At 44.3% G+C, this 144,179-nt stretch overlaps 1 protein-coding gene and 1 non-coding gene across 2 annotated transcripts; one reads left to right on the top strand and one right to left on the bottom strand.

Moving 5' to 3' along the window:
* Positions 1–48,902: 48,902 nt before the first annotated feature.
* On the bottom strand, positions 48,903–49,009 carry LOC125153857 (U6 spliceosomal RNA). Its single transcript, XR_007147599.1, has one exon. It is a non-coding gene; the product is annotated as a U6 spliceosomal RNA (small nuclear RNA).
* An 11,125-nt stretch (positions 49,010–60,134) lies between these two features.
* On the top strand, positions 60,135–96,648 carry ZFP90 (ZFP90 zinc finger protein). Its single transcript, XM_047835922.1, has 5 exons — positions 60,135–60,344; positions 60,634–60,700; positions 90,502–90,628; positions 90,967–91,062; positions 94,348–96,648. Exons 2-5 carry the CDS (start codon positions 60,668–60,670, stop codon positions 95,994–95,996), a joined length of 1,905 nt encoding a protein of 634 aa, XP_047691878.1. The 5' UTR covers positions 60,135–60,344; positions 60,634–60,667; the 3' UTR covers positions 95,997–96,648.
* The last annotated feature ends 47,531 nt before the right edge of the window (positions 96,649–144,179 follow it).

The raw sequence follows: 144,179 nt of genomic DNA, 5'->3' as shown, positions 1-144,179 counted from the left end.
TTTTCCTTGCTCCCAGGCATCTCCCTGCTGCTAGAACATTCCACATGGTTATGTGGGTACCACACCAGACCCTAGTGTCTGCTTTCCATCTTTGCCTGGGCCCTTAGTGCTGTTGGGCTGTCTTCTTGCTTAAGCCCTGCTGGGAGAAGTCCCCATGCTCCACACTGAAGCTATTTCCAACTTTTTCAGGATTAGAACTTTCTCCTATGAGTGCCTGTTGCCAGAGCTAGCTTCGTAATTTGTAGGAAGTGGGGCCCCTTGCTTAAAAGGCAGGAATTGTCTTTTTCTTCTTCTTCTTCTTCTCCTCCTCCTCCTCCTTCTCCTTTTCCTTCTTGTTTTGACCTGTAGTGGTGTTTTTATTTTTTTAATTTTTTAAAGTTTATTTATTTATTTTGAGAGAGAGAGAGAATGAGTGAGTACAAGGGAGGGGCAGAGAGAGAGGGAGGGAGAGAGAAAGAGAATCCCAAGCAGGCTCCTCACTGAGAGTGAGGAGCCTGATGTGGGGCTCAAACCCACAAACTGCGAGATCATGACCTGAGCCGAAATCAAAAGTCAGATGCCCAACCAACTGAGCCACCCAGGAGCCCCATGTAGCAGTGTTTTTAATTCATTGTTTAATGTTGCACTTCCTCAGGCACAAGGGTGACTCACAGTTGCATATGTAGACCCTCACAGTGCCTAGGCCCTTGCCCTGTGATGCGTCACACACACCCAACCATGATCCTCCCTTCCAGGGCTGGTGCGGCCACTGGGTAGGGACAGTGGGCAGACAGCAGAGAACCTGTCCCAGGAAGGGTGGCCACAGGGGAATCGAGGTGCCCTCCCATTGGTGCATGCTCTCTTGTCCCATTGGACTTAGTTTAAAAAGCATGAGCTCAAAAATAAAATTATTAAGGACTTTGAGGTAGCCACTATAGAGTATTAAGTCCTGAGTGGAGAGCCAAGCACAACTGCATGTCGCTTATCCATGAAGCCAGCCCTACGTGCCACACCCCTCAGACCCAGCTGCCAAGATCTGCTTGCCTGCAATATTCTGGATTAGCTGGAGAACTCACCGTGAGTGTGTTGAATTTTATTGGCACAGGCATCATGGTTTTTGCAAAAAGATCCCCAAATTGTCAAGTTTGGAGTTTGCATTCTTCCTTTTGCCCCAACGGCTTCAGTCACTTAACTTAATTCTTCTCTTGTTTTTCTTTGTTTTAATAATGTAACAGTATTTTTATTCACTAAGGTTAAGTCTTCAAGTACCAAAATAATGTTTAAAATTATTTGGGTGTAACTGGATTGCTCAGTCAGCTAAGCATCCAACTCTTGATTTTGGCTGAGGTCATGATCTCACAGTTCATGGGATTGAGCCCTGCATCGGGCTCTGTGCTGGCAGCATGGGGGCCTGCTTGGTATTCTCTCCCCCCCCTCTCTCTGCCTACCCCCACCTCAAAATAAATAAATAAACCTCAAAAAATAAATTAAAAAAACTATTTGATGGAAAAGCACGGCAACTCCCTCTAGAGACTAAGCCAGCTACAGCTCTATTTGGCTAATACAATGTGTGGCTCTTTGTCTAATCTTGTGAAATACAAAGTCGACATGATAATCACCAGTAAAAGTAAGGCAATTTTGATTAACACAACTATACTCCACCAGAAATAATAATAAGGCATGATGAGAAATAGTGTAAAAGCTAGTTTTGCAATATTTCTAAACAAATTTGTTTTTAAAATTGTAAGACTATTTTCTCAACAAATATTGAGAATAGAAATATTAATTTCATATTCTGTTCAATATGAGTATAAGGCATTCTCAACGTGATCTAAAATTGGATTTGGGTCAGAATAGAAAATTTGAAGAGTTATTTGGGCAGGGTGCCTGGGTGGCTCAGTTGGTTAAACATCGGACTCTTGATCTCATCTCACAGTTTGTGAGTTGAGCCCCATGTCAGTCTCTGCTGGGATTCTGTCTCTCCTTCTCTTTGCCCCTCCCCTGCTTGTTCTCTCTCTCTCAATAAAAAATTAAACTTAAAAAAAAGTTATTTGGGCTAACAGTTTTTTGCTATTCCTGTCCACTGAAATTTTCCAAAATACTGGGGTCTTTACGGCTATCAGTAGAGTTTGCTTAAAAAAAAAAAATGTAAAGGAAGCAACTGGGAACACCCACATGTTTGTTTATTCATAACATAGCCACGCATTTTTATAGTCATTTCTTAACTGATTCACCCAGAATCTGGGGGTCAGGTTCTGAATTTGTCTTATGATAAACAGAGAGGCAGAGCCGCAGCTCGCCCTGCCTGAGGGAAGGTGGCTGTGAGGTTAGAAGAAAAGCAAGGAGGGAAATTACATTTCTGTGACACTTGTTTAACACATCTCCTTATTTAATCCTCACAACCGAGCCACTTGCAGGTGGAAAAACTGAGGCACAGAGCAGGGCAGTCACTCAGTCGAGGAGAAGCCCTAGAAGCTGTCAGTTCAAACTACTGTCTCCCTCAAGAACAGCAGGGAGTCTGGCAGTGCTGAGCCCAGTGGTCTGGGGGCAGAAACAGTGTTCTCTGAGTCTGGTTCTCCTTTCTCTGTTCTCCTTTCAGCTAGCCATCCTCGGTCACTTAGGGCCACACGGCTAGAATTGGCTGCTTCCAGAGGAAGGCCCCTGAGTGCTCTGTGCTGGCTGAGCCTTCCACAAGCCACAGAGGTTTAGAGGAAGTTCAGTTTCTCAGATGGGGGGAGGTGAATGGCCCAGACAGCCTTTACCCAGAGCTCAGCCTGTGCAGAGCAAGCCATGCTCAGTGGGCGGGATTGCCCCAGGTAGCCTGACACAGGGCAGAAGGCTTTTACAGATCCGGAACTGAGGCCAGGAGAGAAGTGATCTGTCCAGGATCCTGCAGTAAACTGGCAGAGCCTGGCTTGGCGCTAGGCTGCTCTCCGTCTTCACCTTGGTTAGCCTGTGCCATGCAGCTGCAGGTGGTTGTGGATGGCACTTGTAGGACTGGTGGATGCTGGCATTGCCTTATCATTCTCACTTATTAGGAGCCTTGGAGTCACATTCTCCTTGGGAGTTGATAACATGTTTCTGAAATCAAATTAACTCTTTGATATCTGAGATCCTGGAATCTGGAATCGTTACATGTCTCATGTCTTGTCCCAACTCTGGTCTGGATTTTGGGTGACGAACAGATGGGAGCAGTTAATCTGTAATTCCTCAGGGCAAGATTTACTAACTGTATCTTTGTGACCTGCAGGAAGTAAGGAAATCTTCTGAAGTGCTATACCCACGGTGTGCCATGCCCTGGGGAGAATGTAGCTCAGGCTTTAAGGTGAGCAAGGTAGCACTCTCTTCAGAGCACCCAACAGGCTTCTTTACCCCAAGTGTGGAGCTGTCTTGGTCACTGTGGCTCTTCTTCCTGCTGGCCTGTCCCATCTGTCTTTGCTTTGCTCGACCTTTAGGGGCCAGCAGTATCTCTGAGATGCCTTGGGACAAGAGCACAGAAAGCCCAGATGAGAAAGATGCCCAATTTGATAGTTGTCCCCAGCTGAGTTCCCTGCAGTCTCTTAGGTTCCTGGCCTCAAGCCCCACTTAGTGACTCTTGACACCTCTCACCTCAGCTCCTGGGGTCTCCAGGAGGCTTCCCAAATTCAGTCATGAGTGCCCCCCAACTCTGTCTCTTGAATCTTGAGGTAGACCTGCCTCCAGCCCATGCCTGTTCAGGTGTCCTTGGTCCCCTCCCCATTCAGCTCCTGAGTGACCCCTAATTTCGTAACAAAAGTCCCTGTACTTTGCTCTCTTCCCTAGAGCCACACCATCATTGATCTTTCTTGACCAACTCCCATCAACTAGAGTTAAGAAAGCCTTGTGGGGCACAACCAGCTACTTTGATAGTTTGGCAGGTGAGTGTGGGGTGGGAGTCAGAGCTGCATCAGATAGGAGCCATAATAGCAGGAGGATGAGGAGGGTGGGTGAACTGGGGCTACCCAGGAGGCAGGCCATGGAAGTCCAAGTCTGATGTGTAGTTCACAAGGCAAGCTCTAATTGGGCACAGGCCAAGAAGGCCAAAGTCTAGGGAAGGGGGATGGGAGGCAAGTGGTGAGTGAAAAGCGGAGCCTGGAGGCCAGTTGCACAATTAAGGGTTTCTGGTTCTCGTGCATCTCAGCAGAAAATGTGTGGGAGATGTAGCCATGGTCTATAGTCCTGACTATCGTGTGCTGCTTGCATTGTCAGGCCCACCTTCTGAACTTCTCTGCTCACTTGTGTACTCCTCACTACATCCCTGAAAGCCCAGCCTTTGCTCCCAGCCCACACTGCTGGACCTCTGGCCCAAGGCTAGTACAGGAGCTGCCCTGCTAAGGCCAAGAGCGGTACATCAAGCCTTCGGGAGAAGCTCTGGTGGGGGCCTTCACTCTCTTTAGACTCCTTGGCACCCAGCCAGCCTTGGCCACTTGCTAAATCCTACCAGAATTCATACTCACTCACTCACTCACTCACTCACTCACTCACAGATACACTCCCCATACACATCTCTTTGCTTTTGGCTGAGGTGTCGACTGCTTCTTCCTGTATCTGGCCTTGCCCTATCCTGTTCTGAGTTCTTTCTCCCTTCACTCAGGGATGGGATTTTGGAGTTCTACCTGGGCTGCTTCTGGTATCCAACCTGGTCAGCCCTGTTCTTGCTTCATGACCTCTCAGGGCTAATGTTACAGGGCTGAGGCTGTGAGAACCATGAGGACAGGGGCCTCATCCATCTGAATGAGGCTGAATCCACAGTAACATCACATAGTAAGGGCCCAGTAAATATTTGATCAGGGGCCTGAGTTCCTAATCAGGTCAGGTCCCTGATGCCCCCTCCACCCTGTGCTGCATAGATGTACATCTGTGTGTGGTACACATTAAAGGCCAGGTACTGGGGCACTGAGACAGATAGCAGAGCCCTGTGTCTTTCCACACATGACTACAGTTGGCTTTAGTGCCCTCCTGTTCACACCCTTATTTCTCTGAATGCCAGCAGGGACCAAAGCTCTCCTGGGAAGACCGTATTCTGTTACAACACAAATGGGAAACGTGCTGTGCCAATGTGAGCCCTGGACAAGTGCTTGGTTAGAAGAGAAGCCTTCTAGTTTTGCCTTGCCTATTGGGATGGCCATTCTGGGCACATGATTTTAATTAAAATTCATCAGACTTTGCCTGGTTATCTGGCCAGGTGGTGAGCTGTTAGCTAGTGTCTCTTGGGTGAGAGATGTAGAAAGCAAGCTTTCCCCGCCATTCAGATGGCTGAGCTCAGTCAGGAATGTGTGGGAAGATGGGGAGTGATCCCAGGTTCTGAGCCTACAGAGACAGTGAGCTGAGGAGAGAACATGGATGTGGGCCTGAGCCAGAGAACAGAGCAAGGACTGTGGCATCCACAAAGGTCACTGGAGCACTGATAGTGACCCAGAGAGAAAGCTCAGACTGTCTGCCATGCACAGCCCCTTGTCCCTGCAGCCTGGCCCTTGTCACAATCAAGGTGAACTTCCTAAGGAAATGGAACCACATTAGAACCCAGCGGGGAGAGGATGACTGTCACTGGAAGAGTCACCCTGCTTCTCAGGCATGCCTGAAAATCTACCTGTAGGCAGTTTCTGGAAACCAGATAGTTTTGTGGATGCTGGTGATAGAGTGTGTGATTTAAAGGAACACCCAGAACGCCTGTCCATCAGGTGTCTAATTCCTTTGTCATTGTAATGTTGTGATATAATAAGAAATAGATATTTGGTCTTTGTCACTGGTTCCTAGCACAGAGCTTCTCAAATCCTTGCAACTTCCTGAGTGATAGAGGTGAGAGGGGTATTTTTTGTTACTCCTATAAGCCCTTGCAACCATACCTGAATTTATGTTGATGAGACGGTTCTTGGGGAATGGGGGTTGGTTTCCAGAGGAACCAGCATGTGATTAGAGCCTTGGAAACTTCAGTCCCTGCCCTGCACCCTCCCCCATCTCTGGGGAGGAGAAAGCAGCTGGGGATTGACTTAAACATCAACAACCAATGATTTAATCAATTTGTGCCTTTGCAAAGGAGCCTCCATAAAATCTCTGAATGAAGGGAGGATCAGAGAGCTTCTGGGTTGGTGAACACACTGAGGCGCTAGGAGAGTGGTGCACCCAGAGAGGGCATGGGACCTCCATACCCTTTCCCCAGACCTTGCTCTATGCAACTCTTCCATTTGGCTTTTCCCAAGTTGTGACCTTTTTATTTTTTTTTTCTTTAAAAAAATTTTTTTTTTAACATTTATTTATTTTTGAGACAGAGAGAGAGCATGAACAGGGGAGGGTCAGAGAAAGAGGGAGACACAGAATCTGAAGCAGGCTCCAGGCCCCGAGCTGTCAGCACAGAGCCCGACGCGGGGCTCGAACCCACGGACTGCGAGATCATGACCTGAGCCGAAGTCGGACGCTTAAGCGACTGAGCCACCCAGGCGCCCCCCAAGTTGTGACCTTTATAATACACCGGGAACAGTGAAGTGTTTCCCTGAGTTCTGTGAGCCATGTAGCAAATTATTGAACCTGAAAAGGGGCTCATGGGAACCTTTGATTTATAGCCAAGTTGGAAAGAAGTGTGGGTTACCTGGGCACCCACTACTTTCAGTTGGCATCTGAAGTATATGCAATCTTGTGAGCCTGAGCCCTTAACCTGCAGGGTCTGCACTAACTCTGGGTAGTTAGTGTCAGAATTGCCTAAGGTGAGGGGAAAACCCACACATTTGCTATCAGAAGTGTTGTGAGTAGAGGAAACAGTTTTTCCTTTAGTCATGTGAGTAGTAACCCTAACACGTAAGTCCATTTTAGGGTTGGATTTTTTTTAGAAACATTTTTTTTATGTTTATTTACTTACTTATTTATTTATTTATTTATAAAATTTTTTTTAACGTTTATTTTTGAGACAGAGAGAGACAGAGCATGAACAGGGGATGGTCACAGAGAGAGGGAGACACAGAATCCGAAACAGGGTCCAGGCTCTGAGCTGTCAGCACAGAGCCCGACGCGAGGCTCGAACCCACGGACCATGAGATCATGACCTGAGCCGAAGTCGGGCGCTCAACCGACTGAGCCACCCAGGCGCCCCTATGTTTATTTATTTTTGAGAGAGAGAGACAGAGCACGAGCAGGGGAGGGGCAGAGAGAGGGGGGCAGAGAATCCAAAGCAGGCTCCAGGCTCTGAACTGTTAGCACAGAGCCTGACATGGGGTTCAAACCCATGGACCGCGAGATCATGACCTGAGCCGAAGTTGGATGCTTAACCAACTGAGCCACTCAGGTGCCCCTGGTTGGATATTTTTGAATCCAGCTTTCTTTTAGTAAGGCTCATGCTATCAAGGAAAACACACAGAGGTTGAGGGCAGGTCACACATGTTGGCATGACTGCCAACAGGATGGAGGATTGCATTCTTAGCCTAGTTGAATGCCATAGAAATTAAATCCCTCGTATAGAGTCAAGTGTTTAGCCCTCAGGAGTCAAGTACCTCAAGAGACTTCAATCAGGTCAGCGTAGGAAAGATTGGAATCTAGGTTTAGCCAGTTGCTGGAGGAGCACCTTGCACATAGCTTTGGCTTTCTGGCTCCAGAATTTGACGAGTCACTGTAGGTTATATAATGACCATCTTGTCTGACAGCCCCAACCTGAAGGGTAAGCCTGGGTAGTTCAGTTCCTTCAAGAGCCAAGCATGGCTCAGCACCTCCCCTCTTCCTTATCCAGCTCTGCAGCAATGTTGGGACTATTCCCAGAGTCAGTTGTTGCACATTCCACAAATAAGGCAGGCATGACAGTGGCGTACATGTCCCATGGTTGGGTAGATTCCTCCAGGAGCCAAATGTAATCACCACTGGCCTTCTGCTGCTGCCCAAGGAGTCTCCTCCATCATATGATGTCAACTCTTCCTCTACAGGAGACTTGACACAGAAGATACAGCCCTTTCCCTTGAGAACCCTAGAACAAGTGAGAGAGGTATGGATGAGTAGGTGAAGAAGAGTGACTGGTCTCCACCAAGGGGCCAAGTGTGGACACCTTCTTCCCCCTCTTTTGAACAGTTTTATTGAAATATAACTTATGTACAGTAAACTGCATATATTTAAAGCATACAATTTGATGAGTTTGACATGTGTCTATTCCTGTGAAACCATTACCACAGTCAAGACAAGGAATGTATTCATCACTCATTTTCCTGTGCCCCTTTGAAATCCTTCATCCTTGTCTTTCCTGTCCCACTTAGCCAACCACTGATCTGCTATCAGCCACTGTAGATCAGTTTACATTTTCTAGAATTGTATATATGTGGAATCGTAGTAGGTGCACTTTGTCTGCCTTATTTCATAGCTTCATTATTTTAGTGTTCATCCATGTCATTACATGTATAAATAGTTTCTTTTTATCGCTGTGTAGTGGTCTATTGTGTGGATATACCACAGTTTGTTTACCATATCCAATTGTGGATGGACATTGAGTTTTTTCTGGTTTCGGGCTACCACAAATATAACTTCTATGAATGTTCATGTACAAGTGTTTGAGTGAATGTGTGTTTTTATTTTTCTTGGGTAATTACCTAGGAGTGGAATGGCTGCGTCATATGGTGTATGTACATTTTAAATTTTTAAAAAACTGCCAAACTGGGGCACCTGGGTGGATTAGTCAGTTAGGCATCTGAATCTTGGTTTCAGCTCAGATCATGATGTCCCAGTTCATGGGTTTGAGCCCCATGTCGTGTTCCAAGCTGACAGTGTAGAGCCTGCTTGGGATTTTCTCTCTCTCTCTCTCTCTTTCAAAATAAAAAAATAAATAAACGTAAAAACCTGCCAAACTGTTTTCCAAAGTGGTTGAATCATTTTATATTTCTACCAGCAATTTCTATGAGAGTTATAGTTGGCCCATACCCTTGACAACACTTGGTATGATAAGTCTTTTTAATTTTAGCCATTTTAGTGGGTGTGTAGTAGTATCTCATTATGCTTTTAATTTACATATCCCTAATAACTATGATGTTGAGCATCTTTCCATGTGTTTACTTGCCATTTATATATTTTCTCTGGTAAAGAGTTTCTTCAAATTTTTTCCCACTTTTAAAGTTGGGGTGTTCATATTAATATAATATATAAAATAATTATAATTTATATTATATTATATGTTATGATACATTAAAATATGTTACATATTATAATGTGTTACATATTATATAAAATTATATATATTATAAATATTTATAAACTATCCACCAAAAGGCTTGTATTTCAAATATATATTCAAATATGTTATATTTCTCCCTTGGAGTTTATTGACAAGTTCCGTGATGAAGTGGCACAAGGTAACAACTATGTTGAAATATCAATGAAAAGACTAATGTTTATATTTGTTTATAGATGGATGTATGCTTTGCAAATATTTTCTCCTAGTCTTTGGCTTACCTTTTCATTTTTGTAGCAGTGTATTTTGAAGTAGAAAAGTTTAAAATCTCGGTGAAGACTTTTAGATCAATATATTGATTTTTATCTTTTTTTTAATGTTTATTTATTTTTGAGACAGAGAGAGACAGAGCATGAACGGGGGAGGGGCAGAGAGAGAGGGAGACACAGAATCTGAAACAGGCTCCAGGCTCTGAGCTCTCAGCACAGAACCCAATGAAGGGCTCGAACTCACAGACCGTGAGATCATGACCTGAGCCGAAGTCGGATGCTTAACCAACTGAGCCACCCAGGCGCCCCTTGATTTTTATCTTTTAAAGCCTGTGCTATTGTGTACTGTGTAGGAAATCTTTGCCAAATCCAAGGCCATCAAGAATTTCTCCTATATTTTCTTCTACTCATTTTGTAGTTTTTGTTCTTACCTTTAAGTCAGTGATCGATTTTAATTTTTGTGTCTGATGTGAGGTAAGAATCTAGGTTCATTTTCTTTCAAGATTCCTAGTGCTCTGGGTCAGTACTGTCTTCTTCCCACCACACCTCCATCTCTACCTCTTCGTGAAGCCACCATCCTGTTCCAGTCTCTGATGTCTCATAAACTATTCAGCCTCTGACTTCTTGCTGGACACTCAAGCACTTGATGGGGATCGTGCTTTGGATGCTCTGGTGTTTCCCTCTGGCATTGGTCACGGAGGCAAAGACCAGACAACATCCTTTTGAGGCCATTCTGTGCTTGATGGTCATGTGGTTCTGGTGATAATTTGCCTTCCCTGACATCTGTTTCCTGTAGTGACAGCCAAAGGATCTGGAACTCCCCAGTGGGAGAGACAACCACTCTTAGGGCTCTAAAAACCAACTGGAATCTCAACCTGCCTGATATCCTTGTTGGCACTTGCAACAACCCACGTGTATGGAAGGGAGGCAGTCTTTCTGAGTGGGACCAGCTGTTGTTGTTATCATCATACCAGGAGTGAGCAAACTGAGGTTTCATAAGATTCAGTGACCTGTCCAAGATCACTCAACTGGCTCATCACAGAGTGCCTTAATCCCTGGGTCCACAAAGGACCCAGGCTCCCAGGCCAGCAGTTTCCACTCTATAAATGTGGCAAGTTGCATGTGGGATTTTCCTTCCAAAAGGACAAACTAGTCCCGTGTTCTTTTATGGTTTCAAAGAAAAGGAACTTCAATGGGTGAAAGGTTTTAAAGAGCATACTTAAGGTCTTGGGTGTAAGTTGAAGAACTAGGTTGGGAGAGGCTGGTTTTCCCTTTGTGAGATGGATCTGGGCTTTATTTTTTCTTCTGCCCTTTGTTGGGTTCAGAAAGGAAGTGCTCCTGTAGGGTTCAGGGCTCAGTACATAGCACTGAGACTGTGGAGGAAAGAAAGTAGGGGCTACCTGATGTATATTCCCTTCAGTCCTGCACTCATCAGGCCCTCCACAATGCCTCACTGTCCCCATGAAGACCCAAGTTTCTCAGCCTGATGTCATCAGCCTGGCCCACTTCCAACCTCAGTTTCTTTTACCTGGCTCTTTCATCTAGCCTCCGTCCACCCAGACAGGCTGGTGGCCTCAGGGACATCCATACCCTTTACCTGGTGTGCACTTTTCTCATCCCTCAGTTTTGTGTACACGAGTACCCCCTGCACTTGGTCCCTCATGAGCCAGCTTGCATTTCAGTTTCTGTCAGCTGGTTGGGCCTGCTCCTGCCTTGGCACCCTCAGATGTACTAACCCTGTGTCCAAGGCTCAGTCTTGCAGAACCTCTTCCCCTGTGGCCTGAAACTGGTAATTAGGCCTCATCCCATTTCCATGTTCATAGCTTTTCCACGGGACTTATCTCTCCACCTAGATTGTCAGCTCCTTCTGGACACGGACAGGTCTGTACCTTCCTCATTGCATCATAGCCCCTCAGCACCTGGTGTCATCCACACAGCACCGTATCTATATGGATTGCTTCAATTGGGTCTGAGTCTTGGCAGAATGGTGGGAGGTTTGCAGTGTATAGTTTTGTTATGAATTCTGGAAAGGAATTCTAAAACTCTGTGTGATGGTACAGAGATGCATACCACTGTCCAGGCTGGAGACTTGGGGTTAATAGAAGCCAGTGTTCACCTCTGAAGGTGAGAGGGGTAAGAAGGTCCACATAAGACAACTCCTAAATTCAGAACCAGCCTTTAGACCACCCAGGAGTGCCCATGCCCACAGAAACTTCCCTGTTGCTTCACACACAAGGAGAGCATGTGGCTGGGAGGGTTACACAGCACAGGCATGAATGCTGTACATGCCAAGATCCAGGAGAATGTGCCCTGGTCTCCCAAGCTGTGCTTGGGAAGGGGGAAGTTGTTAGATGGGCACAGAGTTTCAGGTTTGTAAGATGTAAAGAAGTTTGGAGATGAATGGTGGTGATGGTTATATAACAGTGTGAATGTACTTTAATGCCATGGATCTGGACATTTAAAAATGGCTAAGATGGGGGTGCCTGGGTGGCTCAGTCGATTAAGCGTCCAATGTTGGCTCAGGTCAGTGAGTTCAGGCTCCCACGTCCGACTCTGCTGACAGCTCAGAGCCTGGAACCTTCTTTAGATTCTGTCTCCCTCTGTCTCTCTGCCCCTCTCCTACTTGTGCTCTGTCTCTCTCTCTTAAAATCAATATTAAAAAAATTTTTTTAAATGGCTAAGATGGTAAATTTTATGTTATGTGTATTTTACCACAACTGAAAAAACAAAACAAAACAAAACAAAACAACAACAACAACCTTGAAAGCTAGCTAGCTTAATGCTTAAGGGCATGGGACCTCTGAGTCAGACAAACAAAGCCAGGTTTGCTGCTTTTATAGTTGGGCAACCTTGGGCAAGTTAGTTCATTTCTCAAAGCCTCAGTTTCCTCATCAATGAAACTGGGATGATGTTAACACCAACTTGTGGAGTAGCTCTGAGGAGTGAATGGAGGTATTGCTGCACCAGGCAGTTGTTAATGCGGTGTCTGAGTCTCTTGCCTCAGGGAGCTCAACACTGCTGGGGGTTGTGGGAGAGGGCACCGGAAGGGGCAGGCTGTGAAGCCTGGTAGCGTTCAGATGTCTAAAGTGGACAAGTAGTGTGGGGGCTGTGTCAGGAGGCAGTGGGGGTCCCCTGGGGAGGGAGGGTGACTTTCCGCAGCCGTGCGGAGCAGGGAACAAAACCCGGCTCCATTACACACACACACACACACACACACACACACACACACACAATGTGATGTTGAATCCTTTATCCTATTTTGTGCTTTTTATTCTTCTTATCTTTTTTGTGTTTCTCTTATGGACTGATTTTTTTTTTTTTTAGTATTATTACTGTCTTTTTTTCTCCTCTACTAATTAGAAGTTACACATTGTGTTTCTTTTTCTTTTTCCTTTTAGTGGTTACCTTGAAATTACCACATGTATACTTACCAAGGCCTAAAGTTAGCTAGTTACTTTACCTTCCTCTGTGGTAGTGCAGAACTTTAAAGCATCTTAACTCTGTTTTCCCCTTCATTATATGTTTTGTGCTTTAATTCTGTCTTGTTTTGCTATAACCTCACAAGACCTTGTAATTATCATTATAAGCCAACATTTGTTTAGTTTTACACACATATTTACTACTTTTTTGGCTCTTCACGTCTTCTTATATCTCAGATCTTCCATCTGGGATCATTTTCTTTCTGCCCAACATACATTCTTTACAATATCCTTTAATGAGAGTTCTCCGGTTACACATGCTCTCAGTTTTTGTTTGTCTGAAAATGTGTTTGCTTTGTGGTCATTCATGGAAGATGTTTTCCCTGGTTGAAGAATTCTGGGTTGTCTGGTCCCTTCCACCCCCAGCTTCTACTGTTGCCATTGACAAATGAGCTGTTGGTATAAGGTATGCTACTTTTTCTTTGCTATTCTCTCTCTCTCTGTCACTGTCTCTGTCTCTTATGTTTGTGTTCTGCAATTTACTATATGTGTTTCTTTATTTTCCTCTTCCTTTTTAAAATCCTGCTTGAATTTTCTTGGTATTCTTGTCTCTGAATGGCATCTCTTATCAGTTCTGAAAAAATTCTAAGCCAGTATCTCTTCAAGAATTGCCTCTCTCCAGGGGCGCCTGGGTAGCTCAATTGGTTAAGCTTCTGACTTCCACTCAGGTCATGATCTCCTGACCTGTGAGTTCGAACCTTGCATCCGGCTCTGTGCTGATGGCTCATAGCCTGGATCCTGCTTTGGATTCTGTGTCTCCCTCTCCCTCTGCCCCTTCCCTGCCCACACTCTGTCTCTCTCTCTCAAAAATAAGTAAACATTTTTAAAAAATTAAAAAAAAAAAAAGAATCGCCTCTCCAGTCTCTCTCTCCTTCTAGAGGGGAATCTTAGGCCATTCTTTTCCATGTCTCTGAGCCCTTCCTCTGTATTTTTTTCTTTTTTTAAATGCAAATGTTTATAGCAACATGCTTCTTAATAGCCAGAAAGTAGAAACAACCCAAATGTCCATCAACAGATGAATGGACAAATAAAAATGGCATATCCACACAATGCAACATAACCCAGCCATTGAAGGAATGAAGTATGGCTACAGCTACAACAGGGATCAACTCTGAAAACTTTATGCCAAGTGAAAGAAACCAGACACAAAAGGCCACTTATTGTATGACTCCATTTATATGAAATATCCAGAATAGGCAAGTCCACAGATACAATAGACCCGCAGGGTCTGGGGGTAGGAGAGAATGGGGAGTGATTATTAATGGTATAGAGTTTCTTTTTCAGGTAATGAAAATATTCTAAAATTAGGTAGTGGTGGTGGTTGCATAACTCTGTTAATACACTAAAGACTACTAAATTATATATTTTATTTATTTAATTTTTTAAAAATGTTTATTTATTTTTGAGAGAGAGAGATGGAGTGCAAGTGCGGAAGGGGCAGAGAGAGAGGGAGACACAGAATCCGAAGCAGGCTCCAGGCTCTGAGCTGTCAGCATAGAGATATGGGGCTCCAACCCATGAACTGTGAGATCATGACCTGAGCCAAAGTCAGACACTTAACCAACTGAGCCACCCAGGTGCCTCTAAATTGTACATTTTAAAGGGATGAATTTTGCAGTATGTGGATTCCATATTTTCTGTCTTTTGGTCTCTCTCTGCTCATTCCTCTTGCTTTCTTTCTCATCCATCTGCCAGTTTGCAAATGGCCCCTTTAGCTAAATCTAATCTTCCACTGCATTTTAAAATTACAGTTATAGTATTTTCGTTTCTGGAAGTTCTGTTTGCTTCTTTCTCAGATCTGTTAGGTCATTCTTTATAATTTCCTATTTTTTGCAGATATTTCCAAACTTGTCCTCTATTTCATTAAACATATTAAATATGGTTGGTTTATAATCTGTGCTTGGCAATCCTGTCATTTGAAGGTGTAGGTTCATGTGGGCTATGTGCTGTCTCTTCTGGTTCTTGTTCATTGTTTCCTCGTGTGCTTGGTTATTTCTAGCTTGTGTACCACTCAGTATATTGGAAAATTTATTAGTGGGTATTTGTTGAGGCTTAGGATGAAGATGCCTTCCCCCAGGTAGGATTTACACATCCTTCTGCCAGGTGCCCCACAGTATTAGCAGTGCAGGAGTACTTTGAACTCAATTCATGACTTTGGGTTTTTTGAACCATCCCAATGATGTGAATTTGGGCTGCTACTCTGTGTGAAGGTCAGCTGATGGTGTAACTTCTCAGGAACAGCCCCTTCCCCTTCTTTTTCATTCCCTGGGTACCAGTTTTAGGGTACCAGTTTAATCTGGGAGTGTCTTTTGGTAGATTCCTTACTTGGGTCAGGTCCTGAGTTTTGACATTTATCCACATTGCCCCTCAAGGCCATTAAAACTGAGATTCAGATATGCCTATATTAGCAGAGAGCCAGAAGGACTTCAGTTTTCCTTACTTCTCTAGGTTTTTGCCTGTCCTTCCATTTTGATCATATTCTTTTTTCTTTCTCCAGTTCTTCATTTTTCTCAAGAAGGCATTTTTCATGTTTCAGCCAGCATTTTTTGTTATATTCAGCAACTATATTTCCTAAAACAGAAGTTGGCAGATCTTCTCATGCTATTTGACCTTACATAAGTTACTTCACTTCTCAGGAGATGTGCCTGACCAGCAGCTCTAGTGCTGGGGAGCATGAAGAGCCTCTCAGGAAGTCTGGACCATGGCCTCAGTAGTATCTCTGGAAGTGCCATTAGGCCTATTAGGGTATTAGACTGCAGATGGTTTGGGGTGCCTTGGCTTACGAGCTGAACTTCTGGGAAAATCACTCCCCCTGGGTCTAGAAGGCTACTGGTGAGTGTCCCTTCTCAGAGGAATTGGCTTCCTGGGGCCAGGAGGCCAGGAGTGTCCATCCCCATCATGGGAAGCTGCAACAAGAGACTCCCCTGGGGGCTAAGCAGGCTCTTCCTAGAGTCAATTCTGACCTTTCTTCCCACTCCATTACAGCCCCCCACCTGGCCACCCCTGCCAGCCCAGCTCACAACAGTTCTCCCTGACACCAGAGGGTTTTGTGTTTCCAAGGCCACAGACACTGTTTTCTGTGGATAACGTTTTCTTCTTCTTTTTTTTTTTTATAATTCTTTTTAATGTTTATTTATTTTTGAGAGACAGAGAGAGAGACAGAGCTTGAGCAGGGGAGTGGCAGAGAGAGAGGGAGACACAGAGTCTGAAGCAGTCGTCAGGCTCCGAGCTGCCTGCACAGAGCCTGATGTGGGGCTTGAACCCACAAACAGTGAGATCATGACCCAAGCTGAAGTCATACGCTTAACTGACTGAGCCACCTAGAAGCCCAATAACATTTTCTTCTTAATAAGAGCTCCCAAAAGGGGCACCTGGGTGGCTCAGTTGGTTGAGCATATGACTCTTCATTTTGGCTCAAGTTGTGATCCCAGGGTCATGGGATCAAACCCCACGTCGAGCCCTATGTCAGGCTCTGTGCTGAGTGTGGAGCCTGCTTAAGACTCTCTCTCTCTCTCTCTCTCTCTCTCTCTCTCTCTCTCTCTCTCTCTCCCCCTCAGCCCCTCTCCCCCACTTGCATGCACTCTCTCTCTCTAAAAAAAAAATAATAATAATAAAAATTAGAAAAAATAAGAGCTACCAAAACTCAGATGACACTGCAGTATCCTGTCCCTTCAGACCATTTGGTGTTGGTTAGGGAACCCCCTGTCCTTTCCTGAGCTTAACCTCAGTCATTCCTGTCCCTATGGCCCTTATATCAGTTCCCTGGGAGGTGAGGTCTGGACACGTCCACTCTGACAATGTGTATTACACGGTCCCTGCCTAGAGAGACCTTTCTAGATTTCCATCGGGTGGGGTAGGCAGGAGTTTGGAAATCATTGCGCTGGCTATAGAGCAGCCCAGGTCTGGAAGAAAGAGCAGTTCTATGATCCAAAATCATTATAGACTACATTGTATAAAGCAACCACTTTCTTATCAAATGCGGCACTTATGCCGTTTTACTCATATGAATGTATAAAATAGACAGCTCTTTAAATAAGCTCAAACAGCTAAAAAAAAAAAAAAAAAAAAAGAAGGTGCATGCCCTTACAAAATAGAATATGAGATTCAAATGCAGATAAAATACATCAATTAAGGAGCCCTAGTCAGTCCCTGGACTACCGCAGTTTATACCCTTTAGAGAAAACAACTGTTCTCCAAAGGTTCAGCTACATCCTAATTATCCTGCGGGGAATCAGTGTGTCTTTGGAAGAAAACATTAACAAGGGCTTTTAGCATTAGCTATCTCCAAGAAATTCCCTGCAGAGACAGAGGGAGGAGAATTAGGCCAGTGCCAGACTCAGGCGCACATTCTTGTATCAAGAGGCCAATATTACTGCATCTTTTTCTTTTTTTTTTTTTAATTTGGGGAATTTCTCTGGAATTCTTTGAATAGCAAAGTTTGTACTTCTTTTAAGGCACATCTTATCTCATATCTTAAGACATTTCTCTCGGATTTGCTAATCTTGTTTTCTTGGCCTGGGCTTCCCTTTCACCCTTTATCCGTCTGGCAAACCTCTTTTTATTACTCAGAGACTGTTGAAACAGCCCCTCCCCACAAAGCCTTCCCTGACCCTTGACACTCCCGGTAGAAAGACCAGCTCATCTAATTCTGCTGGAGAGTGAGATATGAATGATAATGACATAATCCTGATGCTGTTCCCACTTTGCTCCTGCTACACCTGCTCTGGAACATCTTTGATCAGTTCATAAAGCACTCTGAATTGTGTTGTGTGGCCACTGTGCTGTGAGCCCTTTGCCCTTGCCCTCACTTTCGACATCCCTAAGCACTCTCACTGGACCTGGCTCTCAGGCTGTGAGGGTCAGTGAGTGTCTGAGTGCTGGCTGCAAGCCTCTGTCTGGTAAGGTATTCATCTCTCTTCTTTGAGATACCTAGCACAGTGCTCCACATGCAGCAGGAACCTAAGAACATTTGTGGATTGAAAGAAAAGAAGTGAATTACAGACGCTTTGCCATCGAAGATGCTGAGGTGCCGAGAGTTTTAGCAACTTTTCTAAGCTAGAGTGTGTGGGCTTAGGAATGAGTTTGTAGGATCTCACTTTGGGATGCCAGCTTGACAAATTTTCAAACAATGTGACATTAGAAGGCCCATCTCCAAGAGAGGTGCCACAAGATACCTTCTAAGAGAGGCTGACCTTTAATGAGCCCTTTGGTGGGAAGCCACTTACTTAACCAGCTGGGATGGGACCCAAGAGCAACAAGGTCATGGCTGGTTCTGCTCAAGAGTAAATAATGGGATCGGCCCCGGTGGTATCACTTGTATTTTGAAAGAAGAATTTCACTTATGATTATCTGTCTGTGGCATCAGAAAATAGTTTGATGATCATTGGACAAATGATGCATTTCTGACTTGGGCCCAGGCTTGTTACCCCGGGGCAGTGCCTCTGGCTCTTGGCTGTCCCTCCTCCTGAGTATGCTCCAGTGGTGCGGGGACTTTCAGCCCCTGGCACACACATGTGTCTCTAGTTACCAATCTAGATGCTTGTGGGAATACCCATCATTGCTGGGTATTTATTCTCCCAGATTTGATCCTGAAGACTGATTTCCTCTGGGCCGACTGTACTAGGCCCTGGCACTGTTCCCTGATTGATCAGGAAGAGTGGGAACTCTCTTCCACCTGTGTAGCCCAGCTCCTAATAGGTTACAGCTGAATGGAAATGCCAAGGCTGCAGGGCTAAATGGAGAAAGGGTTGCCCCCACACAGTCATCCAGTCAGAAGGCTGCGTAGGACCCCTGAACCCATGGAGGAAGAGGTGGCCAGGACTGCTGGGCAGTTACTCAAGTCATCAGGGCTCATGGGGTTCCTTTTGCAGTGTTTCTCTCTCTTACTGTTTCCAGGAGTCACTGAGGGGCCTGCCGCCCATTCCACCCCTTGGAGCTGTTAGCTGCAGATGGAGTCTCTGATGCCATTTTTCACCAGGCCTGGGGAATGCAGGCAAACAAACAGTTGTTGGAATTTCCTGATGAGCCTTGGAGCAGAGTCCTCAGCTCCTTGTGTGGGGAATAAGGGGGCCCACCTTACCCAACCCCACCCACCTGAGGCTCTGGCTGAGCCCTAATAGTATAATCTCTTCTCTTTCTAGGGAAGCAGTCTGCCTCTCCTTGGAGGCTGTGCCTTCTGCCCTTCCTGGCTCTTCCCACCTCTTAGCTCCTGTTCTTCTGAATCTCTCATGCCCCGCCCCATGCTGACCCACCCCACTTTCTTGGGCATATTAAATTCACTGAATAAAGCCTCACGGATGCCCATGGGCCTGGCACAGACAAGACAGGGATGTATGTGATGCTGTCGCTAGCCTCAAGGAGCCCATAGTCTGCTGGGGTGAATGGATGCTAACAGCAAATTGTGTGCCTGGACTGTGGAGTACAGAGGAAGTTGCTGTTCACAGTGACCTGCTAGGGCTGGGAAGGCTTCTGTGGAGAGGGCACTACTGAGCAGGACCTTGACAATGGAGTAGGAGTTTTCTGGGTGGTTGAGGCAGGAGACAGCCCTGCTGGCAGAGGGCACAGCGCACACAAGTGTAGAATAGCATGGTACATTCAGGGAGCCACAATTGATTCATTGCCACACAAGAGAGATACAAAAGATGAGTCTGGAAAGGGTGACCAGGCTGCTAGAAAGGACTTGCAGACTGAGCTGGGTGCTCCTTATATCCTGAGGGCAACAGAAGACCACAATGGGGATACAGGGAGACTCTGCCCTTTCCTCTTCTTCTTTTTAAGTAGCTTTATTGTTATAATTAGTGTATATAAACTTTATTAAGTTATATATTATATATATAAACTGAACATACTTCAAGTATACAATATGGTGAGTTTTAACACATGTGTCCACCTGTAATACCATAACCACAATCAACATAATGAGTATATCCATCACTCCCAAAAGTTTCCTCATGTCCCTTTGTCATCCCTCCCTCCCATCCCCACTATCTGTAGTCAACCACCCATCTGTTGCCCTGTCACTGTAGATTAGTTGGCATTGTCTGAAATTTACATAAATGAACTCATCTAGTATGTAATATTTTTATTTGTTCTTCTTATCAGTCAGCATAATTGTTTTGAGATTCATCCATATTGTGTATATTAACAGTTAATTTCTTTTCATTGCTAAGTAGTATTCTATTGCATGAATGATACAACAATTTGGCTATCTCTTTACCTATCAATGGACATTTGGGTTGTTTCCGCTTTTAGGCTACTACAAATTAAGTTGCTATGGATATTTGTGTACAAGTGTTTGTGTGAATATGTGCTTTTATTTCTCTTGGGTAAATCTCTAGGAATGAAATGGTCATGTCATATGACAGATGTATGGTTTTTTTTTTCATATTTTTCTTTTATTTTTCTACCTGAGTACTTCTACCTTTGAAAACCTCCATCTTGTGTGTGTGTGCGTGCACATGCATGCATTTATTTATTTTATTTTATTTTATTTTATTTTATTTTATTTTATTTTATTTCATTTCATTTCATTTCATTTTTTAAATTTACATCCAAATTAGTTAGAATATAGTGCAACAATGATTTCAGGAGTAGATTCCTCAGTGCCCCTTACCCATTTAGCCCGTCCCCCCTCCCACAACCCCTCCAGTAACCCTCTGTTTGTTCTCCATATTTAAGAGTCTCTTATGTTTTGCCCCCCACCCTGTTTTTATATTATTTTTGTTTCCCTTCCCTTATGTTCATCTGTTTTGTCTCTTAAAGTTCTCATATGAGTGAAGTCATATGATATTTGTCTTTCTCTGACTGATTAATTTCACTTAGCATAATACCCTCCAGTTCCATCCATGTAGTTGCAAATAGCAAGATTTCATTCTTTTTGATTGCCGAGTAATACTCCATTGTATATAGGTACCACATTTTCTTTATCCATTCATCCATTGATGGACATTTGGGCTCTTTCCATACTTTGGCTATTGTTGATAGTGCTGCTATAGACATTGGGGTGCATGTGTCCCTTCGAAACAGCACACCTGCATCCCTTGGATAAATACCTAGTAGTGCAATTGCTGGGTCGTGGGGTAGTTCTATTTTTAGTTTTTTGAGGAATCTCCATACTGTTTTCCAGAGTGGCTGCACCAGCTTGTATTCCCATGACAGATATATGTTTAACTTTTATTTTACTTAAATTTTTAAAAAATGTTTATTTATTTTTGAGAGAGACAGAGCGTGAGCAGGGGAGGGGCAGAGAGAGGGAGACAAAGAATCTGAAGCAGGGTCCAGGCTCCGAGGTGTCTGCACAGAGCCCATTGTGGGGCTCAAACCCACAGAACTGTGAGATCATGATCTGAGCTGAAGTCAGCGCTCAACCAACTGAGCCACCCAGGTGCCCCATGTTTAACTTTTAAGGAAATTGCCAAACTGTGTTTTATATTCCCATACATATCTTTTTCTGACTGCCTACAGACTGCAGGATGAACCTTCAGAACTGAGTCTCCTTTGGATTTGCCCAGCTAGTGACTACAACTGAAGCCCTGAGACATGTACTCCTTGGGACCAGGAAAGGTAAGAAGGGCATCCTGAAAATCCTTCCTGAAGATGATAAGACTTGGCATCATTTCGAGAGGCTTATTTGTCATTGATGCTGCCCCAGGAGCTGGGGGAATTGAGTGGCACCTGAGGATAATGAACTAAGGACACCTCTGGCTCAGAACTTGAGAAAATCCCTCTGGACCCAAAGAGGCCACAAGCCCACAGATTAAAGCCCAAATTCTACAGAAATGAATTTTTGTGTAAATAAATGATTTTAGCTTATGTTGGATTGGGGCCCCAACCACTTGTGGGAGTGGCCGTGGTCTCTGGGTCAGAGCCCTGTTCTAGGGAGGTGGCATCCCAGCCACACTGTTCTAGGAAGAGCCATAAAACTGAGGGTTCCAGAGCTCTGCAGACCTCCCAGGTGAAGGTTGCTAATCTAGGTACATTCCCCACAGATAGGAGCTGTGGAGCAGTATCAAAGAGTAGAGAGCAAGACCAAGTCTGTGTCCTTCTGGCCACTGCTGGGGCCTGGCTTTTTTGGATGCTAATGTCTGTAGGGAGTGAGCCCTGCCAGAGTTTTGAGTGTGCTGTTCATTCATTCACATTCATTAGTGCCTCTTTGGAAGTAGAGATGACTCAGGCAAGTTGGGGTCAGGTTGTGAAATCTTCCAGTCTCTGCCAGACTTTTGGATGGATTTTATGGAAGGGGCATAACCTGGTGATTATATCAGGCTTATGTTTTAGAAAGGGGCCCTGGCAGCCAGTGTGGAGGATGGATTTGAGTGTGGCAGACCTCAGGTAGGGAGGTCATTAGGAAGAGGTAAGGGAAGATCGGAGTAGGCAGTGGCGGTGGGAGGACAAGGCACTTGGGACCAATGTGTGGTTGAGAAAGAGAAGAGTCAACACCACCTCACGGCTGTTAGCTCTCTTCTCTCATGACTTTAGTGACATTGCTGTCTCCCAGTTCCCACCAACCACGGACTGCATGAATAATAAATAAGCAGAGGGATGTTTGGAAGGATAGCGTGATGGCTGTGTGGCTCAGGAGTGAGCCAAGACATATATCTCTCCACACATGTTTCCATCACCTCCTGCCTGAGCAGCCATCCTTCAGTGAGGTGAAGATGGGGACTTCAGGTGTCCTCCTGGTCCAGCAGGATGTCACTGACTCATGGCTGACAGCTGTCAGCCTAGACTGACTCCTGGAGGCTCAGTTAGTCACCTGGGAAACAAGGGCACTGCAGTCCCTTCTTGTCCTAGATTCCTAAATTAGTGAAGGATTCCCTGGAACCAAAGCTTTAAACCTCTAGGAAGGAAAGACCTCAGTTTCTCATGAAAACCCCATCCTTGGGGCGCCTGGGTGGCTCAGTCGGTTGAGCGTCCGACTTCAGCTCAGGTCACGATCTCGCGGTCCGTGAGTTCGGGCCCCGCGTCGGGCTCTGGGCTGATGGCTCGGAGCCTGGAGCCTGCTTCCGATTCTGTGTCTCCCTCTCTCTCTGCCCCTCCCCATTCATGCTCTGTCTCTCTCTGTCTCAAAAATAAATAAACGTTAAAAAAAAAAAAAAAAAGGAAACCCCATCCTTGGGGGTAGGAGGGGAGGGCAAGACAAGCCAGATCCTGGTAGGAAGGTCTCAGTTTGATGCCTGTTAAGGAGTTGGGTCACAGCCGTGATCGCTGAGTGTTAATGTCATGTGATCTTTGTCTGGTTAAGCACAGTGAATACAGCACTGTCCAGACACATTTCTGTTGGTTTTTTTTTTTTTATTTTTTTTTTATTTTTGGGACAGAGAGAGACAGTGCATGAACGGGGGAGGGGCAGAGAGAGAGGGAGACACAGATTCGGAAACAGGCTCCAGGCTCCGAGCCATCAGCCAAGAGCCTGACGCGGGGCTCGAACTCACGGACTGCGAGATCGTGACCTGGCTGAAGTCGGACGCTTAACCGACTGCGCCACCCAGGCGCCCCTGTTGGTTTTTTTTTTAATGTTTATTTATTTATTTTAAGAGAGAGAGAGAGCATGCAAGTTGGAGAAGGGCAGAGGGAGAGAAAGAGAGAGAGAATCCTAAGCAGGCCCCATGCTGTCAACACAGAGCATGATGTGGAGCTCAATCCCACAACTGTGGGATCATGCCCTGAGTCAAAATCAAGAGTCAGATGCTCAGCTGACTGAGACACCCAGGTGCCCTGCTTTTCTGTGGTTTTTAATGACTTCGTGAAAGCTCCATCCACAGGGGACCGCAGAATGGCATTCACCATAACCAGAGTTCATCCCCAAAATAGTGTGCAGGGGCAGAGGGGGAAGGATGGAGGGGCTGTGGGCACAGGCCGCTGGACTTGTATGATGTGGAGGAAAGAGCACTGTTGACATGTAGGAAAAGCCTAGCATCCTGGGTTCCAATCCCCTGTGCCCCCTCCCCTGGGCGACCACGAGAGAGAATCACTCCACCTGTCTGAGCTGATGTGGGCTCTGATCTCATGGTCTGCAAGTTGACATCTATATCTGCATTCCCTCATTTTCAATCTGGGCCCCAAGAGGGTCGAGGTACCAGGTTTGAAAAGACAGATCATAGATGTTCACTCCTGCTTCTGCTCAGGCTGCAACTTGTTGGGAGTTGATGCCAAGTGTTGAAAGTGAGTGAATTGCTATATTTCTAAATCTGGGGCCCGGGCATTAGCTCTCAGCCTAGGTTCAGGGTTTTGATTTGGTCATGAGGAACATGATTGTGTGGTCATCTGCTTCTGGCCTGGGGGGTGCTCACAAACCTTTTGTTGTTTTTTGTTTTTTTTTTTAAATTTTTTTTTTCAACGTTTATTTATTTTTGGGACAGAGAGAGACAGAGCATGAACGAGGGAGGGGCAGAGAGAGAGGGAGACACAGAATCGGAAACAGGCTCCAGGCTCTGAGCCATCAGCCCAGAGCCCGATGCGGGGCTCGAACTCACGGACCGTGAGATCGTGACCTGGCTGAAGTCGGACGCTTAACCGACTGCGCCACCCAGGCGCCCCTTTTTTTTAAATTTTTTTTTTTTCAACGTTTATTTATTTTTGGGACAGAGAGAGACAGAGCATGAACGAGGGAGGGGCAGAGAGAGAAGGAGACACAGAATCGGAAACAGGCAAACCTTTTGAATCACCTGGAATTTCAGTCTTAGTGTTTCAGAGCTGGGAGAGCACCGAGTGGCTTCCCCTCAACCCTTTGCTGTGAGAGGGAATAGAAGCCCTGAGAAGGTGGAAGAGCAGCTGAGGCCGAGCAGCAGAAATGGCCAAGCTTGTCCACTTGGGCTCTGAGGGGGTCTGGGGACCTCAGTGCTTGGTGTTCTGGGCTGCTGTACAGGAGGCACCCAGTGGTCATGGACTCAGAACAGCCTTGGCCCTGTTCCCTGCCCTGTGGCACCGCCAACAGGGCCCTCCTGCCCTTGTCTGTTGAACCTTTTAGAGAAGAGAGCCTGCCTGGTCATGCCTAGTTGGTGAATGTGGCCTTCCTGTCCGCCAGGCTATATTGCAGCAATAATAGCAGCAGGAGGGGGGAAAGTGGTCCAGCTACAGACGATGGAGGTGAGGAGCCCAAGGGTGGGGAGGGGACGGCAGAGGCCCAGTGCTAGAAAATAAGGCTTATGATGAGCTGGGTGGTGCCTGGCACACAGAGGAGGTAGCCTGGTTGTTGTTATTCTCAGTCCAGGGTACTCGCCTGGATTTGATGGTAAAAGCCAGAGCCAGGCACCGAACGGTGATGCCAGCCTGAGAAACCCTGGGAAGGAGGCCTGGTGATGAGGTGTTTGGCCCCAGGCCAGATGGTACAGGCTGGGCATCCCTGGACCCAGGGCATGGATTCCTGCCAGTGACTCAGAAACTTTGGAGCAGAGGGGCAACCTGTAAATCTCCATGGCTCTGCCAGGAGGCCTACCTGGGGCAGCTGTCTCAGGTGAGTGGGGAGGAATGCGGAAGGACTGGGTGGGCCATGGTCTGAGAAGAGAGGCCGTGATCTTTGTGCTATATTTGTGCCACAAACACTCCCCCAGGCCTCCTAGTGCCACCTGGGAGCTGCAGATGTGGGGTGTATAGTTCAAGTGGCATGAGTCACCTCCACCTCCTTCTTCTGGGCTTTTCTCTTTATCCTCCATGCCCTGCCTTTTCAAGAGAGAGGAGATGCCCCTGGCTGCTTGCTGCATGAGTGATGGAAAGGGAGGAGCAGGTGGCCACACAGAGGTCCCTCAGCTCCCAGGCCTTGCACCCACAAGCATGGGCCGGGGGAGGATTGCCCAGGGCTCTAGCGTATCTGGATTGGGGCATGGTGGGGGAAAGGAGCAGGCTGGATGAGCTTCCGACCCTGGCTTCTTGATGGTCACTGAGCACTTCCAGAGTTAAACCTCAGATCCTTCAGATGTGGACCGACACTACCCTTTCCCTCTCCCCTCATGCCCTTATATTCCCAGCAATGCTCTTACTCCTGGCTCTTTGCCCATCATTTCCTCCTTCATCCAAACCTTCCCTGCCCACTGGCCCAGCTCAGTCCTCTTCCTAACCTGCTGCACCAGGCCTCGCAGACTTCCTGCCTTTATCTGTTCCCATCTGTACCAGTCTCAGATAGGGCAGGGAGCTGATGGAGGAGGCATCCAGAGAAGGAAGGTAGGAGGAGAGCAAGACACAGCCAGCTCATCTACAGCCAATCAGGGGCCTGGAGTAGAGAGCTCCCAAGAAAGAAGGCCTGAGGGGGTAGTCATCTCTCTGAAATCTGTACCAGCAGGGGTGAGGAACAGGGATAGACAAACAGTGGGAGCCCTGGTCAGAGGGCCAGGCCGATAGGGACAGGCAGACGTTTCACTGGGAGTACTAGTTGTGGCCATGGTCAGTGGAATATATAGCAAAATAGAGGAAAGGCAGACACCTGGGTCCGGGTCTCTCTGGATGGTGAGGCAAAGGCTGAGGTCCTACCACATGCAGTCTCCCTGGAGACTTGGTAGCAGGGGCCAGGCAGTGGAGCAGAGCGACAAATCTGATCATGAGTCACTAGAAAGCCCATTTTGGGTGCAGAAGCAGACACGCACACCCCCATAAGCTCTACTTTTTAAATGGGACAGCACCTCTTTCTGGCAGTTTTGGAATGGCACTCGCTGAAGGCAACCATAGGGCCTTTGGCATGGGCAGCTCCGCCCCATCCTTTACTCCTACTTCTCGTACCACAAGTGCATCTCTGCCTGAGCAAGGCCACTGTGGGTAGCTGCAGGTATTCTCAGCACCAGTGGTCACAGCCTGGCCAAAGTCATTACCCAGCCAACCAGCCCACACAGGTGAGGAGCTCAGCATGCTGGGACTGCAGGCACCCACTTATTTTGAGCAAAATAGGGCTCCTGGCACAGCCCTGAACCTGTCATCTGCCCCTGAAAAGGCCTCATGGTGTCTTGGGTTCTCCCAGCACTCCAGGGAAGCAGTGTCTGGGCCTGAGGACCTGGCCAGCCACAGACCACACACTACAGGATTAACTAGCAATAACACACATCAATTTAACCTCATAAGGGAAGTTCACATTAAGGCCACAAGGAGATACCACCACACAACTATTAGATTGGTCAAAAGAAAAAAAAAATGATATCAAGTCCTGGTCAAGATGCAAAGCAACTGGAACTCTTAAACATGGCTGGAGGAAATGCAAAAAGGTACAGCCACTTTGGAAAACACTTTGGCATTTTCTTATAAAGTTAAGCGTTCTCTTACCATATGACCCAGAAATCCCAATCCTACATATTTACCCAAGAGAAATGAACTTGCCCTTATACAAAAATCTGTATACAAACATTTATAGTGAACTTACTCCTAATTGCCCCAAACTGGAAATAACCCACATGTCCTTCAACCGGCAAGTAGATAAACAAACTGTGGTACATCCATACGGTGGGATATTCCTTGGCAATAAAAAGGAAATCAAACTTTCAAATGTATGATATGATATGAGTAAAAATAGGGATCAATCCCAAGTGTGTTGTGCTAAGTGAAAGAAGCCAGACTCAAAAGGCTCTGTGATGTTATTCCACTTATATTTTGGAAAAAGCAAACCTACAGGGACAGCAAAGAGATCAGGCACTGCCAGGGGTGGAGGTGGGAGTGGGGGTAGAGAGGCTCGACTACAAAAGAGCACCAGGGAACCCTCTGCGGTGATGGAAATATTTTCTGTGTTGGTTGTGGTAGTGATTATACCACCGTGCATTTATCAAAACTCCTAGAACTGTGCACTACAAAGGGTGGATTTTACGGTCTATAAATAATACTACATTCAACCTGATTTAAAACACACACACGCATACATTAATCACAGCCACTGTTTCTGAGCACCTACTAGGCCCTGTGCCAGGGGCTCTGAGTGTTTTTTCATCCATCCACTCATTTGCTCGCTCATTCAGCAAGCATTTATTGATGCCTCCACAAGGTGCACAATGTCTAATTACTCCTCTCTAACGCCTTCAAGCCCCATGGCTCCCTACGTCGTATAGAGAAACTGGCAGGAAGATGTGGTGAGAACCCAACCCTGGGGGCCTGCAGGCGAGCTTGAAGGTTCTCTGTGGGTACATTTTCATGAGGAGAGGAATTCCTGGCTTTGTCACCCTCACAAGGGATTCTGCAACTCATAAAAGAGAGACCAAGGTGAGGAACAAATCATAAGGACCCAGGAAGGGTTTGCTCTCTCTCTGAGGTGCTGATCTTGCACAAGCTGGCCAGGCCATGCCCCTCACAGCTCTGAACATGGAGCTGAGCTGAGGCAGAGTGTTGGGGCTCTGGGCTCACTTAGGTACACAGTTTTATTGCTGGGTGGCTGGTTCTCTGCTTGGGAACTATCTGTGTCTGCCCAGCTCAGATAGGAGTAACGCTTGCTTCTCCGGTAAGAATCCAAATGTGGGAACCCCCTGGATAAACCCAGCACGTGGAGTATACAGTCACAGGAACACTGTATAGCAGCAATAAAAATGAGCAAACCAGAGCTGCACATGTCCACATGGATCGATCTCAAAAATACCATGTGGAGTGGAGAACAGATGACAAGCTAGACAATATATGACACCATTGAAGTTTTTGTTTAGTAGTTGGACACCTTGTATTTATATGTGCAGATTCTTCAAAAATATCAAATTACATTTAAAAACACTTTTTAATTCTTTTCAGTTTTATTGAGATAATTGACAAACAGTACTGTATAAGCTTAAAGTATATAGCAGGACTCACATATATTGTGAAATGATTACCACAGTAAGTTCTCATATAGATACCAAAAAAATTTTTTCTTTGTGATGAGAATTTTTACAATCAACTCTCTTAGAAACTTTCAAATATATCATATGGTGGTGTTAACTATAGTTATCATGTACATTAAGTATGTTTTAAAGACACAAAATAGTACCATATATTGTTATGATTATAAACTTAGAAATATAAAAACATGAACAAGAAAGATGAATACTAACTTCAGAACTGAATTAGCCCTAGGGAAGGCATTACAAAAAACCAAAAAAACCAAATATGGCAAAAGGCTAGCAAATAGATTTAACAAATCTGAGATTTAGGACTTAGATCACAGGGGTGTGTTGCATATTGTTTTCTGTACTTTTGGTTGAAATGTTTCATAATTTAAAAAAATACAAGCCAGAATGAACTTTGAAAACAGTATGCTCAGTAAAATAAGCCAGACACAAAAGAACATAGGGAGGGGCAGAGAGAGGGGAACAGAGGATCCCAAGCAGGCTCTGCACTGGCAGCAGAGAGCCCAGTGCAGGGCTTGAACTTGTGAACCACGAGATCATGACTTGAGCTGAATTCAGACACTTAACCAACTGAGCCACTCAGGTGCCCAATAAATAAACATTAAAAAGAAATCCAGAATAGGCAAATCTATAGAGACAAAAAGTAGATTAGTGGTTGCCTAGGGCTGAGGAGGATGCCAGGAAAATGAGAGGTCATGGGTAAGGAGTGCGGGGTTTCTTTTTGTGGTAATGAAATGTGATGATGAAATGTTCTCAAATTGATTGTGGTCATGGATGCACAACTCTGCGAATATACTAGAAGCCATTAAATTGAATGCTTTAAATGGATGGAGTTTATATCTCAATTAATCTGCTTTAAAAAAACATAAAAAGCCAAAAGAAGGAAAATCCTTTCTGTGTCAGCTACTCTAATAGAAGCCGAGGTCTGTGAGCTCTGACATGAGTTTCTTAGAGTCATCAGGAACCTTAGAACCTCCCCCACCACACCACCCACTAACATGAGGAGGGAACCCTATTGGCCTGGCTCCCTGGACTAGAGCTATTGCCACATCCATGGGGTTCTAAAAAGGAAGCGGAGTCATAGCCTCTACAGAATGAGGTTAATGAGAATCTGTTCCAGACTCCAGGGGTTCTGAGCCTTAATTAATACTCACTGTGAGGCTCTCTGTGATTGTGAAATCAGAGGTTCTGTAAATCTATACAGCAGTGGCCTTATTAGTACCAGCACATTACTCAAGAGAAAGAAGCCAGCCTTCTTATCACTGACTTAGCTCCCTGGAAAGGCTGGGTCCCCAGTGTCCAGGCCAGGCTGAAGCTATCTCTCCTGTTCCCTTGTCTTGCTTTCTAGGCCGCTCCTGGGGTCCGAGTGGTCTGGGCCAGTCTGGGGCTTCAGGGCATCCTCCTCCCTGCCCTGAGCACTGTGGCCAGGCTCCTGATGGACAAAGACATCTGATTTGCAGATCTGAGGAAGGAAACCAGGTAGATTCCCCCAGAGTACCCCACAGGTGATTTTCACTCCAAGCCTAAAGAAAGGTAGAGTGTTTCCTTTTTTACAAATCTCAGGACTTTGTTGAGAGCTCCTGACATCTTCCCAGATGGCCATCCTTTCTGTATTACCCAGTCCCTGAGTGGGGGGACTGGTTCTGCCCTCTGCCCATAGCAGCCTGGGGGCATGGAACCATCCTATTTTGCCTTAGCTTGGGTCTTTACTGCCTGATGGCTCCTTCTTGGTCCCCTTAAACACCCTCCCCCAGCAGGACTCTGCATGGCATAGCCTCTTTCCTCCTTTGTTTTGGCACTCTCCCTCAAGATAAATCCTGTCAGACCACATCATCTTTTGGGCCCCTCACAAGAGAGCACCTCACACCAGCCTGTTTATGCTAGACATCTTGATGCCATGCAGAACCATCCCCACCTGGCAGAGCCTTGTTGCCTTGGATTCTGTGAACTCGTTTGTAACCTCTGGGATGGTTCTCTGGCCAAAGCAGCGGAGGTAGATGGAGGCATGGGCTGGGAGCCAGTATCTATGGCCCTAGATGCTCTCAGCTCTGGGGCTGGTGATCCTTGACTTTAAAGACCCTGGAGGTCTATGAACTTAAAGATCTGCAGCCCAGGTTACCGCCCTCAACCCAGGAGACTCATAGCCCCCAATGCCTGCTGACCTTGGGGCTTGTGACCCTGGGCCAGCCTCTAGTATGTGGACCTCTCTAACTGACCCCTTCAATGAGTACCTGTTAAGACCTGGCACATGGGGTGCCTGGCTGGCTCAGTTATTAGAGCAGCATGCAAATCTTAATCTTGAGGTCATGAGTTTGAGCCCCAAGTTGGGCACTGAGTTTAATTTTTAAAAATTATATATAAACCAAAAATAAACAAAAACAAACCTGTTAACAACAACAAAAAGACCTGGCACAGCCTTACCCCACATTAGATTTTGTTTCCGGGGATTAATCCTTGCTCTTCACATTTCCCCCGGGAATGTTACAACCTGATGGATGCAACTTGTCACTCCTGCTGGGTAGCTCTGAAGATCCTGAACATCATCCTCCATGTCAGCAGCCCCTCCCTTCCACTCTCCCTACTGGCTTCCTGATGTACTCAGACATTGCCAGCATATTATTTATCTCTTTCCTTATCCAGGGCCTGTCAAACCAGATGCAACTGAGGCCAGAGCCCAATGGCCCCTTGCCAGAGACCCCCCTCAGGGCTGATATAAGTCTCTTCCACAGCCTTCTCAGGGGAGCAGTGTAGTATCATGGTTAGATCTACAGGCACTGGAGATGGCTTCCTGGGTTCAAACCCTGTCTCCACCTCTTACCTGCTGTGTGGCCCTGGGAAAGTTGCTTAACCTCTCTGTGCATCATCTGTAAAATAAGGGACATCATAATACTACTGCACAGGGTTGTCAGGAGAAATAAATGAGATCGTTTATTAGCAGTGCTGGACCTGGCATTCAGTAAATACCCAAGGAAGGTCAGCTGTCAATGCTGCTAAACTTGCTTTTTCTGATTCTCCTTGAACATCCATGGTTCTTATTTAAGAATATGTACTTGCGGGGGGAGAAGAATATGTATTGGGAGGGCACCAGTCATCTTGCCCAAGCCAAGGTGACCCCTGTCCACAACCTGACCTCCTGCCTGCCCTTGACCTCCCACCCTAGCTGAGGGAATGCCACCCACATTAGATGGATGCTGAGGCTCCCTCCCCAAAAACTTGTCTGTATAGGTCACCCAGGAAGTGCCTCCCTAGCCCTACTGACTGCCTCACACCCCACCAAGCGGCTTGGACTCTGAGGGTCCAAGGTAGGACAGTGAGGCTGCTTAATGAGAGGGTACAGGCCTCTGTCTAATTAGACCATCCCAAGAGAGGCCAGTTTTCTCCTATTTATAGTTAAACTTCTCTGCCATTTTGATGCATCTCTAATTTGGGTACTCTTTTATTATGTTTTCTTTATGTCTTCTTCATGTGGATGAGTAGAAAAATAAATGGAAAGGAAAATTACAGTTTTATGGTTAGAAAAACCTGCCAGGGGAGATGGCAGGCTTTATGTTCACTGACTTGGTGGCATGTCTGGGGTGTCCTGAGGCGTCAGAACAAGACAAGACCTTTCCTGGGCGTGGTTATGGGGTGCTCATGAGGCAGGGTGCTGTAGGAACAGACTGGAGCTTGAATCCTGGCTTTGCCCTTGGGTAGGTCCTACGCCTCCGGGTCTCACCTGCTTTACCTTAAAATGGGATTAAAGGCTGGCTCAGCTTCCTGGTGGGCTGGAATGCACAGTCCCCTTGGAGATGATAAAAGGCAGCTTAGCAGCAAGAGCAGGAAAGGTTGAGGCCCAATTCTGGCTTGCCCTAGGTGCCCAGGACTCCTGTCCCCATGCCTTTTGTGATCCACAGAACTGCTCCCCCTTCCCACTTTTCTGCTGTGACCACTCTCCCAGAAAGCAGGGGAGCCCGGAGTGACCAGGCCAGGATGGGAAGCGTGGTCCTGTCTGGAATGGGGGCTGTCCTGCAGCCCCCCCCATGGAGAGGCAGGAGTTAACATGGTCACGGTGGGTCACAAAGTTGCAGCCACAGATCTCCCTGGCTCATGAGTCCATTTTAGGAGGGTGGCCTGGCAGTTCTCACTATGGAGCAAGGCCTGACTTATTTTAAGCTGGGCGGAACAAAGGCCTCAGTGTCTCTGTGGTCTGTGGTCTGTGCACATGGCAAGGCTGTGGTGGGAAGGACACCAGTAGGCTTAGATCCCAGGTCCCCAGCTGACCTACTGTGGGTCAGCATGCCTGCGGGATGCCCATTCTCCACCCCAAAGGTCTGGCTTGACTCCCCTCAGACCAAATGGACAGGGAAGGTCCATCCATAGCCTCCTGCCTGAGGCACTTGAGCAGGGCAAGGCAGATGCTAGGGGTTGACTGGATAGCCAGGGTCATGTCTGAGTCAGAGGGCGTGGCTGGGTCAAGGTCACTCAGTCCTGGTCTGTACCTAGGTCTTCAAGCAAAAGGATTTGGGACCATTTTGTGAGAAAGCTGGGGAAGGGATGCAGACAGGGGAGAGCTGAGGAGGGGTGTGGGAGTAGTGAGTAGCTCTAAGCACACAGATATTATACTTGAGCCAGGTCACCTTGGTTCAAGCCCCAGCTTGGCCAGTTACCAGATATTGTATAACCTTGGGAAATTATTGAACTTCTTTGTTCCTCCACTTACCTGTTTATAAAATGGGGATGATGACAGTAACTTATACCAAGGGCCACTGAAATGGTTAAATGAGTTTAGTGTAAATCACTTAGAAATATGCCTGACACTTGGGCAGTCCCCTATGGCCCAGCCCCGACCTGACCCTGCTCTGACCCTTTGTGAGTAGATGACAGGACAGTCAGTCACCTGTGACCCTCTCCTCTCATAAGGGGCAGGAAAGGAAGGACCTTGGCCTTCAGGCTGGCAGTGAGGCCAGGGCAGGCTGCCAGCTGCATAGCTCCACCTGGTTAGGGCAATAAGCTTGTGTAGAATTTGAGCCCTTCTCTCCCTGTAACTTCTCAGCCCAAGTTCCTCTGCTTAGGAAGGGACCTTGGCCAAGTTCTCAGTTTTGCTCCACAATCTTTGTCCTCATTGTTCTTCTCAGTGTGCACCATGTCTGGTGCCTGCCATGTTGGTCAGGACCCTCAGTGACTCTCTGGGACTTTGGCTTTTCCTCTCAGTGCCCCGGTGAGGGTGTACCTGGCTGCCTGTATCGACACACCCGATGTCCTTCATGTGAGGTACTGCTCCCAACTGTCAGCAGGTATATCTGTCAACAGACTCAGGATTGTGTAGGCCAGTGCCCCTGCCTTGGGACAGATTTGGATTCCAGTCTGGGCTGCTTCACTACCCAGATGTGTGGCCTCCAACAAGTCACTTGGGCTTCTCACTGGCCATGTAGGGATGATGATTTCTACCTCAAGGGTCATTTGAGGATTGTGTGAGAGAACAAATGGAAATACTCAGCCTGGAGCCTGGCATGCAGTAGCTACTGAGCTCGTCCCACAGGCATCAGTGACTCATTGGGGTAGCAGGGGACCCTCGGACCAATATAGCATGCCCTCCCAGTTTCATTTCCTTAATTTCTCACCAGTCCACTGCCATTTGCCAGCCCCACCATCTTTGTCCTTGTTCAGGCCTCTTCAGACCTCTATTCTGACCCTCAGTCCATTCTCCACATTCAGAATGAACTTTAGCACACATGAATCAGATCATGCCCCTCTCTGCCTACAACCAGCCATGGCTTCCCTCTGTCCTCAGGGTAAGGTTCAGATTACTTGACCAAACCCATAAGACCAATGTGGTCTGTCGCTGCCAGCTACTCATCACTACTCTCCCAAATGCCCCCAGCATATTCCATATCCCACAAGTTGCATGGAGTGACTTGTCTCCTGGACATGGCTTGCACTTTCTGTCTCCAACTTTCATGCTGGCAAATTATGGAATGAGCTGGATTTGGCTTCTGAAAACCCCCTCTCTGTCAACTCTCTCTATTAGAAAAACTCAGGTAGACACAAAATCTTTTCCAGCCACCATTACATAACCAAATATATACCCTATTCAGACCTCTCCCTTCTGCAACATGGGAAGTCTGAAGTGGGGATAGCAGGTTACACTGTGCCTCTAATTTCTTTCCTGCTCCATCTTATCTCCATTTGCTAGCTGCTATGTTGTCCATGTCTTTGGGGATGGACTAAGGTGGGAGGGTGAGGTGGGGAGAGGAGCACAAGGCCCCAAAGGGCTTCTTTTTACTGAATCTTGGATCTGACATTCTGGCTTTCTCCGTGGCACATGTATAACTTCTGGATCTTTCCCAGCTGGGCACTTTCGTGGGTTCCTCAAAGATCCTTCTCCTCCTGTCCCACTAGGAACCCCCAAACAGTTCTCTGGCATGGTGTTCACCTCCTCAAGTGGCTGCTTGTGGCCCACCACAGCCTCTTTCACTGCCTCCTCACCTGGAAGGATGCTCTCTTGGGCAGGATTCCTTTATGATGACCCCAGGCCAGGTCCTGCCTGCTGGTGGTTTGGGGTTGAGTGTGGAGCCTAGGCACCTATAAGCCACTGTGAGAAGTTTGGATGTTAGCACTATAAAAATGTGGAGAATCCCCCAGAGGGATTGTGCAGCAGTGGAGGGACATGATAGGTATCTACTGTAATAGTCGAGGCAAAAAACTATGCTATTTTCCCTGGGATGGGAGCTGTGGAAGACAGGGGAGCTGGCTGGGATGGTGGTGGAGCTGACAGACAGGCTGCTGGTTTAGATGTGAGGGGCAATGAAAGGGGAAGAGTCCAGTGTTTTTGGATTGAGTAACTGGGTAAACACAGATGCTACTCATTGAGAGGGGGAAGTCTGGGGTGGAGCAGACTGAGAGGACTAGAAATCAGGGGTCATGCAGTGTTTGAAATGCTTGTCAGATATCAAATAGAGCTGTCCAGGAGCCAGATAGATAAATGCAAAGCTTCCATGGATGCATATGGTGCCTTTGTGCAAATGAGAGAAGGACATCCTTTCCTCCAGGCAAATGTAGCCTCCTACCGGGGCAGTGGCTTGGTGAGCAGAGCACAGCTGGACCTCAGCTCCATCAGTCCCCTTGGCCATGCACCCTCGTGCCCCAAACAAACTATACAACTCTGCATGGTAGCCTGGATGTGCTAGTCTGGAGCTCAGGGGGGTATCTGGGACTGGGGAAGAGCCATTAGCTTGTAGGATGCTTATTTGGATGCTGTGTGGGTTAGTGGCTCCCCGGCCAAAATAGGGAGGAAGGACCAGGGATGTGGAAAGGTGTGGGCTGAGAGTCCTCCCTTTCCAGGGCTAGACTTTTCTTTCACTTCCTGCAGATGAAAACCCCCCGATTCTCTGCAGGGATGAGTAGCTGTGAGCCCCTCAGTTCTGTCTTCTCTAAGTTCATCCTGAGGAGTGGGTGACACAAAGGTGGGTCATGAGGAGGCCTCATTCTCTCTCTCCTTTCACTTTCCATCCTTAATGCAGGTATGTTAACTTCTGTCACCATGCTGATGATTGTAGTGCCCACAGATGGGCTCCATAGACAGGGTGAGCACCAAGTGGGGGGAATAACATTCAGAGTGCTCGTTGGAGCCCCACAGGAGGGGAGCAGGCATAGTCAACCAGGCCACAGAGACTGCAGTGGCTGAAGAAGCACGCAGCCAAGTGTTTGATAGAGGGGTGATTGGCTCAGACTGCTTGGGTTCAAAGCCCAGGGCCAATTCTTATCACGTGGGTGACCTCAGCTATAATAAAGTATCTATCTCATAAGGCTATGGTGAGAAATGAATGAGTTCTCTCACATAAAGTACTTAGCACAGTACTTCAATACCCAGTGAGTATTAGTGTATATGGTGTGTATGAACCAGTGGAGTATGTATATATGTGTGTATGAGGAAAGCCCTCCCTAGTGGAGTCCCTAACCCCCTGCTAGTTGCTGACCAAAGCAGGCAGCAGAGGAAGTGGCCTTGCTGAGCTGGTCAAGCTTAGAGCTGTTTTCTGCCTTTTCAAATTGGGTTCCTCAAGGGATCACATCCCCAGAACCTTGTGGAGGTCAAGCTTGAGTCACAGCAGCTGAACAGGGACTCTCCCCTTTGTAAACACTTCCAGGGAAGGTGATTTCACAGCTCCTCAGGACCTGGTCCAGCATTGCTTAGCTCCCACCCTCTGTATGCTATCCTGGGGTGTGCCTGAGTCCTGATCTCATGGCTGGTACTTTCTTATCTTCAGAGTAAGAGGGAAGTAAACCCAGTGCAGGACCCTTTGTTGCACCACCCTATACCTTCTCTTCTCTTCAGCCTGTATGGGGTCCTGAAGAGTGCCTTAGAGTCTCTTTCCAGAAAAAACGTCTCCCAAATACATATGGCCAAAGGCCAAAATTTGCAAGATTCCCCATCTTTCAGGAAGTTATAATTTAGTGGTTAAACTGGTGGGCTCTGGAGTTGAATTTCCTGAGTCTCAGTGCTGCTTCTATTACCTACGGACTGTGAGACCTGAAGTCACATAGCATCTCTAAACCTCAACGTTCTTATCTGTAAAATGGAAGCAGCCACAGTGGCTCCCTCATGAGTTTCTAAGAGGATTAAATGTAGGGTAACCAACTCGTTGCTGTTTGGGACTTTCCCATTTTCACACTGGAAGTGTTGCTTCCAGAGAAACCCCTCAGTGCTTGACAAACTAGGACAATTGGGCCCCCTAGTAAATGACATAATGCCCAGAAAGCAACTAGCCCAGTGCAAGCAGTTCATCCAGGTTCCATTGCAGTCAGCTGATACTATTGGTATATTCCCTAATTATTCGATTTTTAAAAATATTTTTTAAAGTTTATTTATTTATTTTGAGAGGGAGACAGAGTGCAAGTATGGTAAGGGCAGAGAAAGAGGGAGAGAGAGAAACCTAAGCAGGCTCCACACTGTCAGCACAGAGCCCGATGCAGGGCTCAAACTCACAGACTGTGAAATCATGACCTGAGCCAAAATCAAGAGTCCTAGGCTTAACATACTGAGCCACCCAGGTGCCCCTATCTCTCTCTCTCTCTCCCTTTTTAAGTTTATTTATTTATTTTTGAGAGACAGAGACAAAAAGTTCAAGTGGGGGAGGCGCAGAGAGGGAGAGGGAGAGAGAATCCCAAACAGGCTCCACTTTTGAGTGTGGAGCCGATGTGAGTCTCAAACCCATGAACCATGCGATCATGACCTGAGCTGAAGGCAGGCACTTAACTGAATAAGCCACCCAGGCACCCTGCCTAATTAATCGATCTGATAGGAATGTTGCCTGGGGGATCTGGAGTCCAGGACTCAGTTCACCTTTCTGTACCCCTCCTGCTCTAATGGCTTCCTGGGCATCCCTCCCTATTTTCTGGGGATTTTCAGTTTGTTTCCCTATTTTCAGTTTGTTCACCCTTTAAATAAAGGAGATGAACTTGAGAGTCGCTGGGGATTCTTCCCACTAAAGCCTACGAGATTTATTCAGGGATGCCCTCCCAGTGCCTGGTAAGGCAGCCTTGAATATAGATAGCACCAGGTATGCATTTGTCTGCTTGACGTTGAGCAAAGCCCACGCATGTTCTAGCAACACAATCTGCCCCAGGAGAAGTCTGAATTGGAAGTTTCATTTGCACATTGATGGTGACGTTTTACCTACAGCTAGGGCTTATTTGGCTCACAGGAAACCTTGACCTACGTGTTGGGGGGAAATGACAAGATAATTGATGTTCCTGTGTTTCTTGAGGTTAGCATCAGCCCCAGGAATGAGTGTGCCATCAAGAAATGAGATTTTCCCCAGGAAAGCCTTTTCCTTGAAGGGATGCAAAGGGTTGCCTCTTCTCCTGGAGCAGTTGGAATCTAGGTTTCAACCCCTCTTTGTCGGACCCACCCCAATATCTAGATTTCAAGTCAAGCCAATAGGAAATAACTGGGATCCCCCAAGATCTGGGGTTTATGAGTTATTGAGGGCCTAAGTCCTAGGTTATCAACCTCCCCTGCATACCCTAGTTTAGTACTGGACTTACAGAAGATATTCAATAATAGATATGCTTTACTTTGTCATTCCCAGCCATTCACTGTTTGGGGCCTCTGCATACATCCTGTGGAGTTGCCTGCAAAATGTTCAGTTGATAAGGAAGGCTGTTTTATTTTAGCTCTAACGAGGAGGGTAATGCCCAGGTTGGACAGAGCCCCCAGACTTTGGGATTTGGACCCCTCTCAGATTATTTGATTGTCTAGTTGGGTCCTGGAGGACGAGGGGCAGTTGCCCATGAAAAGACTAATTGGCTTAGGTAACTATCCTGGAAATGATTAATTTTGAGGCCAGGAATGAAACTAGTCCTAATACTGGATGACAGAGAGCCTTCTTTTCTCTCTGGGGCTGCTTGAGAGGCCTCTGGATTCTGAGACATGGAGATGGGGATTAATCATCCCGGTTTGCCTGGGACCATCCCAGTTTTAACAATGAAAGTCCTACATCCCAGGAAATTCCTCAGTCCCAGGCCAGTGGGAGAGTTGGTCACCCTACATGGAGATGTCTGGGTGGTTCCAGCATGGGGACCAAGTGCTCACATTGAGGCAGGAAAGAGCAGGGGAACAGATAATAGAGGTCCCACCAGGCAGCTGCTGTTGGCTAGAAGGGTCGGTGGCAGCACTGACAGGTGATCACAGTGGAGGCCCTGGCAGTGGCCAAAGACAAGTCATTTCTGAGGCGAATGACTTTAGAAGAGCTGACATCTGGCAACGAGGCTTGTTAGGACAGATCTCTTGGCTCTAAGAAGAAGAAACCTGGGGCGCCTGGGTGGGTCAGTCTGTTGGGCATCTGACTTTGGCCCAGGTCATGATCTCGCGGTTCGTGGGTTCGAGCCCCGCATCAAGCTCTGTGCTGACAGCTGAGCCTGGAGCCTGCTTTGAATTCTGTCTCTCCCTCTTTCTCTGCCCCTTCCCTACTCAAGCTCTGTCTCTCAAAAAACAAATAAACATTGAAAAAAAAGTTAAAAAAAAAAAAGAAGAAACCCTTCCTGGAGCCAGAGTGGGGCCTTAGGAGTAGCCAGGGAGGCCAGCAATGCTCAGCTAAGTGGCCATCTCAGGGTCCCAGGCCACAGAGGCAACCTCATAGCCAAAAAGCTCACAGGAAAATCTCTAAGTCCCTAGGAAAATCTTAGATTTTCGGGGGGGGGGGGGGGTTGCTTGGATAGGGTGTAAAACCCAGCCAGATACTGGCAGGAGTTTATGCTCTGATGTGAGGCATAAGAGAGAAATTTCACCCAGCTTTGTTCTGGGCTGGTACAGTGGGATGAATAATGGCCTTCCCCAGAACCTGTGAATGTTAGCTTATATGGCAAAGGGGATTTTGAAATGTATTTAAGTTAAGGACCTTGAGATGGGGAGATTATCCTGGGTTATCTGGGTGGGCCCTAAAAATAATCACAAGTATCTTTAGAAGAGGGAGGAAAGGTCAAAGAAGGAAGTTGGAAAGGTGATGTAATGACAGAAGCAGAGGTTGGAGTGATGTGCTTTGAAGCCAAGGAAGGGGCCACAAGCCAAGGAATACAGGTGGCCATCAGAAGCCAAGAAAGCAAGGATTCTTCCCTCAGAGGCTCTAAAAGAACTAGCCCTGCCGACACCTTGACTTGAACCCAGTGAAACTGATTTTGGACTTCTGACTTCCAGACCCATAAGAGAATACATTTGTTTTGACCCCTAAGTTTATGTTGATTTGTTATAGCAGCAATATGAAACTAATACTGTTGATACGTTGGGAGTCACCGCATGGCCATGTCCTGATTCTCACATTCGTCTTTGCAGCACACCTCCTCACAGGGCCGAGAAAAGTGGGAGAGAACATGGAGATCCTTTTCAGTGTGACTGTCCTAAGGAACAGGCTGCCCAGAGTTTCAGACCCAGTACCTAGAACAGGACTTTAAACCTGGTAATACCCAAAAAACACTTGCAAAGTAGATGAATACCTTTCAGTCTGGTGATTGAATTGGAATAGCTCAGTAAGGAGAAGAAATGCCCTCGAGGCGTGACCAACATGGACTCTCACTGAAAATCATGGGTCCTGACCCCAAGAGTGCCCCTCTTTAGACCCAAGGGCTTCAGGGAACCTCAGTGGAGTCAGCTGGGGAAGGGCCACCAGGTAGTTTCAACCAAAACTGCAAGCATACTCAAAAATTTCTCAACCAAAGCACACTACAAAACATAAGCAGATTATGAAAAGTCCCCATTGCGTCTCATATATTACATAGTGCCATGTGACTTTTATTTGTGTGTTTTTATTTTTTTTAAGTTTGTTACTTATTTTTTTAGTAATCTCTACACCCAGTGTGCGGCTGAAACTCCTGATCCCAAGATCAAGAGTCACATACTCTTCCGACTGAGCCAGGCAGGAACCCCTGTTTCTGGGAAAATGGGATCTGGCTTTAGGAAGCCACAGGATCCCATCTTGCTGCCCTAACACCTGACCTGGGGCATCTGTTAGCTCTTGACATTGAACACCCATCCACTCTGGAACTGGGCATAGAGATTAAAATGGTTTTCAAAAACTTGGAGGAAGAAACTATTTTGCTGAAGAAAAAAAAATTATTCTTCTTACTAAGAAGAGTTTTCAAAGAAACTAGACATTGTGTCCAAGGTACCAACTTCTTCACAAAGAAAATTGGGGAGGCACTCTTTCCTCTAAGCCTTCGCAACTAAGATGGAAACATGGAGGTTGGAATGGTTTGTTACTAATCTATGTTTATAAAAGGAGTATCTAGAACACCCAGTAGCTGTGTGAGAGCACCGAGGGGCTCATTCCTGGTGTTGAGAGAGAGGTCTAAGGTGATGCAGAGGGGGCTCCTTCGACCTTTGGTGATGGAGTTCCCATTGTTTTTGTCCTGGCTTTGTTGTGACCCATATCCACCAAGCTACACACCCACAGGGCATGGACTAGCTGTGCCTTGTCCACTTGTGAGCTCTACAGTGCCCATTCTTGGGCTTGGCATAGGTAGATGTTCCATAAATGCTTCCAGAATTTGAATTCATTGAATTATCCCTGCAGCTCAGGTAGTGGATACTTACGTGACAGGCCACATAGTGCTGTTGGCAAAAGCTCTTCCTTCTCCTGGCTGTCTCAGAAGCGAGGTCTTTGGAGGAGGGCATGTGTCACTCTGGGTCCTAGACTGCAACCAGCCGGCACCGTTGATCCCAGGGCTGTCTCAGTCCATTGACTCACCCAGAGCCCCAGAGCCCCAGAGCCACATGCAACAAGCAAATGGGAAGTTGGCTTTCCTTTTTCTTCCTGTCTTTGATCCTTTCCTTCCACTCTTAACTGGTGGAGCACCAGATGGGCCAGCCAGTGTTCTAGATGCTGGGACCACAAGGCAGGACCTTGTTTGGAAAGCTCTTTATTGAAGTGCACAGAGAAAGAGATCGATTCTTTGCTTCTCAGAGAGATAAGCTGAGGGGACTTTATTACAAGTTACCCAGGGAAGTGGATGTTCATCACTGTGGGCCTTCTGGCATCTGTTTCTTCTTCCCTTTGATGACATAGTACACACTTTATTTGAATGTTCATCTTTCCCGCATGCAGCCTCTAGACTTCCCACCCTCCCCCAGCTACACAGGCAGGTCTTGATAGAGTGAAACCAATCAGCATGTCCCATCCACCTGGCCGCAGCAATTGGCCAATGGGTAGACACCAGACCCAATCTGGATCAACCGGACCGGAGGGACTTTTGATGGGTCCTTGGGATGATGGTTTCTTGATCATGGGGAGAAAGACCCACAGACTCTTCTGTGTGGTCAGAGTGTGGACATGGGTTTGGAACAGCTTTGACTTCTTTACGGCCTTGAGTGTGGCTCAGCTAGGGATGAAGCCCATAGCCAGAGCGAGGCAGGCCTGAGAGAATCCCAGAGCAGTGGAGTCAGCACCCTGCCTGAACCTCGGCTGGCACCTCGGCCACCTCTGGACTCTGAGGTTATGTGAGCCAATCCACTCTCTTTATTGTGTGATTTAGTTTGGATTGGGTCGTCTGTGTCCTGCAGCTGAGAGCATACTCGCTGATCTCACCGAAGAGGAATTTCAAATCTGGTTTCTTGACCTTGAAAGGCAGTCTGGGTTTGGGGAAGGAGGGGCAGGCACTGGTTAGTGACCCATCCAAGGACCAACAGCCTTGTGTCCCCAGCTCAGGAGAAGTGGGAAGGAGACCTGAATATGGACAGAAAAGTCTAGGCAGGTGGGGTGAGGGGAGGGCTGGTGCCAGGGTCCCTCGCCCCCGGCCTTGGCTGGCAGCTGCTGCAGTTTAACTCCACCTGACTAGTAAATGCAGAGTGCAGTCCACCTAAAGAAATCAGAGCAGCTGCCACTTCAAAGCAGGAAAGATGTGTGTAGGTGGGTGGGGAGGAGGCGGATAATTATGCAGGGAAAATACTTTTCTTGATGTTCTTCTGGAAATGTGCATGGAGCACAGGGAGCAGCAGGAGAGACCACGGGAAAGGGAAAATGTATTAGTAGAGGATATGCATTGTACCTCTCCAAAGGGGCATAGGTTGGGATTTGCAGCCGGTCACATGCTCATCTGACCACAGCGCCCTTTTATGGGAAGCATCTGAGACTCCATGGGACACCACCAGATATGGGACTTCATCCACGAGTGACTGAGGGATTTGTTGGGAATGATTGAGTCCACCTTTGTATGTGTGTTTGTGCAATACACTGGCTCTTCCTCATGACCAGGAGGCTGGGTGCCGTTTGCATTTTCTCACGCTCTGGAGAAGAAGGGAACTCAGGCCTAGCAGGAGAGGAGGCTGCAACGTGCCAGGGAGAGCTAGGGCCTCTATGTGCCATCTCTCTGCCCCACTGGGGATCTGCCCACAGACTCCACGTACCGTGCATACTTTGAGTGGCAGAGGGACACCACTGAAATTTCAGAAACAGCTCTGAGTCTGTGAACGTTGGATGCCAACAATTATCCAGCTGTGAGTAAGCTGAACATTTCTTAGGGCCATTTTTGTGTAATTATAAATATTTGAGGATGTTAAGCTCCCAGGTTACATATTGAGGGTATTATTTGAGCAATGGCTGGCTGCCGAGCTGGAAATGCAAACACCCTTTCATTCCCCTCTCCTGGAGCACTTAGAATATTTTATGGGATTCAAAAGAAAAAAGTTTCAGTTGAGAAAAACAACAACTGGAAACAAAGTCAGTTGCTAATATTTCTAAATAGCTCTAAATCAAAAAAGAGGAATGCGACCATTTTACTTAATTGTGGTGGATTTGTGATGCATTTTCTCTATGGGTTAGGAAAGCAATTACCATCAAACAACCTACTTGTGCCTCCATTGTGATAAATGTTCCCTCTAATGGGGTTGACATGCCAGGCAGAGGGCCTTTTAAAGCACTTAATGCTTCAGGAAGTGTTTGCACATGTGGGGCTCCTTGGCGTGCACTGAGAGCCCATGACTGGCTCCCTCTAAGGCTATATCGTGGTGCAGGGGGTTCTTAATAGGAGATAGGTCCTTTAAAGCAGCAGCTGAGGCCTGGGGCATGAGTGACGTCTCTGTTGCCCTGTCTCTGTCCAGGGCCCCACGTGAGGCCTTGGGGCCTGTCCAGCCCTCATACCCTTGGTCACCCTATCCTGTCCAGCCAACCTGAGAAGTCTTGTATCGCCTCACCTGCCCCCATCTGCATTCCTCCCACCCTGGAAAACAGGGGCCATCTCCCACCGACACATGCACAACCTCTCCTTCCATCTTCTGCCTGGAACCTGACCCCTCCTGCTAAGCTTCCCCATACCCCCTGGGCATTGCCACTCATTCTCCAGACCCACAGTATTCCCAGAGACCATGGCTTCTGTGCCCTTGAACAACCCCACCCAGCCTCTGAGGCTCCTGCATGCTGTTCCCCCCTTTCTCAGCCCTTGCTCTGGGCCCTGGCTTACCCTTTCTCACCTCAAAGAACTGCCTTCATCTTGGGTAACTTTAACATGGTGTGAACGGCCCATTGCCCTGGCCAGGTCACAGACTTCCTTGATACCCTTCCACTTGCTTTCACAACCAGGCTGCCGTGTCCAGACCTGATAATCTTAGCCATTAGGTGACACCTTGGCCACAGTGAGCACCCTGTATCTCCCCTACTCTCTGCTCCTGCAGAGGCCTCTGGTCCCCAGCCCCAAGGATTTTGTGGCCTCATTTCTGGCTGGGACGCTGTGACCATCCCTCTTACTCTGTCTAGGGCTCCTGAACCCCATCATCTCCATCCCTCAGCCCAGGAGCTGCCATCTAAGGCCCCTGCTTGGGCACGGAGCTGCTGCTTGGCGACCCTACTAGCCAGCCCCCGAGGGAATCCTGACGGTGCAGCCTCCCACGCCCCTACCCCTCCCTGCCTTCTGTCCCCAGTTCCTAAGGTCACAGCGAAACGGCCGTGAAGACGTGTTAATGTTCAAAGTTCTTTCTAGTAAAATAACCAAGACCCCCCCGCCCCCCCCCCCCCCCCTCCGCCTCAGATGCAGGCAACAGGCAGAGGGCATCTTCTGAGACACTAGGGCAAGCATCCCCCGCTTGCTTCCCAAGGGCGCGGGGCGGGGACGGGGCGGGAAGGTGGAGAAACAATGTAACATTGGTTTGAAAACTCGAGGTCCCCACACAAAGGTGGGACAAAAGTGGGATCGATCCTGAAGGCTGTAGTCCCCAGATGACGCTCCAGCCGCCAGCGCCAGGCCCCTCTCCAGCTCACCATACTTGGATGGGGCAGCGAGAAAAGGATTTCGGGACAATGGGGACAAACCCAGGGGGACCCAGATCGCGGCTCTGGCCGCCGTTCCCTGCCCACTCACGGGTTGCCTCGTCCCCGCAGCGCGGGCCCCGGGCGCCCCCTGGAGGCTGTGCGGACTGCAGGCGTTCAACCTAGGCCCAGGAGGGTGCTCCCATCAGCTAGAAAAATAGCCCCCATAAAAGTGGACAAAGGACAGGAACAGAAACATTTCGAATGAAACACAAATGCCCAATAAAACGTTAATCTGACGTTTACATAGGCAGGATCTGTTGCAAGCCATTACATACATCGATTCCTTTAAATCTCTCCATAACACTACTAGGAAGACAGAGTACTCCCATTCTATGAATGAGTAAACTGAGGCGCAGAACTTGCTCAAGCCTACACATAAAGTGACAAGGCTAGGAATCTGCCCCAGCGGCCTGACACCAGAGTCTATGGCCTTACTCACTGCATTAGACTGATTGTCAATATATGAAAAATGTACATTCTGGCTAAAAAACAAAGTGTAAATTAAAACAATCCATTCAATAAATTTATTCTACAGGTATTTACTGCATGCCTACTGTGAGCCAGGGCCTATTCTGTGTGCAGAGGAATGGATACCAAAACACACAAAACATTAAACTTACATTCCAATGTAAATAAATAAATAAACATGAAACTATATTCTGTGGCAAGTGGGATAAGTGCTTGGGGGGAAAATAGCAGGGTAAGGGGGAAAAGAAGGGATATTTAAATCAGATGATCAGATCCTTCTCTTTGAGACGGTGACACTTGAGCAGAGACCTAAAGAAAGTGGGGGAGGGAGGCTCGTGTTTATCTGTGGGGAGAGCATTTTAGGGAGAGCAAGGTCCCTGAAGCCACTGCTGAAGGCACCGTCTGTATAGTCCACAGGAGTTGGTGGGCTCCTGTCCAGCTGCTGTGATCCATTGCCTGTGCCCAGGACTGTGCTAGACATTTGGGGAGGAAGACTTGCATGTTAACCATTCAGTGGGGATGATGCTCATCTTTGCTCCTAGTGTTCACTCACCTCCCTGCCACTGGCCCAGTGTGACAATTATCCCCCATGGGTCTCAGCAGAAGGTGGGATGGATCTGGGGAAGTGAAAGGGAAAGCCCCCACTAATATTTGGGGGTGGGGATAACTGACCCAGGTTCCAGGTCTCTGGGCTGGGACACAGCAAAATTTAGCCCTGTTAAATGTGGTGAGAGAAGTTTCATTACCGGGGGAACCATCTAACTCTTAGCCCAGACTCTGAGAGGCCTGAGGGAATCTGGATGAGTGCATCTGTAGCTTCCAGTGGTCCCAGCAGGATCCAGATGCTCTCGCTTCTGTGTTCCCATGGGTCTCTGTGGTGTTCCTCACTAGATCTTGGAGGCACCTGGGATTTTGAGTGAAATGTCCCCTTAGTGAGCTTCCTGTCTGGCCCCAGGATAGGAGGGCCAGGCCATGACTGTAGTCTGCAGGGTCTCCTTTCCTCCAGAGACAAAAACCCAAGAGTAAGGTCAGAGGGAGAGCAGGTAGCCCCAGAGGAGGTGAACCCAATTCTTTCTCAGTGCCTGCCACCTCCTCCTTGCTGTGGCCAAAAGGCCATGATTTTCCCTACTGGTTTGGTCTCATTTCATCCCTTTGAGATAAGATGAATCACTCTCTAAAAACTGCTTATGTTTTATATGGTGAACTGCCCTGTGGTTCAGTGTTGAAAACTTCTGTTGATTCTTGTGTCCACCTGGGTTCTTTTGAGTCCTGCTTGGATGACCTTAGGAAGGGGTGAGCTTGTTTTCAAGATGAGCACAAACTGGGGCAGAACCCGGAAGAGAAGGAGCTTAGCATAAGGGCTGCCCAGGGAGGGCCGGCTGGTATCTCCATCTCTCTCCCAGGGTCACAGAGTCTCTCTCTGAGCTTGCTCTCTTCTCTTCTCCACCAGCAGCACCTTCGTCCCCCATTTACTTAACGTTTCCTTTCCCTGGCTCCTAGCTTCTTTTTCCTGAGCTGCTTTCTAATATCTGACCACGTCACTGATCTGAACATTTCCTTGACCTCTTTCTTTTCTCCTTTCATCATCTGTATCAGAAACTGGCCACCTCAGCCCTGGAGTTCTTCATTTGTGTCCCCAAGCCAGCTCATCTGTTTTATGCCAGGGCACATCATATATCTCTGGATAGTCCCATCCGGGTTCAACCACTGGGGCCAAAAAGGTAGGGCACCAAGGTAGCCAGCTGTCCCTTCTGCCAGTGGCCAGGGTGATGCAGACACCACTATTAGACTGTCTGCTACGGTCCCAGATTCATTTTTTTTTATTGTTTACTCATGCTCGTGTTTCAGTTTTTGGCCTTTGTTATTGTTGTCTTGAGGTCTTTTCAGGGTCCTTAAAAATTCCTCAGGCGCCCAGCCTGATTTATTGCAGTGGCTCCTACCCAGATGCCTGGCATGGGGAGGATCATTCATAAACAGGAAGTCACTTCTTCTTCCCATTTAAGTCTTACCTGTCATCAAAAAAGGGAGGGGAGACCATACTTAATAAACACCACCCATTAGATTAGATCGACGGTCCCCAAATATTGCATTTCTTCCAGAAACAGTATCTCTTGCCCTCACAGAAGAGCATGTGGTCAAGAGGAAATTGAATAAAGTCCTTTAATCAGCCACAGTAGTATTTGAATCATTTAATTTAGGATCTGACAACCACAAATTACTTTATTTTCCAGACCAATTTTAGCCGACCAGGAGAGCTGGCCCAGTCCCGACTCATGCTTAATAAATCACTCCCTTGCCCGAACATGGAAAGTTTGGGGAAGCAATTTTTCTGGGGCTTTTCAAACATAATCAAAAATAATCTCCCATGCTGTGTGTGCCTGACACGAGTCCTTGGCTATGCTCCCTATGCATAGCTTTGTGGCTATAGAGTGAACCCTCCAGCTGAGAGAGCCAGGGACATGAAGCAGGGAGCTGTCACCTCTGCAGCCTGTGCTTTTTATTCCTGGCTCCAAGTTCTCATGGCTAGGAAAACAAGTCAAATCAAATTAGATGCCAGACACAAGCTGCTTATTGCAGCTCACCCTCGGCTGCCTCAGACTTTTCAACACCTGCTGAAGCTGCTTCACTGGGAAAAAAACGAAAGAGGAGCTTCTGATTCAAATAATACCAGTGGGACACCCCAGCTGTGTCCTCTTCCAGAGTCCTGTTAAATCACCGGTGAAGTCCCAGTGGCGGGCAAAGCACAAGATTTCTCCTTCAGAACCAGTCTAGATGTCTGTGTGTCTGAGCCCCTGGCGCCTCCTCTGGCCACCAGGCAGATGCAGCTGGGCTGAGAAAAACCCACGGGACTTCATTCTAGCCCTGCTGCAAGCTACAGCCGTGTGTCTGTTCAAGGCCCTTGCTTTTAGGCCAGTCTGCTCATTTTTCTCCATTGATTCCAAGGAAACAAAGTGGCCGGAAGGAGGCTGGTGGGACTAGGCAGGATGCATGGCGTTCTTTTTTTTTTTTTTAATATGGAATGCTTCACGAATTTGCGTGTCATCCTTGTGCAGGGGCCATGTTAATCTTCTCTGTATCGTTCCAATTTTAGTATATGTGCTGCCGAAGCGAGCACAGGATACATGGCGTTCTTGGGGGCATGTTGCATTCCTGGAGGTATAGTACTGATGAGTAAGTGGTATTAAGGAAGGAAGAATCTGGGGTGCTGGAGTGGCTCAGTCAGTTAAGCGCCCGACTTCGGCTCGGGTCATGATCTCACCATTCACGAGTTCAAACCCCGTGTCAGGCCCTGTGCTGACAGCTCAGAGCCTGGAGCCTGCTCCAGATTCTGTGTCTCCCTCTCTCTTGGCCCCTCCCCTGCTTGCACTCTGTCTCTCAATCTCAAAAATAAATAAACATTAAAAATTTAAAAAAAGAAAGAAAAAGGAAGGAAGAATCTGATGTGGGCCAGTGCATGAAGGGGAATTGTAAATTTTAATGAAATATGTTTTTTAAGGGGCACCTGAGTGGCGCAGTCGGTTAAACGTCCGACTTCAGCCAGGTCACGATCTCGCGGTCCGGGAGTTCGAGCCCCGCGTCGGGCTCTGGGCTGATGGCTCAGAGCCTGGAGCCTGTTTCCGATTCTGTGTCTCCCTCTCTCTCTGCCCCTCCCCCGTTCATGCTCTGTCTCTCTCTGTCTCAAAAATAAATAAACGTTAAAAAAAAATTAAAAAAAGATAAATAAATTAAAAAAAAAAAGAAATATGTTTTTTAAGAATTTCTGTCTCAGTCAAAGATGTGTTGATGTGAAAATAAAACCATCAACAGCCAAGGTTACAAGGGTGGAGCAGGTGCCCGCAGGCACCAGGAAATCCTGGGATGGAGCCAAATGGGAGAGCAGTCCAGGCCTCCTGGGAGCTGTCTGGTCACAGGCAGCACCTCCCTGGCGCCAGACCTGAGGCTGCTCATCCATCTCCTGCTTCTGGGCACCCCTCTCTGCAGGTGCACTCTTGGTTCCTGCTCCCCTCCCAAAACTTGAACTCATACAAACATGACTCTGGGCTCATCTGGTCATGGCACTTGACCCAGTGCTTGGAGAGCCACTGTCAACCAAGGAAACCCTCTTCTGGCCCCTTTGTGGAGGGTGTCCAGGGACAGAGTGCCCCAAGCACCTGTGTCAAAGTCCTGGGCAGCGGTAGGGCCACTGTTTGTCAGGAGGTCCCACGTGGAACCTGTCTAGAAAGTAGCTGCCCATATTTTAAAGTGGGAGCAGGGATGGAGATTCGGGGGAGGGCTGCTGACGCCGCTCATTCCTCACATTGGCACCACTACTGCCTGAACTCCCACCCTAACCCCGGCCTTACTTATCTAATTAAGGCTGACGCAAAAAATAAATAAAAATAAAATAAAATAAAATAAAATAAAATAAAATAAAATAATAAACCTGACTCTGCCATTCACTCTTGTGTACCTTTGAGCTCCTTTCTTAATCGCTGGTGCCCAAAAGTGGAACAGATAACAAGGGCACTTTCCTTCCAGGGTTGTTATGAGAATTAAATGAGATAAGAGTTCAGAAACATAAACTATTTGGGAAATAATAAAGATAATAGACCTCTTTGGCCTAAATGCAGCTGGAAATCATAGAAAATGTAGATGAGTGTAGATTGGAGATATGATCTTATTCTAGAAAGATGAAATATGTTTTGAATTGACACAAGAGTGAAGTACATTTCATTAAACAAAAAGAAAATAAGGTAATTTATGTGTAGCCCTATAAACATGACTCACAAAATAGAACTATAAAATAGTTTGCCTTGCTCTTGGATGAAATATAAGCTAAATTCCCATATGACCTCTTCTTTACCCCTTGGCCTGGCAGTAATTTTCGGCTCTTTCTTCCTCCCAGAGGCTTTCGTGATCAAGCTGTAAAATGACCCCATGCTGTTTTTCTCATGTCAGCAGCCACCTCTGGTCCATTGGAAACATTCACTCATCTTTCGCCCCCATGATCTCTGGCCTTGCAGGCAGACCCCAATGCGGCCCCTCTCCTAGCTGCACTGTGAACACATCTGGCCAGCCTGTCTCCTGCCATTAAAATTTCCCTGCCCTAGTTCACTGTATCCCTGAACTCCAAAGGACATGTATTGAGCCTTCTGAGTGATCCCACAGAAGCTCCTTTCCCTAAGCTTGAGGTGAGGAACAAGCATCTTTTACTATCACCCTGGAGAAAGGGGATTCACAACCCTAACTCCCCAAATATGTCCACAGAGCCCGGTGCACTGCAAATGCTCAGTAAATGGCAATCATCCCAGCCTTCTGATCCTGCCTCCCAGAGACCTACCTGCCTCTCAATGGCCACTGGGAATTGACTGCCCCTTTCCTGAGCAGTTCTTTTTTTTTTTTTAATCTTTAAACATATGTTTATTTATTTTGAGTGGGGGGAGGGGCAGAGAGAGAGGGAGACAGTGGATCTGAAGAAGGCTCTGCACTATTTGGGAAATAATAAAGATAATAGACCCAGAGAGCCCAACGTGGGGCCGGAACTCACAACATGTGAGATCATTCCCTCAGCCAAACTTGGGCACCTAACATACTGAAAATAAAGGAATTTTTATTAATTGAGTGCCCCAGAGAAGCTCAAGAGCAGCAACTAGTCTGGAGAGTGCAAGAAACCTCCATTAAGGGGCTCTGTGTTGACAGCTTGGAGCCTGGAGCTTGTTTCAGATTCTGTGTCTCCCTCTCTCTCTGCCCCTCTCCTGCTCATGCCCTGTATCTCTCTGTCTAAAAATAAATAAACATTAAGAAAAAAAATTTTTTAAGGGGGATTGAGGGGCCCAGGGAAGCTTGGGAGCAGAAATGAGGCTGCTTGAGGATGGGGAACAAAAATTCTAGGCCTAGGGGTAAGGGAAGAGACACCCAGGTGCCCCTTCCTGAGTAGTTCTAAGCCCTAAGTCCCAAAGGCAACTCCAGGTCCCTAAGTGAGACAGTTATTGAGAGGCCAAACTGAGATTCCACTCCAAGCCAAAATATTCCTTTCTGGTCTTTGCCAACTGCCTCCAGGGAGAACAGTATCCCTACCCCTATATTATGAGGATGGATGGGCTAGTGAGAAAGAGGAAGATACCCATCCAGCCACAGAAATGTGATGGGTATGGCAGTGTCCCAGGCAAGCACCAAATAATCCCCACGTTGGCTGCTGGCTATTTTGTCCCATTAGGGACTTAGGGAACTTATGAGAGAAGAATTAGGAGGCCCTTGCTCAGTGTGACCAAAGGGACCTCAGGAAGTACCAGGCCTTGAAGTAGAATGAAAACCATGCCCCAGGAAACAGGAGAGGAGGAGACTGGAAGGAGGAAGATAATGAGTGTGGGGAGAAAGGGAGAACCCTGAAGTCAGAGATGCCTTGGGGAAAAACCTTGGGTCTGAGGGTCAACCCAGAATCGCTGAGGGAGGGGTCCATGCTCAATTCTCAGAGTGGCTCAGGAGGAGACAGATGGTCTGGAAGGCCAGGCAGTGCCCCAGGAACATCTACACCAGCAAGCCTATCTCAGATGATTAAAAATGGCAGCAGATAAATTTAACTAAACATGAGTAATGGGGACACAAAGGGGAAGTGAAGAGAAATAGAATATTTTAGCAACATAAGGAAATGAGAAGAAAATGACTTTGCAATGAAATGTCAAACTTCTGTGCCTGGAGGAGATGTAATCTGGTCATTGCAGGCTCAGGGGAGCGGGGGAGTCTGTGGTTATTTCAAGCAAATTTTAATTCACTATAATTTAATAACATATGGCCAAATCCCTTTGGGTTGGTGTCAGGGGATAGAACTGGGATTCAGAGAGTTACCTGGGGTGTTTATTTTCATTGCTTTACAGGAAACTGTGTGATTATTCATCCACCATCCATCCATCCATCCACCCATTCATTCAGAGAGTAAATGTTAAAGCCTGAGGATTAGAAAAACAAAAGATGGGGTGGGGTGGGGGGCCTGGGTGGCTCAGACGGTTAAGCTTCTGACTCTTGATTTCAGCTCAATTCATGATCTCTCAGTTCATGAGTTCGAGCCCTGCATCAGGCTCTGCTAACAGTGCGGAGCCTGCTTGGGATTCTCTCTCTCCCCTTCTCTCTGAGCCTTGGGTGTATTTTCTCTCTCATTCTCTCTCCCTCTTTCAAAATAAATAAACTTAAAAAATTAATTAAAAAAAAAAAGAAAAACAAAAGAGCCCTGCCATCTCCTGCCCCCCCCCCCCCCCCAGGAGACAGACAAGTGAACAGACAGTTACAATATAGGGTCACATTCTAGGCCTAACACTTGCTGTTCATTAGAAGTGTGTGAATTGAATGTATGAATGAAAGGGTGGTTCTGGTAAGGCCAGAAAGGAGTGAACATCAAGCTGGGTCTTGAAGAATGAGTAAGAGTTCACCAGGTGGACAAATAAGTTGTGAGTAGCCCAGGGAGAAGGGACCACATGTGACAAAGGAGTGTGGATTACAGTCATGGAGTTGGAGGAGATCGCCCAGGGAAAGGGGACAGGATAAGAGGAGGAAACAGACAAGGAGACACAAGATCAGTGGGGTTTGGATGGGGAATCACACCCTCAGAAAGGCAGACTCTGAAGACCTCCCAGTCCACCTAAAGCCCACCCTCATGGAAATCTCGACTCCAACCTAGATGCCTATTTACCCTTCCAGCCTCAACTCAGGCATCATGTCCCCCAAGAAACATTCCTTTCTGACTTAGCCTGGGGTGAGTCCCCTTCCCCATACATGCTCCTGGTACACCCTGTGCCACCAACCCTGTCACTGCCCATCCCACCCCTACCTATATTGGATTAGCTTGTCTGTATGCCTGCCCATCTCCCAGTGGAAGGGATCCCCAGCTCTGGTGATACCCCCCAACACTGATGCCTCCCTGGGTTCTAGCCAGGCTGTCCTGTCAGTGGTATCCCATCTCAAAGATTATCCATCCAGAAAAGTGGCTCCAAAATCTGAGGCCTAAATCAACAGTTGCTGGGTAGTGTGGTGGAGAGAAAGGTGTTTTAGTTCATACCACATTGGACCTTTCTGCTCCTCTAAAGGGACTCAGGAGTGTCCAAGGTAAGAACTCTTTTTAAGCTCCCAGGACCCTGGCTGGAAGGGGTGGGTGGTTAGGACTTCTGGGCCTGGGGAAACAAAGTCATAGAAGCCTGGCCCCAAGGCAGAGAAGCCAGAAGTGCTAAAGAGGTCAGGTCCGGGCCTAGCAGTAGAGGGACAGGTAGCCAGCCACCTCCCTGAACACACCTGCCCCCAATACATGGCCAGAGGGAAATGATAGAGCTGCAGGTGCCCTGGATATCCTGGTTGCTAGGTGGCAACCAAGGCTGTAGAAGCCGGCAGGTCACCATGGTAAAGGCAGGGCCTGTCTCCTGCATTAGCCCTCTAGACCTGTGCCTCTGTGCCGGGAGGCAGGAAACGCCCAAGGTGTGGGGTCCCAGATGCCAGCGGATGTGTGGCAGTCAGCTCCTGGCAAAGGCCCAGGCAGGTCGAAGACGCAGCTGATTTTAACTTCCACGTTTTCTCACCTCCCAGTGGGTCACACCTATGCAGTTTGAGCCAGGCATAACAGTTGTAGGGGAAAAATAAAATTTGGCTTTGGATCAGCCACACCAGATCTTTCATTTTCCAGATGAAATAGAACCCAGAGAGGGAAAGACACTTGTTGGTGACCATACAACTGCAGTCCTTCAAATAAGGCTGAATAGAAAATGGAAAAGAAGAAAATGATGCAAATGACCAAAAACCTAATCTAGAATGTGTTCTATTTTTTAATTACCATTTTAAAATTTAAATTGTTTTAGGGGCGCTTGGGTGACTCAGTCGGTTAAGCGTTCAAGTTGGGCTCAGGTCTTGATCTCACAGTTCTTTTCTTCTTCTTTTTAATGTTTATTTATTTTTGAGAGAGAGAGTGAGAGAGTGCAAGTGGGGTAGGGGCAGAGAGAGAGGGAGACACAGAATCCGGAGCAGGCTCCAGGCTCTGAGCTGTCAGCACAAGAGCCTAACGCCGGGCTTGAACTCAGGAGAGCTGTGAGATCGGGACCTGAGCCGAAGTTGGATGCTTAACCAACTGAGCCACCCAGGCTCCCCACGATCTCACAGTTCTTGAGTTAAAGCCCCACATCGGGCGGGCTCACTGCTGTCAACATGAGCCTGCTTCAAATTCTGTCCCCCCCCCCCCCCCCCGCCCTGCTCTCGCTCATGTGCTCTCTTTCTCAAAAATAAAAATAAATTGAAAACTTAAATTGTTTTAAACCCCAGCATTCACCTGATGAGTTAAAACAAACAAACACAATGTGAAGCTCAGTTGGTTGGGCTTCTGACTCTTGATTTTCGCTCAGGTTATAATCTCACGGTTGTGAGACTGAGCCCTCTTTCTCTCTCAATATTAAGTAAATAAATAAATAAACATTTTTAAAAAACCAGCCCAATGCCACATGTAACTTATGAATCTCCTTCAGCTGATCATATGCAGCTTTGTCTTCCTGTGCCATTTTCTTTCTTCTCCAACTAGTGTCTTTCCCTCTCTGGGCTTCTATTTCATCCTTAAAAGGAAGAAGCTGGTCTAGCTGATCTCAGAGCCCATTACTCTTTTTAATAAAGCAAAGCCTTCATTTCATAAACTCAGCCAGGTTAACTGGGCACATGTTTATTGGGCATGCAAGTGAGCAAGATCCACTTGTGGCTACAGTCCAGTTGGGGCTACAGTCCACAGATGTCTCTGGAACTGGGCCCCTGGCAGGCTTAGTCTAAGGGCAGCCTAACTCAGGTCCCTTGGACTCATATATCTGGTTGTAATGTTAGAGAACGTTAGCCATGAACAAAAATTACCTTGTTGAGAATAATTTCAAGTTAATTAACTTGCAAGTTTATTTTAAAAACAAAAACTCAGAAACACGGTTAATCAAGAAGTATAATATAATCTTGTTTATTTCTAGCACCTCATCCGTTCTCTGCCCTCCTTCCATATTCTGTCCTTGGCTCATTTTGTCCACTTCTTGGTCTCTAAGCAGTGTCCCTGTGTTTGTCCAGAAAAGCCCTCAGATGCCGTTTGCATCTTGGATCTCCAGGTGGGATCAATCTTCCCACACAACTAACCACATCTCACAGTCATTGAACACCCTTGTCTCAGATAACAGAGGTATCTGAGGAAAACCTTCCTTGAGTAGACATTTTTCATGACTCCAAACCCGGGGAGAGAATGGGACCAGGCCACAGTGCCAGGGCAAAGATGAGATGCCAGGATACACTTGAGGCACCACTGAGACATAAGGAGACTTGATAAACAAGGAGCAAGCGACAGGGAGAGCAAGATGGCTGAGCCAGAAGCCAAAATGAGGTTGATAAGGGACCAAGAGGCAAGCTGAGGGCCCAGCCCAAGCTAGCACGCCTGTGGGATATGTGTGACATTCCTCAGGCATTCCTGGCTGCCCAAGGTCAAAGGAAAGGACAGAAACAAATGGTTAAACTGATAGAGTCTCCATTGGTTTACAAATATCTTAGTAAATTACAAGGAAAAGGCAATCTTATCAATAGCCTAATCTCCAGAAACCTATAGACTCAGTTTCCTGGAGTCCAACATCACCTTCCCCTCCATAGTGATGTGGGGAACAAGGGCAAGAAGGACATGGCATATAAAATTAAATTTCCTTATAACCTACAGCCCATTGACAACTACTTGAGGTAGGCAGAGTAAAGCTTTCTCCAGGAACTCCCTACTGTCTTAATGTTAATGCTTTGCTAGAGGGAAAAACAACCTTAGCTTGACAATAGCTAGGCCTCCAGTAATCTGTGAGTCTTTAGCATCTGGAAAATCCCTTTAAGAAACTTCCTCTTTTTTTTAATCAAAAAAATATTTTTTTTAATGTTTATTTATTCTTGACAGAAGTGGGGGGGGGGGGGAGGGCAGAGAGAGAGGGAAATACAGAATCTGAAGCAGTCTCCAGGCCCTGAGCTGTCAGCACAGAACCTGACGCGGGGCTCGAAATAACAAACCACGAGATCATGACCTGAGCCGACCTGGGCTGAAGTGAGATGCTTAACCGAATGAACCACCCAGGTGCCCCTAAGAAAGTTCCTCTCGACTTTACCTCCCCCAGTCCCATAGTATATAACCAGCCATTCTTCACAACCCCAGTGCAACTCCTCCTGCCCAGGGGTCCTGTCTCTGTGCTTTAATAAAATCACCTTTTTGCACCAAAGACGACTTCAAGAATTCTTTCTTGGCTGTCAGTTCCGAACCCCACCATCACCCCAAAATCACATCAAGGTCTCCTGACACCTGGCTCTTGTGACCTGTGGGGACTACATTGCCCTTGAGGCGACACCACTCAGGTCCAGCCTGAGTAGCTGCAGCTGAGTCTGGAGCAAGAGCTGAGTCTTCAGCTCAGCCCAGAGTAGCAGGAGACCACCAGGGAGGTTTTGTGAGGAAATAGAGGGCAGCGGGGGCTCAGGGAATGAGGGCTACATAGGTGTTAAGTGAAATTTTGTTGAATTGAAAAACATTTTCTGGGCCGTATGGAGGAAGCTTGACTTGAGGGTGGTCGGTTGGCAGGGTCGGCAATGGTCCGGAAGCTGTCAAATTAATGTTTTCAATATTGTTATGCAGAAAACTTTACAGGAGTAGAGGGTCCTAGTGGCCAGCAGGTGGCACTAGAGCCCCAGCGCTCTGCGGACTGACCCCTGAAGTTCCAAACTTAAAGCAGGTGTTAATTGATGTGAGCGAGAGGACCTGGGCGCTGAGAACTCGCTTCCATTCGTGTCCGACTCGAAGGTCGGCTTCAGATCTAGCAGTGGGTGGCTGAAGCTACACAGCCTCCACTCAGCGCCTCATTCGTGTCCTGCCAGCCCGGGAGTGCAGGGAAGACAGGGGACCCGAGTTCACTGTTGGTTCAGGAATCGCTGGTTCTCTGGCTTAACAGGGTAGGATCTGGACGAGCTACCTTCGTCAAGTCCCCCCCCCCCTTTTTTCTCACGAATTTTCTTGGAAACGAGAGGGTGGAACAGTTTAGTGAACATTTTAAGGGACTGGAACTTGGATATTCTTGTGCTGTGGGGAAGGCCCCAGCCAGAAGCCTTGGACCCATGGCGGGCCGAGTGAGGAATTGAAGGTCAAATCCACGTGGATATTAAAGACAGAGAAGGCAATATGGAAGGCATTTGGCATTAACGACGGGTCTTCTCGCCTCTGTCGTGGCTGGGACAAAAACCCGCTGAATACTGCATTATTAGTCGCTTCCCCAGCACAGGGGCGGCCTCTTGCCCACCGTGTAGCAGGGACGTGAGAGGCTTTGGAGCACCACTCGGGCACCTGGTGGCCCCCGCCGATGTCCCTGGCCCAGCGCCCGTGCCCCGAGACCTCAACTGGACCCGCGAGTTGATCTTTTCAGCTCCGGGACTCCGAGTACGGAGCAGACACCTCGGAGACACCTCGGAGGCGGTTGTCATGGAAACAGGAGGCTCAGAGAAGAATGTGACTCTCCACCGGCTGGAAGACAGGTTAGCGCCACGCCCCACGCCCGGGAGGTTGCCATCAACCCTAAGGTGTGCACTGGCCTAGGAGGAACTGGCCAGCTTGCTGTCTTCTCCGTGCGGCTGGACGACATTAACCCACCTGGCCACCTGACCTTCAGCGGCAGAGCCTGCCGGGTAGGGCTGCGCTTCCCCCTGAGAGGAGCCTGTGGCTCCCATCTCGATGCCCCACCCCTGGCCTTCCCGGCCAGAGGGCGTCCTTGAAAGGAAAGTAAGAGACCATGGAAAACAAAGTTCAACTTTGCCTTATTTGCAAAAGTCTTCCAGGCGAGAGCTGACTCTAGTGCTCCACCTACCACTCTTTAAAAAAAAAAATTTTTTTTTTAAATGTTTATTTATTTTTGAGAGAGACGGAGCCAGAATGTGAGTGGGTTAGGGGCAGAGTGAGAGGGAGACACAGAACCCGAAGCAGCCTCCAGGCTCCCAGCTGTCAGCACAGAGCCTGACCCGGGGCTCAAACTTGAAAGCCGTGAGATAATGACCCTAGCTGAAGTTGGAGGTTCAACCAACTGAGCCACCCAGGCACCCCTCCACCTACCACTCTTAAGTTGTTATTTTTGCTTTGTTTTTGCTTTCAGTGTATCTTACCAATTTTCAGTGCATTGGTGTATTTTAAAAGGTTTTAAAACGATTTCATCCAGCATTAAAGTTGCTTAGCTACACTGGGAGAAACGTAAGTGCATTTGTGAGATTCTTAGAGCAAATCAACTGATATCTGACTTGGGAGATCTGGCTCTTGCTTCAACCTCTTCCAACCTCCTCAGCAACTTTTCACACCCAGTAATGTTGTGAGCTGCACCCCTCTCACTCCCTTAGAGCTAAAGCCCAGTTGTTTTCCAGTGTATCCCCTTACTACACAATGAGAATTCAGGCTGTTCTCCTTACACCCAGCCTCTTCTCTAACTCCCTTTCTCTTGCTCTAGCAGGCATTGGGGGTAGTTTATGTAACCTCCCCTTTTCCTGGGAACATGCCATTATGAGGAATTGTTTTCTTTCCCATTCCAGTCTCTTCATAGAACCTGGGAAAGGGGTTGTGTCCAGGCAACGGTTAATAGCAATAGGGCAAAAATTCAGCACCTGGCCCCCCTTTTATAAGATCTGATGATGTCTAGTCTCAAATGTTTGGTCTTTCTTTAGAATGAAGAAGAACTAAGTCCTCAGCTGAGTCCGGGTTACCAATTCTGGGACAAAAGGAAAAGTTTCTCTTATCCTCTCGGAGCAATAAGTGACTCAAGTATCTTAGTCATAGTAAGTGTGATCTGGGGAATCATTGTTTAAACCTTCCGTAGTGACCCATGGGTGAAGATGGCATAGAAGAGGAAAAGGAAGTAGCATCTTGTGATGAATATGCAACGTTGCCCCACTTGCTTAACTGTCTAATTCCTGTAGCTGAAGTCACTACCTTGATATGTTTACGTTTTTATTGTTGGCCTCATCCACAGGAGTGCACACTAGCTCCCCGAAAGCAGGGTCTTTTCTTTCCGATCTACCGCTGAATCTCGCCCCTAGCAACATGCCCCAAACACAGAGGAGGTGCTCAGTGACTATTATTGGAATAAACGGACGCACGAGTACCCAAGCCACACTGCCGACCCCACCACAGCGGCCCAAAAGTGGCAAAGAGACCTCCCAGGCTGCCTCTATGGGACCCACACGCGGAGGCCTCTGGGAAGTGTAGTCGGCCGCTGCCCGGGAGTTGCGGGAGTGAGCCTCCGCGTGCGCAAGCGCACTTCCGTCTCTGCCCCGCCGCTGCGGCCATTGTCCGACCCCAGTGCGGCTGAGGCCGCTTTGGGCCGTCCCTCCGCACATCAGCATTGGAGAGGACGGACCCTGCAGCAGGTGTAGGAGGAGCTGGCCCGAGCCCTGCGTGGCCCCGAGGTCGTGAAATCCGGAGTCCCCAGGAAGCGGTAATTCCGAGTGCGCGGGTCCAGGCGGCACCTCCCACGGGTTTGGCTTGTATCCGCCGGGCCGCGCCCACCATCCTGCGGATGGGACTGGGCGTGGCCAGAGGACGGTGTCCCGGACGCGGCGACCCTTTAATTTGGGGGTGGGGGAACGGCAGGCCCAGGCGCTGTCCGCGCAGCCCCTTTAATCCCTCTCTACCGAGAACTGGCTGAGGGGCAGAGGCGGGCGCGGCGCGGCGGTGAGGGGTCGGCGGTTGCAGCCGGTTGAGTGGGCCCTGTCCTCTCTCCCCAGCCCCAGTCTGGAAGCCGACCCCGGCGTGGCAGGCATGGCTCCGAGGCCTCCGATGGCCGCGCCCCAGGTGAGCAGCGGGTTTCACACTACCCCAGGGCGTCCCATCCAGCGAGGCCCCTGGGGCAGGTTTAGAGCGGTCATTGTTCTCCGCCTGAGCGACTCCCTTTCCTAGCTCGGTCTTCGCCTCCGAGCTTCCTAGCCTTGCGAAAACCCAAGATGTCCAGAGCTGGGAGGAGCGGGCTTCCCAAAAGGAGGGGACCAGGTGCGGTTCTGCTGGAGGAGTTAGGAGTGAACATGTTGGGGAGTGTCACTGTTGAGAGTCAATTCCTTGAACTCTTGTCAAGGAATGGAGAGGGTAGGGTCACAGGATAGACAACTGTAGAGGAGGAAGTAACTGTTAGTGAGTGAAGGAGAGAGGAGTCCCAGTCTCCGACCCGGGGGCCATAAAGAGACCTTAAGGAGCCAAAGAAGCTTGGTCAGGATTTGCGTAGGAAGAGGCTGGAGATAGGCTTTCTTGGGCCCAGAGGAAAAAACAGAACAAGAACGACCTGTCCCATTACTTTTTGTGTACTTTTCTGCTTTAACAAAGGTATAATAGTGCACAGCCCAGGCGTCCAGCCTTCAGCTTTCATTAATTTTATGAAGCTGATTTCTCAACTCATTTATTCTTGTGAGGGAGGAGGCGTTGTCTAGAAGCATCACAACTCTGAGGTTATCCATTGATCTGCATAGAGTATATCCATGAAAATATAACAAGGTTCAGATGGTATTTTAATCTACACTCTCTTTAGAATTAAGGAGAATCACAGATTCTAGCTGTTGAGTGTTTTAGACTATCAGGATCAATCCAGGAATGTCTGGCTGCCTCACTTGGTGGAGCATGTGAGTCTTGATCTCTGGGTTGTGAGTTCGAGCCCCACACTGGGTGTAGAGATTACTTAAAAGTAGAATTAAAAAAAAAATCAATCCAGATAAAAATACTGACTAATAATGTCATTTAAAAGCAGTTTACTGTACAATAGCCAAATTATGGAAATAGCCTAAATGTCCATCAACTGATGAATGGATAAAGAAACTGTGGTTTATATACACAATGGAATACTATGTGGCAATGAGAAAAAATGAAATATGGCCTTTTGTAGCAACGTGGATGGAACTGGAGAGTGTGATGCTAAGTGAAATAAGCCATACAGAGAAAGACAGATACCATATGGTTTCACTCTTATGTGGATCCTGAGAAACTTAACAGGAACCCATGGGGGAGGGGAAGGAAAAAAAAAAAAAAGAGGTTAGAGTGGGAGAGAGCCAAAGCATAAGAGACTGTTAGAAACTGAGAACAAACTGAGGGTTGATGGGGGGTGGGAGGGAGGGCAGGGTGGGTGATGGGTATTGAGGAGGGCACCTTTTGGGATGAGCACTGGGTGTTGTATGGAAACCAATTTGTCAATAAATTTCATATATATATATAAAAATAAATAAAAGCAGTTTACTGTAAATTAAACACACACAGTATGTATAATGCCTTTGTATCTTTTACTTCTTGTTATATGTTTTTGCTTTATAAGGGTGAGCCTTAAGGAGGAAGACAAGTAACACTAGTACAACAAGACAGTTGTTTGGTTTGAGGTGAGCCAGAGCAAATCACTGGTCATCAGTGCATTTCCATAGAAAGTGTTTCCTCAGCAGGCTGTGAGAATTAGAATCACTTAACACACTTAACATTTCATGGGGGTGATGATCCAAGGGGGAGTGATAATCCTTTCCATAAGGGTTGCCTTTTTAATGGTGAAAGTGGATTTGTGTTCTGAGCAGTGAATTTAGGGACTGCTTTAAACAACACTTTCAAAGCTTTGTTCCCTAAATACTCTAGTTCAGTTATATTCTCATGGAATGGCCTGACAGTCCACTTGGGTTACCTAACCCAGGCTGCCGGTGATGACCGTGGATCAAGGACAGGATAAAGGACAGGACAAGGGACTCTACAAAGGGGGCTTTTTTAGGCAGAAATTTCCCTTTGTCGGAGGTTCCCTTTCTCTGAGCTTGGCCCTCCGGGAATGCAAGAGATGAGTAATTGAGTCATGTGACTGTTTATCCAGGAGGTTAACTAGTGGGGGAAGCATCTGGCAGAAGTATATAGTACCAAAGAGGTGGTGTCAGATGTTGTCTCAGAGGTCCAGAGGCTGCTGTGAGTACAGAGAGGGGAGAGGAAATTCTACTTGTGGGAAAGAGTGAGTGGAGATGTCACTTGAATAGGAGCAGAGTCCAACAAGTGAAAATGAAGGGGGTAGAGATAGAGCCAATTGACTGTGGGTCAGGGCATTGGGAGGCCAGAAGATGAAGGGCATGTTCACAAAACCGTTGTTCTTTGTGACAGTGTGTGTGGCTGCAGGCAGTGGGTAGATGAGAATAGAAAGGAGTTTTAGACTTTTTTCTTTTTGGCCTTCATAATCCATCCATTCATTCACTATTCATTCAGCCAATAGCCATTGAACCCCTGTGATGTGCTGAGACACGTTTCTAAGTAGTTGGGGTACATTAGTGAACAAAATCTATAATGATCTCTGCTTTCGCGGGGCTTACACCCTAGAAGGAGGAGAAAGGAAGATTCAGTAGGTAACTTTTATAATATTCTAGAAGGTGACAGTACCTGGGGGGAAAAAGGTAGAGAAAAGTAAGGGGGATTGAGTGCGGGAGAGGGTGGCTTATGGTAAGGGTACAGCTTAAATAAGGTGGTCAGGGTAAGCCTTATCCTTACTGAGATGGTGACATTTGTACAGAAGGAGGCGATGCACAGGTCTGGAGGAGAGTGCTGTGGGTGGATGAGCAGCAGGATGGGTGTGTCTGGTGTGTTCAGAATGTTGGAAATGGTTAATGGTTAATAGAGCTTGAGTCACTGTTCTTGAGCAGGAAACTAGGACGATTTCTTCTTAAAGATTTCTGTGAATGATGAAGTGTAGGAACAAGAGTTTGAAACTTGGAGCTCCTGTGGAGAGGTGTTTGGTAGATGGGCCCTTCCCCCCCTGTGCTCTGCTAATACCTGAAGTGGCTCCAAAGTGGAATGGGAGCAAAAGGGGGGATACCCTGAAAATCCTTAGGATCTGTGGGATCATTAGTAGCTATATCTGTATAGACGTTATGTATCTTTTTCTTCATTATATGTGCACTCCATTTTCAGGAGGAATTAAAAAAACGGTGAAACCGCCAGGAGAGTAAGAAATGGGGAAAGTTTTAGAAGAAAAAGCTGCAAATGAAGACCAGATTTACCTTGAAGGGGAGGAAATAGGGACCAGGACCTGGTCTCCATTGAATCCAGATCCCAAGAGCTCTGTGGTTATATCATCAGGATGAACAGGCTCAGCCAAAGCTGGCCCAGGTCATCCAAACTCAGACGAGATGCTCCTGGACCCCCAGGAGCAGCCAGGCCACTTGTTGAACCAGCTCAGGATGTTTGCAGTCAGGGATGTTCAGGCTGCCTCTGTCCAGAGGTCCTCTTTCTCAGCCTTCTCCTGAGCTCACTGGAGCTGGGCTTTAAGCTCAGCCGAGACACTTTTGCCCCTGGGTAAGGTCAGGTGCCCCTCTTGTGCATTCTGACAGCACATGTATACAGCTGTCATAGTACTGTTTTTATGTCATATGGAGGTATGTGTTTATCCATCCATCTCTGTACTAGGCTTTCAGCTCCTTTAGGACAGGGCCATTTGACTGGTTTCATCCCTTTCTCCAAAGTACATACTCTGTAAGTGGGTGTCACAGCAAACACTCATAACCACTTAATGCCAAGCAGTAATTTTGTGCTTTCTGCATTTTCTGCTCCTAACATAGAAAAACTATATTTTTCCAGTGACCCCAATTTTCTGGTAAAATAATTGCATGAAACAGTTTAAGTTTCACTAAACAGTTTTTTTTTTTTCTCACTAAACGGTTTTAAGAAATTTTGTCTTTAAGACAATGTTAGGATGTCAAAACCTCTTCTAAGACCTATTTCAAAAATATGATTATTTTCCTGAGTTTTCTATGTCTTGTACTACTTTTCTTAAAACACATCTTGGGGCACCTGGGTGGCTCACTTGGTTAAGCATCTGACTTCGGCTCAGGTCTTGATCTCACGGTCTGCGAGTTCAAGCCCCACATCAGGCTCTGTGCTGACAGCCCAGAGCCTGGAGCCTGCTTCGGATTCTGTGTCTCCCTTTCTCTCTGCCCTTCCCTTGCTTGTGCTCTCTCTGTTTCTCTGTCACTTAAATATTAAACACTAAAAAATTTTTTAAAAATAGATCTTAATCAAAGCATGTGAGCATACATATAGACTCCCCCCCCCCTCTTTTTTTTAATTTTTGTTTAAATTCTAGTTAGTTAACATACAGTATAATACTGTTTTCAGGAGTAAAATTTAGTGATTCATCACTTACAAATAATACCCAGTGCTCAACACAAGTGCCTTCCTTAAGACCATCACCCATTTAACCCAAACCCTCAGTTCTCTATTGTAAGAATCTCTCTTTTTTTTTTTGTTTACTTGGAGAGAGAGAGAGAGAGAGCGCACGTGCACATGAGCAGGGGAGGGGCAGAGAGTCAGAGAGAGAATCCCAAGCAGTCTCTGTGGTATCAACTTGGAGCCCCAGGCAGGGCTCGAACCCAGAAACCACAAGATCATGACCTGAGCTGAAATCAAGAGCCAGATGCTCCACCAACCGAGCCACCCAGGTGCCTCTGTCATAAAGAGTCTCTTATGTTTTGTTTCCCTCTCCTTTTTTTCTTTCCCTTTTCATATGTTAGATGCATCTGTTTTGTTTCTTAAATTCTACATGATCAGTGAAATCTTAACGATATTTGTTTTTCTCTACCTGACATTTCACGTAGAATAATACTCTGTAGCTCCATCCACGTCATTGCAAATGGCAAAATTTCATTATTTTTGATGGCTGAGTAATATTCCTCTGTGTGTGTGTGTGTGTGTGTGTGTGTGTGTGTGTGTGTGTGTGTTCCCCACATCTTTATCCATTCATCAGTTGATGGATATTTGCACTCTTTCCATAGTTTGGCTTTTTTTTTTTTTTCTTTAATTTATTCTCAAGTTAGCTAACATACAGTGTAGTCTTGGCTTCAGGAGTAGATTCCAGTGATTCATCACTTACACATAACACCCAGTACTCATCCCAACAGGTGTCCTCATCAATGCCTATCACCTTCCATTCCCCTATGATCATTTGTTAAGTTTCTCAAATTCCACATATGAGTGAAATTATATATCTGTCTTTCTCATTTCACTTAGCATGATACCCTCCAGTTCCATCCATGATGTTGCAAATGGCAAGATTTCATTCTTTTTCATTACCAAGTAGTATTCCTATGTGTGTACATCTTCTTAATCCATTTATTAGTTGATGGACATTTGGGCTCTTTCCATAATTTGGCTATTGTTGATAGTGCTGCTGTAAACATTGGGGTGCATGTGCCCCTTAAAATCAGCACTCCTGTATCCTTTGGATAAATTCCTAGTAGTGCAATTGCTGGGTTGTAGGGTAATTCTATTTTTAATTTTTTGAGGAACCTCCACACCGTTTCCCAGAGTGGCTGCATCAATTTGCATTCCCACCAACAGAGGGCTCTCCTTTCTCCACATCCTCGCCAACATCTGTTGTTTCCTGAGTTGTTCATTTTAGCCACTCTGACTGGTGTGAGGTGGTATCTCAGTGTGGTTTTGATTTGTATTTTCCTGATGATGAGCAATGTTGAGCATCTTTTCATGTGTCTGTCAGCCATCTGGATGTCTTCTTTGGAAAAGTGTCTATTCATGTCTTCTGCCCATTTCTTCACTGGATTATTTTTTTGGGGGGTGTTGAGTTTGGTAAGTTCTTTATAGATTTTGGATACTAACCCTTTATCCAATATGTCATTTGCAAATATCTTCTCCCATTCTGTTGGTTGCCTTTTAGTTTTGTTGATTGGTTTCCTTTGCTGTGCAGAAGCTTTTTATTTTGATGAGGTCCCAATAGTTCATCTTTGCTTTTATTTCCCTTGCCTTCAGAGACATGTCAATTAAGAAGTTGCTGCAGCTGAGGTCAAAGAGGTTGCTGTTTGTTTTCTCCTGTAGAGTTTTGATGGTTTTCTGCTTCACATTTAGGTCTTTGACCCATTTTGAGTTTATTTTTGTGTATGGTGTAAGAAAGTGGTCCTGTTTCACTCTTTTGCAAGTTGCTGTCCAGTTCTCCCAGCACCATTTGCTAAAGAGACTGTCTTTTTCCATTGGATACTCTTTTCTCCTTTGTCGAAGATGAGTTGGCCATATATTTGTGGGTCCATTTCTGGGTTCTCTATTCTGTTCCATTGGTCTGTGTGTCTGTTTTTGTGCCTGTACCATACTGTCTTGATGATTACAGCTTTGTAATACAGGCTAAAGTCTGGGATTGTGATGCCTCCAGCTTTGGTTTTCTTTTTCAACATTACTTTGGCTATTTGGGTTCTTTTGTGGTTCCATACAAGTTTTAGGATTGTTCTAGCTCAGTGAAGAATGCTGGTACTATTTTGATTAGGATTGCTTTGAATGTGTAGATTGATTTGGCTATTACCAACATTTTAACAATATTTGCTCTTCTGATCCATGAGCATGGAATGTTTTTCCATTTTTTTGTGTCGTCTTCAGTTTCTTTCATAAGCTTTTTATAGTTTTCAGCTTACGGATTTTTTTTTTTTTTTTTTTTTACCTCTTTGGTTAGGTTTATTTGTAGGTATTTTATGGTTTTTGATGCAATTGTAAATGGGATTGATTCTCTGATACCTCTTTCTATTGCTTCATTATTGGCGTATAGAAATGTGATTGATTTCTGTTCATTGATTTTATATCCTGAGATTTTGCTGAATTCCTGTATCAGCTCTGGCAGTTTTTTGGTGGAGTCTTTTCAGGTTTTCCACGGAGAGTATCATGTCATTTGTGAAGAGTGAAAGCTTGACTTCTTTTTTGCCAATTTGGATACTTTTTAATTTCATTTTGTTGTCTGACTGCTGAAGAAAGGACTTCCAGCACTATGTTAAACAGTGGTGAGTAGTGGACATCACTGTCGTGTTCCTGATCTCAGGGGGAAACCTCTCAGTTTTTCCCCATTGAAGATGGTATTAGCAGTGGGCCTTTCATATATGGTTTTTATGATGTTAAGATATGTTCCTTCTATCCTGACTTTGTTGAGAGTTTTTATTAAGAAAGGATGCTGTAATTTGTCAAGTGCTTTTCCTGCATCTATTGAGAGGATCATATGGTTCTTACTCTTTCTTTTATTAATATCACAGTGATTGATTTATGAATATTGAACCAGCCCTGCAGCCCAGGAATGAATCCCACTTGATCATGGTGAATAATTCTTTTAATATACTGTTGAATTCAGTTTGCTAGTATCTTGTTGAGAATTTTTGCATCGTGTTCATCAAGGATATTGGCCTGTAATTTTCCTTTTTAGTGGTTTGGAATCAAAGTAATGCTGGCTTCATAGAATGAGTCTGGAAGCTTTCCTTCTGTTTCCATTTTTTGGAACAGTTTGAGAAGAATAGGTATTAACTCTGTTTTAAATGTCAGGTAGAATTCCCCTGGGAAGCCATCTGGCTCAGGAGTCTTATTGTTGGGGGATTTTTGATAACTGATTCAATTTGATGGTTATGGATCTCTTCAAATTTCCTATTTCTTCCCCCATTTGAGTTTTGGTAGTGTGTGAGTGTCTAGGAATTTGTCCATTTCTTCCAGATTGTCCAGTTTGTTGCCATATAATTTTTCATAGTATTCTCTAGTAATTGTTTGTATTTCTATGGTGTTGGTTATGATCACTCCTCTTTCATTCATGATTTTATCTATTTCGGTCCTCTCTTCTATTTGAGAAGTCTGGCTAGTGCTTTATCAATTTGTTTATTCTTTCAAAAAAAAAAAAAAACCAGCTCTTAGATTCATTGATCTATTCTGGCTTTTTGGTATTCTGTAGTGTTTACTTCTGCTTTTATTTTTATTATTTCTCTTCTGCTGGCTTTGCGCTTTCTTTGCTGCTGCCTTTCTAGCTCCTTTAGGTGTAAGGTTAAGTTGTGTATTTGGACCTTTCTTGCTTCTTGAGACAGGCCTGAATTGCAGTATATTTTCCTCTTAAGACTGCCTTTGTTGCATCCAAAAGGGTTTGGGCTGTCATGCTTTCATTTTCATTGGCTTCCATATATTTTTAAATTTCTTCTTTAGTTTCCTAGTTGACCCACTTATTCTTTAGTAGTAGATGTTCTTTAACCTCCATGTATTTGGGGGCTTTCCAAATTTTTTCTTGTGGTTGATTTCAAGTTTCTTAGCGTTGTTATCTGAAAATATGCATGGTATGATCTCAATCTTTTTATACTTGTTGAGGGTTGTTTGTGACCCAGTATGTGGTATGTTTTGGAGAATGTTTCATGTGTACTCGAGAAGAATGTGTATTCTGCTGCTTATAGATGAAAAATTCTGAATATATCTGTTAAGTTCATCTGGTCCAATGTGTCATTCAGAGCCATTGTTTCCCTATTGATTTCCTGCCTAGATGATCTGTCCATTGTTGTAAGTGGAGTATTAAAGTCCCTTACAATCATGGTATTATTATCTATACATTTGATTAATTGATTTATATATTTGGGTGTCTCACGTCGGGGGCATAAACATTTATAATTGTTAGCTTTTCTTGATGGATAGACCCCTTAGTTAAGCTATAATGCCCTTCTTCATCTCTTATTACGGTCTTTATTTTAAAGTCTAGCTTGTCTGCGGCCTCCTGGGTGGCTCAGTTAGGCGTCTGAATTTGGCTCAGGTCATGATCTCTCAGTTTGTGAGTTTGAACCCCGCGTTGGGCTCTGTGCTGACAGCTCAGAGCCTGGAGCGTGCCTTGGATTCTGTGTCTCCCTCTCTCTCTCTGCCCCTCCCACACTATCTCTCTCACTTTCTCTCTTTCTCAAAAATAAGTAAACATTAAAAAAATGTAAAAAATCTAGCTTATCTGATATAAGTATGGCTACTCTGGCTTTCTTTTGATGCCCCATAGCATGGTAGATGGTTCTCCATCCCCTCACTTTCAATCTACAGGTGTTCTCAGGTCTAAAATGAGTCTCTTGTAGGCAACATATAGATGGATCTTGTTTTTCTAGCCATTCTGATACCCTGTGTCTTTTGATTGGGGCATTTAGTCCATTTACATTCAGAGTGATTATGAAAGATACGGATTTAGTGTCATTGTGTTATCTGTAGGTTTCATGTTTGTCATGATGTCTCTGGTCCTTTGTAGTCTTTGCTGCTTTCCACTCACAGAGTCCCCCTTAGGATCTCCTGCAGGGCTGGTTTAGTGGTTTTGAACTCCTTTAGTTTTTGTTTGTCTGGGAAAGCCTTTATCTCTCCTTCTACTCTGAATGATAGCCTTGCTGGATAAAGGATTCTTGGCTGCATATTTTTCCTTTTCAGCACATTGAATATTTCCTGCTACTCCCTTCTGATCTGCCAAGTTTCAGTGGACAGATCTACTACCACCCTTCTTCTGTCTACCCTTGTAGGTTAAGGCCCTTTTGTCCCTAGCTGCTTTCAGAATTCTTTCTTTATCTTTGTATTTTGCCAGTTTCACTATGATATGTTGTGTTGACCCGTTTTTGTTGATTTTGAAGGGAGTTCTCTGTGCCTTTTGGACTTGGATGCCTGCTTCCTTCCCCAGATTAGGGAAGTTCTCAGCTATAATTTGTTCAAATAAACTTTCTTCCCCTTTCTCTCGCTTTTCTTCTGGAACTCCTATGATATGGATATTATTTCATTTCATGGAATCACTTAACTCTCTAATTCTCCCTTTATGGTCTAGGAATTTCTTTTTCTTCTTTTTTTCAGCTTCATCATTTTCCATAATTTTATCTTCTATTTCACTATTCTCTTTTCTCTCCTCTTCACTTCTTCTATTCTCTCCTTTGGTCACTATATCTAGTTTGTTTTGCATCATTATCAGGGAAATACAAATCAAAACCACAATGAGATACCACTTCATACCTGTCAGAATGCATAAAATTAACAACACAAGATGCGACACAGGATTGATTCCTGGGTGTTCCAAGTGCTCTGACCTCAATATAGCTGTGTTTGAGGGAAGAGGGAAATCCTGGTCCCCCTACTTCTCTGCCATCTTAACTCCCATAGTTTGGCTATTGTTGATAATGCTGCTCTAAACAGCAGGGTACATGTACCCCTTCGAATCTGTAATTTTGTATCCTTTGGGTAAATACCTAGTAGTGCAATTGCTGGTTTGTAGGGTAGTTCTATTTTTAACTTTTTGAAGAACCTCCATATTGTTTTCTATGGTGGCTGCACCAGTTTGCATTCCCACCAGCAGTGTAAGAGGGTTTCCCTTTCTCTGCATCCTGACCAACACTTGTTGTTTCTTGGGTTGTTAATTTTAATGCATTCTCACAGGTATTTTAATGCATTCTCACAGGTGTTAAGTGGTATCTCATTGTGGTTTTGATTTGTATTTCCTTGGTGATGATTGATGTTGAGTTGAGCATCGTGTCATGTGTCTGTTGGCCATCTGGATGTCTTCTTTAGAAAAATGTCTATTCATGTCTTCTGCCCATTTTCTTTTCTTTTTTTTTTTTTTTTCTGCCCATTTTCTTAACTTGATTATTTGGTTTTTTGGGTGTTGGGTTTGGTAAGTTCTTTATAGATTTTGGATATTAACCCTTTGTCAGATATATATATCATTTGCAGATGTCTTGTCCCATTCCATAGGCTGCCTTTTAGTTTTGTTGATTGTTTCCTTCACTATGCAGAAGCTTTTTATCTTGATGAAGTCCCAATAGTTCATTTTTTTTGCTTCCGGCAAGGTGTCTAGTAAGAAGTTGCTGTGACTGAGGTCAAAGAGGTTGCTGCTTGTGTTCTCCTATAGGATTTTGATGGTTTCCTCTCTCACATGTAGGTCTTTTATCCATTTTGAATTTATTTTTGTGTATGGTGTAAGAAAGTGGTCCTGTTTCATTCTTCTGCACATTGCTGTCCAGCTTCCCAACACCATTTATTGAAGAGACTATCTTTTTTTCCATTGGATACTCTTTTCTGCTTTGTTGAAGATGAGTTGACCATACAGTTGTGGGTCCATTTCTGGGTTTTCTGTTTTGTTCCATTGATCTATGTGTCTGTTTTTGTGCCAGTACCATACTGTCTTGATGACTACAGCTTTGTAATATAGGTTGAAGTCTGGAATCATGATGCCTCCAGCTTTGCTTTTCTTTTTCAGGATTGCTTTGGCTATTCGGGTTCTTTTGTGGTTCCATACAAATTTTAGGATTGTTTGCTCTAGCTCTGTGAAAGATGCTGGTGGTATTTTGATAGGGATTGCGTTAAATGTGTAGATTGCTTTGGTAGTATAGACATTTTGATGGTGTTTGTTCTTCCATTCCATGAACATGGAATGTTTTCCCATTTCTTTGTGTCCTCTTCAGTTTCTTTCATAAGTGTTCTATAGTTTTACTTCTTTAGGTTAATTCCTAGGTATCTTATTGTTTTTGGTGCAATTATAAATGGGATTGATTCCTTGATTTTTTTTTTTTTTCTGCTTCATTATTGGTGTATAGAAATGCGACTTTGCTGAATTCATGTATTAGTTCGAGTAATTTTTTGGTGGAGTCTTTCAGGTTTTCTACATATAGAGTATTGTGCCATCTGCAAATAGTGAGAGTTTGACTTCTTCCTTGCCAATTTGGATGCCTTTTATTTCTTTTTGTTGTCTGATTGCTGAGACTAAGACTTCCAGTACTATGTTAAATAGTAATGGTGACAGTGGACATCGCTGTCTTGTTCCTGATTAAAGAAAAAAGCTTTCATTTTTTTCCCCATTGAAGATGATATTAGCTGTGGATCTTTCATATATGGTCTTTATGATTTGAGGTATGTTCTGTCTATCCCTACTTTGTTGAGGGTTTTTATAAAAAATGGATGCTGTAGGGGCACCTGGGTGGCTTAGTTGGCTAAGCGTCCAACTCTTGGTTTCGGCTCAGGTCATGATCTCAGGGTTTGTGTGTTCGAGCTCCATATCAGGCTCCATGCTGACAGTGCAGAGCTTGCTTAGGATTCTGTCTCTCTCTGCCCCTCCCCCCGCCCAAAGAAATAAATAAACTAAAAAAAAAAAAAAAAAATGGTTGCAGGATTTTGTCAAATGCTTTTTCTGCATCTATTGAGAGGATTGTATGGTTCTTATTCTTTCTTTTATTAATGTAATATATCGCATTGATTTGTGAATATTAAACCACCCTTGAAGCCCAGGAATAAATCCCACTTGATCATGGTGAATAATTTTTTTAATGTACTGTTGGATTTGATTTCCTGGTATCTTGTTGAGAATTTTTGCATCCATGTTCATCAAGGATATTGGCCTGTAATTCTCCTTTCTAGTGGAGTCTATGTCTGGTTTTGGAATCAAGGTAATACTGGCATTGTAAAATGAGTTTGGAATTTTCCATTTCTATTTTTTGGAACAGTTTAGGAAGAATAGGTGTTAACTCTTCTTTTAATGCCTTATAGAATTTCCCTGGGAAGCCACCTGGCTCTGTACTATTGTTTGTTGGGAGATTTTTGATTAATGATTCCATTTCTTTGCTGGTTATGGGTCTGTTCAAATTATGTATTTCTTCCTATTTCAGTTCTGGTAGTTTGTATGTTTCTAGGAATTTGTCCATTTCTTCCAGATGCCCAGTTTGTTGGTGTATAATTTTTCATAACATTCTTTTGTAATTGTTTTTCTGTGGTATTGGTTATGATCTTCTCTCTCATTTGTGATTTTATTTATTTGACTCCTTTCTCTTTTTGAAAAGTCTGGCTAGGGGGTTATTTATTTATTTATTTATTTATTTATTTATTTTTGAGAGAGAGTGGGGAGTGTTCACATGAGTGGGGGAGGGGCAGAGGGAGAAGGGAGAGAGAATCTTAAGCAGGCTCCACACCCAGCATGGAGCCCTACATGGGGCTCAATCTTACAACCATGAAATCATAACCTGAACTGAAATCAAGAGTTAGATGTTTAACTGACTCAACCACCCAGGTGCCCGAAGTTTATCAATTTTATTCTTTCAAGGTACCAGCTCTTAGTCTCATTGATATGTTCTGTTTGTTCATTTGTTTGTTTCTATATCGTTTATTTCTGCTCTGATATTTATTATTTCCCTTCTTCTGGCTTTAGGCTTTATTTGCTATTCCTTTCCTACCTCCTTTAAGTGTTAAGTTAACTTGAGTATTTGATATTTTTCTTGGTTCTTATGTAGGCCTGTATTGTTGCCACTTACTTCTCTCTTAGGACTGCCTTTCCTGCATCCCGGTGGTTTTGGACTGTTGTGGTTTCATTTTCATTTGCTTCCATGTACTTTTTTACTTCTTTAATTTCCTGGTTAACCCACTCATTCTTTAGCAGGATGTTTTTTAACCTCCATGTATTTGTAGTCTTTCCAAATTTTTTCTTGTGTTGACTTCAAGTTTCATAGCATTGTGGTCTGAAAATATGCATGGTATGATCTCAATCTTTTTATATTTGTTGAGGGCTGTTTTGTGACCCAGTATGTGGTCTATTTGGAGAATGTTCTGTGTGTACTTGAAAAGAATGTGTGTTCTGCTTTAGGAAGAAATGTTATGAATATACCTATTAAGTTCCATCCGGTTCAGTGTGTCATTCAAAGCCATTGTTTCCTTGATGATTTTCTGTTTGGATGCCCTGTCCATTACTTTAAGTGGGGTGTTAAAGCTCCCTACTATTATTGTATTATTATCAATAAATTTCTTTATGTTTGTTCATTGATTTATATATTTGGGTTCTCCCAAGTTGGGGAAATAAATATTTATAATTGTTAGATCTTCTTAATTATGGTGTAATGCCCTTCTTCATCTCTTATTACAGTCTTTGGTTTAAAGTCAATTTTGTCTGATGAAAGTATGGCCTTCTTTTGACTTCCATTAGAATGATAGATGGTTCTCCATCCTTTACATCATCCTTTACTTTCAATCTGCAGGTGTCTTTAGGTCTGAAATGAATCTCATATAGGCACCATATAGATGGGTCTTGTTTTTTAGTCCATTTTGATGCCCTTTGTCTTTTGATTGGAGCATTTAGTCCATTTACATTCAGAGTGATTATTGGTAGATATGAATTTAGTGCCTGTGTATTACCTATAAAAATAGCCTTTCTGGTGATTTTCTCTGTTCCTTTCTAGTCTTTGTTACTTTTGGTCCTTTTCTTCCCCCCACTCATAGGGTCCCCTTTAATATTTCTTGTAGGGCTGGTTTAGTAGTCATGAACTCCTTTAGTTTTTGTTTGGGAAACTCTGTATCTCTTCCTCTCTCTTTTTTTTTTTTTAAGTTTATTTATTTTGAGAGAGAAAGACTGTGTGAGTCGGAGAGGAGCAAAGAGAGAGGGAGACAGAGAATTCCAAGCAGGCTCCATGCTGCCAGAGCAGAGCCCAACACAGGACTTGAACTCACAAAACCATGAGATCATGACCTGGGCTGAAACTTAACTGCATGAGCCACCCAGGTGCCCCTCTCTTCTTCTATTCTGAATGACATTCTTGCTGGATAAAGTAGTCATGGCTGCATATTACCCTCATTCAGCACATTGAATATATCCTGCCACTCCGTTTTGATCTGGCATGTTTCTGTGGACATATCTTCTGCAAACCTGATCTGTTTTCCCTCGTATGTTAAGTACTTTTTCTCCCTTGCTGCTTTCAGGAGTCTTTCCTTAACTGTGTATTTTATGAATTTGACTATGATATGTCTTGGTGATGGCTTCTTTAAAAAAATTTTTTTTAATATTTATTTATTTTTGAGAGAGACAGAGACAGAGCTTGAGCGGGGGAGAGGCAGAGAGAGGGAGCAAGACACAGAATCCGAAGCAGTCTCCAGGCTCTGAGCTGTCAGCACAGAGCCCAATGCAGGGCTCGAACCCATGGACGGTGAGATCATGACCTGAGCTGAAGTCGGACACCCAACCGACTGAGCCACCCAGGCGCCCCTGTGATGGCTGCTTTTGTTGAATTTAGTGAGAGTTCTCTGTGCTTCTTCGATTTTGATGTCTGTTTTCTTCCCCAGTTTAGGAAAGTTTTCAACTATAATGTGCTTAAATAAACCTTCTACCCCTTTTTCTCTCTCTTCATCCCGAGGCTCCTATAATACAAATGTTATTATGCTTTAAAGAGTTGCTGAGTTCCCTAAGTCTGCATTTTGACCCAATACCTTTCTTTCCCTCTTCTTTTCAGCTTCATTATTTTCCATAATTTTATCTTCTGTTATCACTGATTCATTCCTCTGCTTCATCCATCCTCATTATCACAGCATCCATTTGAGCTTGCATCTCCATTATCGCAGTTTTAATTTCATCCTGACTAGTTTTTAGTTCCTTTATCTCTGCAGTTGGGGATTCTCTAGTGTCTTCTATGCTTTTTTCATGCCCAGCTAGTATCCTTATAATTGTTGTTTTAAATTCTAGTTCAGACATCTTACTTACATCTGTATTTATTAAATCCCATGCCTTCACTTCTTCCTGTTTTTTCTTTTGGGTGAATTCGTGTCTTCTCATATTGTCCAGGTCAAAAAACAAAGCAAAACAAAAAAGGAAGCTAGATCCTAGGTGTGTTTTGGTCTCCTTGTTAAAAGGAGCTAGATCAAAAAAAATAATAATAAATAAGTAACATATAAAACATTAAATTTAAAAATTTTTTTTAAATATTAAAAATTGCTTTTTCTGTATCCCAAGAAGAGTGGGAAATATTTCCCCTAGAGCTGAAGCTTTGTAACATTCTATGATCAGTAAACTTGTGCATTTGAGGGTTTATGCTTATCTTCTGGAGGTGCAGGCTGCTGCACTGATTCAGGCTGACTTGCCCTAGTGGAGATGCACCTGCAGGGCACAGGGGGCAGGGGTTGGTGTAAATGACTCTAGCCTCCCTTGGTGGTGCTGTTTTGCTCACTGAAGTTGGTCATTGCTGATGGGTGGGGTGAAAATTGTGTCACCTGGCTCCCTTTTCCCCCAGCGAGGAGCTCATACCCACCACTCTTCAGGAAGCCCTCACAGGAGAGCAAACAATCACCTTTCTTGTGTGGCTGGCTTCTGCCAGATCCCCAACTTCATCCTGCCTGTATCTGAGCTGTCCACCTGACAGGCCACAGCACTTCTGTGTTTTATCTCAGGTGCATTGGTTGAGTTTCAAAGCTCCACATTTTAGAGATTGCGCAGGGAGTACCCATGCTGATCCTCTAGAGGAGGGTCTTGCTCTGCAAGACTGGCCGGTGCCAGCTTGTTACAGAAATGGGTTATACAAACGCGCAGCAGTTCATTATTTATAGTAAAGCACAGCAGAGGGGCACCTGGGTGGCTCAGTTGTTTGAGCATGACTCTTGATTTCAGCTTAGGTCATGATCTCCTAGTTTGTGAGTTCAAGACCTGTATTGGGCTCCTTGCACTGACAGTGTGGAGCCTGGTTGGGATTATCTCTCCTCTCTTTCTACCCTTCCTGCACACAAACTGTCTCTCTCAAAATAAATAAATAAACTTAAAAAAAATGTAAAGCACAGCAGAAAGCTGGCACCAAGGCTTGCTGCCCTCAGCTAGCGTCCTATGCTATGTTAGCAAATGGAGCAGCTCAGTGGCACCTGCCAGATCTTTTGCCCCCAGAGAGACTGTGCCACCTCTCCCAAATGCACTTGAAGCAGCATAACTGCTTCTCCCCATGTGATCCGGGGGATCTTCAGACCATGGTGCTTGCTCTGTGTCTCTGCTCTTCTTCCCCACCAGACCACAATTCAGCCTGCCAAGTGAGATTCTGGTGATGGTGCAAACCTCTGAAACTTCAGACTCTGCACTCAAACTTGTGGTATTGAGCCCCTCTCCTTTCCCAAGGCAGTGGTTTTGGGGAAAGAGTTTTTCTTATGCAGTTCCCCACGTGCACTTTCACTCTTTCTTCTGTCTCTTTCTGTCTCTCGTGCTCCTCTCTCTGCGATCCGGGTTCCTTCCCCGTTGCAGCACCTAGAGCTCTTTTCCTCCCCAAATCAACTCTTTGCAGTTACTACTTTCCACAATGTGGTAGGTTTTTTTCAGCTCTAGTTGTGCATTTTTACTCTCTGAATCCTCAGATCAATTTCTTGGACGTTCAAAATGATTTGATATATCTTTTTAAAGTTTATTTATTTTGAGGGAGTGGGGGAGGGGCAGAGAGAAAGAGAGAATCCCAAGCAGGCTCCATGCTGTCAGTGCAGATCCTGATGCGGGGCTCATTCTCACAAACTGAGATCATGACATGAACCAAAATCCGGGGTTGGACACTTAACTGACAGAGCCACCCAGATACCCCCAAAATGATTTGATATTTATCTAGCTGTGGGGATGAGGCAAGCCTAGGGTCTCCGTACTCCTCTGCCTGACTCCTCGACTCCTCCCTAACATAGACTTTTTAACAGAAAAGAGTCATTTGTCATCCTTCTTTAGCACCTCTGTATTTGTTGTAATAAATTTCCTTCTTTTCTCCTTAATGCATGTTTTTCCCTTAAACATTTTCAATGAAAACATTTTAAATTTCATCTACAGTAAAACCTTGGTTTGTGAGCATAATTCGTTCCAGAAACATGCTTGTAATCCAAAGCACTTAATATCAAAGTGAATTTCCTTGTAAGAAATAATGGAAACTCAGATGATTCGTTCCACAACTGAAATATTTTCATAGAAAAATGATTACAATACTGTTATATAACACAGAATAATAAAATACAAAATGTAAAAAAAAATAAATTAACCTGCACTTATCTTTGAAAACCTTTGTGGCTGGTGTGAGGGAAGCAAGAAAGTTTGTGCAACTTTAACAAGGAACTTATCCAATGACACTTGCTTTTGCCTCCTTTTGAGGATTTCATGGAAATGTGACATTGCATTGACTATCACCCACAATCCCACAGAGAGAGAGAAAGAGAAGAACCACTGGCTCACTTGTGATCATGTGATCACGTACTACTTGTATTGCAAGACATCACTCGTTTATCAAGTTAAAATTTATTAGAAATGTTTGCTCATCTTGTGGAACACTTGCACAAGTTACTTGCAATCCAAGGTTTTATTGTAAGTTTTTTTCCCCGGGGGTGGTGGAGAGTGGCAGAGGGAGAGAGAGAGAATCTTAAGCAGGCTCCATGCTCAGCCTGGAGCCTGGCGCAGGGCTCAATCCCATGACCCTGGGATCATAACCTGAGCCAAAGTCGAGAGTCAGATGCTCAACCGACTGGGCCACCCGGGCACCCCTAAATTTCATATAATTTTTATGAAGAGTTTTATTTTGTTTTATTTACTTATTTAGTTTTTTTTAGATAGAGTGCGAGTGCACAAGTGGTGGGAAAAGGAGAGGGAGACAATCTTAAGCAGGCTCCATACCCTGCACGACCCTGAGATCATGACCAAAGCTGAAATCAAGAGTCAGACCAACTGAGCCACACAGGTGACCCCTTTATGTTTTTTTAAAAATCTTTTTTTTTTTTTTTTTTTTTTTAACATGAAAGAGAGGGAGAATGAGAGAGAGAGCAGGGTAAAGGAGCAGAAAGAGAGAAAGAATCTTAAGCGAGCTCCAGTGTGGAGCCTGACTCTGGGCTTGATCCCGTGACCCTGGGATCATGACCTGAGCCAAAGTCAAGAGTCAGATATTCAAGTGACTGAGCCACTCAGGTGACCCTAAAAATCACTTTCAATTGCGATGTATGGTGATTCCATACAATCACCCAGGTGCCCCTGTTTTATATTGATTTCCATGAGCATACTAAAAATTTTTAACCATTTTCTCAGCATTAGGTTGTTTTCTAAAATTTTTACAATTACAAATAATACTGGGATAAAATTGGTTACGGTGGATAGTTTTTTGTTTTTGTTTTTTTTGAAAATACAACTAAAAAAATTATTTGCAGGGTGCCTGAATGGCTTACTTTCTAGACTCTAGATTTCATCTCAGGTCATGATCTCCCAATTCGTGAGTTTGAGCCTGGAGTCAGGCTCCATGTTGTCAGTGCAGAGTCTGCTCGGGATTCTCTCTTTCTCTCTCTCTCCCTCTCTCCCTCTCTCCTTCTATCCCTCTCCCTCTCCCCCTCTCCCTCTCCCCCTCTCCCCCTCTCCCTCTGTCCTTCCCCTTTGTGCATATTCTCCCTAAGTAAATAAAATTTTTTTAAAAAAGTATTTGCATTTGTATTTTTTAAAGGAAATCTTAAAAATAAAATCTTAAAACAAAAAGAAACAATAACAAAATAAATGACTTAAAAAAATTTTTTTTTCAACGTTTATTTTTGGGACAGCGAGAGACAGAGCATGAATGGGGGAGGGGCAGAGAGAGAGGGAGACACAGAATCGGAAACAGGCTCCAGCCTCTGAGCCATCAGCCCAGAGCCTGACGCGGGTCTCGAACTCATGGACCGCCAGATCGTGACCTGGCTGAAGTCGGACGCTTAGCCAACTGCGCCACCCAGGCGCCCCTAAAATAAATGACTTTAAAGGGAATAAACAAACCCATAAAATATATAGCAGGTATTAAGAAATGTGAAAAATCTTAATGAAGTGGGTAATTTTTAAATTTTAAATCACCAGTGTTGACAGAAAAAAACCTTAATAATTGAGGAAGAAACAGAGCAAACTGTTCCCAATTATCCTTTCCATTAAAAATCCTAGATCTAAATGTTTTATAGTGTAAATTCTTTCAAAAGGCAGAAAAAGATAATAAGCAATCTGAATGCTTCTGTAAGTTCAGGATAAACATATCACCAAAACCTGTAGTAGATCTTTCTCACTCTAAGGGCTATTTCACTTAAGAATACAGATGCAGGGGTGCCTGGGTGGCTCCGTTGATTAAACATCTGACTTCAGGTCAGGTCATGATCTCACAGTTTGTGGGTTTGAGCCCCACGTTGGGCTCTCCGCTTTTCAAGTGGAACCCATTATAGATCCTGTTTCCCTCTTCACTGCCCCTCCCCTGTTTGTGCTCTGTCAAAAATAGATAATAAAAAAAAAAAGTGTTTTTTTTTTTTAAGTAATCTCTACATCCAATGTGGGGCTAGAACTCACAACCCTGAGATCAAGAGTCACACACTCCACTGATGGAGCTGGCCAGGTGCCCCAGTTGTTTCTTTGATATACTAGATTTCTCAAAACTCTTCTGTTTGGCTGGTATTTAAGAGGAACCAGCTTTTGAATTTGGCTCTTAATGCTGCTTTTTGTTTTCCAAGAATTTAATTCACCTGATTTTTTGGGGAGCCTCAAAATCTCCTCATTTTCCTTAAGAATGACCCAGACTCTGTATTTGTTCACTCAGCAGTGGAATACCTACTCTGTGCCTGGCAGTGGTTCTTGACTACGCCCACACTTCATAACTTGTCAGCAGAAGGTACCTGCTTCCTTTGGGGCAGCACTAGGGCTTCAATGAGGAGATTTAGTGAGAGGGTGCATGTAAATGACCCAAGTTCAGTGCCTGGCCTGTGGTGAATGTTCACTGAATGTTAGCTATTGTTCTTTGATAATGAATCACCTGAGGAGTTTTTAAAAATTTTTTAGCAGAGGTCTCCATGCATGCATGGGCAGGTTTTGTCACTTGCCCCCATGATTCTGGACGATTCCAACGTGCTTGGTTTGAGAGATACAGAAATGAAAAGGAGTTTGAGAAAATGTTGAGGGAGAACATGTGAATAAACAACTACAGTACTAGGGGCATCTGGCTGGTTCAGTCAGTAGAGCATACAGATCTTGATCTTGGGGTCATGAGTCCAAGCCCTATTTTGGGGATAGAGATTACTTAATAAAAAATAAAAAAAAAGAAAAGCATATTTACTTAAAAAAGCATCAACACAACTACAGTTCTAAAATGGAGATGTGGATCAAATGCTGAAGGGGGAGGCAGGGAGCTTTTCCAGAAAAGCTTCATGAGGGAAGGCATCATTGAACTGGTTCTAGAAAGGTGAGTAGGAATTTTTCCTATAGAGCCGAGGGAAGAAAGTACATGGTGGTCAGAATAAGATGTGCAAAGACAAGGAGACTCCAAAGAGAATGATATTATAAGCGCAAAGAGTCCGTGTAGTAGGAGCACGGGGTGTATGGCAGGAGGCAAAATTTGAGAGAAAGATACAGGCCTGTATTCCTCTAACTTCCCTCTTAGAACCATTTCTGCTGCATCCCAAAGATTTTGGACCATTGTGTTTTCATTTTCATTTGCCTCCATGCATTTCTTTATTTCCTCTTTGATTTCTTGGTTTCATTGGATTGTTTAGCAGCGTGTTATTTAACCTCCATATGTTTGTGTTTCTTCCAGATTTATTCTTGTGGTTGATTTCTAGTTTCATAGCATTGTGGTTGAAAACGATGCATGGTATGCCTTCATTCTTTTTGAATTTGTTCAGACTTGTTTTGTGGCCTAACATACGATCTGTTCTGGAGAATGTTCCACATATACTTGAGAAGAATATGTATTCTGCTCTTTCAGGATGGAATGTTCTGAATATATCTGTTATATCCATCTGGTCCAATGTGTCATTCAAAGCCACTATTGCCTTGTTGATTTTCTGTTTTAATGATCTATCCATTGATGTAAGGGGAGTGTTAAAGTCCCCTACTATTATTGTATTACTCTTGATTATTTCCTTTATGTTTTTTCAAGCTGCTTTATGTATTTGGGTGCTTTCATGTTGGGTGCATAAATATTTATAATTGTTATATCTTGTTGGATTGTCTCCTTTATGATTATATAGTGTCCTTTTTTTTTTTTTTAATGTTTTTATTTATTTTTGAGACAGACAGAGACAGAGAATGAGCAGGGGACAGGCAGAGAGAGAGGGAGACACAGAATCGGAAGCAGGCTCCAGGCTCTGAGCTGTCAGCACGGAGCCTGACTTGGGGCTCAAACCCATGGACTGTGAGATCGTGACCTGAGCTGAAGTCGGACGCTCAACTGACTGAGCCATCCAGGCGCCCCTATAGTGTCCTTCTTTGTTTCTTGTTGTAGTCTTTGTTTTAGAGTCTATTTTGTCCAATATAAGTATTGCTACCTCAGCTTTCTTTTCACTTCTTTTGGCATGATAGATGCTTTCCCATCCCTTCACTTTCAATCTGCATGTCTTTAGGTCTGAAATGAGTCTCCTGTAGGCAGCATATAGATGGGCCTTGCTTTTTATCTATTGTGTTACCCTATATCTTTTGATTGGATCATTTAGTCCATTTACATTCAAAGTAATTATCAATAGGTATGTATTGCATTTCGTTCCTTGTTTTATGGTTGTTTTTGTAGTTCTCTGTTCCTTTCTTCCCTTGTTCCCTTCTCTGAGTTTGCTGGCTTTCTTTAGTGACATACGTGGATTCCTTTCTCTTTATTTTCTGCATATCTGTTACTGGTTTTTGATTTGTAGTTACTATTAGGTTTGTATATAAAATCTTATGCATGTAGCAGTCCATATTAGTAGTCACCAAAGTTTGAACCCATTCTTTACTCCTCTGCCCCCAACACTTTAGGCATATGGTGACATACTTTACATCCTTTTATTTTGTGACTCTCTTGACTCATTTTTTTGAAGTTTATTTATTTTTGAAAGAGAAAGAGAGTGAACGCACAAGGTGGGGGAGGGGCAGAGAGAGAGGGAGACACAGAATCTGAGGCTCTGAGGCTCTGAGTTTGTCAGCGCAGAGCCGGACACAGGGCTCGAACCCATGAACCATGAGATCATGACCTGAGCCAAAGTTGGACACTTAACCAACTGAGCCACCCAGGTATCCCTCCCTTGACTCATTTTAGACATATACTGATATTTACTGCTTTTGGGCTTTCTACTTTTCTTTACTCTGACTTACGGTCCTTCCTTTCCACTCAAAGAGTCCCCTTTAACATTTCTTGTAGGGCTGGTTTAGTGGTCATGAATTCTTTTAACTTTTGTTTCTCTGGAAAACTCTTTACCTCTCCTTCTATTCTGAATGATAGCCTTGCTGGATAGAGTTTTCTTGGCTGCAGATTTTTTTCTTTTAGCTCTTTGAATATATCATGCCAGTCCCTTCTGGCTTGGAAAGGTTCTGCTGAAAAATCAGCTGATAGCCTTATGGGGTTTCTCTTGTATGTAACTGTTATCTTTTCTTGTGCTGCTTTTAAAATTCTCTCCTCATTACTACTTTTTCCCATTTTACTTTGTTTGTTTGTTTGTTTGTTTGTTTATTTAAATAAATAAAAGTTTATTTATTTATTTTGAGAGAGAGAGCAGTGTGCATACAAAAGCAGGGGAGAAGGAGAGAAAGAATCCCAAGTGGACTCTGCACAATAGTGCAGAGCCTGACACTGGGCTCGAACTCACAAACCCTAAGATCATGACCTGAGCTAAAATCAAGAGTCAGACACTTAACTGAGCCACCCAGGCACCCCTGCCATTTTAATTACTATGTGTCTTTTTGTGGACCTCTTTGGGTTGATTTTTTGGGGGACTCTGTGTGCCTCCTGGATCTGGATTTCTGTTTCCTTCCTCAGATTTGGGAAATATTTGGGAAGTTTTTGGTTGTTCTTTCTTCAAAAAAAATTTCTGCTCCTTTTTCTCTCCCTTCTCCTTCTGGGATCTCTGTAATGTGAATGTTATTTTGGTTGATGGTGTTGCTGAGTTCCCTAAGTCTGTTTTCATTTATCTTTTTTTTTTTCTCTCTTCCTTTTCAGCTTGATTGCTTTTCATTACTCTGTCCTCCAGGTTGCTGATCCATTCTTCCGCTTTCACTATTCTGTTCTTTATTCTATCTAGTGTATTTTTAATTTCTGTTATTTGAGTTCATCATCTCTGCTTGGTTCTTTTTTATGGTTTCTCTTTGTTAAGGGTCTCATTGAAGTTCTCCACTGTTTTCTTGAGTCCAGTGAGTATCTTTATGACCATTACTTTAAATTATGTATCAGGCATATTCCTTATCTCCATTTCATTCAGGTCTCTTGCTGTGATTTTGTCTTGTTCTTTCATCTGGAACACATTTCTCTGTCTCCTCATTTTGTCTAATTCTCTGTGACTGTTTCAGTGTTAGGAAAGTCAGCTATGTCTTCTACTCTTTTTTATTTTCTATTTTTATCTTTTTAATTTTTTAAAATATTTATTTTTGTGTGTGAGAGAGAGAGAGAACTAGTGCAAGTGGGGGAGGGGCAGAGAGAGGGGAGACAGAATCTGAAGCAGGCTCCAAGCTCTGAGCTGTCAGCACAGAGTCCGACGTGGGGCTCAAATTCAAGAACTGTGAGATCATGACCGGAACCAAAGTTGGACACTTAACTGACTGAGCCACCCAGGTGCCCCTGTCTTCTACTCTTGAAAGTAGTGGCCTTATGAAGAAGAGTTTCTTTAGTGCCCTGCAGTGCACTATCCCTTGTTCATCAGAACCTGGCACTTGAGGGGTGTCTCCTGTGTGTGTTTGTGTGCCCCATTGTTGTGGCTAAGCCATGTTTAACCTTCAGTCCAGTTGTCTGGACTTTCTTTGCCTGTTGTGGGAAGAGTTTAGTCGCTCTGTTGTTAGCAGGCCGGTCTGGGGCTGCCTTGAGCTTGAGTTGAGTCATGCCAAGCATTTGCCAGAGCTTTGGTAGTGGTAGCACGGAATTGCAGGGTGCTTTCCTGGTGTTGTGGTGGTGTTCCCTGAGAAGCTTTTGTTGATGGGCGGGGCCTACAGTCAGACCCATTGTCAGCCCCCAGCCCACTGCTGGGGCCACAGTTGGGACTGGTGGGTGTGGTTATTTTCCCCTTTCTCTGGGGTATGAGTAACTTTGGAGTGGTGCTGGCCCCTGTTGGGGCTGTTTGCACGTTGCCAGGCTTGTGGCACTGCTTTGGGTGAATCCAGGCTGGGGAGTGGGAGAGGGAAGTGGTGCCCTCCAGCTCTTTTGTTCTTGGAGAAATCTCCCAAAGATCCCTGCTCCTCCAGCACATGCCCTGAGATTAGTGAATAAATCTCCTGTCCCTATACCCCAGGTGTTTTCCAAACTGCTGCTTCTATGGTTTATCTCAGTTGGGGCTGTTTGTTGTGCTCTTTTTAGGGCAGGCACTCAGTTTCCTGTCACCGTGTCTGGCTCTTCCAGAGCCGAACCCACTGATATTTAGTTCTATGTGCTAAGCCCCCACTTATTGTAGCAACTCTCAAAGTTAGGCTCTTCTGGCTTTCAAAGCCAAATGTTATAGGGACTCATCTTCCCAGTGGCAGTCCTGTGTGCCTGGGGTAACTCAGGTGGAGGTCTGCATCTGTCCTCTCCATGCCCACATTGTCACTCCCTCCTGTATACTGTCCCACAGATCGATTTGGCCCTTCACCAGTCTTTGCCCTTCCTACTCTTTTCTACATTTCGCTGTGGAGAGTCTATTCTGCCAGTCTCTAGGTCGTTTTGTGGATTACTTACACAGATGTGGATGTTATCTACGTATATCCACAGGACGAGGCAAGCCTAAAATCCTCATATTCCACCGTCTCCCCCCAAGAGAGAAAAGTGATTCAATTGGAGAGTGGCTGAGGTGGAGAGCTAGGACAGTCTAGAACAGCACTGTCCAAAAGAAATACAAACTACATATTTAATTTAAAACTTTCTAGTAGTCACAAGGTAGAAAGAAATAGGTGAAATTAATTTTAGTAACACATACTATTTAACCCAATATAACTGAAATATTTCTATATGAATCAATATTTTAAAATTATTAATGAGGCATTTTATTTATTTTTTTATTTTGGTGCTAAGTCTTTGAAATCCAATGTGTATTTTACACTTGCCACCTATCCCAATTTGGATTTGCCACATTACAAGTGTCAGTAGTGTGCATGTTTCCGGTGGCTACCATATTAGACAGCATAGATCTAGAAAGTTACTTCCTGGCTTAATGGCATCATTGGCAGGGGAGGATTTGAGCAGGATTTGATAAGTGAAGGGGAGGGACTATAGATAGATGTTTTTGAGGCTCTTGGGGATTCCAGGGCGTAAAGGAAAAATGAAAAGTCAAGGATGAGGTCCGGGTTTTCAGTTAGGATGCAATAGATGATGATGCCCTTAGCCTAAGTAGGGCATCTGTGTGTGTAAAGGCTAACAGTGAATAGTTTCTTCTCTCCAGGCTCAATTGTTAGATACGCTGTTAACCCAGTTTACCAAACTATTATTGGCCTGATATCAGAGAGCACTGAGTACTTGAGTGAAAACCTTGCACTATGTCTTAGCAGATGTAATGTGTTCCAAATTAACTTTGGTCGCAGAGGGAGTTGTTTTTATAAATTTGATTGTTTTTACTTACTAGCTGCTGTTCTCTGGTTTTCAGCTTTGCAAAGTTTCTAAGTTACAAAGTTTCCTGAGTTAGAATTTGAGCAGATTTCTCCTCCAGAGTTGGCACATGTTAGAGTTGGAGGGCTCTCTGTATTTGCAAGTGTTGTCCTGTACAGCTGGAAGTGACCTTTCACCCTTCTGCTCTTAAAACTCCTGTATCTTTAGTTCAGGGAGCCCATGTTATAGATAAGAAGATTGGAGCAGGAGGTCTGTGATTTACCCAAGGGATATTATACGTTATTAATGTGCCACTTTTTACAGACCCAGGCAATTGAGTCTTCTCAAGTTAGTATATGCTGTTTCTAGTTCTTTGGACCTTTTATGTCAACATGAGGAAGACGAAATACTTGATACTTCATGATAACCTTGTTAATTTTTAAATTATTTAATTTTAAAAAGGCGTTGCGCTCTCTCTCTCTCTCTCTCTCAAAATAAATAAACTTTAAGAAAGAAAGAAGGAATGGGGTGCCTGGGTGGCTCAGTCAGTTGAGTGTGTGATTTTGGCTCAGGTCATGATCTCACTGTTTGTGAGTTCGAGCCCTGCATCAGGTTCTGTGCTGACAGCTCAGAGCCTGGAGCCTACTTCATATTCTGTGTCTCTCTGCCTCTCCCCTGCTCACACTCTGTCTCTCTCTCAAAAATGAATAAATGTTAAAAAAATTTTTTTTTAATTTTTTAAAATAAAAGAAAGAAAGAGGGAAAAGAAAGAAGAAAAGGAAAAGAGGGGAAGGGGAAGGGGAAGGGAGGGACCTGGGGGCTCCTGGCTGGCTCAGTCAGAAGGAGCATGTGACTCTTGATCTCAGGGTCATGAGTTTGAGCCCTATACTGGGTGTAGAGATTACTTTAATTAATTAAGTAAGTAACTGTAAATAAATAAGGGGGGCCAGTTGAGCAAAGGAGTCCAGGTTGGCCGATAACCACCTGTTACTAACTAGAGCAGGCTGTATGTTTACAGGACAGAGTAGGCAGTGGGGAGAAGGTGTTACTTCTCACAACCTAACTTGTAATTAGGTTGCCTTGCCTTGATCCAACCCCTTTTTCCTTGCTCCCCATGCCCATCTCAAGCCCAGCCTCCCCTTTCAAGCTTGGTAATCCCTGGATTGGATTCCCACTTCCTTCACGTGTCCAAATGGTACTTCTGCCTATTCAGGTTCAGTACATTGCCTGCCTTGAAGCTTCTCTCCCTTTCCCAGTTTTTCGTGCTCTGAATGCCTGTGGTACCTCACTATGTATCATCTCATATTGTGCTCTAATAAATAGCACATTTTAAAATACACTGGAATGTATTCAAGGACTGCAGTAGTTTTTCATTTGCATTTTTTTTTTCCTGCCATAGTGCATCTGGTAAAGCCAGGTGCCTAGTAAATATTGAGTATCATCTTACCTGGCCCATTCAGATCCCTGATCTCAGTCAGAAAAGTTTCGTGTTCCAGCACTTCCTTGTTCCCTCGGGGACCCAGCTGCAGTGTTGAGCCAGAATACGATACAGATGAGTGAGTGGTATGTGTGGATGTGGTCTTGTTCCTCACTCAGTAAAAGGGGCCACTCCTGTCTTCTGTAAAGTTCAAATCTCTGTCAGGAAACCAGAGTTTAGTATGAATCGGGCACTTGCTGGACACTGGTGTTTTCAAGTTAAAGAAAAAAAAAAGAGTTTCTGCCCTCATAATGCTCATGATCTAACTAGGAAAACTAGTATTAAATGGATTATTAGGTTTATTTGAATAATTGTGGATATACAAAATGCTTAAAGCACATAATAAGAGGATTGGCCCTCCAGTAGGGGATCAGAAGACTTCACTGAAGATCTTTTAGCCAGCACCTGAAATGTGAAACAGAATTAGCAAAGAAAAGACAGGTGGGAAGGTGGGGAGAGAATGGTACCCTCCAGGAAATTGAAAGAACTCCAGTTCAGCTGTAGCTAAGCGCGGTGGGGGGGGGGGGGGGATACAAAGTAAGGCTGAAACTTCCTTCACTGCTGTAGTCAGCTCTGCTTTCAAAGTCTTTTCACACTAATTGTCTTTACCATATTTTACTATATAGACTTTTTTGAAGTCTAACCAGGACCAGAGGAAATATTTTAGGTAGGGCATGGTGACATGGTTTAACAAGGCCTAGTAAGTCAAGACTATAATCAGTCCATGAGTATCGGATTGAAGGGATCTCAGGCAGCACAGCTTCAGTGGGGTAATGAGGAAGAAATGATTGGAGGGGGTAAGAAGCAGGAAAAGACCTGTGACCCAGCAATTCCAATTCTTACTAGCTATATTTATGCAAAGGAGTTATTGTAGTGATGTTTGTAGTAGCAAAATACTGAAAATAATCCAAATGTCTGCTAACAGGGACTGTTCCATTTATTCATTCGCCAAGCTTTTTTTAAAATTTTTTTTCACATTTATTTATTTTTGAGAGACAGAGAGACAGAGCATGAGCAGGGGAGGGGCAGAGAGAGAAGGAGACACATAATCTGAAGCATGCTCCAGGCTCCAAGCTGTCAGCACAGAGCCTGATGCGGGGCTCGAACCCACGAACTGTGAGATCATGACCTTACTCGAAGTCAGACGCCCAACCGACTGAGCCACCCAGGCGCCCCTCACCAAACATTTTTTAAGCATCCACTCTGTGTTGGGTATAAAACCAAGAAAGATCAAGTCCCTGTTCCTGTGGAGCTCATGGTGGAGGAGACAGTGAAGCTAACAAGTAAGCTAATCGCAGATTATTGTTAGAAGTACAAGTACTTTGTACCTGAATGTGTTTGGTTCCTGAGTTCAGGTGGCAGGGATTTGGCCATGAGAGATAGCTGTGCTTGGGGAGAGATTAATGTGGTAATGTGATGGAGCATAAATTGGAGGGTGCTAAGACAGCTTTTCTGGGGGCCTGTGCTCAAGATGAGACTGAATAACTAGTAACTAGTTGTCAACCACATGGAGATCCTAGGGGAAGAGGGAGAAACAAGCATAAAGGCCCAGGGTAGAAACAAGCTTGATGTGTTCAGGAATCAGCAAGGTGAGCCTGGCTAGAGCCCAGTAAGTGGTGGGGATATCGGGATCTTCTCCACAGTAGCATGGAGTGCTGTTGGTTGTAATCAAGAATATGTTATGATACTTGCATGTGGAGTACTATGAAGCAATTCAAAGGGATTTGAATCAAAGGGATGAAGCAATTCAAAGCAATACCCAACTGTTAAACAGTCATTATTTCTAGGGAGCGTGGTGGGATGGTGATGCGGGTAAAGGAGGGCTGTTGTTTTTACTCCCCGCTGTATTTGGATTTTCTAACAAAGGAAGTGCATGGGCAGTGAGGAATTGGTGATTGTATGACAAGGCTTGGCTTTGCAGGAAAACAAGACAGCTAATAGGGATATGGGATTGCAGGACATACTGCCCCTGATGACTTTCCTGCCTGCCATACTGGATCCTTTACAAAATTACATAAACATCTAGTATGTTTAACCCAACATTGCCCCCACAGGATATCAAATGTGTGATCACTGTTCCTGATGACCCTACAGTATATTCCCAGTGTTGCCATGGGAACATTTTTGATGTTGATCCCTAGTTGAACAGGAATGTGATCCTACAGGAATCCGTGACATTCAAAGATGTGGCTGTGGACTTCACCCAGGAAGAATGGCACCACGTGGACCCTGCTCAGAGGCGCTTGTACAGGGATGTGATGCTGGAGAACTATAGCCACCTGGTTTCTCTGGGTAAGGACCAATTCAGTATCTTGCCTACTGGCAGGTCTTTCCTCTCTCATTTGCTAAGGTTGTGGGGCTCGTAGATCGGGTGGCTGTGAGGAGGATGTTCACCATTAGAGCTTGTTCTCCCTTTTGGGACTCAGCTTTACAGTTTTCTGAGACTGTTCTTTAAGTGAAGTTCTTTCTTTTGCAGAACTGGAAATAGGTCATTTGATTGCATGACTCCTCAAGTTGCACCTTTTTTTTCCTTCAGAGTTCCTGACGATCAAGGACTAGTACTGACTTATAGGAGGGGTCTTTGTCCACTTGCACAAACAACCAAATCTTGTGTATTTACCCATGAGCAGGATATCAAGTTTCCAAGCCAGAGGTGATCTTCAAATTGGAACAAGGAGAAGAGCCATGGATATCAGAGGGAGAAATCCAAAGACCTTTCTGTCCAGGTAAATGAGGGGGAGTCAGGCGTGCAGGAATCAATACAGACAGTGGCACAGCTGAGGGAGGGGGGAAGCATCTTCAAATTGGTACCTTGGGAGCTTCTACACCTGCAGGAGACTGCACCATCTCCTGGATGACACTTCTCTCTGTCTCCCTTCTCCAATAGGGTGTTCCTGCTGCTGGCAGGCATTAGAGGAAAACGTGCCCCTTTGTCCTACACAGAATACCATTTCTCCCTATACTGTCACCCTATTGCTGGATTATCTTCTCCTCAGGTGTCCTCAGTCTCTCATTATTAGCGATCCCTTTTCTTACTCATTCAGACTTTAATTGAACTCCCGTCTTCTTTAGTCTTGCTGCTTTAACTGTCACTGGCCCCAGACTTGTAGGAAATACTCACAGCCTTGATTCTCTGCCTTTTCATAACCTCCGTCAGACTTCTCTCCCTGACTCTACTCCTACAAAACCTGTCTAGGGAGTAGTACCATCTTCTTTCCATCGTGCCTTTATGCCAGGTTGCTTCATTGCCTCTCCCTGCAGTTCCTGGAATATCATCCTCGCCTGGTATCCTGGCTTGCTAAGTATTTCTTGGCTTTAGGTCTTTGCCGTAAGGAGTTTGCAAATCTGCCTTAAGGAGGCTGCTCTCCAACTTCTTCCCCTTTCTTTGTTACCACCTTAAAAGGGCACCTGCCTTCTGGTAGTTACAACTCTTGAATCTCTACTGTGGACTCAGAAGTCATCCTTACTTCTACCCTGGTCACCTTTTTCCCTTCTCACAGGACCTCTCCATGTAGAAGTCCCATGCAATTAAATACCTAAAGTCTGAATCATCTTTCATCCCCAGCCAGCACATTTTGCTACTTTGCCCATTAGAAACCACTGGATTTCTAATCCCTCAGGCCAGACACCCCAGTCAGTTTAGTGTTTTCCTGCAATTCAGGTTATTTTCCTCCTAAACCAGGCCCTGGGTGGAGATTACTAGAATTCCCAGTTGAAATTGCTCACCCTGTGTTTTCTTTTATAACCCATATTGGATTTTTTAATCTTAGCTTTTTTGAGATATGATTTACATACCATAAAATGGACCTTTTTAAAGTTTACAATGTAAATGGTTTTTCAGATATTTACTGAGTTCATTATCTAACTACAGAACATTTTCAGCACCCGAAAAGAAACCCTATACCCACTAGCAAGCACTCTCCATTCCCCGCTACCCCTGCACCCATTAATCTTTTTCTCTCAATGGATTACCATTTCTGGGTATTTTATGTAAATGGAATTGTATAATATGTAGCCTTTTGTGACTGGCTTCTTTCACTTAGTGTCATATTTTCATGGTTCATTCATGTTGTAGCATGTTTTAGTACCTCCTTACTTTGTATTGCTGAATAATATGCCATTGTATGGACATACCATGTTTTGTTTCTCTACTCATCACTGGGTGGACCATATTGGATTTTAACGTTTTATCTTCATAAACCACCCGCCTTTGACAAGCTCTTGCGGTCACTCCCTGTAGCTCATTATAGGAAATAGAAACTCCCACTCATTTTAAAGGTCCCCTATCATACCTTCCAGTATTCTCTTTTGTTCCCACTAAAACAAGCTTCACTTGGGTTGAACTGCTTTTTAATGTTTTCTGTAAGTAGTGTACACTTTCCCTCATTGGATAATGCTTTCTCCCTATCCAAAGCTATATATTATGTTCAAGGTGTCTATCCATAAACATAATATATACTAATATGTGTATTTTTTCCTTCCCTGATCACAAGTACCATTTATATCCTCTTTACTACACAAACTCAGATTTAAAAATATACCATCTGATGGTTTTCCTTTTTCGTCAGCTGATTAAATCTTATTTCTAAGATTTCAAACGCATGGAGAAAGAAACTGTTATATGTCTATGTATTCTGTCTGTGTTGCAGAGCACATAGAAGGCAGTCAGGAATTACTTGATTGTTTTGGAATATGGTTGGGGAGAGAACTTTCTCATTCATTCATATCAACAAGCATTTCTTGAATGTCTCTCTGAGAAGTATTCTAAAAGAAATTCAAAGCATTTTCCGTCCTTGGGAAATCAGAATTGAATGTTATTGCAGGGTAAGGAATTTGGGGGGTTAGGGTCCCTTGTTGTTGGTTTTTTTTTCCCTCCTAACATTTTACTGTGAATATTTTCAAACGTGTGGAAAGTTAAAAAAAATTAATACAGTGAACACTGTATACCTACCACCAAGATTCTATAGTTGTTAACATTTTATTATATTTGCTTTATTACATATTCTTCACCTGTCTATCAGTCTGTCTTTTTGATGCATTTCCAACTACGTTGCCGTCACGAGTACATTTCACTTCTGCATACTTCATATGTGTCATTAACCAGAATTCAGTATTTATGTTTTTTTGGTAAGAAAAATGTACATACAATAAGATACACAACTCTTCTAAGTACCATCCAGTTGACTTTGACAAATGCATTCACCCATCTAATCCAAATTCATTTTGATATGGAACATTTCCATCATTCCAGAACCCTTCTTCCCCTTAGTTTTTAAAAGTTACCATTCTTAGAACCTAGAAACTAATTAATTATCTGCTACTAGTATTCTGAGGTTAAACAGGGGTTTAGAGATCAACTTAGTAGGCAGAGTAAAATCCTTTTTGGTCAAGAGAGGTGAATAGTATGGAACCAGAACTCAGACTAAAAACCACAGCCCTAATGGTAAAGGCAAGGATGATTTGCCTCCAGAAATATTATTTTATTTCAGCTTGTGAAGTATAGCCATTGATCTCCAAGTATATCAAAGAATGATTTCAGTTACGTCAGTGACTGCAGATCTTCTCAGCAGGATTTAAAGATTTGGAGCCTCAGAGGTAACTTTTAAAGAAATTGTGAAATGGCTGTATTAGGAAGACAGATTTGGGGATAATTTGTAGAATGGACAAGAAGCGTGGAGAGCAGATAGGATCTTGCAAGACATACCATGATTTTATTCCAGTAGTATCTGTGCCCAACATTCTCATGCTCACTTATTCCCTTACTTCGTAACCAGCCCTCCTAGGTGGGCTTCCTCATTCTACACTTGCCATGCGCTCTGGCTCTGCAACCTGCACTGTCGCTTCTCTTTACTCTTCCTTTCCTTCATTTTGGCTCTTCTCTCCAAACTCCTGGATTAATTTCAAGACAGAATCATGAATAGTTTTTATCTCTTTCATTTCCCTATTCCTACTGTAGCAGTTTGTTTCAATAGGAGGGAATAGGGGACTTTTGCACTTTGGATTTCTTTCAGACTGGAAGACCAGGCCTGAAGGCAAATCATCACATCTACAGCAGAGTGTATCTGAAGGATCCCGTAGTGCAGATGGCCTTTCACGTGCCACATTCGAAAACACTTGGGATGTTAGTAGCCAGTTAGAAAGACACCAGGAAAACTGGAAAAGATATCTGGGGCCAGATGCATCCACCCAGAAGAAAACAATCACACCAGAGGAAAATTTTCAGCAAAATAAATTTGGTGAAAACCCCAGACTGAACACAGTTCTGGTTACACAACTGAATGTTCCTTCACGGCCTAGTGAATGTGATACACTTGGAAGCAATTTGGGACAGAATTCAGATATAATTAATCAGGGTAATAGCCTTGCAAAAAAGAAACCTTATAAATGTGATAAATGTAGAAAAGCCTTTATTCATAGATCATCACTTACTAAACACGAGAAAACTCATAAAGGAGAGGGAGCTTGCCCCAATGGTACAGATCAGGGAATTTATCCTGGAAAGAAACACCATGAATGTACTGACTGTGGAAAAACCTTCCTCTGGAAGACACAACTTACTGAGCATCAGAGAATTCACACTGGGGAGAAACCCTTTGAATGTAATGTGTGTGGGAAGGCCTTCAGGCATAGCTCATCGCTTGGCCAGCATGAGAACGCTCATACCGGAGAGAAACCTTATCAGTGTAGTCTCTGTGGGAAAGCCTTCCAGCGCAGCTCCTCCCTTGTTCAACACCAGAGAATTCACACTGGCGAGAAACCCTATCGATGCAATTTATGTGGGAGATCTTTTAGGCATGGCACATCCCTCACTCAACATGAGGTGACACATAGTGGAGAGAAACCCTTCCAATGTAAGGAGTGTGGGAAAGCCTTTAGTAGATGTTCTTCTCTTGTCCAGCATGAAAGGACTCATACGGGAGAGAAACCTTTTGAATGTAGCATATGTGGGAGGGCTTTTGGTCAGAGCCCGTCCCTTTATAAGCATATGAGGATTCATAAGAGAGGCAAACCTTACCAAAGCAATAACTACAGTGTAGATTTCAAGCACAGCTCATCTCTTACTCAAGATGAAAGCACTGTCAATGAAGTGAAATCCTATCATTGTAATGATTGTGGGGAAGACTTCAGTCACATCACTGACTTTACTGATCATCAGAGGATCCATACCGGACAGAACCCCTATGAATGTGAGCAGAACTTTAATCAACAACCTGTTTCTCATCCTGGAGAGAAACCCTATCAGTGTAATGTATGTGGAAAAGCTTTCAAAAGGAGTACAAGCTTCATAGAACATCACAGAATTCATACTGGAGAAAAACCCTATGAATGTAATGAATGTGGAGAAGCCTTTAGTCGACGTTCATCACTTACTCAACATGAGAGGACCCACACTGGAGAGAAACCCTATGAATGTATTGACTGTGGGAAAGCCTTCAGTCAAAGTTCATCCCTAATTCAGCATGAGAGAACTCATACTGGAGAAAAACCCTATGAATGTAATGAATGTGGGCGAGCCTTTCGAAAGAAAACCAATCTGCATGATCATCAGAGAATTCATACTGGAGAAAAACCCTATGCTTGTAAGGAATGCGGGAAAAACTTCAGTAGAAGCTCAGCGCTAACTAAACATCAGAGAATTCATACACGAAATAAACTGTAGAAACCCTGAAATTAAGGAATGTGCAGAAAATTTTAGCTAAAATATTGTTCATATTCAGTATCAGAAGATTCTTAATGGAGAGGAAGCTTGAGAATGTAATGAATTTGTGTGTGTGTGTGTGTGTGTGTGTGTGTGTGTGTGTGCGCACGCACGCGTGTGCATGTGTGTGGTGTGAGAAGAAAGCTCTATGCTAGTAGACCATGTTTTTTAATAAATAGAAGCTACATTCTCAAATCTGATTACAGACTTTTGTAAAAACAACTACAAACATCATATATAACCAGTTGGAAATGATATGCCTATGTATTGGACCTTATAAAGCTTTTAAATACAGTTATGCAGGAGATCATCAACTTTGAACAGTTTGACTTGTCACTCTGTTTACAGCCTTTTTTAATAAATAAAACTCCTGCAGTAATGACCAAAACTTACTTTTAAAATTGCTTGACAACTGCATTCATCTGCAGCTTTTAACTTAAATTCACCATGGAAACCAATTCCACCCCCAGGAATTCATCATTCAAAGGATGAGATCAACTGGTTCAACCACTTCGTTGTACAGATGAAGAAACCAAAAGCCAAAGATGTGAAGTGGTTTGCACCGTGTGATAGAGCTTATGATGGCAAAGCTGGGTGGAGAATGCAGATCTCCTGGATCTTTTGCCCTTTCCAAAAAAAAAAAAGATTCTTCTGCCTGGATCTTTCAGTGGTCTGTCCACTGAAAAGGTATTTTGGAATTCAGAGGGCTTTAAAGTAAATTTTGAAATAAATCAGATGCACAAACATTTGATGAGCACTCAAGTTGGATACTTTGGGAATTCATAAAAGCATAAGAGACAACAAAATACATGCACATTTGTCACGGGCCTATTTTAAACAACTTGTTGGGGGCTTACATACCAAAATGTTAACAAAAGCTGTGAATAGTTCAACTACTAGTGACTTTTTGCCTTTTCCCAAGTGTAATATTTATACTTTAAACTAACATATGTCAGTTTCATAAACCTATTAAATTCTCTTATTGTGTTTTTTATGACACTCCCATGAAAAATCACTGCTCCAAGCTTCCTGTATTGGATCAATGGGAAAACAACACAGGACTAACAGGGAAAATTTTCTCCAAATTAATTTTACTGTGGAGAAGTATAAATGTAATTACCCATTGTCATAAAATTTGTCTTTAAATCAGTTTGGGGAATCCATGTAATGACCTTTACTTTTTTTAGTTCAGTGCTGCTCTTCTGTCCATAAAGCCTAAGTTAAGCTTCCATAGCCCACTCCAATCCCTAATGTTCTCTCATGCCTCCCATGGGCTATCCCAAAGGAATTTCCTAAACCTTTGTTTGTTCATGGTGCCAACAGTGGAGAGAAATTTGGAAGCAAGTGTGCACTTTGACCCCTTTCACACAAGAGCCTCTCCCCCTTTAAGATAATAAAAATTTCCCACTCTGATGAATCATGAGATGGAGTTATATGGGTAGTGGCGATGGTAAGCCTTCTTTACTGCCTTCTTTGCATGCCAAGTAGCAGGATCCATCATCCTTGTCTCATCCTGGACCACATGAGGTAGCTCCCAATGATTCTTCATAATTCTTTGCAGGAAAAATGTGCGTGGGGGCTGAAATGTGTGGTGTCCAGCCCAATAAGTGGAACAAGATGAGAATCTGCTCTTCCAAGACATTAACTGTTCAAAAACACCTTGTTTGTGATGTTCCATATTTAAACACACACACACAGTGCCAAGACCACGTGTTGTCTGATACGTAGTTTGACAATGGGTAATTCTGCATAGACCCTCCACTACTGAGTGGCTACCATTCTTATCAGGAGCTTATTTGCTGCCGATTGGGGATCCTCATAGAGGACTGTTTGCAAGAATGACATAAATTGTAACCAGTTGAGTGCTATCCTACCTTTATGAAAGTTTATAAAGACTTGGTTCCAGAAGACTCAAAGAAAACCACTGGTTTGTGTGTGGAGCTTGGCCTAGATCAATCAGTGTCTGAATATCAGCACATCTTCATTCATAGTAAAGGAGCCCAGAATGTTCATGGTATGCGTGGTTGATTGAGCAGAGGATTCTCTAGTTCCAGCAACCAGGCACCATGCACTTACAAACACCCAACTTTTTAGGCCACATGAAATGCATCCTTGTAACATCATTGTATTATTTCAATAAATAGCCTTCTTAGTTGAATGGGAGTCAGTTTGTCTTTTTCAGTTTTCACAACATGGCTAAGATTAAAACCATGGTGTGTCAAGAAGGAGGGATTGACTGCTAATCTTATCACAGTCAGGTGAGTTAACAATAGGTACCATTTATTGAATGTTTACTAGAAAGACATTGTGTGAAATATTTCATAACCATCATTTTTTTATTTTTTAGTGTTTTTATTTATTTTCAAGAGAGAGACAGAGCATGAGCAGGGGAGGGGCAGAGAGAGAGGGAGACACAGAATCTGAAGCAGGCTCCAGGCTCTGAGCTGTCAGCGCAGAGCCCGACATGGGACTCAGACTCACAGAGTGTGAGATCATGACCTGAGCTGAAGTCAGACGCTTAACCTACTGAGCCACCCAGGCGCCCCAACCATCATTTCATTTAATCCTTACAACTCTTTGTTCTAGATCTTGTGGTAGCTCTTGTCTTTGCCCAACTTTTTCCTCCCTCTTTCTCTTGTAAGATCTCTGCTGTACTGACCACAGGAACACAAGTCAGGATATCCCTGGGTCTCAGTAATAGTTCTAGGGGCAAGTCTGTTACCTAGCTGAGCCAGAGTCCTTTGCCAGAATATTTTCAAAATAGATTCGACAGGACCATTTTTATTTTGTGTTGCTAGGCTGGAAAGGTGAAGTTCTAGAACTGCCTAGAGCCCAATTCCTTACCAGAGAGAGGAGTTCTATTGTAGGAGGGGATGCAGCTGACATGATGGTACTCTCATTTCTTTTCTTTATTTCTTAAGTTTTTTTTTTCTTTTTAAGTTTATTTATTTTGAGAGAGAGAGAGCCAAGGAGGGGCTGGGCCGGGAAGTGGGGAGAGAGAATCCCAAGCAGGCTCCACGCTGTCAGCGCAGAGCCCGATGCGGGGCTTGATGTCACAAACCATGAGATCCTGACCAGAGCCAAAACCAAGAGTTAGACGCTTAACTGACTGAGCCAGCTGGGTGCCCGGGTACTCTCATTTCTAATCCTGAGATCCTTTTGGACCTGGCTCAATTTCTGAAGCCCTTCCTGGGATTCAGTGGACTCCCTACTGTCAGTTCAGTGATTACCCTTTTTTGATTAAGCTAATTTGTCAGATTTCTGTTGTTTGCATTAAAGAAACCTAATACACGTATCCTTGTTTTCTAACGGGGGTGGGGGGACCAGAGAGGTAAAGCAATTCCCTTGAGGTAGTATTTCCCATGGAAGATTGAAGCTTTGGACCCAGGACTGTCTGGCCTTTTACCTCTAACTCTGATGTACCCAGAGCCATGTTCTGTTCAGGGAGGTGCATGTAACGTAGTATTGTTTTGGGAGGAGTGGATGAAGGGATACGGTGATACGTAAGGTTGGAGACCAAACGGAGAAAATGGTGAAGGGCTTTGCAATACTTTTCCTGACTACTTTAGTAAATTAAATCCCCTAAATTCACCCATAACCCTCATACCTTAATATATCAAGTTGTTATTTACATTTGCCCATACTTGAACCACCATTTTTCGTAAATATTTTCTGTGTTGCTATACAGTCTCAAGATCTCCTTAAGTCCCTTACTGTTGGGACACATTTGGATTGGCTTTGTTATTGGCTTTCATAATAATGACATTTAATACTTTTATCTTTTGAAGCACCCCTTCCTTTTTATAGAATTTTTTCTTAAAATATCCAAAAATGAGTTTTCTGGGTCAGTGTGTATAGGTTAGTATAATCAGATGGTGTGAGACTCCTACAGGAATAAACTGGATACAATAGCACAGGAGTAATAGTCCAAAATTGCAGAAGGGAGCCAGGAGAAAACCTCCCATTCCTGGTCCCTGGGTGTGTCTGGGGAAGGACCCCAGGGCGGGCATTATTTCTGTCACAGCATCTAGCACACCTCTGTGCCAGCATGGAAAGATAGAAAACACTTTTCCAGTTCTTAGCCATGCTGATGATGGTGCCTGGTTCTTCATAGCTGCTGAACTAGCTAATTCTTACTCAGCTGTTGAGATGCAAATGTCACTTCAGGGAAGGTTTTGCCTCCCTACTTCAACTAAATTGGTCACCCTCTTTTAAATTTTCATAGGTTACTGTTAATGTGCTTTATGTTACCATAGTATGTATTTGTGATTATTTGGTGTTCTCCCCACCTCCACCTCACACTAGATTGTGAGTTCTGGGAAGGCAGGGTCTATTTCTATTTTGGTAACTTTTTTGTTCCCCTGCTCATCACAATGCCAGGCACATAGTAGGTACTTTTGTAGTTTTACGAAGTGAGCGATGGAATGGAGATCTGTTGTTAGACAAAGAAGACTGGCTTATAAATGAAAAGATGTTTTATCTTGAAATCAGAATTTTACAAAAGAACACAATAAGATACTATATATTTTTTAAAGTTTATTTGGTGAGGCGGGGGGGGGCGGTGCGCAGAGAGAAAGGGAGAGACAGAATCCCAAGCAGGCTCCATGCTGTCAGCGCAGAGCCCATACGGGGCTCCATCTCACAAACTGTGAGATCATGACCTGAAATCAAGAGTCGGATGCTTAAAACTGAGCCATCATACTAGTTCATACCCATTAGGGTGGCAAAAATTTAGAAGTCTGGGAGGGGGAGTAATGAGAACATGTACACAGTGCTGGTGAGAGGATAAACATAATGATTTGGGGGAGTAACTTGGCAATATCCAGTTAAGAGTAAAGCTGAGCATACCTCATGGCCCAGCATTTTCATTACTTGGTGTGTACCCCAGACTGGAAACTCCTGCGTGAGCACAAAGATGCACAAGGATGTTTATTGCAGCAGTGTTTGCAATAGTAAAAATACGGACGCATGATAGATGTCTATCAGTAAGTGAAGTGCTTAATAGGTTGTGGCATATTATAATTAAATACAAAACAGTTTTAAGTGAAGTAACCAGAGCATCTGGCCAAAAGAAAAAAGAAAAAAAATTCTAGTTCTGCTTATATCACTCCTGTCCCCATGGAGCTAGATGAGACTGCAGAAAAACAGAGCCCTGGTGAGTGGCCAGACCTTAAATTCCTGACTGCGAACCTCAAACTTTTGTTTCCCAAGTCCAGTCATTTGTCCCAGTCTCCTAAGGTCCCAGTCTCCTGAACTATAATTTTACAGTTTTTCTCTTCTCAGCCTCCAGCATTTCTACCCAGTCCTCACTCAGCTGAAGACCTTGTGTCCTAGTTAAGTGAGAAATAAAAGCATTTAGAAGATAACTACTGTTACCTATGTGTATCTTGTCTGTGTTCTTCCTGCTCTTCCTGTTACTATGTGTGATGCTTGGTTCTCTTTACGGCCAACTTCTCCTGTATTAGATCCTGTCCTTAAACTAGGACATCGCTCCTACAGGTGTCCTCTTTTCTGCATCTTTTTTCCCCCTTGTCTACTGAATCTTTCCCATTAACATAGTAATGTGTGGTTTTTCTCATCTTAAATATATATTTGTAAATATACGCACTGCATCCCCCTCCACCTGCCACTCCATTTCTTCACTTAAGAGGAATATTCCAATGCGCATGGTCTCCACTTCCTCTCCTTCCGTTCTTTCTTGCAACCCTCCCAGTCAGGTCTTTGTTTCTGCTCTTGCTAAAGGGCACTGAGGGACTCCATGTAGCTAAATGCACTGGGTTTTGTTTTTTTTTTTTTTTTTTCAGTCCTTTTGCTTGACCTTTCGGCATTATTTGTTACAGTTCATCTCTTCCTCACCCTTGACACATTTCTTTTGCTTGCTTCTGGGTTATCACACTTTCCCTTATATTTTATTGACAGCTACTTCCAGTTTTTTTTAATTTCTTTCTTTAAACATGGGAATTCTTCTAGGGCTCAATCTTTAGGATTCTTTTTCTATAGTCACACTCATTGTGCCTTTCACTGTGTCTCATGGCTTTAAATATCTACTTGTTGGCAACTTTAAAGTTTGTATCTCTAGCACAGGATTCCATACTTGTATGATCGGCTGCATATGTGACATCCCTACTTGGATGCCTAACACATCTTGAATTTAATGTGTCCATGAACTAACTCATGATCTCCTTCTCCCAGCCCTATCATAATCATGTTCTTCCCTCAGTCTTTTCTTCTGGAGAAAGAACCCCATTTTTCTGGTTGCTCAGTCCCCAAACTGGGGAACTGTTCTTGATTCTTTTCTTTTGCACCCCACATCCAAGCCTCAGTAAGTCCTGTATGCTAACTTCCAGGGTATATGCGGATGACCATTTCTAAATAAATTTTTTTAATGTTTATTTTTGAGAGAGACAGAGACAGAATGCGAGTGTGTTAGGGGCAGAGAGAGAGGGAGGCACAGAATCCGAAGCAGGTTCCAGGCTCCAAGATGTCAGCACAGCCCGATGCAGGGCTCAAACTCACGAGTTGTGAGATCATGACCTGAGCTAAAGTCAGACGCCCAGCTGACTGAGCCACCCAGGCGCGCCTGCAGACGACCATTTCTTGTTCCCTCTGCCACCCTAGCCCAAGTCACCATCATCATCTCTGGCCCAGATATTTGTAAAGGCCTAATTGGTTTCTCTGCTTCCATCCTTGCCCCCCTTTGTTTACAGTTTAGCAGCTAGAGTGATAGTGTAGTGACCTAAGATCATGTCATTCATCTTCTCAAGTCCTCAAATAGCTTTCGTTTCACTGAATAAAAATTAAAAAGCTGTACATAGTATTGCTACCACCTGCTTCCCTATTTGATCTTTCTGACGCACTACTACCTTTTTAAAAAAATTTTCTTTTTAATGTTTATTTTTGAGAGAGACAGCGTGAGTGGGGGAGGGGCAGAGAGAGAAGGAGCCACAATCCGAAGCAGGCTCCAGGCTCTGCACTGTCAGCACAGAGCCCGACTTGGGGCTCGAACCTACGAACCGTGAGATCATGACCTGAGGCAAAGTTGGATACCTAACTGACAGCCACCCAGGCACCCCCCACTACGACTTCCTTATCACTGCTCTGGGCCCACTGAACCCCTGCGGTAACTTACACACACAACAAGCTTCCACCTTAGAGCCTGTACGTTTGCTGTTCCCTTTCCTGGAATCCATTGCCCTAGATGTCACACAGTCTATCCCTGATCTCCTCCAAATCTTTGCTCCAGATTTTCTCAACAGCCCTTTTTTGACTACCCTATCAAAAGAGCCTGCTGCCTCCATGGCACACCCTATCTCCCTTCTCAGCTTCATTTTTTTCCATAATACCACCATCTAAATATTTTACTTATTATATGTCTTTCTCTAGAAGGTAAACTCCATGAAAGTAGGAATTTGGAGGTGGGGGGAAGAGGAGATAAACTATTGAAGCATAACAAAAAGAAAAGTGCACAAATGGCAAGTAAACAGCGTGGTGATCGAGGGCAGCAATGTTTGCATCTTATTCGGTGCTGTGTCCTCAGCACAGGAGATACTCAAATATGTAATAAATGGTTGTGCTGGATGTACATGTCTTAATGAGGCTAGCGTTGAAAATAAAGTTGAGGGATACATAAAGTGTGAGGTGTTATAACTTAAAAATCTTTATTTTTAATAAACATATGAAGTAAAAGTAGGGAAGTATTAAAATATCAGCTTCAGAATTGTAGTTTCCTCTGGAGCTACAGGGGAGAGGGTAGGAAGGAATACAATCAAGCTTAAAGCATCATTTCTCTTTTTTAAAAGCAAACATGGCAAAATACTAACGTGTTAAAGGATGTTACATATGTCGTATGTGCAACTCTGAATGTTCAAACTCTTTTAAAGTCTGCCTCCTTGCTTTTATTTATTTATTTTTTAATTTTTTTTTTTCAACGTTTATTTATTTTTGGGACAGAGAGAGACAGAGCATGAACGGGGGAAGGGCAGAGAGAAAGGGAGACACAGAATCGGAAACAGGCTCCAGGCTCTGAGCCATCAGCCCAGAGCCCGACGCGGGGCTCGAACTCCCGGACCGCGAGATCGTGACCTGGCTGAAGTCGGACGCTTAACCGACTGCGCCACCCAGGCGCCCCTGCCTCCTTGCTTTTATCTGGTCCCTCCTCCCGCAAAGCTTGGTTCCCCTCAGGGTATGAGCCTGTTTGACCTGTACATCAAACATTTAGGAGGATTTAGGAGAAGGAAAATAGACATTCCTTTTCTCAAGGGTGAAAAGCTGATCCAACCCTAAGAATGAAAAAAGGTTCTTGGCACTGTCAAGATCAAGCAAAGTCATTTCCACTCCCTGTAAATGCCTCTTTAGGGACCAGTTAAAAAGAAGGGGGGGGGGGGAGGGCAAGGGAGCAGAGAACTTCCTGTAGATCCAGAACCCAAGTGATTATTTGCAGGAGTTGGTGGGAGGAGAAAACTGATTTTTGATAATACATTTCAGTAAAAACCTTGTTATTTTGGAAAAACACTTCTTTGAACAGTTTTTGGACACATTTTAGTGGATAAAGGAACCAAGAATTTGGACCTGAAGTATACATGGTATTTTACTGCACTATGAACAGATAAGTATTAATTATAATTAATGGGGTTTTTGTTACACTGTATGCATTAAGAAACTAGCAATTAGCATTTGCTCTTGAATTTTAGTGCTTGTTTTCAGAAGAGTTATCACAGGATTTTGACAGGAACTTTTCTGTTGGCTGGGAGTTGCTGATAAAACCCCAAAGGCAAAATCTCGTGTTCTTCTGCATTCTAAAGGGTACCACAAGGCTCGGACACCCTGTCCCACAGGAGACTCTAGGAGGTTTAAGATTCACACAACCTCTTGCTCTTGGGCCTCCACTGACATGTTACCATGTAACAAGGTTCAGATCCAGAGGAGAGGGGCCTTATAGTCCTGGGGTGAAGGCCTCTGCCCTTTCCATAGGATGGGGAGGGGTGGGGGGGACTCCGGCACCAAGAGAATAACTGGAGATATTGGGGACGTCAGAAATCCTTGGAGCTTGGTGGCTCCATCTCCAGCAAACCACAGGCCCCCTTCTTGGGAGAGCTTGCCGTGTACCTACCTCTGAAGAGTGTATATGCGGTGGTGAAGGGGTGGGGAGGAACAAAACACAGGCAGGGGCGAAACGAGATTTCTGAAGGAGGGGCGGCTGCTGCTGGAGTAGCACCTACCAGCAGATCATGAAGCCCTCTAAGGGTCCGAGTTGATGTTGTGCCTAGGAAGCAAGGGATAAGGCCACTCCAACTGTTTTCTTTGCTGCCAAAGATCCCAAGGCAGGATTTCACTAGACGCTGAAGAGGGTGATTATATAAATTGACCATTGAAACCAAGACCCTTGAGAATGAATGGGGAGCTAACCAAACAAGAAGCTGGGGGCGGTTCTCGAAAACCGCGGCAAACCTTTTCTCTGTGCCTGGGGGTCTCAGAAGAGGGAAGGAAAATAGGATGGCAGGAGCCATAGGGTTGTGACCCAGTGACTGCTGCACCAAGCTAGGGGATGACCCATCTGGCAAGGGGTTAAAAAAAAAATGCAAGCACTGCATGGGGCCAAAGAGATGAGAGACCGCCCGCTGTGAATGAACACTTGGGACTGGGGCGAAGTTGAATGCCGCGCCCAGACAGGTGCGCATCTCCCGATGAGGGCAGGCCACCGGCCCCCAAACAGGACCTAACGCGGCAAACGGGCATCTTCTTTCTCCTTCGCTCTCCCTTCACCCATGCGCGGAGCAGGCAGGGCATTCGGCCATCTGAGAGTAAGGTATGAGTTTGGAGTTTTAAACAGGGCTAGACTGTAAGTTTCAATATCCATTAGTAAGCACAAATTGGCTTTCCCTCAGGTTAAGCATCTTAAAAGGGGATGTGACAGCGTGGCGGCGGTGAGAAGGCAGGTTAGAAGGGTTTGTACCACCAAATTTCGAATTAGTAATAGGAAGAGCTAAGTGTGCCCTTTTAAAGAGGTGAAAGGAGGCCCACTTGCGTCCCCTCACATTTTACGGGCGCTAGGTGGGAAGCGGGGTGAGTACGCGCACCCAGAGGGCCTCCGCCTGCCGAGACGCGTGGCGCAGCTGGAGACTACATTCCCCGAAAGCCTTGGCGTCGGCGCACTTATGCCACCGTGTCTGACGTCATCCGCCGCTGACACCGGCACACCCAGTTCCAGTCTGCGTCGGCGTGGCCATCGCGTTGTGTGCGCGGAGTGCAAAGGAGCAAGGGCGTTCGCGACCTGTGCCCAGCGTCCTGCTCCCGGGGCCAGGCTACCCTCTTCCAGTGGCCGCCACCAGCCACGGGAATCCCATGACCAGAAAACCCCAGGCCAGGCCCCGCCCCTCTTCTCCCCGCGCTTCGCCCTGATAGCACGACCATTTCCGATCATGTGATCTACCCGACAAAATGGGGATAAGTTCAACCAAATGGGATTGTGTAGGTAAGTGGAGAAACCAGGTAACCATATCTTTCTGAGAAAATGTGGCTCTTCCTGAGGAAGTGTAAGTTTCTGCTCCCCTGAAACAAGGCTGTAAAAAGAGAGACACCATCTCCTCTTCCGCTCTCCTTTCTCCCTAACTCTGGATAGGAGCGGTCCTGTGCAGGCAGGCTGGAGGGAGAGTAATAAAGCCTTGAGTGAAGGGCCACACTCCCAATAATGGTAGTCTAGGTAATTAGGACCAACTCTAACATACAAAATAACCTGAGCTGGTTGAAATGTTGAAAAACGACAGCATTCAAAAGAGCTAACAAGAAGAGTGAAGAATTAGGAATCAAACTCCAGGAGATGAAACAGACTGACTTCATAAATCCGTCACTCAAGCTGCTTTTGCCTGAAGGCATTTGCTGATGGAAGAAGACAACTGACAATTCCAGCTGTAAGATTGGTGGACTTGCAGTATAAGGGGTACAAGTATAAAAGTGCTGAAAGTTGGGAGTCTGAATAATCACCCCACATTTGAACAGGGACCCCCAAATGTAGGTACCCTCAAGTAAATGTTGAGATAAAAAGGCCCTGGCGCAGACATGTCTCCCAAATTCAGGGTATCTTGGACTTGTCAAGGAATCTCAACCTTCAGTATTTACCACAGTAGTGTTGTGTCCACGTGTTGACAGAAGCAAATGAAAATGACCCTTAGAGGAAGGTATTGTCATCTCAGACATCAGAGTATTCACACACAGCCCTTTTCTTAGTAACTTCCAGCACATTCTCAAAGATAACCAGATACACAAGGATGTAGGACATCATGAAAGAGAACATACAGAAATAACGCACAACAAATACGCAAAAACTCCAAATACTGGAATTGTTTATCAGAGTATAAAATAGCAATTTTTAGTATTTTTAAAGAGTTATTTAAAAAAAACTAGAAAATACCTACAAAACCAAGAAAGCTTAAAAAATTCATGTAGTAGGTTTGGAAAAGTGACCAAAGAACTTTAAAAAATAGCTAATTAAAAATGAAACAACTTGGGGCGCCTAGGTGGCTCAGTCGGTTAAGAGTCCGACTTCGGCTCAGGTCATGAACTTGCGGTTTGTGAGTTGGAGCCCCGTGTCAGGCTCTGTGCTGACAGCTTGGAGCCTGCTTTGGATTCTGTGTCTCCCTCTCTCTCTGCCCCTTCCCTGCTCATGCTCTGTCTCTGTCTCTCAAAAATAAATCAATGTTAAAAAAAAAAATTAAACAGATTGACCTTTGGGAAAAAAAATGAAACAACTTTTTTAACAGCAAATTACACATAAAAGAGAATCAACTGGAATATGGGTAGGAAGAAATTGTCCAGAAACTGGTGGGCAGAGACAGTGAGATGAAGACAGAAGAAGAAGGGACAAGACAAAGTAAAACACATGAAACCTTTGGGTAGGAAAGCCCAACTTAAGTTTAATTAGATTCCAGAGGAAAATAAGAAATATTTGGAGTTAATGGCTATGAGTTTTCCAGAACTGATGAAAGACCTACCAAGCTCCAGATTCAAGAAGCCAAATGAAACTCAGAAGAGTATAAATAAAAATAAGTCCACAACTATACACATCATGGTTAAAGAATATAAAAGGTACATAAAATCTTAAAACAATTAGACAAAAAGATCAATTAACTTCAGAGATGTAACATCTGACTTCCCAGTAGCATTAAGGGAAGCCACTTGAGTGAGGAATGAAATCTTCACTTAAAAGAAAATATGTGCCTAATTAGAACTCTGTGTATAGCAAAAATCTTTCAGGAATGGGGACCTATTTATGCAGCTAAAAAGAGGAATTTCATCATGAGCAGACCCTAAATGAAGTTGTAAAGGCTGTATTTCAGACAAAGGGAAGATAATCCCAGATGGATGGTCAGAGACATAAGAAAGAATCAAGCCCAAAGAAAGTGATCATATGTGAAGAAAGTAAATAATTAAGTGTACAAAACAACAGTATTATTTATATGTCTTTAAACATTACAGAATTAGGGGCACCTGGGTGGCTCAGTCAGTTGAGCGTCTGACTTCGGCTCAGGTCATGATCTCAGGGTTTGTGAGTTCGAGCCCCACATCGGACTCTCTGCTGTCAGCATAGAGCCTGCTTGGGGTCATCTGTCTCCCTCTCTCTCCGCACCCCCCCCCACTTGTGCGCTCTCTTTCTCTCTCTCTCTCTCTCTCTCTCTCTCTCTCTCTCTCTCTCAAAAATAAACATTAAAAAAAATAAACATACAGAATTAAAATCCAAGACAGTGATGCTTCCATTTCTAGTATTAACAGAATAGCGTGTCATAAACTAACACGTCTACTAGAGATAGCTAGAAGAGATGGATAAAATACAAATATATATATTTGAAGGCATTAGAGAGCTCCCAAAGCAGCAGGAACTGAGGATCCAAGATACCAAAGAGAAGGGTTGTTCACTGAGGCAAGCCCAGCATTCTCATTGCCTCCTCTCCCACAGAGACAGTTGACTAGTCACATAATTGTAAAACGGTTGAAAAAGACTAGAAAACATTAAAAACATCAAAAGGAAAAAAAAGGCATTTTACCTTTAAAGAGTAAATACTGAAAGAATGGTCAAAACAAAATAAAACCTCACAGGTGTCTAACAAGCTAATGGAAAGAACAAAATAAAAATATTTCATTAATTCATAAGGTGAGAAAAAAACATGTCAAGAGCCTTCTGAATATCCACAAATGTAGCAAATCCAGCTGAGGAGTCACCATGGGCAATTTGACTCTTATTTGTGGGGGTCAGTGGACAGATGAAGTTTCATCTGAGACCCAGGCTTGAACCGGAACTTGTAACCTGGGTAATGGGCTGGATGCCAGCCCTGGCCTAGAGAAATCCCAGGATTCCACAGCCGCAGACACCCTGCCTCACTATCCCAACTTGATCTGGAAGAAATTCTGCAGCTTCTGGAAAGGAGTGGCTTTCGCCTACCACGCCTCTGCCCAGAAATAGTCCCTGTGTCCGTAAGAGTGGGGGGCAAAGGCACAGGAGTCCAGCAAGGAAACAGCCAAAGGCAGGGAGAGAAAAGAAGTACTTATTTGCCTCCCCTTTTAGTGTGTGACATTCCCCAAAGGTTGCCAGGTCAGTGGCATTTCTTGGCTCAGGGATCCAGCCAGAGGTGGGGGTAACTTCACTGACTCAAAGACCCAGCAGAACAGCAGTGGTGAGCCTCCCCAAAAGGTAGTGGCTTTGTGGCCTTTCCTTGGGACAAAAACGGCTTCCAAATTGGGGAGCTTTATGAACCCCTGCAGGCCCTACAGGGGTCCCCCTCTCCTTCCAGGCTTAGCAGGATTCTGCACATCCTCCTTCACCTGCACCGCCTCTGCCCTCTGCCCCTGAAGTCCGTGAAGGGTTATGTAGGGATCAAAAGGAGGTGATGACTTCTGTGCTCTCTGTGCTGAAGAGTCAGCAGCTGGAGACCCAGGAGCTTGTGTGTGGTGGGGTGCAGGAAAAGGTAGAGAGTAAAAAGATGGAGCCAGGGAAAATGGGCCCCAGGGTGATCAAAAGGAGACCTGAAAGGGATGAAGAGAGGAAGACAGAGGGGTGGGAGCCGAAAAAACACCCAGGGGACCCCTCCTGGGAGCTCAAGGGTGTTCAGTTAAGGGAGATCTTGCACAAACTACAGTAACCCTTTCCTCCATGCCCATCCACTCCTACCTTTAGCCAGGCTCAGGAAGGACATTTTTGGTCCTTTTCCACTTTCATTTTATTTTCCAGTTTCAGTACAAACACTTTGTGGGGGGTGGGGATTAAGGAACCACACCCTTGACATTGCCCAACCCATCTGGGTGCCTGTAACTCATACGACTTGTTACCTCCAGGAGAAATTCTGGGTGGGAAAACTCTGTCCCCACACCAGGCATTTTCCAGGCTCCTCTTTCCATAGTGTCTCAGATAGAAGTTGTTGTTATGGCTAGGGAAATATAAATTCATTTTTTAAATATGACTGAACTCACAGGAGATTTGGTTATTGTGTAGTAGAGTGGTTTTCAAATTTGAACACGCATCAGAATCTCTTGGAGCACTGGTTGAAACAGATTTCTGGGCTCCAGCCTGCTGTTTTCTTATTCAGCAGATCTCTTCCAGAGCATTTGCAGATCTAAAAAGTCTGCAGATGATGCCGACACTGCTGGTCCAGGGACCACACTTTGAGCCCTGCTAATCTAGGTTATCAAAACTACAGCTACTTTTAGGGGAAGCTGTATTTGTTTTGTTTTTCAAATACTCTTCTCCAGTTTATTCAAACTCTTAGCCAATTTTTCCAACCTTATCTCTTCCTCAAATATGTCCAAACAACATTTCTTGGATGATACAGACCAAAATAGTAACAAGAATGGCAAGAATGACAATGATACTCCATGCTCTTAAATGCAGAGAACAAATCTGTGGTTGTCAGAGGGGAGGTGGGTGGGGGTGGAATGGGCAAAATAGATAAAGAGGATTAAGAGGTACAAACTTCCAGTTATAAGCTAAGGGAAATGGAAAGTACAGCATAAGGAATATATTCAGTAATATTGTAATAATGTTGCATGATGACTACACTAATCCTGGTGAGCACTGAATCACTATGCTGTACACCTGAAACTGATAAAACATTGTATGTTCATTATACTTCAATAAAAAAATGGTACCCAAACAACATGTTGTAAACATTATGTACAGCTAAAGTATGCCCATCATACCTTAATAAAGTGGGGGGGGGGTGGTTAATGAAAATGATAAAGCTTTATGTTCTTCATTTTTTTACAAAATGTCTACAAGAAAAGAGAAAAATGTGTGGGCAGAGAGGGGCAGCGCTGGGCTGGCCCTGAGAGTGCTCCAGTCCCAGCGGCAGCCCATGGTGGGCCCTAGACCTGGCCTCCTGCAACAGTCCCTTCGCCCTGGGGTCTCACCCGGGTAAGGAAGGGGTGTATCTCTGGCAATGAACTGGCGGCCCCAAGTCTGGAACCTTCCTAAGGAGACGTGCTCCGCAGCCAGCTTGGGAGGCACCCGAGGGAGGGAGAGGGTAGGCCGCTGGGCCAGAGAACAGTGGACTTTCCTAAAACCAGGGAGGGGATTCTTGAGGCCCCAGGCTTGAAGCAGGAGGAGTTGGTTGTAGGTGGTGGTCTAATGGCCTTCTCTGAAAGTCAGATTGAATCGCTAGATTCTGTTTATTAGGAGTAGGAATTTTAATTCGTGTCTAAAATGCTATTCCTTTTCCGAATTTCTCAGGAGAATGGCAGCGCCTTTTACTTTTCTTCAAAGCAAATGCTCAGCCAAGCCTCAAATTAGGTGTTACCATTGTGTTATCCCTGCTGGCATGTTGCAGTGACAGTGTTTATATTTACTTGAACTATCCTCTTCTCCCCCAGAAGTGGTCAGTTGTTCGTGTTTACTTTTATTTCTGGCTGATCCTAAACCATTTTCCTCATTGAGGATCTCATTTTCAGTAATACATTTCTGGTGTATAGACTTGCTCTGCGGTTTCTCATGCTTCATTGTACTAGCATTGTTTAGTCCTCCTCTGTGCTGCACTCAGGCCTCAGCTCAGGGGCCTGCACCTAGTAGGTGTGCAGTAAAGATTTATGAACAGAGCCATTGGACAATTCCACGTCTCCTGATGCCTTCACAGTACTCTTTACTCTCTGAGTTACCTGGGATGAATTTCTTTCTTTTCTTTTTTTTTTTTTTAAGTTAAAAAATGTATTTATTTTGAGAGAGAGAGAGAGGAAGAGAGAGAATCCCAAGCAGGCTCCCCGCTGTCAGCATAGAGCCTGATGTGAGGCTCCATCTCACAAACCATGAGATCATGACTTGTGCTCAAATCAAGAGTTGGACACTTAACTGACTGAGCCACCCAGGTGCCCTGGGACAAATGTCTTAATACTCTCTGTACCTCAATTTCCTCAACTGTAAAATGGGCATATTAATAGAACCTACCCCCTGGGGCTATTGTAGACTAAATGTGTTTATGTCCCACAGTGCATGGCTTATAGCGCTGTAGGTTATCTTGCTATTATTTTGTGGTAATTATCATCACATCACTATCATTGGAATCAACTGGGCTGTAATGGGCACATAGTGTAATGGGCATTGGACCTGAGTTAGAAAATGTGACACTAGGGGAGCCTGGGTGGTTCAGTCGGTTAAGCATGTGACTTGGCTCAAGTCTTGAGTCCTGCTTTGGGCTCTGCATTCTCCCTTTCTCTGCCCCTCGCTCACACACTCTCTCTCAAAAGTAAATTTAGAAAAACAAAGAAAGAGAAAGAAAGAAAGAAACGAAGAAAGAAAAGAAAGAGAAAGAAAAAATGTGACATTAGCCTTGCAGTCTTTGTGCACTTCCCCTCCCCTCTCTGCACCTCACTTTGTCCTTAAAATGGGGCCTGTCATACTCACACCTGTAAGGGCCGATGATGTGAGACTTAAGTGAGATAACATCTGTTAAGCACTTTGCACCACGCTGGGCACGTAGGTGGTGTTCTTTAAAATGTGCAGTCCCAGGGTGAACAGGCTGGGGTTGCGAGGGCGCTAGTCTGGGGGGTTGGGGGGGGCGGTGCGGAATCTTTCCCCGGAAGTGCCCACCTCCCAGCACCCACGCCGCGCGCATGCTGGCGGCCACCAGGGGGCGGTGCCGGACCGCAGAGGGTGCCAGGGAACCGGCAGGGCCTTCCTCTTCTTTTCTTCCTGTGTCTCCTAACAACAAGGACATTCTCCCATATAGCTACAATGCCGTTATCACATCTAAGAAACTCCACATTTATATACATTTAAATTTCCGCAATTTGTCCAGTTATGTCCTGTATAGCTGTAGTTTTGTTTTGTTTGTGATCCAAGATCTGATTAATGTTCATCTCATTTTTTCTTTTCATGACATTTTTGAAGAATCCAAACAAGTTGTAGAAGATTCCACAATCTGAATTTGTCCTATTTATTCTTCATAATTAGATTCAGGTACGCTTTTTTTTTTTTTAAGTTTATTTACTTAGAACATTCGAGCAGGGGAGAGGCAGAGAGAGAGACGAGAAAGAGAATTCCAAGCAGACCCTTAACAGCACTGGCAGCGCGGAGCCCGATGCAGGGCTCCAACCCACTAACCCTGAGATTATGACCTGAGCCGAAACTGAGTCAGACGCTTACCCGACTGAGCCACCCAGGCACCCCAAGTGACATCACTTTTGGTAAAATAGATAACAGCCTTTGTTATCTATTTCCCATAACATCATTATCAGGAAGCCCATCTTGTAGACTTGTAGCATATTGGTGACACGAGGTTTGGTCACTGGGCTACATGAGTTTCCTGTACTTCCCTTTATCTCCCCAACAAAACTGAATCTGATCAAGACACTGTCAGAAGCAACCAGCTAGGATGCCTGGGTAGCTCAGTCAGATAAGTGTCTGACTCTTGATTTAGTTTCAGGTCAACTTTTGATTTAGGCTCTGGTCATGATCTCACAGTTCATGAGTTTGACCCCTGAGTCAAGCTGTGCACTGACAGCACAGAGACTGCTTGGGATTATCTCTCGCTCTCTCTGTCTCTCCCTCTCTGCTCCTCCCTCACTCATGCTCTCTCTCTCTCAAAATAAATAAACATTAAAAAAAAAAAAGGGTGTGGGGGGGTGTCTGGGTAGCCCAGTCAGTTAAGCATCCAACTCAAGATTTCAGCTCAGGTCATGATCTCACGGTTCATGGGATCAAGCCCGTGTCAGGCTCTGTGCTGTCAGTGTGGAGCTTGCTTAAGATTCTCTCTCCCCTCTCTCTGTGCCCTTCCCTCACTTGTGTGCTATCTCTCCCTCCCTCAAAATAAATAAACTTTAAAACACAAAACAAGCAAAAAACCCAAAACAGCTAAATCCAGGATGTGAAACAGATGTCCCAGTTTCTCTAACCATCTATGTAATGGTGTGGTGGGGGAGGAGAAGAAAAGGCTGTTTTAGAATGAAAAATTGAAGAGACATATGGCCACATATATTGGATAGATCTTGTTTGAATCCTGATTTGAGTAACTAATTGTAAAAAGACATCCTTGAGATAAATGGAGACATTTTAATATGGACTGGGTATAGATAATATTTAAAAATCACTGAGAATTTGTTGGTGTGATAATGGCATGGCTATCATTTCAAAACATTTTAATATATTAAATTATAATATATGCATGCAATGGAATATTATACAGCCAAAAAGAAAGGAAAAAGATTTATCATGCTGGATAAATCTCAGGAATAACATGTTGAGTGGAAAAAAATAAATTATAGAGTGATACAATTGGTATACCAATGATACCCTTATATATAGGGAGGATATAATATATATGACATACGGGATTTGCTTTTCTCTCTTTTTTATTGTGTTAAAATACAAATAACATAAAATTAGCCATCTTAACAGTTTTTAAGTGTGTAGTTCAATGGTATTAAATATATCCCCATTGTCATGTAGCCATCCCCTCCCCATCAAACCCATTACCAACCATCCATCCCCATAATTCTTTTCATCTTGTAAGTCTGAAACTCAATACCTATTTAGAAACAATTCTCTGTTCTCCCCTCTCTCCAGCTCCTAGCAATTACCATTATACTTTCTTTAAATTTTGACTACTCTAAACACCTCACATAAGTGGAATTACTCTCTATTTGGTTTTTGTGACTGGCTTATTTCACATTATTAGCACAATGCTCTCCAGTTCATCCATGTTGTAGCATATTGCAGAATCTCCTTCATTTTTAAGACCAAATAGTAATACAGGGGCTGTATATACTGCATTTCAGTAATCCATTCATTGGTCGATGGACACTTGAGTTGCTTCCATGTTTTAGCTATTGTAAATATGCTGCTATGAACATAGGTGTACAAATATCTTTTTGGGACTATTTTCACTTATTTGGGGTATATACCCAAAAGTAGAATTGCTGGGTCATATGGAAATTCTATTTTTTTAATTTTTTTAGAGTTTATTTATTTTTATTTATTTTGAGAGAGAGATAGAAAGCAAACAGGGGAGGGGCAGAGAGGGAGAGAGACAGAATCCCAAGCAGGCTCTGTGCTGTCAGCACAGAGTTCAGCAGGGCTTGAACTCACGAACTGTGAGGTCATGACCTGAGCTGATGTTAAGAGTTGGACGCTTAACCGACTGAGTCATCAAGGCACCCCTATTTTTTAATTTTTTTGAGGAAACTTTATGCTGTTTTTCACAGAGGCTATATGCCATTTTACATTCCCACCAACAGTACACAAGGGTTCCAAATTCTCCATATCCTCATCAATACGTGTTTGCTGTTTTTCTTTTAAGTTTGTTTATTTTTAAGAGAGAGAGAGACAGTGTGAGAGAGAGCACGCGAGTACACGAGTTGGGGAGGGGCAGAGAGAGGGGGACAGAGGAACTGAAGCGGTCTCTGTGCTGTGGGGTTTGAACTCACAAACCATGAGATCGTGACCTGAGATGAAGGGGCTCAAACTCATGAACCATGAAATTATGAACTGAGCCAAAGGCAGAAGCTTAACCCACCAGGCCACCCAGGCACCCCTATTTTCTGTTTTTTAATAATAGCTATCCTAATGGGTGTGAAGTGGTATCTTTTTGGTTTTGATTTGCATTTCACTAATAATGATTAGTGATGTTGAACATCTTTTCTTGTACTTATTGGCCATTCATCTATCTTCTTCAGAGAAATGCCTATTCAAGTCCTTTGTCCATTTTGAGGCTGTTTGGTTTTTTGTTGTTGTTGAGTTTTAGGAGTTCTCTATATATTCTGGATATTCATCCCTTATCAGATTTACTTATTTACTTCCTGAAAAACAGTGCTGGAGATTCTTTATGGATACACACATATAGTAAAAATATAAAGCCATATATATGAATGATAATGCTGTATTCAGTGAATGATATTTGGGGTAGAGGATTGGGATATGGGAAGGTATGTTGGAGGCTTCAGTAGTAGCTCTTGGGTTTTATTTATTAGAGTAGGTCATGGTTAAATGGGTGTTCATTATGTTATCTTTCCTTTTTTGTGTTCTCCTTAGATTATTTCACAAATTAAAAAAAAAAAAAAAGTGTAGCACGGCACCTGGCTGGCTCAGTCAATAGAGCATGTGACTCTTGATCTCAGGGTTGTGAGTGTGAGCCCCACATTGGATGCAGAGACTACTTTAAAAAATAAAATAAAATGTAGCTTCTTAAAGAAAACAAAGGCTTTAATTTATTGAGCAACTACTAGGTTCAAAAAGCTTAACATGCACTATCTACTTTGATCCCCGCCTCATTTCTCTCATCATCTGCCACCACTCTGCCCTCTGTACTCTTCATTTCAATCATACTGGTCTCCATACTGCTTTTCTTAAGAGTTTGGCATTGTCCTGCCACGAGACCTTTGTACCTGTTCTTCCCTCCACCTGGAATACTCTTCCCCATGAAGAGCATGGTTTCCTCCCTCACTTCCTTCAAGTCTTTGCTCAAAGAGCACCTTTTCAGCAAAGCTTTCTTTGACTAGCCTATCTCCCTTACCCTGCTCTACTTTTTCCTCCTAGCAATTGTCACCTTCTGACAGATCACATAACTGGCCATGTTTGCTGCCCATCTCCCCTTGATAGTATGTAAACTCCATAAGAGCAGGGATTTTTCTCTGCTTTATTCACTGTTATGTTCCCAGCACCTCAAACAACTTGGTGCGTAGTATAGTACTTAATACATATATGCTGAATCAATGAATGAATGTATTTGTTATCTATTACTGCATTACAAATCACCCCAAAATTTAGCAGCTTAAACCACAAACATTCTCTCACATGGTTCCTTCCTTGCTCCTTCGTTTCTTCCTTCCTTCCTTCCTTCCTTCCTTCCTTCCTTCCTTCCTTCCTTTAGCAGCTTAAACCACAAACATTCTCTCACATGGTTCCTTCCTTCCTTCCTTCCTTCCTTCCTTCCTTCCTTCCTTCCTTCCTTTAAGTAGGAGCCCAATGCAGGGCTTGAACTCATGACCCTGAGATCAAGACCTGAGCTGAGATCAAGAGTCAGACACTTAGGGGGTGCCTGGGTGGCTCATTTGGTTAAGCGTCCAACTTTGGCTCAGGTCATGATCTCGTGGTTTGTGAGTTCAAGCCCCATGTCAGGCTCTGTGCTGGTAGCTCAGAGGCTGGAGCCTGCTTCAGATACTGTGTCTCCCTCTCTCTCTGCCCATCCCCCACTAATGTTCTGTCTCTTTCTCTCTCTCAAAATTAAATAAACATTAAATTTTTTTTTTAAGTGATACTTGACTGACTGAGCCACCCAGGCACTTTAGTTTGTATATTTATGTATGTATGTGTGTATGTGTATGTATTTTTAAAGTAGGCTCCACGCCCAACATGGAGTTCAACGTGAGGCTTGAACTCACAACCATGAGATCACGACTCTCTCACATGGTTTCTGAGGGTCATGAATCTAGGAGCTGCTTAGCTGGGTGGTTTAAGTTCAAGTTCCCCATGAGACTGCAGTCAAGTGTTGGCCAGAGCTATAGCAATCACAATGCTTGGCTGGGGCCGTAGAACCCACTTCCAAGCTTACAAACATGGTTGTTGGCAAACCTCATTCCTCACTGGCTGTTGGCTGGGAGTTTCAGTTCCTAGCCACACGGACTTTCCACAAGGCTGCCTCACGTCATGGCAGCTGGCTCCCCCCAAAGTGATGAGCGAAAGAAAGAAAGGGGGAAGGGAGAGAGAGTGGAAATGAGGAAGGGAGGAGAAAGAAAAAGGGAAAGGAGGTAGGGGACAAAAGCACTTGAGACAAAAGATACAGTCTTTTATTACCTAATCACAAAATTGACCTACCATCTGTGGCAGACAAAATAATGGTCCCCAAAGATGTCCAAGTCCTAATCCCTAGAACCTGTGAATTTGTTACCTTACATGGCAAGGTAACAGATAAAGTTAAGGATTTAGTTAAAGTGGGGGAGATTATCCTGCATTGGCCACATGGGTCCCAATGTAATCACGGGGTTCTTATATGGGAAAGAGGGAGGCAGGACAGTGGTGACAAAAAAGGAGAGGTGACAATGGGAGCAGAGGTTGGAGTGATACCCTGTGAAGATGGAGAAAGGGGCCATGAGCTGAAGAATTCAGGCATCTTCTACAAGCTGGAAAAGGCAAGGACGTGGATTCTCCCTGGGAACTTCCAACAACTTGATTTTAGCCCAGTAAGACCCACGTAGATGTCTGACCCCCAGAACTTCAAGGTAGGAGATTTGTGCTGTTTTAAGCTGCTATGTTTGTGGTGATTTTTTCCAGCAGGAAGAGGAGGTGATTACGCCATCACTTCTGCCATACTGTACTGGTTAGAAGCGAATCAGCCCACATTCATGGGGTGTGAACACCAGGACGCACAGTTGTTGTAGGGGGACTTTAGAGGCTGTCTACTACAATGACATAATTATTAACTCTACTTTATAGAAAGGTAAGCTGAGGCTTAGAGGAATGAAGTAACTTGTCTGAGATCATATAACTAATGATGGTGGAGTGAGTTCCATCTGATGCCCAGAATAAATTCCAAACTCTTTTGACAAATGGCTACGAGGGCCTGTCTGATCTGGGCCTTGCCTGCCTCCCTAATCTCCACAAACCCAGCACATTGAATTCTACCTCAGGGCTTTTACACCTGCTGTAAATTGCTCTTCATTCCAGTGAGCAGGCTCTTTCTCACCTTCAGATCTCAGTTCAAATACAAGTCTTCCCTGATAACACAATAATTTTCCTTTCCTTCACCTCTTTTACTTTATCTTTACTTTTTTTTGTTTATTTGTTTGCGGTCAAATGTCTGTTCCTATTACTCCCACCCCTCATGAAGACAGGGGCTTTGCCGGCTTTGTCTATTGCTGTATCCCCAGTACTGGCACACAGTAGATGCTCAATAAGGATTTGCTGAAATGACGAGTGAGTGACTTCACAGGGGGGTAAAACAGAAATGATCTATTCAACTCACTTCTTGAAATAACAGTTCTTACCTGGTGAGCTTATGAAGATAAAAAGAAATAAATAAAAGAAGTCACAAGGCCTAGAGCCCCAGGATATATTTTTAAAGAAATGAGAGTTTCAATTCTCCCACTACTAACAGGCTGGACCTGGGGGTGTTCACAGGGCTCTGGGCTGTGAGAGTCCTTTGTCTCCAGAGAAGGCAGAACCCTGGCAGGAAGGGTGAGCAATCCACCAGCACCACTATTTGGGTAATAACTAAGCCTTTTCTTCCCAGGCTAGTTCTGCTGGTCCCCACACCCCTCCCGCAGGCAAAAATCTTCCCTACTTAGCCAGGAACCAGAGCTCTCTGAAGTCTCTGCAGGTCAACCCTGAATTGAAGGAGAGTGTGGCAGAGAGAGACAGACTTGGTTAGGGAGGCTGGGTTCTTGTGATCTTGGTTGTGATCTTGGACAAGGAAACTGTTTTTTCAATCTCTCTCTCTCTTTTTTCAAGGGAGGGGGGAACTTGAGTAAAGAGAGTTGTATTAATTGTGTAAGACTCCTTTCTGGTTTTATTAATTCACTCACTCATTCTTTTTTTTTTTTTTTAATCCCTATCTTCCACTTCCATTACCCTCCTTCCCCACTCTGTTCAATAAATATCTTTTTAAAAATATTTTTGGGGTGCCTGGGTGGCTCAGTTGGTTAAGCGTCCGACTTCAGCTCAGGTCGTGATCTCACAATTCGTGAGATATATAATTAAATATATTTTAATGTTTTAATTATTTATTTATTTTGAGAGAGTGGGCGTGCATGCACACAGGTGAGCAGGGGAGGGACACAGAGCGAGGGAGAGAGAGAATCCCAAGCAGGCTCCGTGCTGTCAACGCAGAGCCCTACATGGAGCTTGATCCCACAAACTGTGACATCATGACCTGAGCTGAAATCAAGAGTCAGACGCTCAATGATGGAGCCACCCAGGAACCCCTAATAAATATCTTTTAATTTGTATGTAGCTTTGTCAAATATATAGTGTTGTTTCCTGCAAATATGAATTTAGTTTTTTAATTAAAAAGTATCTGGCTATAGATCACGTTCTATTTCTTACTGTGGTAGCCAGCCTTCAAGATGGTTCCCAGTAAATCTCCTGGTATTCACATCTTTGAGCAGTCCCTTCTTGCATTGAACAGAGCTGACCCTACTCAAAAGAGAATATTGCAAGAGTACCAGTGTGTGATTTCCAAGACTGGGTGATAAAAGACATTGCAACATCCTCCCTGCCGTCTCTTGGGTCACCAACCTTAAGGGAAGCCAGCTGTCACGGTGTGAAGATGCTGAAGCAGACCTATGGAGAGGTCTAAGAGGAAATGAGACCTCCTGCCAACAGTTAGCACCAATTTTCCAGCCATGTAAGTGAACCATCTTGAATGATGCTCAAACCCTAGTCAAGCCTTCAGATGACATCAGCCCCAGTGACATCTTAACTGCATTCTCATGATAGATCCCAAGCCAAAACCACTCAGTCAAGCCATTCCCAAATTCCTGACCCACAGGAACTATGTAGGATAATAAATGTTTATCTTGTTTTAAGTCATTAGGATTTTTGATAATTTGTTACACAGGAATGGATAAACCAATACTTACTTTATTGTCATTGTTCTCTTTCACCTTTTATTTTTTTAAGCAAGCTCTATGCCCAACGTGGGGCTTGAACTCACCACCCTGTGATCAGGAGTCAGACTCTCTACCAACTGAGCCAGCCAGGTGGCCTGATACTTACTTTTTAAATTTAGCTATAACATTTGTGGATTCATTCAGGTTTCTTTGTGTTTGTCTAGTTTAGAAGTCAGTAAAGTTTTACTGTCAAGAGCTACCTGTAATATTCTAGGCTTTGCAGGCCATATGGTCTCTGTTGCAGCAACTCAAGTCTGCTGATGTAGTGCAAAAGCAGCCACAGACAATATATAAATGAATGAGTATGGCTGTATTTCTAATAAAACTTCATGGATGCTGAAATTTGAATTTCATACAATTTTTATGTGTCACAAAATATTCTTTTGATTTTTTTTCCCCCACCACTAAAAAATGGAATCATCATTCTCCGCTCATGAGCCAAGCTGCACAAAAATAGGCAACAAGTCAAATTTGGTCCAGAGGCCTTTGTGTATTGACCTCTGGTCTGTTTCATTGTTTTGAACTGCTGCACAATAATTCCATAATTCCAAAATATCCCATACTTTGCCAATATTTGCCAATATTAGATCTATTTGCCAATAGATCCCATATCTATTCCCAATGAGGGGCATTTGTTTATCTCCTACTCCCATAGCTACCATGAACAGTTGCAGTGAACATCCTTGGTTGCGTGGGAAGATCCCTGGGATATTTGCCCAGGCGTGGAATTGCTGGATTTCAGGGTATTAGTCTACACTCAGCAGTGGTGCACAAGAGCCCCATTTCCTCCACACCCTCCTGTTTTCCAACGTTCTGATGTTTGCCAGTCTGAATTTGTATCTCCTCCTTGTTTTGGCCTGGATTTCCCTAACGGCTAATGGGTGGGGACATTTCTTTGTATACTAGCATCCATTTAGGTTACCTCTCTAAATTGTCTGTTCATGTTCTTTACCCATTTTTCTAGCAGATGTTTCTGACTTTTTCTTATTGGGAAGACGTCCCCCTTCCTCCGCCTCAGTTTCCACTTCTGCACCACAGTTACCTACAAGGCTCTTCCGAAACGCCATCCCCGTTTCTGAAATCTTATGTTTCAAATAATAAGAATTGGGCCTTGAATTGGGTTTTTATTTATATCATCTCAATTTAGAAATCTCGGAGACTACAACTGAGACTTCCGGGTTCAGGGAGGTTGATTTCCAGCCCAGGGCCACCCACAGGGATGATGGTGTTGAACAGATGCTGAAGCTGAGTACCATTAGGAAGAGCTTAGACTGCAAATCAGAGTAAGACAACAAATAGCACTTCTAGGCCAAACTGGAAATGATGCTGGAGAGGATGGGGCCTTCTTTTTCCAGCTCAGAAGTGAAACTAGTTCTAAACCTTTCTGAAGGCCAGTCTGACAAAAGCCTTAAATACCTGCATACACTTTGACTCAGAAAATTTCCTAGGAATTTGTCCTGAAGCAGTAATTGGTGAAAGACAAGGAGAAAAGTGTTTGGTAGCTGGGGGAAAAAAAATCACTCCTAAATATCTGACTTTAGGAGATGAAATACTACATGTGCTATCTTTTTTTTTTTTTTTTAGGTGATAGGAACCTTTAATTAATTCATTAATTAATTTTTAAATTTACATCCAAGTTAGTTAGCATATAATGCAACAATGATTTCGGGAGTAGATTCCTTGATGCCCCTTAAGGAATTACCCATTTAGCCCATCCCCCCTCCTACAACCCCTCCAGCAACCCTCTGTTCATTCTCTGTATTTAAAAGTCTCTTATGTTTTGTCCCCCTCCCTGTTTTTATATTATTTTTGCTTCCCTTCCCTTGTGTTCATCTGTTTTGCCTCTTAAAGTCCTCATATGAGTGAAGTCATATGATTTTTGTCTTTCTCTGACTGACTAATTTCACTTAGCATAATACCCTCCAGTCCCATCCACATAGTTGCAAATGGCAGGATTTCATTCTTTTTGATTGTCGAGTAATACTCCATTGTATATATATACCACACCTTCTTTATCCATTCATCCATCGATGGACATTTGGGCTCTTTCCATACTTTGGCTATTGTTGATAGTGCTGCTATAAACATGTGCGTGTCCCCTTTAGAAACAGCACACCTGCATCCCTTGGATAAATACCTAGTAGTGCAATTGCTGGGTCGTAGGATAGTTCTATTTTTAATTTTTTGAAGAGCCTTCATACTGTTTCCAGAGTGGCTGCACCAGTTTGCATTCCCACCAGCCGTGCAAAAGAAATCCTCTTTCGTTGCATCTTCGCCAACATCTATTGTTGCCTGAGTTGTTGATGTTAGCCATTCTGACAGGTGTGAGGTGGTATCTCATTGTGGTTGTGATTTGTATTTCCCTGATGATGAATGTTGTTGAGCATTTTTTCATGTGTCTGTTGGCCATCTGGATGTCTTCTTTGGAGAAGTGTCTATTCATGTCTTTTGCCCCTTTCTTCACTGGATTATTTGTTTTTCAGATGTTGCATTTGATAAGTTCTTTATAGATTTTGGATACTAACCCTTATCTGATATGTCTTTTGCAAATATCTTCTCCCATTCTGTCAGTTGCCTTTTAGTTTTGCTGATTGTTTCCTTCGCTGTGCAGAAGCTTTTTATTGTGATGAGGTCCCAACAGTTCAATTTTTGCTTTTATTTCCCTTGCCTCCAGAGACATATTGAGTAAGAAGTTGCTGTGGCCGAGGTCAAAGAGGTTTTTGCCTGCTTTCTCCTCTAGGATTTTAATGGCTGCCTGTCTTATGTTTAGGTCTTTCACCCATTTTGAGTTTATTTTTGTGTATGGTGTAAGAAAGTGGTCCAGGTTCATTTTTCTGCATGTCGCTGTCCAGTTTTCCCAGCACCATTTGCTGAAGAGACTGTCTTTATTCCATTGGATATTCTTTTCTGCTTTGTCACAGATTAGTTGGCCATACGTTTGTGGATCCATTTCTGGGTTCTCTATTCTGTTCCATTGATCTGAGTGTTTTTGTGCCAGTACCATACTGTCTTGATGATTACAGCTTTGTAATACAGCTTGAAGTTCGGGATCGTGATGCCTCCAGCTTTGGTTTTCTTTTTCAGGATTGCTTTGGCTATTAGGTGTCTTTTCTGGTCCATACAAATTTTAGGAGTGTTCGTTTTAGCTCTGTGAAGAATGCTGGTGTTATTTTGATAGGATTCCATTGAATATGTATATTGCTTTGGGTAGTATTGACATTTTAACAGTATTTGTTCTTCCTATCCAGGAGCATGGAATATTTTTCCTTTTTTTATGTGTGTGTCTTCTTCAATTTCTTTCATAAGCTTTCTATGGTTTTCAGTGTATAGATTTTTCACCTCTTTGTTTAGATTTATTCCTGGGTATTTTATGGGTTTTGGTGCAATAGTAATTGGAATTGACTCCTTGATTTCTCTTTCTGTTGCTTCATTATTGGTGTATAGGAATGCATCCAATTTCTATGCATTGATTTTATATCCTGTGACTTTGCTGAATTCGTGGATCAGTTCTAGCAGTTTTTTGGTGGAATCTTTTGGGTTTTCCATATAGAGTATCGTGTCATCTGTGAAGAGCAAAAGTTTGACTTCCTCCTGGCTGATTTGGATGCCTTTTATTCTTTTGTGTTGTCTGATTGCTGAGGCTAAGACTTCCAATACTATGTTGAATAACAGTGGCAAGAGTGGACATCCCTGTCATGTTCCTGACCGTAGGGGGAAAGCTCTCAGTTTTTCCCCATTGAGGATGATATTAGTGTTGGGTCGTTCATAGATGGCTTTTATGATCTCGAGGTATGCTCCTTCTATCCCTACTTTCTTGAGGGTTTTTATCAAGAAACGATACTGTATTTTGTCAAATGCTTTCTCTGCATCTATTGAGAGGACCATATGGTTCTTGTCCTTTCTTTTATTAATGTGAGGAATCACGTTAATTGTTTTGTGGATATTGAACCAGCCCTGCACCCCAGGTATAAATCCCACTTGGTTGTGGTGAATGATTCTTTTATATTGTTGGATCCAGTTGACTAGTATCGTGTTGAGGATTTTTGCATCCATGTTCATCAGGGAAATTGATCTGTAGTTCTCCTCTTTATTGGGGTCTTTGTCTCATTTGGAATCAAGGTAATGCTGGCTTCATAGAAAGAATTTGGGCATTTTCCTTCCATTTCTATTTTTTGCAATAGCTTCAAGAAGAGGTGTTAACTCTTCTTTAAATGTTAGGAAGAATTCCCCTGGAAAGCCATTCGGTTCTGGACTCTTGTTTTCTGGGAGATTTTTGATTACTAATTAGATTTCTTTACTGGTTATGGGTCTGTTCAAATTTTCTGTTTCTTCCTGTTTCAGTTTTGGTAGTTTATATGTTTCTAGGAATTTGTCCATTTCTTCCAGATTGCCTATTTTATTGGCATATAATTGTCGTAATATTCTCTTATTATTATTTTTATTTCTGCTGTGTTGGTTGTGATCTGTCCTCTTTCATTCTTGATTTTATTTGGGTCCTTTCCTTTTTCTTTTTGATCAAACTATCTGGGGGTTTATTAATTTTGTTAGTTCTTTCAAAGAACCAGCTCCTGGTTTCATTCTGTTTTACTGTTTTTTTTTTGGTTTTGATAGCATTGATTTCTGCTTTAATCTTTCTTATTTCCTGTGTCCTACCGTTTTGGGTTTTATTTGCTGTTCTTTTTCCAGCTCTTTAAGGTGTAAGGTTAGGTTGTGTATCTGAGACCTTTCTTCCTCCTTCAGGAAGGCCTGGATTGCTAAATACTTCCCTCTTATGACCACCTTTGCTACACTATGTATGCTATCTTAAGAAAGATATTCTAGGGGCACCTGAGTGGCTCATTTGGTTAAACGTCCAACTTTGGCTCAGGTCAGGATCTCGCAGTTCGTGAGTTGGAGCCCTGCAGCAGGCTCTGTGCTGTCAGTGCGGTCAGCTTCAGATTCTGTTTCTCTTTGTCTGCCCCTCCTCCACTTGTGCTCTCTCTCAAAAATAAATAAACATTTAAAAATATATTAAAAAAACAAGAAATATTCTATAGGATTTCTAATGCCAATGGAAAAATTTTAGTAATTCCCTTACGATGGGGGGGGAGATTCATGTTATAAAATAGTGGATACAGAATGGTCTCATTTTTGTAAGGAAAATATGTATGTGAGTAGAAAATGCTGGGAAAATGCAATAATGTACTAAGGGCCACACACTGTTTTTAGTGCTTTACAGTGTCACTTAATTCTCACACAACTCTTTGCATCGGTGTTGTTATCATTTCCATTATTTTTATTAAAAAAATTTTTTTTAATGTTTTATTTTATTTTTGAGAGACAGAGAGAGACAGCATGAGTGGGGGAGGAGCAGAGAGAGAGGGAGACACAGAATCTGAAGCAGGCTCCAGGCTCTGAGCTGTCAGCACAGAGCCCAACATGGGGCTCAAACCCACAAACTGTGAGATCATGACCTGAGCCAAAGTCAGACACCTAACCAACTGAGCCACCCGGGTGCTCCTGGTGTTATTCCCATTTTACAGGTGAAGAAACTGAGGCCAAGAGGGGTGAAATGAGCTGCCCAAGGTCACACAGACAGTAAGTGATGAACCCAGGATTTGAACCCAGACACTGGCCCCAGAGCCACCACAAAATATCCCCCAAGGAATATTTACTCCTGGGAAGTGAGACAGACCAAGGTGATCCTTATTTACTTTATCTTTATTTCCTGATTTTTCTACAACTAATTTTTTTAGGAGGATTCTCCACCCTCGCTCCCTTGTAGTTTATGATGCCTTTGGAAATGGCAACTTCAGGAGATGCTGGGGTAAACAGCATGGGGCAAAGAATCAGGAATAGGATGGAGCTTTGCTTGCCTCGGATCCTACCCCAGCCCCAAACCCTCTCTTTTCATTCAGATCAAGGAAATCAAAGGTCAGATATCAGCTATACAACCTTGGACCCGTTGCTCTTCCCTCCTGAGCCATTTTCCAGCTATGTCCTATGGACTGAATTTCTGGAGAAGCCTGCTCTTTCTTTCTCCCCCAATCCCTTCCCAGCCCCCTGAGTGAGGCGTAAGGAGGGAAAGCCTTGCTCAGTAGTGCTGGGAGAAGGAAAGGGGGGGGGGGGTGGGAGTGGCAGAGGAGCCAGCCGCTGGGACAGACAGGTCTAGGGAGGGGTCTGCCTGTCATCTCCTCCCCTCTGGGGCTTTGAGGAGTGACTACCTAGACTCTGACTGTAACTCTGGGAAGGTCTGCGCTGCAGTGAGCACTGGAGAGGGAGTCTAAAGACCTGAGTTGTGCTCACACCTCACCATTGGTAACCTGTGTCCTAGAGCAGGTCAGTCCCTTCTTGAGCCTTGGCTTTCTTCAAGGTTGAAGGTGTGAATGCCTGGCTGTTTGTGACAGCATGAGGAAAGGTGCTTCATGAAAAGCTAAACAAGTATGCGCTGTGTCAGGGGTCCGCAAACTACAGTGCACCTCTTGTCCTTCCTTTTTCACAGCTTTATTGAGATCTAACTTACCACACATTCACCCATTTAGGGTGTATACTTCAGTGGATCTTGGTACATTCACAGAGTTGTGCTACCATCACCACAATCAATTTTAGAACATTTTCTCACCCCAAAGGAAACACCGTACCCTTCAGCCATCACCCCCAGACCCCTCTCCCTCTCAGCCCCAAGCAACAACTCCTGTGCTTTCTGTCTTCTATCATTAATTAATCTGATCATCATTAATTAGTCAGACATTTCCTGTCCGTGCAGTCACACGACATGCCCTCTTTGTTCTTCACTTAGCCAGCATGTTTTTAAGGCTCGTCCATGTTGTAGCATATATAAAACCCTTTCCCTTTTACAGCTGAGCAATATTTCATTGTACATTTTGTTTCTCTGTTCATTAGCTGATAGACTACATATTTTTTTTCCTTCTCCTTTTTGGCTATCATGAATAGTGCGGATATACTTGGATGGACACATTTGATATGGACGTATGTGTTCATTTCCTTTGGAGACAGGAATGGAATCACTGGATCCACAGTGATATTATATTCCACACTTTTTTTTAAAGTAGGCTGCACACCCAGCATGGAGCCCAAAGCAGGGCTTGAACTCACAACCCTGAAATCAAGACCTGAGCTGAGATCAAGAGTCAGACCCTTAACCAACTGAGCCACCCAGGCACCCCTGTTTCACACTTTGCGGCGACACCTGTTTTCATACAGTCCAGATGCTAAGAGTGGTTTTTATGTTTTTAAATGGTTGAGAAAAATAAAATAGAGAATGATATTTTGTAACATGTGAAAATCACATAGAACTCAAATTTCAGTGGCCACTACTAAAGTTTCACTGGACCGTTGCATCATTCGCTATGTATTGTTTGTGATGCTTTCAAGCTATAGTGGTAGAGTTGAGTTGTGTGACCGGCCTGCAAAGCCTAAGATATTTACCTTCTGATCTTTCTCTCCCTTTCTTTTTCTTTCTTTCTTTCTTTCTTTCTTTCTTTCTTTCTTTCTTTCTTTCTTTCTTTCTTTCCTTTCTTTTGAAAGAGAGAGAGAGTGTGAGTAAGGGAGAGGTGTAGAAAGAGAAGGGGAGAGAGAATCTCAAGTAGGCTCCACACTCAGCATGGAGCCCGACACTGGGCTGAATTCCATGACCCTGGGATCATGAGCTGAAATCAAGAGTCAGATGCTCAACCCAGGTGCCCTACCAACTGGCCTTTTACAGAAAATGTTTGCCACCCCCTGAACTATATGTTGGTGTTATTATTATTAATTATTTATTGTTTGGTGGAGGCAGCTTGAGTGTGTGCTGCCTTGATGGGAACAGGACTCAGGTCACCAGCCCCTCTCTGTCAGGTCCTGGCTTGGAGCATAAAGGAATGAGAGTTCACAGCTGGACCCATTTTCTGGACTGAGAAACTGAGTCATGTGGGAAGGCTCAGGCTCTTGCAAAATAAGGAAGGAGTAAGGGCCTCTTGTTCTTCTACTCCTGGGCAGCCTTCTCCCCTCCAGCTAGGAAGACCGGCTGTGAATAATTCATGGCTGGCGTTTGCAGAGCACTCCATCTTGTCAGAGCACTTTGATCATCATTAATTAGTCAGAACCTGGCTCCAGCTGTCGCCTATTAAAACACAAACAGAAGTGGCTTTCATCGCTCCATCCTGAAAACTGGAAGCTTCCCTCTCCATTCCAAGGCTTTGCACCACAGATTCCTTCTCTCTGCCCATCATCCATCACCTCTTAAAGACCCAGAACTCACTGAATTGGCCCCCCAAAACAGGCTTCTTGAAGGAAAGAAGGGAGTCCTGGAGTTGGAGCCCAGCCTTCATAGCTGGTGTCTTCTGAGAAGTCATGTCCCCTCTCTGCCTCTCATTGTCTTCATCAGGAAGATACAAGTAAGGATACCTATCTCTGGGGTTGTTGTGGAGATTAACCAAGTTTGTACCTATAAAAATGTTCTGAAAGGAACCCTCCTACACTGCCGGTGGAAAGGCAAAATGGTACAGCCACTTGGGAAAACATTCTGGTGGTTCCTCACATGATTAAATGTAGAGTCCCCATATGGCCCAGCAATTGCATTGCTAGGTATGTGTTCAAGAGAAATGAACATGTGTGTCCACACAAAAACTTGTACACAAACATTCACAGCAGCATTATTCAGAATGGCCAAGGAGTAGAAAGGACCCAAATATCCATCGACTGATAAAGACAAATAAAATGTGGCACATCCGTACATTGGAGTATTATTCAGCCATAGAAAGTAATGAAGTATTGCAACAGACATGTGCTACAACAGAGACAAACCTGAAAACATTATGTTAAAGGGAAGAAGCCAGACACAAAAAGGGCACATATTATGTGACTGCATTTATAAGAAATGTCCAGAATAGGCAAATCCGTGGAGACAGAAAATAGATTAGTGGTTGCCAAGGGGCTGGGGAGGGGATGGGACTGGCTGCAAATGGACACGAGGTTTCTGTTTGAGGTGATAGAAATGTTCTAAAGTTGGTTGTGGTAATAGTTACCCAACTCGGTAAATAGATTTAAAAACCAGTGAATTGGGGTGCCTGGGGGGCTCTGTCAGTTAAACCTCCTACTCGAGGTTTCAGCTCAGGTCATGATCTCATGGTTCGTGGGATCCAGTCCCTCATGGGGCTCTGTGCTGACAGTGTGGAGCCTGCTTGGGATTATCTCTCCCTCTCTCTCTGCCCCTCCCCTTCTCATGCTCTCTCTCTCTCTCAATACATAAACTTTAAAAAATTTTTTCATAAAAAACCCCCAGAGAATTGCATGCTTAACCTGGATGAATTTTATATGTAAATTATACCTTAATAAGGCTGTTTTTTAAAAGTGCTCTGGGGGCCCCTGGGTGTCTTAGTCGGTCAAGCATCCAACTCTTGGTTTTGGCTCAGGTCACCATCCACGGGTTTGTAGATTCAAGCCCCATGTCAGGTTCTGATGGAGCCTACTTGAGATTCTCTCTCTCTGCCCCTCCCTCGAGCACTTGCACACACTGTCTCAAAATAAATACATACATACATACATAAATACATAAATACATCAATAAACTTAAAAAAAAAGGTGCTATGAGGGGAGTCTGGGTGGCTCATTCAGTTGAACATCCAACTTTGGCTCAGGTCATGATCTCACGGTTCATGGGTTCCAGCCCCACGTCAGGCTCTGTGCGGACAGCTCAGAGCCTGGAGCCTACTTTGGATTCTGTGTCTCCCTCTCTCTCTGCCCCTCCCCCACTCAGGCTCTGTCTCTCTTTGTCTCTCAAAAATAAATAAACATTAAAAAGAATATTCTTAAAGTGCTCTGAAAACTGTAAAGTAGTAGATACAGTGATACTCACTTGCATAGCGAATGATCTATTCTAATGGACAGAGCTGAGTGTTCTGGCCAGTCAGCTTAGAGTAGTTCTTAAGACTTTTGAAATCAGAGACACCTGGATATCTTGCTATCTATGACCTCAGGCAAGCCATTCAACTCTGATCCTTAGGCTGCTGTCTGTAAAACTGGGACAATAATCTCTGTCTCTTAGATCTGTTGTAACGATTAACATTGTAGGAACATACTGAGCTTGGTACGTGGCCCCTAGTAGGTGCTTGGTACACGATGATTTCCATGTAGTTACCTGACCCCTCCCAGCTGCCCCAGGGAGCAAGTCCATGCTTTCTACTCCGCTCAGAACCTATGTTTCCAAAACTGATAATTCCAAGAATTATCTGGAGCATCTGTTAAAAATAAAGATTCTGGGGCCCCACTTCAGACCTATTGCTCAGAATCTATAGTTTTAAAAACTCCCCAGGTGAGTCCTATAATCAGGCAAGTTTGGGAAATGGGGCTGGCCCAACTTGAAGTTGTTTTGCTTCTTATTTATCCCTTTCCCCAAAACTTTAGAACTTCTGTTGTTTGCTGTTTCACCCTGACTTGCCACTTTGCCAAACAGCCCCCCTATTTAAGAGCTCATGCTCCTAACTTAGTCAATAATAACACTTAAAAGTTTATAATTTCTTCTTACTTTAATTTGGGGCTAGGATTGGTAACATTAATACTAGCAACAATAGGGGCACCTGCATGGCTCAGTTGGCTAAGCAGCTGACTCTTGATTTCAGCTCAGGTCTTGATCTCAGGGTTGTGAGTTCAAGCCCTGCATTGGGCTTGATGTGGTGTTGGAACCTACTTTAAAAAAAAAGGCAGCAATAGTGAATCTACATGTGCGTGGCCTCTGCAAGTCTTTCCCGAGCATCTTTATGTCCTCACAGCAGCCTTGTGAGCGGGTTTAAGTAAGTTAAATAACTTACCCAAGGGTTTTAGGAGAATAAGTGGCAGAGTAAGAATTGAACCTCAATTTTGCATGAGCCCAAAGCCGGCCTAATTAACCCTGGACTATATGCAATAGTTGTCCCATTACTTCATATGAGGAAATACTTGCTCAGAGACATCAGAGGACTTTTCAAAGATCATACAGCAGCTCCTGAACTAGCAAGCGAGGCTGAGGCCCAGGGTTTTGTTCCCTCCACTCTAGGGCTTTCTCACTTCAGCATATTCTGACATAAATCCCACTCAATGACTTTACCAACAAATACCATACATAAAAGAAAAAAAATCGAATGCCTTTTAGGATCAACTTAATATGTTTTTTTTTTCCTTCTAGAAAATATTCCCAATGACTGATAATAGTGATTAACACTTATTGAGCATTTTCTTTGTGCCAGGCATTATTTTAAGCACTATATTTCTATTAACATATTTAGATCCTTACAACAAGAGAGGACGTGGGTGTCATCATCATCATTATCATCACCCGCATTTTACGTGTGAGGAAACTGAGGCACCAAGCCATGAAGCAGTTTGCCTGAAGTTACATAGCAAGTGTTAGATCCAGGAGTCATGTCCAGGCAGGACAGCTTTGAAGCCTGTGCTTTAGCCACTACCCTGTGCTGCTTCTTCCTTGGGAGGATGATTCTGCGGTATGAGTTATAATATGGAAAAATGGAAAATAAGCTACAGGCTGCAAAACAGGGCGCTGACCAGATAAATTATGGTGTACTTCCTGGAAGAGGTACTCTGAAATCATTAAATATGATGCTGGGGCAGAACTTTCAATGATATGGAAAAGCATTCACAATATTTTTAAGTGAAAAAGTCAGGTTCAAAAATAGTATTACTCACTGTACAAGTCCATTTATATAAAGCCCCAAATTAGGCAAAACTAATCTCTGTTTTAAAAGTCAAGTTAGTGGTTACCTTTGGGTTGGCGGGTGGTCAGGGACTGACAGAGGGCACAAGGGTGTTTCTGGGGCAGGTCATGTTTTGTCCTGTACTCTGGGTGTTGGTGACATATGTGTTCAGTGTCACTTATGATCTGTTCACATTTCTGTTTAAATGAAAAATTTAAAAACATACCACGACTATGTGATACTAATTTTTAAAATATGGATGTATATATTTGCGTAGAAAAAAAGACAGTAAGGAACCTAAATTGAGGGACATTTTGTAAAGTAACTGGGCTGTATCATAAAAAAATGTCAAGATCAAAAAAGACAAAGGCTGAGACACTATTCCCTTTTAAAGGAGGCTAAAATGATATGACAATTACATGCAAAGAAAGATCCCAGTTTAGATAGTGGATTGGGAAAGAATTATACACACACACACACACACACACACACACACACACCTGATTGATTAGTTTAAATATGGACTGTAGACCAGTACTGTTAATAATAGTACTGTTGCAATATTAAATTCCCTGAGTTTGCCAATTGGTCTGTGGTTATGGATGGAAATCTCTTAGGAAATACACACTGAAGTATTTAGGGGTTAAAGGCCCTGATGTCTCCAATTTAATCCCAGATTGTTCACAAAAATGCACACGCCCCTATATATATTTATATGGAGAGAGAAAATGATAAGGCAGATGGTAAACAACTGGTTAATATAAGTTAAAAGTTTCTGGGAGTTTATTGCACTAGTCTTGCAACTTTTATATAAGTCGGAAATTGTATCAAAATTATAAATTACCAAAAAAGGCAGGAAGGAGAAAAGCACATAAACTAATACTCTCCTGGGAATAGTACTAACAAAAATAAAATTGGAGAAAGATAAGTTTTTTCACATAGCCTTTCAGAAGTAATGAAATAGTGGTACACTTCCCTGAAAGTGAAAGACGATGGAGGGCGATATACCAGGCGTCGGCTGTGTCCAGGTGGTACTGTGACCCAGTGGTGACACACAAGGCCTCTGGCACTAGGTGGCTTGGATTGAATCCACTCTGCTGTTTACTAGATGTGACACCCTGGGTGAGTTACTTACATTCTCTGTGCCCCTGTTTCCGCCCCTCCCCTGTGCAGTAGGGATAGCAGTGTGGGGTAGTCACATGAGTCACTGGAGTATAAAGTATTTGTGAGTGGGGGCTCTTGTATTGAGATGCATGTAAATATCAGCCACTATGACTGGTGGGGTTATGGGTAAAATAGTTTCTGTACTTCTTAATTGAGATATAATTGACGTATAACATTGTATTTGTTTCAGGTGTACAACATAATGATTCAATATTTGTATATACTGTGAAAGGATCACCAAAATAAGTCCAGCTGACATCCATCATGACACAGTTACAATTTTTTTTCTTGTGATGAGAACTTTTAAGATCTACTCCCTTAGTAACTTTCAAATACACATTATGGTATTAATTATAGTCATCATACATATAGTGCATTACAGCCCCAAGACTGACTTACCTTCTAACTGAAACTTTGTACCTTCACCCATTTTGCCCACCCACCTCTGGCAACCACCTGTTTTTCCTCTGTGTCTGTGAATTCGATTTTGTTTTTTTGTTTTTTTTTAGATTCCACCTATAAGTGAGATCATACAGAATTTGTCATTCTCTGACTTATATGACTGAGCAAAACTCCCTCAGTGTATGTATTTTTTAAACTGCATAAAGCAATCACACAGTAATTTTGTTTTTTGTTTTGTTTGTATTTTATGTAAAAATTTTAAAAATGTTTATTTATTTTTGAGAGAGAAGGAGACAGAGCATAAGCAGGGAAGAGGCAGAGAGAGAGAGGAAGACACAGAATCTGAGGCAGGCTCCTCAGCTGTGCTGACAGCTCAGAGCCTGACGTGAGGCTTGAACGCATGAACTATGAGATCATGACCTGAGCCGAAGTCAGATGCTTAACTGACTGAGCCACCCAGGTGCCCCAATTTATTTTTTAATTTTTAAATATTTATTTTGGGGATGGGGAGGGCAGAGAGAGAGGGGGACAGAGGATCTGAAGCAAGCTGTGCCCTGACAGCAGCAAGTCTGATATGGGACTCAAAGGACCCAAGCCGAAGTCAGAGGCCCAACCAACTGAACCAGCCAAGTACCCTGGAGTAATTTTGTAATCAGAGCAACAAAACGTGACATAAAAATATCATTAATATTTTTTTAGAGGATGAGGGGAGATGCCTTTTCAATGGCTCAGTTTTTCCATTTTCAGGCCTCCCTTTCTCTCTCCCCTCCACTAACACACCCCCCCCCCCCACCAGTCCCCTTCCCTCTACCAACCAGATTGCATTCCTCGCTTTCCCTCCCAGAGAACTGTAATTAAGCTCTTACTCTGTAATTGCCATTTCATAGTTCCCCATCTGAAATCACAGTCCTGCTTAGCCTGGTTTCCATCTCCTCAGCTTTGGGAAGCAGAGGGAGGATTTGGCACAGCCCAGGATGGGCTGTGTGTGCTCTGCCCCTTCCCTGAATAACCTTGTGTAATCCTCACAACAACCTATGAAGAAACCGAGGCTGGGGGAGGTTGAGTAAATCACCCAAAGACTTCCCAAGGTAGCTGATGGAGCTGGTGTTTAAATCCAGTTTGATCTGGCTTCAAAACTAGGAGGTGATGCCTCTGCTACCTCAAGTGGCATGGATATTCTGAACTCCCCACACCAGCATCAATGTTCTGGTGGTAGTTTGATATCAACACTGGCCATCCTGACCTTTCTCCGTGTCCTTACCCTGTATAATATGACTTTGCACCTCCTCCCTCTAAAAGGCAGGGTCTATTTCTGCAGCCCTTGGATCTAGACCAGCATTAGAATGCAATGGTAGTAATGGTACCACATCTGGGCCCCAAGAAACCTTGCATACTGCTGCTCTTTCTCTTGGCACATTGCCTCTTCCATGAAAACAAGGAAGGCTAGACTGCTGATCATGACCCAGTCACTCTTGCTGCCCAGCCAAATGCCAGACGTGTGAAAGAGGCCATCCTAGACCCACCAGCCACAGGCAGCCTGCTTGCTGGCTGACTGTAGATACATGAATGGGCCCAGTACAGATGAGGCAAGTCCACTCAGATCAGCAGAACTGCCCAGCTGGCCCACAGAGTCACAAGGAATTGTTTCAAGCCATCGAGTTTTGGGATGGCTTATTATGCAGTAATAGCTAACCAATACGGCCCTTTAGAGAGGAGACAAGGTAGGAGGCAGCTGGGATGGCCCCAATGTTCCAGATGAAAGACCACACTTAGCAAGCATCTACTTAATGCTTACTGCATGCTGAGTATTTTAATTTAATCCTCACCACAACCTTATGGGGTAGGTTCTTCTATTTTTCCCATTCTATAAATGAGGGGACTGAGGCAGAGAGGTAAATGATTTGCTCAGGATCTCACAGCTGGGAATGGCAGGCATCCAGTCAATTAATAAGATCTAGAAAGTAGAATCCAGAAAGCTACCTTATGAACCTACTGGGGGCAGAAGATGGGCATTCAGAAACCTGCTGATGGAGGTGCTTCCCCACTGAGCCAGGGGGTAGTACTTTGGGGAAACGGGCTCTTTAAAGAGGAATGACAATGATAATTCAATTTATAAATATTGTGTATGTATTAAACCTTATTTATATTTATTAAATGAATGAAAATCTTCCTACAGGCCATTGAATAAGGAGCAGACCAGGGGGTGCAGAGTTAGATACCGTATTAGTCAAGGCTCTCCAGAGAAATTGAGCCAACAGAATGTGAATATATGTAGAAAGAGATTTCTTAAGGAATTGGCTCACACAATAGCAAAGACTTGGGGAGTCAAAAATCTGCTGGGGGAACCAGTTGACTGGAGACACAGGAAAGATTTGCAGTTCAAGTCCAAAGGCAGTCTGCTGGCAAACCAGGAAGAGCCAGTGTTGCAGATGAAATCCAAAGGCAGTCTGATGGCAGAATTTCCTCTTGCTCAAGAGAGGTCAGCCATTTGTTTTGCTCAGGCCTTCAACTGATGGGATGTGGACGACCCAATTATGGAGAGCAATCTGCTTTACTCAAAGTCCACTGATTTAAATGTAAAGCTCATCCAAAAACACCCTCACAGAAACATCCAGAATAATGTTAGGCCAAATCTGGGCACTATTAGCCTAGCCAAGTTGACTCATAGAATTAACCATCACAGATGCCAAGAGAGGTTAATGCCAGTGAGAAGCAAAGTCAGAGCTAGCAGAAAAGTGACCTCTTGATTGGCGACATGGAAGTTGTTGGCTGCTAGAGTGGGTTCAATGCAACAGATAAGTCAAAGTTAGCCAGTGCAGAGTGAGGAAGGAAGGAGGAGAGAGGGAAGCAGTGTGGGCAGAAGCTCTTTTGGGAAGGGGAAGCATGCTATGAAGTCGGAGCTCAAGGAAAAAGTGGGGTTGAAGGAGGACTACTTTGTTCGCTCACTTTCTTTTTATTTATTTTTAATGTTTATTAATTTTGAGAGAGAGAGCACAAGCAGGGGAGGGACAGAGAGAGAGGGAGAGAGAGAATCCTAAGCAGGCTCTGTGCTGTCAGCACAGAGCCCAATGTGGGGCTCGATCTCACAAACCATGAGATCATAACCTGAGCTGAAATCAAGAGTCAGTCACTTAACCAACTGAGCCACCCAGGCACCCCTAGAGTAGTGTGTTTTTCAAACTGTGGGTTTTGATCCTTTATTGGGCCAATTAAATGAGTGATGATTAGCACTTAAAAAGGAAAGAAAGAAATAGAGCCAAAAAGAAACAATAGAGCACATCACACACAGTAAGAGAGAGCATTGTTTCATGAAACTTTGGTGTCCTGACTTCTAACACCATAGATTAATTTTGCCTATACTTGGATTTATGTAAATGGAATCATAATGCTATGTACCCTCCTGTGTCTGGATTCTTTCACTCAATGTTGTGTCTGTGAGATTCATCCGTGTTACTGCACGTTACTGGAGCCCATTCATCTCACTTCTGTGCAGTATTCCACTGAGTGACTGCATCAATTGATTTATCCATTCTACTGTCGATGCCCTTGAAGAATGTGACGTCTTGACAGTGGCCCAACAAATGAATGGAATAATGTGCAGCAGGTGTTGTTATCTGAGTCATCAGGCCCTACCCACCTGGGGGTAAAGATAGAGTTGCCATGATATGTTTGAGATACAGAATAGGGAGGATTTGGATAATAGGGGATGAGGACATGACCAGAAAGGTAGATGCTTCCTGAAGATCCTGTAGCTCCCTGGGATTACCTTTATCCTATTGTTTACCATGTATTCTAGAAAATGTCTGTTCATCTATCTGGCTCCCCACTAGATGGTGGAGGAGACAACATCTTATTCTTGCTGAATCCATCCCTCAGGCTGTGTGCCACGCCTGAGGCTGGCACACAGTGGGCATTCAGGAAATGCCTGTTGAACTGGACTAGGTTGGGGCCACTTTAGGAGAGCCTTCATTACCAGGAGTTGGGACATAATACTCAAAGGTGATGGGAGCCATAGATTTTTGAGCATCAGGAGGTCATAATCAGAAGAGAGTTTTAGAAAGATTACTGAGCAGCAGCAGTGAGGAGGAGGATGTTTTGGAGAGGGGAAAACTGCGGGTGGGGGTGGGGGCATGGGGGCTGTTTAAGAAGTTAAGAAGCTGTTACAGAAATGAATGAGGACCTAAATTAGGGTCGTGGAGGAGGAAACAGAAAGGAAAGGACCAGCTTGGGCCACATTGCTTTTTTCAAAGTATGGAATATGATCTCATTTTTATAAAACCATGTACTATTTGTGTGTGTATTTTAAAATATAATATGTACAAAGCATCTTATAAATCTCTAAGCTTGACAATAATCAGCCAAAGAGGCTTTGGAGGAAATGGTGTGGGTGTTTTTTTAAATAAGACCATATATTTTTCATTTTTACAAAAAACCCTCTGAGGGAGGATGTCGTTAGCTTCACTTTACAGGTGAAGAAACTAAGGCTCAGAGAGAGTTTTAATCCCTTGCTCAAGGCCACACAACCAGTATTCTCACCACTACAGTAGGCTTTCTCCAGAGATACTTTGAAGGAATAATCAAGGAGTCTTCATGATTAATTAGATGAGGGAGGGGAGGAGGGGAAGAAAAGAGGAAGGGATTAAAAATGACTGGGACACTTTGAGCCTGACCAAATGGAAAATAATCAGTAAGTCAGGAGGGAGTACTGAGTTATTAGGGGAAGGTTTAAGCCAAAGGAATGAATATCTAATGATGGAATTCGGTGCATCACATCAGGACTTAGAGGAAAGTCCCTAAGTATACTTCTTACTAGCTGGCCCTGCTACTGAGCACCTGAAGCCCCCTGGAAACTGGGAATTTTCAAGAAAAAAACCATTCAGCCCCACACTTCCAGGCAAGTGGTATGTTCCTCTGGGTTCTTGGGTCCTTCTGCATCAGCAGATTCTGCTTTCTGTGCCTCTATGTGGCCTGATTGATTGACCAGGCTTAAAAGGCCTGCTGTTGAATTTGAGATCTCAGGCTTCCAGGCTCTATAGGTCATCAGCAAAGACCTAAGGGCCTGGCATGAACTCGAGGTTATTATTCACCCGAGAAGACATTATAAACCACAAGAACACAAGCCTGGCAGACAGGAATGGCCGCCCGGCTCACTGGGCACACTGTGTCCTCATCCGTCCATCCAGCATGATTCGAAATTAAATCTGTGGCAGGCAGGAGGCAAACTAGAATTTTGTGCACTGGTGTTGGAGAAGCATTTTGATGACAATTTAATCTCAAAGGTCTAGTGTTCCAGACCTTGAAATTCTTGTGGCATTCTGAGTTGAGGCTGTTCCTCCCTACCCCTCCCTGGGACCATCCCTTGGGAGGGAGATGACCCAAAGGGAGAAAAAAAGGTTGGGTCACCGGGTATATTAGTTAGAGTTCTCTAGAGAAACATAACCGATAGGATAGACATATATAGAGAGAACAAGATTTATGATGAGGGATTGGCTTATGCATTTGTGGAGGCTGAGAAGTCTCACAGTCTGCTGTCCTCAAGCTGGAGCCCAGGAAAGCTGGTGATGTGGTTCTCGTTCAAACCTGAAGTCCTTAGAAGTGGGGGAGGGGCAATGATGTAAGTCCCGGTTTGAGTCCAGGGGACGGAGAACCAGGAGCACAAATATCGGACGGCAGGAGATGATGGATGTCTCCAGCTCAAAAAGAAAGCAAAGCCACCCTCTCTCTGCCGTTGTGTTCTATTCAGGCCCTCAGTGAATGTGATGATGTCCACCAGCATTAATGAGGACAGTCTTCCTTACTCAGTCTACTGACCCAAATGCTAATCTCGTCCAGAAACACCCTCAGAGACATATTTAGAAGTAATATTTAACCAGTTATGCAGGCATCCCTTAGCCAAGTCAAGCTGACACAAAATTAACCACCAGGGCACCTAGGTGGCTCAGTCAAGTTGAGCGTTTGACTCGATCTTGGCTCAGGTCAGGATCTCGAGGTTCATGGGATCAAACCCCGAGTCGGGCTCTGCGCTGAGAGTGAGTAGCTTGGTTGGGATTCTCTCTCCCTCTCCCTCTGCCCCTCCCCTGCTTGTGCATGCTCTCTGTCTCTCAAAATAAATAAAAATAAACTTAAAAAAAAGTTAAACATCACACTAGGTAAGGTTTAGGTTTAGAAAAGTGTGCTACTGGAGATACCATATTCTCAGGCCCCATGTATTTCCAGTTAAATATATCATGAAAAAAGAAAGCCAGCATGTGAGCAAAGTACATAAAGAACTCACAAAAGGAAATTCAAATGGTACGTAACCATATTACAGGGTCACCATATTATACAACTCCAGGGGGCAGCATTCACCCTGAATGCTATTCACAGAGATGCACATTGTGGTGGTCTATAAGAGAGGATGCTCAACCTCTCCCATAATAAAAGAAATGCCAGTTAAAACAAGAAGGTACTAGATTTCCATGTGCTAGATTGGTAAAGCTCAAAGAGTTGTTAAATTCTGTGTTGGTGGGAATGTAATTGGTGCCATCTCTTTGGAGGGTGTAGTGGATTGGCTCTCTCAAACTCATTCAGGGGCGCCTGGGTGGCGCAGTCGGTTAAGTGTCCGACTTCAGCCAGGTCACGATCTCGCGGTCCGTGAGTTCGAGCCCCGCGTCGGGCTCTGGGCTGATGGCTCAGAGCCTGGAGCCTGTTTCCGATTCTGTGTCTCCCTCTCTCTCTGCCCCTCCCCTGTTCATGCTGTGTCTCTCTCTGTCCCAAAAATAAATAAACGTTGAAAAAAAAAATTTAAAAAGAAACTCATTCATTCCACCCTCTTCTAGCTGGAGATTCCCATACTCCCTTGCAGTGAGGGTTCCACCCTCAATGAATGAGACTTCTGTTGCTCCACATCCCTGTCTGCATTTGGTGTTATCAGTGCTCTGCCTGCTGGCTTATTCTACTAGGTGTGTAGTGTTATCTCGTGGTTTTAATTTGTGTTTCCCTGGGGCACTTCTGTGGCTCAGTAGGTCGAGCGCCTGACTTCAGCTCAGGGCATGAGCTCACAGCTTGGCTCATGAGTTCAAGCCCTGTGTTGGGCTCTGTGCTGCCAGCTCAGAGCCTGGAGCCTGTTTCGGATTCTATGTCTCCTTCTCTCTCTGCCCCTTCTCATGCTCTTTCTCTCTCAAAAATAAATAAGGATTAAAAAAGTTTTTTTAATTTGCATTTCCCTGAAGACTGGATGTGAAGCATCTTTTCAAATGCTTATTTTCCAGCTGTATATCTTCCCAAGTTTTTTGCCCATTTCTTTTTTTTTTTTTAGCCTTTATTTATTTTTGAGAGACAGAGAGAGACAGAGAACGAGCAGGGGAGGAACAGAGAGAGAGGGAGACACAGAATCTGAAGCAGGCTCCAGGCTCTGAGCTGTCAGCACAGAGCCTGACATGGGGCCCAAACCTACGACGAACCGCGAGATGATGACCTGAGCCGAAGTCAGTTGCTTAACCAACTGAGCCACCCAGGCTCCCCTTTGCCCATTTCTTAATTGGGTTGTTTGTTTTCTTGAATAGTTCTTTATCAGGTATGTCTTTTGCAAATGCAGTCTGTGACTTTTTCTTTTCTTCAAGGAGACTTTCACAGAGCAGACGTTTTTAATTAAAAAAAAATTTTTTTTAACGTTTATTTATTTTTGAGGCAGAGAGAGACAGAGCATGAATGGGGGAGGGGCAGAGAGAGAGGGAGACACAGAATCGGAAGCAGGCTCCAGGCTCTGAGCCATCAGCCCAGAGCCCGACGCGGGGCTCGAACCCACGGACCGCGAGATCGTGACCTGAGCTGAAGTCGGTCGCTTAACCAACTGAGCCACCCAGGCGCCCCCAGATGTTTTTAATTTTAATGAAGTCTAGCTTATCAATTCTTTCTTTCATGGATTATGCCTTTGCTATTGTATGTAAAAGGTCATTACTGGGGTGCCTGGCTGGCTCAGTTGGTGGAGCATGTGACTCTTGATCTTGGGGTTGTGGGTTCGAGCCCCATCTTAGGGGTAGAGTTTACTTAGAGAGAGAAGTCATTGCCAAACTCAAGGGCATCCAGATTTCCTCCTATGTGATCTTCTACAAAGGATTTATAGTTTTACATTTTACTCTTAGGTCTATGATGCATTTTGAGTTAATTTTTGTGAAGGGTGTAAGGTCTGTGTTTATTTCTTTTTGTTCCTTCCTTCCTTCCTTCCTTCCTTCCTTCCTTTCTTTCTTTTTTTGCATGTGGATGTCCAATTGTCCCAGCACCATTTGTTGAAAAGACTGTTCTCCGTTGTGTTGCCTTTGCTCCTTTTCAAAGATCAATTGACTATATGTTGGTCTATTTCTGGGCACTCCATTCTGTTCTATTGATCTACTTGTCTATGCTTTTGCTAATATCACACTGCCTTGATTACTGTAGGTTAACATTAAGTCTTGAAGTTGGGTAGTATCAGTCCTCCAACCTTGTTCTTCTTCATTATTGTGTTGACTATTCTGGGTCTTTTTTATGAAAAGTAAGGGAGATGATTCATTTTCAGAAATACCAAATAAAATCTGTGCTATCTAATTAATAGGTTTACAACCTATTGGAAATATGTACGAAACCCACCCTCCTCACACAATGGAGTCCCAAACCCTTAGACACTTTGCTTCCTAGTTCTTTCCCCCTCCCTTTCATGGGCTTATTTTTGTGGGCTTTGAAATGAGCCTGCACTGAAGAACAGAGAGAGGAGGGACTGAAAGTCTCTGAGTCACCTCAGGGAGTGTCCAATCAGATTACTTTTTGCCTTACATGGGCATAGGCAACATCCAAGTAAGACTGTAACCTCTATAGTACTTAGCCAATACATGCTAGGAGATAAATTGTAGGCTGTGACTCCCTGAGTGTGCCTGTCCATCAGACACCCAATCTTGCAAGGACATTTTTTTTTTAATGTTTATTCATTTTTGAGAGAGAGACAGACAGACAGCATGAGTGGGGGAGGGACAGGGAGAGAGGGAGACACAGAATACAAAGCAGGCTCCAGACTCTGAGCTTTCAGCCCAGAGCCTGACACACAGGGCCCACACCCACAAACTGTGAGATCATGACCTGAGCCAAAGTCAGATGCTCAACCGACTGAGCCACCCAGGCTCCCCAACAAGAACATTGATTAAAGCCTCGCATCACTGTGCTCCGAGTCTCTGCATCCCTCCTTTGATTGGGTCAGTGGGCTTATTTCTCACATTTTTGATTCAGGCTGGCTGGGTCTGAGAACTCAGAGAGGGTCCTGCAGGACCAGTCAAGAGGGTCCTTGGTTTGTTATAGAATAGAAATCAAATGGAAACTGAGAGGAAGTGAGAGCAGAGTTTGTTAAAGATATAGAGAGAGTATAGATAGGGACAGAGTGTCCAGAAGACTCAGAAAGGAAAGAAGAGTGAGTCTCATCTTTGCTTGGGATCTGGGGTTTTTATTGAGGATTGTGGTCTGGTGATGTGTCTCCTGAAGGGTCCAGGAACTGGTTAAAACAAAGGCAAGTGTTTAGGTGTCCTCCATAAGCCACTTATGCTCTGGAGCCAGGGGTCTTATGAGTCTGTGGTCTTGGAAAAGGTACATGACGACCTCACTCAGTCACTCCTTAGATGCTTAGATGTTATCTCTTGTGCTGGAAGACTCCAAAGAAATCATTAACTCCTTGACCTTTATAAGGAGGACATACATCATCTGTACCAGAGGCCTGTGGAGGGCAGGGATGTAGGTTCTGGCAAGAATAGAGGCAGCAAAGATGCAGTCTTTCATGGGGTCCCTTCAGTTTTCCTGTCTCATTTTTCTTCTCCATATAAACTTTAGAATCAGTTTGTCA

This window comes from Prionailurus viverrinus, chromosome E2 (assembly GCF_022837055.1).
Source record: "Prionailurus viverrinus isolate Anna chromosome E2, UM_Priviv_1.0, whole genome shotgun sequence".
NCBI classification, from domain to species: Eukaryota; Metazoa; Chordata; class Mammalia; order Carnivora; family Felidae; genus Prionailurus; species Prionailurus viverrinus.
This window is presented reverse-complemented; position numbering and strand designations above follow the sequence as displayed.

Bases quoted from the DNA above. Each gene is read 5' to 3' on its own strand.
- ZFP90 (XM_047835922.1), top strand. From the start codon at position 60,668: ATGGCTCCGAGGCCTCCGATGGCCGCGCCCCAG. The intron at 90,629-90,966 runs GTAAGGACCAAT...ACCCATGAGCAG, and splicing joins TAGCCACCTGGTTTCTCTGG to GATATCAAGTTTCCAAGCCA. The intron at 91,063-94,347 runs GTAAATGAGGGG...GATTTCTTTCAG, and splicing joins CCAAAGACCTTTCTGTCCAG to ACTGGAAGACCAGGCCTGAA.